Raw genomic sequence first — 144,179 nt, forward strand, 5'->3', positions numbered from 1 at the left:
CCATCCATCACATCATATTTAAGAGAAAATTCTAAGGTTTAGGCAGTGGAACATCACATCGAACATCAACAACAAGTCCTCCAACTCTTAAAGGATAACCTCGTGTTGGCACAGAATAGAATGAAACAACAGGCAGATCAACATTACAGTGAAAGAAGTTTTGATGTAGGTGATTGGGTATTCCTACGGCTACAACCATATAAGCAAATGTCCCTCAAGCAAGCTAAGAAGGATAATAAATTATCACCAAAGTATTATGGTCTGTACAAGGTGTTGCAAAAGATTGGTACTATGGCATACAAATTGGAGCTTCCTGCATCTTCTCGATTGCACCCAGTTTTCCATGTTTCATGTTTAAAGAAGGTTATAGGCGACAAGCTCCTAGTTCAAACAATATTGCTAGAACTTGACGAGGAAGGAAAGATTATATTGGAACCAGAAGCAGTCATAGAAACAAGAACTCGATAGCTACGTAATTGTTCAATTTCAGAGTATCTTATCAAGTGGAAGAACTTATCCGCTGAAGATTCCACATGGGAGGATGAGAATTTTATGCAGAAGTATCCAGAACTACTCAAGCGTTGAGGAAAACACTTTTTTGAAGGAGAGGGGCATTTTGGGTCCCTATAATACTAGTGATTACCCCATTACTATTGTAGTTATACCCCTTATTAATATTGTTGTGCCCCTATTGCCCCCATATTGTCACTACTGTGCCCCATAGAATCCCTCTATTGTTATTTTTGTGGCTTTATATTATTATTGTTAGGTCGGCTGGATTATATTGTGACTCCTTAGACTCCTATATATAGAAAGGAGGTTTTGTCATTTGAATCATCCAAGAATTGTTCATTTATGTAATGTAAAGGAGGTTCCCCCTCGAAGAGGCTGAATTCTAAGGCGTTGATCTATCTTTTCTATCTTTTCTTGAGCTGCTTTCATAACATTAGTATTAACATAACTATAATTAGATCCATGGTTAATCAAAATAGAAACAACTTGATCACAAATCTTACTATCCATCTAGATTCCTGGCCATCTACCTACCTATTAACCAATGCTACATATATATATAAAATTCTCTACCTAACATCGCAATACTCTGTGCTTCCTGTGCACTGTAGATGTGAGGCCTACCACCCTGATTCTGCTAACAATCCCTCTTGAGATTCTCTTTACCACATTTCGAACACTGTAACTATCTCCTACCATTGCCTTTGTTCTGCTATTCTCCAGGTCTAGGTCCATTAAACTTCTTGTAAGGTGAAACATTTCCTTTCTCACCTGCATTCTGGGGTCTTGCTCTTTTTGGCTTCCATATATCTTTAGTCTTGACTTTCCCTTTCCAACTGTGCTAGGATTATTTCTTACACTTTGATTTCTCATAATAGTTATGAACTTACCATTTAATTCTTCAAGTCACATGGGCTCATCATAATTAATATGATCTTTAAATCCTGATGGTAATCTACTAAAAATATCTGAACTTTGGCTTTCTCCTATTTAAGATACGATACATACCTCAATAACTCTAGGAACTTGGTCATCAATCCCACCTTTATCTCATAGTTATCTTTGGCCTTACTATTGTAGTACCTCTATGACAAGTACTTCTTCCAAAGAAGTCTCTTGAATTCATGCCAACTTAACTCTTCCATACTGATGTCTCTAACCATGTTTACATCTTCCCACTAGATTTCTTCTTTACCTTTCAGGCTAAAGATAGCTATTATGGTCTTCATATTCTTTGTGTAATCATGCAACTCAAATAACTTCTTCATCTCGAGTAAACATGCCTCTCCATATTTCGACTTCTTGAAATATACATCAATGGTAAGTGGCTTTGATTTATCGAACTCATATGGAAAATATCGCGTATCACTGCTCCTGTAAGGATTATAACAATGCTGACCATAATACTTGTCAAAACAAGAACTGGAATACAACCTGTGTCCATTACCTCTTATATCTAGTGTGTCCAAGAACCTACCATCCTTGATCGCACCATCTCTATCCGACTTGTGCCCACCATGAGACCTATTGCGATATGTCCCATTAGTCCTTTCCTCCTACCCATGACTAATCCTAAGTGGTCTCTATCTCCGGAAAAATGAAAAACTCTAAAGGAAAATTACATTAACCTCTACTCGTTTCTCTTGTGCCTGAATGACCTTGTCATTATCTACTTTGCAACTTCATATTTCGTCCTTCAAACTCCTCAAAGTTTCTACTATATTAGGAAAGTACCTATCAACATGCTACTCATTAGATCTATAGGGATAATCTCGTGAACTGTAGTCTACCATCTATCTAGTCATCTTTGATATTCTTCTTGCAAGTATACCATGTCAGCTAAACCAAAATATAAACATAATCAATATACCTCAGTATAGTTAAGGGGATGATATATATTTTGCGAGATCAACAAAATTAGTGAAATACATGTATAAATATAATTATATAAGTATATAGATATAATTTCAGCCATTCTCCAGTTACCGTGCATGACTATACCATAACCATTTCAATGTGTGAATAACAACATATAGAAACTGATATGCATAATAAATGCATAACCAACATTCACTCATGACGACCACATCCAACAACAATCACCATGATATTTGACATGGAGAAATAGCTAAAAAAATGACCACCACCATTCACACACAACAAGCACATAGACCACATGAATAAGGAACAAATATGAAACCAAAATGTATGCATGAAAAACACATTTCGCCTATCTAGTCAAAGGGATGAATCATGATCTAATACCACTTTGTAACATCCTCCTCCCACATTTACACAACCTTTCTAATCCACCGGGTTAAACATGTGACTAAGAGTTACTCTGATATTTTTCAACTCCTCAAGTAAAATTAAGGAAGTGGAATTGACAAACCAAAACCAAATTGACCTTCATCAGAAGCTACAGGACCACAAGGGGATAACCAACCACTTCAAGTGCGAAACCCCTAAGTTAACATGCTTTCAAATCAAACTAGACCCCTAGTCACACCCATGAAAAGAACTCCACGTAGTTCATACTGTTGAGTCAGTCCCATGGCAAGGAATCCATGTGATTGCAACATTTTTCCGCAGTTCTGTGACAACGACCTTGGATTCTAAGCCACTTTTTCAAGGATCGGACTTAGGCCTTTTCCCTAAACTTCATGAAACTTCTAGAAATGATAAATCACATTGATAAAAAGCTACTAATATAAAATATTGAACAAAGACTTTCCCTGACCCCTAAAATCCATGGCAAGCATTTCATTAAACACATCATGAAGGTGTAATCTACAAGTGATAATAACATATATGAACATATGGACTTCATGTTTATCTAAAAATTGTCAATAAGGTTTCATGCCCTCTCACAATAGCTGCAATATCATCTTTTAGGTCATACATTTGTTATCCATTCATTTTCTAATCAAAACGTGGTGAGAGCCATGACTAATATCTTTCATAAAACCATGCTTATAACCAACATATAACCAATAGACCAACAATACTAGAACAAACATTAAAACCACATATTAACAAACAATTTTACACATAATACATAATAGAAAATGAGCTCTTATTACCATATGCAAAATCAAACCAATTGGGGGACTTCTACACACCACCCGACCATAGATTGGGCTAAACCAAATCTTCCTTTCAACTAATCATGCTCATGCCATATTCGAAGCGCGAATGTGGGACTTACAATAAAATGAACAATGCTTCCATAGATGCTACTCCAATCCACCAAGGGACTCCTAGGCCCCATCCATCATCTATACAACTAGGCTTTACCATAATCCGACCAAGGGATTCTTAAGCCAAACAAGAAACATATACTACCAGGATTTACCACAATGACACAACATACCTTCCAAGGATCACTAGGCTTATACAAGCATGGATTACTCTAGATATCTCCCCATAAACCATGATCAATATCTATGTTTCCACCCTCTAGGTTTTACTGTATATCCTAACATTTACTAGTCGAGGATTCCTAGGCCCAATGAGGGCATACGCAATTAGCCTTTACCACAATCCCACCCTCACTGGACTAGGGATTTCTATGCCTTGTGTTTCCTCCTTAGACCACCCCACTTAGTTTTGAAAGCATACGGAAATCCAACTCAACCAAATGAAAGAACCCCATCACACCATGGTTATCTAGAAATTGCAAGGCAAGGATAAAATCCAATGTCACAGCTAGCAAAAACCATGACAATGACAATAAGAGGACCAAAAACACACATGCATGTACCATGCATGTCAAAACTATCAAGGAAATGGCAGATTTTTCTCAATACCTACAAGTCGGCCCACTATAGCCACTTGATTCTGCTTTTCCTTGCTTGATATTTTCTTCCTTCTGACTTGCTTCCTCTAATGCTAGGGTGTTTCAAGAATGTTCTAAGTATATGAGAGTATGAGAGACTAAAGATAATAGAGAGAGAATTCCAAAGTGGAACTTTCAAAAGGTTGTGAACTGATTCGCACAATACTTTTTATTAATGAGGCCTTTATTTTCTTCAATTTTCCATTATTTTCCTTCAATTTCCTCCTCACAAAAAACCTATGACCTTTCACCTTACTTTCATCATATTTCCCATTATTCTCATAAATAAAATGCCAATTAATGCATGTTTCCTTTTCAAATCCTTTGCCATTTCCATTACCAATTTCCCTTAGCCATAATAAGCTAAATAAACACCCATACGAGTATGTTTTTCCCAACATTCAACTTGGATTAAGTGTCCCGTGACCTTGGCTATTCTTTTTCCTTTATTATCTTTATTACATTAACTTTTAATGCAAAGTTGTTACAATAAAGGTACATTCACAAGAAACGTTCAAGGTTTGTATGATTGATGTTCTAATTGGAAAGGCAGATTGCAGATTTCCAATAGGAAAGACCTTCAATTTCTTGTGCAAAATATTCAAGATCATATATTTATTTTTGCACATTATTTGTACTCGTACTAATTGTTTGCATATTTGTACTTATAGGTTGGGAGAAAATTCTATGGTTGCATTGGAAATTTCATTTAACTTAGATCTAACCTTCTACCTAATTAGGTTAGGAGTACATACAATCACATATTATTTTTTCAATTGCATTACATCTAACATGAAGTTTTCTCTTACCTAGGATTTGTAGTTGTTTTGTTTTCTTAATTCTCATATTACATGTTTCTTTTCACTTCTGTCTTACACTTGTTTTGTTTTCATCATTTTTCTTTTCTTTTTGTGTCATGTCTTTTATTTTATGCATTGTTTAATAAGATTTTTCAGGGAAACTGCTCTTGTTTTGCTCAAAAGACAATGTGCCAAAGCTTGAAAGGGATTTTTGACACAAATAAACACTTAGTTAACCTTTTCTCCCTCTTCTTTACTTGGATTTACATATCTTTAAAGTCAATTTTGTCTAGATAGAAAATATAATTCTTGCAAATGGAAATCTCTAAGATAAACCACAATGCGCATATGATCTTCATCCGTTGATTTGATATGTTCATTGAATGATGATTTCCTTGCTGATCAAATCAAGTGGAGAATGGAAAGGAGAAAAATAAGAGTAAGGATATTACTTTTATAGGTGTATTATACTCTCTAAAGGAATAACCTCTCTTTCTCTCAACAAGTTAGCATCCCTCTTCCACCCTAGCAATATAAACATCTATAAAATGTCAATGAGAATATTAAAAATAAATAAAGAGTTAGAGAAGAGAAAGGTTTCCTACGTAGAGAGGTGAAGCAAGAAAATTTTCCTGGGGACTAAAGAGGCTCACTAACAACTAAGTAGTGCTTGTATTCCTGTATTAACTCCGCCACGGTACTGAATAGGCCTATTGGAAGTGGAGAAACACGAGAGATGGAACTAAAACTCTGGTCATCTTAAACTCGTGAATACATAATATCTTTCTTCTAGATCACGATAATTGAGATGTGGTAGGACTTGTAAATGTGTATAGATAATAAAGGGGATAGGAGAAACTATACTCATAACTAGAATAAATGGTGAAGTGGAGGTGGTCCACATGGTCAATCAATATTTCCTAAAAGACTAAGAACTCATACTTAAAGGTAAACCTGAACAAAGAAGCCGGAGTTCTTCCTGTGTGTCACCAACTATTGTCATTATGACAAACAACCTCCAAAATGTTGCTTACGCTTGAATTTGGAGCTTCCTTGTGACCTTACGATTTGTGGTCTCAAGTTGTTCATGGTCATTTCCTGATTGGTTGATACATTTCTAAGTCCTCAACTTTTCTTCTAAGATTTTAACTATTGAAGTCACTTTCTTACACATGCTTGGCTTTTGATGCATTCATAAGCACACCCTTTGATAGTAAGCTTAGCAGTCCGTATCTATCCTTTGAAAACATGCATTATAGAGTCTTGGAAGACAATGTCTATGTAGTCCTTGGTAATAATGATTTTATATTCTTTAGTGGCAGACAATGCACAACACTCAAAAATTGCACAGTCCCTAATGGAATGCATGAGGTGCTTTTTGAGGTCTAAAATGGGCCTCCTAAGGAAATTATAAAATAGTAGTGGAAATAATAAACTAAGATTAGATGACATCATCAAATTTTGGAGGGAAAAAATAAAAATCTATTTTTTCAACTCATATTTTCAACTTATCTCCCTATGGGTTTACTCAAATTTCGAGCAGAAACACTCATTGGATGCATAATATGATTTCTCAACCAAGGAGTACCCATGTTGTATACCTTTTATGGGCCCCGATACATGAAAAATGAGAAATATATGAAAAACATGATTGCAATCATGTTTTTCATGTATTTCTCATTTTTCGTGTAGTCGTGTCCATTGAAAGTATGCAACATGTCTACTATTTGGATGAGGAATTAAGTTTTGTATCCAACGAGTACTCTCACTCGAAATTTGAGTGAAATCTTAGGGAGATAAGTTTAAAATACAATTTGAAAAAGTAGTTTTATTATTTTATTTTTTTAATCTTTTTACTTTATACTCTAAAATGGTGAATCATCCCCCATGGTTGACATCATCATCATGAATCCTATTGGTTATTATAAAGTTTATTTTGGTTGTACATTTTTCTTAGGAGGCCCATTTTAGACCTCAAAATTCCCCTAATGCCTGCACAGTTTGCAAGGACAATGACTGCATAATCCATGTAGATAGTGAGTATGTGATTCCATTTGACAACCTGTCTAACTTTTAGATGTGCATGTACTGTCATTCTAGTGAGTTTTCTAAATTGTTCCTTTTGTATGATTTTTCTTTCATAAGTGTCGCTTTCTATTTCACGAATATAATTTTTTCTTGCTTTCAATTACGTACGCATCCCTTTTTCTTTGTTTGGTTTTTACATGTGTATCCTTCACTTTCTTTAGATTTTTCAACTGTTATTTTGACTTATTCTTACTGTCGCGAGTGTCACTTTTGATTGTTTTCACTCCTACATGCATTGCACTTTATCACCCCACTATCACTCTCTTCTATAGTAGTTGATCTTATATATTATAAGAATACGCACTAGAAATTCTACCTCAGCTTGGAGCACTTTCAAGTTGTAGTGGACACTTGTGTTGTAAATTTTACTCTAAGTGTCTCAAAGATACATTTCAACTATCACACATAGAAATAAGTGTCACTTTGCTATCGTTTCAAGATATGCACGTGGATCTTGATTAATGTGCATTCTATTGACTTGTGTTTGATGGTATACATGTGTTACCTCCTTTTCCATTGATCCAACACTTAGCCATTTTGACTTTTCCTTCGTCTTCACAATTTTCATACCTAAACTCCTATCTAGTCGATGAGTGCATTACACAATTTTAGCTAACAATGATGCATCACTCATCTCTTACAATGTGCACTACACCATCCTAATCGAAGCCTCTTCCACAAACACATTGTGCGTTCTTAAGCTACATATCCTAAGTCTCTTCCTACTTACCCTTGAAAACTAAGGTGAAGACTGACTCTTGCTTGCCTCCAATGTGCATTGCATAGTTCTAGTGGATAGTTTAGCCTCCTCCTGGTAACTGCTAAAGAGAAAAATGAATTCAATGATCTTGTACCTCAACCTCTACATATTTTGTTGTTCTAATAGTTAGCCTTGCCTCTCATGTTGAGTGAAAACCCTCACTATGAAATTCCTTGCATTGTCCTGCCTCCTACTGTACATTGCACAGTGGGGGCATTAGTCCATGTGAAGCTCATCTATAAAATATTGACCTCTTCTTCCGTGACACCTATGCATTTCATAGTCACACTCAACAACCACTCCACCCTTGTCTTGTGGAATTTTCCATTGCGCAAAAGCTCTATCAATCCTATCATACACTACATAGCTCCAGTTAGTAGTGATCCATCCCTGAAATTTTGTAATAGGGAATTGCATAATACTCTCTCTCTCTCTCTCTCTCTCTCTCTCTCTATTGGGAAGCTTCAACCCTAGAGCCTCTGGTCACCATCTCTAATACTTCACACACATTTTTGTCTCTTCCTCTTTCCCTAGAATAGTGTCAATTTCTAGTACAAAGTATCCTACTTCTTAACTTCTATAATTTCATAATGCACCCAAGGAAGCCTCTCCCTCTTAGTTCTTGCATAAACCCATCATAGTCAATAGTTTGTATGAAGAGTAATATGTAGGATATATTATTTTCATCCTAATGTTATCTTTTCATGAATAAACTTCATTTGTAGGTGTCATCATTTCAACATGGCATGGTTATGTTCATGGTAGTTATCTAGGAGAGGCTACAGAATAACACTTGTGAAGAAGAAGCAAAAGGGTGAACCATCATGGACGACTTGAAGGAATCTTGGACCAAAGACAAAGAGTTGGAAACTCATGCTAACTTGGAAGGTTTTGGCACCCACATAGACCCTTTGGAAGGTGAATATGAATAACAAGAAATGATCCATCAAATACAAATATGGAGAAGATCTTGGCAGTAATGAAATGAAGTCTTATGTCATTGTCATCTAGTCATGGCTTCTTAAAGTGTCATCATAAAAGCCATATGTCTCATTGTATTTTTCCACATCAATCATGGAATGTAATTATGTAATTTCCAAAAATGAGAAAATGTAAAATATGTGGAAGCCCAAGGGTCCCACATGGAATGTGAAAAGTCACTAGAAAGTTCAAAAGTCATATAGGAGCTCAAAGGTCACATAGGAATTTAAAAATTCATAATAGGAGCTCAAAACTCATGAGGGCGGGTAAGAGTCATATGGGAGGTTGAGAGTCACCTCACTTTTTATAAATACAACCTCATAGCTCAAGGGATTGGACTTTCAACTTTTCACCTTGGCTTTTCTACCTTGGCATAGGAGAGAAGATATTTGTTTGGAGGAGAAAGTGGTGAATTAGTGTTCCACTATTGGGGCTAGTGTTGCATCATTGTAAGCATGTATATTGGGAATTTTAGTTCATATATGAAACCCTATGAGTTGACACACATTCATGTATATGTCATGAGTGATTCTAATACTATTCTTTAATTATTATTTCAGTATGATTAGGTTAACAAATACTAATGAAAATGAACTATTTCGTTGTCTTTGGTATGCATCTTCTCGAATATGCATTGTTATTTTCATTTATGATTGTTATTACCTTTTGAAATAATTTTCCTCTTAATTAACAATTCTTTCCACACTCTTATGTGTCTCTTTTAGCATAGTAGTATTACTTTTCTTATAGAGCCCCACTGTCTCTTTTCCCTTCCTCAAGAGTACATTATACATATTTAATTGCGTGACTTGGTAACAACTTACTTGCATGTTTCAAAGATTGTTAACATAATCTATTATGTTAGTAATTGCAACCAAGGAAAATCCCTAAGTAATAGTTGTCATACCTATTATCTGGATGGGGATCCTACTCCAAATGGTGTGAGATCTAGTTGGGACTTCACAATGGGGAGACCCCCTTTAGTGGTGCATTTATAGCATCATCAACATATAGTTAATGGTTAAATATGGTTTCCAATGGTGTACCATGTTGCTTATAGTTGATTCTAGTTGACCATGTTTGACCATGTTGAACTTGGATGAAAATGTTTGACCATGATTAAAGACAGTTGGCCATGTTTGTGATCCAGGTGGATGTTGGTGGCCACCCACCTATCCCATTTGGACCCCCACAACTATCTCTTTCAGTCTTTTCAGTTTCCTAAATTGTAGCACAGTTTACTATTTTTAGCAGTTTTTCGGGTCCTGAACTTCCGGAGCCGTTTTGAGGCCCTAAATGACGTTTTTTTGGAATTCTGGGGCGATCGAGCCCTATGTTGCCTCCCAAAGTGGTAGTACTCGGATAGATCTTTCTAACGAGCTACCGTACGCGTCAAACGGAGATCGTATGCCAAAGTTACGACCCCGGGAAATTGATGTACCAATTTACCCAAACGGGGCCCACAATTTGGCGTTTCATCTTCTAGGGTTAGGTTTCGGTATGTGAAGGGTTTTCCATTGTTTCTCAACAATAAATAGGCCTTCGAGCCTCATTGTAATACAGTTCGGAACAGTTCAGAGGCATGTAGCCGCACATCTCTTCTCAGAGATAGCTACCATCGCCCTAGCTGGTTTATTTCCATTTCTGGTTGTAAGCATATTTCGATATTTTCCATTAATGAAATGAAGTATTATTTCCGCTGCATCTCTGTTTTTATGGTTATCGTATCTCTGTATTTATGGTTATCTCTGTAATCTATTGCGTTCCTATTTAAATCCGGATCAGTTTGACTATAACTAACTATGATTTTATATGTTTCCCATGGCTGACCATATTGACGATAGTTTACCAACACCATTTTTCCCACAGTTCACCTTCCATTAGTACAAAATGGCTAATTGGTTACTAAACCAAGGATTAACATTTGCATATAAATTACCATTTTTCAGTCGATGACCAATAATATATAATTTACAGTATGTTATAATGTGACCAAAGTTTAGTTGTTTTTAGTTTAGTCATTAATTGGTTTTCTGAATTTTATTGTCTAGTAGTATATTTAGTTATATATTGGGCATTAATTGCAACAATTAATGACCAAATATACAAAAAAATATATTACTATATTGTCACCCGATAAAACCAATTAGTGACCAAAGAAATATGACCAAAATGTTGGTTGTGTTATAAGATACTATAAATTAGCTACTAATAGTCATATATATTTAAATTTTATTCAACATTTGAAATCAATTAATGACCAAAGAAATATGAGTAAATTTCGGTCATGTTATAAGATACTGTAAATTAGCTACTAATAGTCGTATATGTGAAAATTTTAGTCATCATTTGTAATCACAAATTGATCATTTACAATAGTCATTTACATTTTTATCGTAGTTTCATATACATTATATAAATGAATAATTTAGTATTTTATATTCATTTCATTTACTTTCATTAATAATCATTATAAATGACTAATTTAGTCGTGTATTCATTTTATTTGTGTTCATCATTAATCAATATCAACTACTAATTTTGTAGTTTTAGATTGACTTTATGTGTTCATTATTAATCAGCATAAATTAATTAGCACGATTTTATGACAAAATTAAAAACAATGCTATACAATTTGCATGTTCATCTAATATGAAAACCCTAAGTTACATACATTAATAACAATACTAAATAATATCAAGTGCAACTATATACGATGTTAACCATATAAATTATATTATAGAAATTGTCAATTATTATAGCATGAGTTTCCAACCTAATAGTGGTGGAATATACAATTTACACATGAAATATTGTTTCATCACTTCAAAACATTATCAGTGTGTTGCCAAGGCACTACAAGTGATTTCACCAACTTTGAAGACTTGACCATGACTTTCTATCTGCATTTCTTATGTGGGATATTAAATTTAAATGTATCATTAGATCGGTTCTCTTCCATCTATCTTTTCTAATTTTTCGCTCTTGTATTATTGTTCTCCTCTTTCTTCAATTCATGTTTCTTACCATCAATACTATGCTCCTCTCCTGAAAATGAAAAAATATACAATGTCAAGTATAAGACACGAAAGACGATGAGTCTTGGAATATAAACTAAATTAGGCTATAAAATATTTATACGACAAATATGTCAACATCAGCAATGTCAATTCCATTTCCCCCCCTAAAAGTAAGAAACTCGAACAAGTTTTCTTCAGTTGGGAAATACTGGCCACTATGTGGTCCTATGACATCTATAAACGAAGTAAATAAAATGTCACCATAGAAAATAGCACCTTAGTAACTTAGTATGCAACCTTTAGAGAAAGGTTAGGCACAATCATGGCAACTAAGTTACATGCTAAAAATCTCATAGTGTAGATAACTTGTGAAAACAAATAATCTGAGGTGTGATCTCTAATACTTCTCATTTTATTAACAACACATTTGATTCTCTAATGCATGAAATTCGTCAAGTATATTGACAACTTGTGCTTAAATAACAACATGAAATTAAAATTTTCTAATAGCCAAGAAAATATTTTGACACAAAACATCCAAAAGGATTTCAGTTAATATCATGTAATACTTGTCTCATCTTCAAGATTTGGATTTTGTTTAAGTGGACATGATACCAAGTATTTTCAATTTGATAGTTTAAATACAAAACAAAATCAAAGGAAACATTCATAATACAATAAAAAAAATAAAGAGAGGATATCATGGAATGGACACTGCAATTATAAAAAAGTTGTTTATGTGTCCACTGGTCTATTTTCTTCCATTCTTAAAACATTTGGTTTCCCAAAATAACGATGAGGTGAAAGAACCACAACATTAAAAATCATAGGAATCCCTACTAGAAACATTTCCAAAGTCGATGGATCAGGTTCTTGAAGGATCTCCAACAACAAATGAATAATATCTAAGACGTCCTTTTCTTTGTCTCCCCATCTTGTTTCCAATCCCATTTCTTGTAGTCTGCCCACACCAGGGTCAAGTAACAATCAAATGAAAGCATTGACATTTTTTTTAATCTTTTTTATCTGTAAAATTTCAATTTAATTTGTTTCAGGAACATATTAATTCATATTTAAATTATTATTATCGTGATAAGGTACATCAGGTAGGACATCGAAAAAATCGACCTTATTGAGGTCCTCAAACAATTCATGCAATATGAATATTTTTCTTGATGCGATATCTTCGGTAGAAGAAAGAACATATCTGCAAAATAAAAATATGAATACTACTTGTGTTCAAACGTTGCATATAGTTTATTCTTATGAAACGTTTTAAGATGTTCCTCTTCCTTTACCAAAGCATACTGTAGCTTGGTTAAAATTTGCATCCTTTCATTCAACATTAATTTATGCAAGAGAAAACCCTTTGTTTGCTTAAGGGGGCTGACTCGGGTTTAGAGTTGTTTCTGCCAACCAACAAAACCCTAACAGCTGGCCTTTTCGAAAAAAACCTACATAGTGCAGGTTGCAATCTCACCCGAAGCAGTATTGGGGCATTCTAGAACCAAATTTCTACATCCAAAGACCATGTCATAAGGGATCTTAAGACCTTGTTGCTCATATTTTCCTTGACATAGATCTGTATCATTCCATGGCCTGCTACTGCAACTATAAGAAGACAACTTCTAGACCTTTGCGAATGTCTACGATCAGAATTTATGGAGATAAAAGAAGCAGGTTGTCCACTTTCACGCACTCAATAGTAACCCTAGATCTTCCTTTGAACAGATCTACTCGATTCAATAGAAACCATAATAGATTTAACCTTTATCTTCACGAAAACAAAAATTACTTAGTTCATGCATAAATATTAAAGATTCATTGGGTTCGTGCAACAATTACACATTATTCCATAGAAAAGTATCACTTCATGAAAAAACATCACATGAACAAAAATAAGAATAAGAAGTAGATTCAAATTATAAAGTCCAAAAACAATCTTTATTGGGTTCAACATTTAAAATACATACTTTTCCATGTTGAGCACTCATCTCTAGGGGCCCATGTACTCAGTTGCAGACTTGCCAAGGTCTCCGCACACTTAGCTTCATGAGCTTTCCCCTTTGGCCTAAGTACATGAAAACAATTCTTTCTTGCCTTATCACTTGCCCAAAGCAATAATCTTCTCTCTTAGTTACTCCTGTAGACTTGCTATGAATCAAATATATATAGCATTATTGCTTACAATATCATGGCCTACGGTCTATGGGTGAGTCTCAAAACTAACCTACTACTTACCCAAACAAGGGGCTAAAGCCACTTTCACTCCTACTTAACTACTTTTTCCACTTCCACATTTCATGGAGACTTTACATTCTTTACAAAATCTATTACAAGGATTGCTTAAACTAACCCAAAATTGACCGTCGGGACCTTATCCAAATAGGCCCCCAACACAAGTATGGTGACTCACCCTCGAGTCACTCCACTGGTGCCTTGATCTTAGTGTGGAGGCCACCGAACTCCAACTGTAATGCTACTACATCAATAGAACTTTGTATCGTGACCTTCTACACTTCCTCTACTAGATTTTATGTTGTTGGTCCATCTATTGCCAGGCACATCGTTCTGTGTGTGTGTTGAAGTGTCTTTAATTTCTCTTGAACTGACAGAGTAGGTTGACAAGCTTCCTCTCTCCATGGTTTTATTCTAACCTTGAGAAGGGCTTCTTTCCTCTGTAACTCTTCAATCTGTGATTGCAACCATTTTCCTTCCTGCAATGGATCGAGGCATTGGACTGGTGCCAAAGTGTGCACAACCACTCTAACTTCATCAAACTTGCACTGTGTCACCTGGATATATGTGTTAAGATTCTACAAGTTTGGGTCCTCCTGCAAATTCATCCATAACTCCATGGCCTGATCGAATATCATTGTGCAGTCTATGACTATTGTATCCAATGTGTCCATGTTTTCCCTGATAGCTCTCTGCGTTGCTCTCAGACCTCTATCAGAGTGATTTGCTGTAAATTCAACTGATGCTCTGAGATCTTCTTATGAAATTCAAAAGAGACTTTACCTATCTCATCCTTGGACACATGGACCACAGCAGCCAATTTTCTGATTTTTGTTGTAGTTGCAGCATCCTTAGGAATGTTTAATTCAGGAACTCTCTTGCATGCCTACATTATTGCTATTTCCAGACTCTCACTTTGTGCTTGCAACTCCTCCTTCTATTTTATATCTTGAGCCTTTTCCTCGAACATCTTCTTGATGTTCACTTTGAATTCACTGATGACTACAAGGGTACACTATTCTCTAATCCATAGCTTGTCTGAAACTCCCTATGTAGCGCATGGAAGTTCTGATGTGGTAGTGTGACCAAGTTCACCCAAATTTATTCGACTATAATCAGAACACTGTGGTCTTCCTCTGCTTGCACACGAACATATCCTTCTGGTATTGGTATGGCTCTAACGTCCAGAGTTTGTTCTAGATCTATTATCCTCCCTCTCCCTTACACGAGGCTCGCTTACACCCCACTCTCTTAAATTCAGCTTGTTTGGATTTGGGGCTTGCGCAGATCCTTCGGGACGCTCCCTATATTTTGCATGTATTGTTGTTCAAAATAGTGCCAAAACTCAGTTGTGGTGTCCCTTACCTTGTCGCCAATCTCATCTAGATCCCCTTCTATGAGGATCATTGAGTTAATGCATGACTATTTATTTGATTTATGCTTCTTCATTGGCTCGATAGTTTTCTCCTTACCGCGCTTCCTCAATGTGAAGGGAGTGCTTTGCTCCCCTCAACCATATTTTCCCTGTTCTGAGAGTTCTTGTTCTTTGGTATGCTGGGAAGCTGATGCTTTGACTTCCTTAGTGCCAGTACATTCTTCCTTAGCATACTCTTTCGTAGTGCACTCCTTTTCCACAACTGGCTTAGAAACAACTTATTTCTTCTTCTATTCAACCAATTTTCTTGATACCTTCTGTGATTCTTCTTTATTATTACGCACAACAGAGCTCTTAGCACCCTTATTAGTACCTACACCAATTTCTGTCAGTTTGCACCACTTTGGTGGCCAACTTCCCACAATCTCCTACACATCTGTTTCTTAGACTAAGTATCAAAACTTGTACCATATATGGTTAGGGTCCTTCCTCTCCTTTATTGATACATTATGGAAATCGACCCTAAACTCCGTGAAGGCCCTCAGTTGCTCGAACAAAGTTGGGGACAACATTGGTTGTTGATTGATTACTTTGTGAAGATACATTTCCATTAAAACCTAGAAAATTTTCATCTACTTGATCCTTTCTAGATCCTTTGTTGCCAACAATGAAGTGAACTTCATTGCCTCTGGTAAATCTTCTGCCTGCAGAGGAAAGTGACTGTCCTTCGGCAATATAGATGCCACTAAGACAATTGACAACACAAGCCATGCATAATGAAATGATTTACTGTCCTCGTGTGCTTCACAATAGTTCATGAGGAACTCCTTACAAAAATATTGTGCCCAATTATATTGTACTCCCTTAGCGCACTGGGAAATGAATGACACTACTTGCATCGGAACTTCATCCGCATGACATTTCCTCATAGTTTTCCTACAAGAATTTGGGCGGTGAACTACACCGCCTAGTCCTCAATGAAGTGGGAGGAATATCCATGCAACTTATTTACTAACCCAAAATATGCCTTCATCTTATCGGCGAGCTTCATTTCTCCACTCTTCCCTCAAAACTCCTTGTCATGGTCTATCCCTTTATAGGGCAACTTTGTAATCAGATGGATGAGCATATCCATCACCGAGATGAGTTCCCCAAGCCATAGGCACCCATCATGCACCATTGCAAGTAGTTGTCACACACACAGTGTTGATGATTGATCTGTGAAAATGTGGTACACAGAGCATGTGCAACAACCTAGCCTGCTCGACACCTCTGACCCATTTCATGGATTCTAACTTCACAACCCTAGTTTCTTCATAATAGATTTTCTTCATGTACTTGTGGGTAGCCAAATGTTGGAATTTCTTGTGGTCCCTCAGATCTCAATCTTCCATCTTTAGCACAAGAATGTGCGCTATGACCATACCTTCAAATTTAACCTATTCTTGTAATAGGGGCATTGAGACCATGACTTTTCTGGAATCAATATCTTTCATTAATTTGGTCTTTCCTTTCCATGGAGGAATATACTCTAGGATATGTGTGATAGGCTCGCCTTCCTCAGCATCTAACTCTTGCATTCCTTGGAATTCTTCTTCCTCCAGGTCCACGATTTTCTCCAGCTCTTTATCCTTCTTCTCTTTCTGCTGGACCTCTAGGTTCTTCCTTGGTGAATGTCTCACTTTCATAGGTTTCTTTTGCTCCTATTTTGTAGTCGATTGCTTTGGCCTATGTGACCTCAGCACCGTAGGCACAACTGGTGTATCTTCCATGATTTATATCTTAGGGGCCACCACATTGGAGAACACAGCTTCAAAACTAACAGCCTCTGTAGGATTTGTGGTAGGCATCTTTCAAAGAAAAGTCTATTGGCTTTTGTAGGCAAGTTTGCGAACAAGGGTCGTGACAAGAGTTCTTCCCGGTCTTCACACTTAATATAGTTAAAATGACAAGGCACATAGATAATTCTCAGAATACAAAGTTTTCTTTGATGAACCAAGATGCCCAATTTATAGGAGGTTTTGAATTGAATGTTGACCATTCCCTCCAATTTCGGATCATAAATGCATATTTGGCGACATATCTGCAAATATTTTTACCATAAATGACACCTACCCACTCCTCTTAATGGAGTTTTTCCATCAACTCATGAATAGTGACTCCAATAGCTACTTTTGGACCCTTCTACATGGTACCATCCTCCATGGTGCACCTCATCTAGTGCAGCTTGACCTGTCGTACTCATGTCTTGTGTCACGCTACCTCCTCACTATGATTTTCTCCTCTTCGAGGAGTGTAGTTTATAGTCCTACAATCCCTTGCAGCTCCCTAGATTACTAAGACTTTCTTGCTAGCATGTAGTCATTACGTAGGGGTAGGATCTCTTCTATACAACTTCAACCTACTTCCATTCACTTTTCTAGGGAATGGATCCCCATTCAGCTTCGCGAGCTCAACTATGCCACCATATGTGATCTCCTTAACAACATATGGCCCCAAAAAGTTCATTTTAAATTTCACTAGAAATTTTGTGAACTTGTTGTCATATAACAGTACCAAATCATCCATCTTAAAAGTGCACAACTTAATATGTCTATCGTGCCATGCTTTCTCGCGTTCCTTTTGAACTTACTAGTGAAATCTTGCAAGAAAGTTGTCCTCTTCTAACTTGTGTGATCCATTCCTCCAAGGTCTTGCGATTCGCCATCTCTGTCAATGATGCAATACGTAAACTTGGCACAATATACTCCATAGGCATCCCTACTTCAATCCCATAGATTGACCTAAAAGGTGTTTGGCCTGTCAACATCTTGTAGGTCGTCTAGTATGCCCATAGTATTGTTGGTACATGCACATCCTAGTCATTTCTATGGGGATTGCAAACCTTTGTCAATACATTCTCCAATTTTTTTTAAAATTCTTCCACCATTCCATTTGCTCGTGGCTGATAGGGTGTTCTCTTTTGATGGTACACTAAGAATTCTTCAGGAATCACATTGATCATTTCATTTAAGAAATGTGTAACCCTATTGTTATAGACATATTTGGGCATTGTAACCCCAATCGCATATGTCCATAAACCAAGGGCTTCTAAACCCCTAAAAATGTTGTTTCATACTCGTTGATTACATCATTTCCCAACAGTTATCCTTGAAAAACCACTCAGAACTGGTCAAAACTAGACCATACAGACTGCTCCATGCTGAGGGTGCAATGCATCTCACCTATTACACATGGGGGGTGCAATACATACTAAAATCCCTTCTGTAGGGTGCGATGAGCGAAAGCAGACAAATGGTAGAAGCAATTTACTAGGTGGAAACTCAAAGAATCTTCTAGAAACTACTCATATGACACTTGCCTCTATGGATTCGCCCAGGGATGAGTAAGAGATTATGAAATCTCTAAGTGGAACCAAGAACTATCATTGAAATGACGCTAATCAAAATCCTAGAAGCTGACTCACTCTCCTACAAAAATCTATATATGGATCCCTCATCCCAGAGATCCAAAGGGATGGAATTTCATAATTTGCAAGGAAGTGTTGTTGGTTTCTCTTTGAAGACATTGTTGGCTGATCTTGCTTTGTATGAGGTGAAGAGGGCTTTCATGCTGGGAGGATGACGCTGGATCAGACAGCTTGGTTGTTATCCTCTCTTATACTACTTCTATCAATAAAGCTATTTGAGTTTTCCTCCATATGCTTGTGTATCTCTGAATCTTGTATTTGTATATGCATTTATATGGTTAATGTACATCTGATCCTACATTCTTTATGGTTATAGATCTCTATGCTTTGATCATATTTTTTTGCTTTGACTCTACAAATGTTATTTGAAGTGAGACAAGTGAGAAAGGTGTGGTGAAATCTCTTTCAAGGGAGAGAGGAAACGAGCAAGGAGGCTAGCAAAAGATTGAGGTTGGTAATCTCTACTTCTCTCTCATCTATCTCTCATAAAGGAAAACACAAGTAACTTTAGTTTGTTTGCTTCTAAGATAGCTACCCGTCTTAGTGGGACTAGTAGCTCTGAATGGACACTAGTTTTCCTGATAACAAAATGGTGACTCCACTGGGAGCAAATAGTTTGTTTGTTTTGTTACTGTTGTTTATTTTATAAACCACAGATGGAGCGTGAAGTTAAGCCAGCTAGCCTTCGAACTGCTTTTTCTATGCAACTGCAAAGTAGATCAATGCTGCTTTAGTCAATCTCCGGGTTGGTTTATGAGATGAACATCTAGCTTGCAAACATCCTAAGTGCCCTGGTGGTAACTCGAATAACCTCATTAGATCAGCCCCTATACTTTGTATTTACTGACTATCATTAGCTCAACCTAAATCTATGAACTTAGCTGCAAATTGAGAGTAAAAAGAAAGCTCAGTCTCATCCCTGGACCATCACATTGTCTCTCATTGGAAATCTGGATGCATCGCACTTCCCATGTGTTGCAGGTGAGATGCATCCCTGTTTCCCTGTGTTACAGGTGCGATGATTGAGTAAGACTATTTCTGCCTCCAGATTTTGGTTTTTTCTTCATTTTCATTAGCTTTATTCAGTAGTTTTGTTGTCTATGATCAGTATATCACTGTTGAAACCTTCTTCCTTTGCATTATTTCAGCCTCCATCTAAAGGAATTGTGAATGTTTTTTATGTATTTTTTCATCATTTACAGTTCTCCTTTACCAATAGTAACTTAATCGAATTGTCGTCTTTTGATTTGAAAGTGTTGCAAGTGTCATTTTCAGTCATGAAAAAGAGTGTCGTAAAGCATTCCTCTTTTAGATAGTTGATTACACTTTTTTCATCATATTTGATTTGAAATTATTACTATTTCAAGTGTCAAAAGCAGTTTTAATTCAAAATCACAAAGTTCCGTCGTAGTCTTCCTTTCGTTTTTTGAAGAGAAAATTGTTAGTACTATCGATTTGAAAGAAAATAATTCAATCTGTACTTAGATTTCCTTTCGTCATTCTCACATTAAGGAAACTGAAAAAACAATACATGCATGTGCATTTGCATTTAGACTGCATGGTGAAATTGATTTAGGAAAAGTGCATCTAGAGTGTGCTCTCTGCTCTATGTTGAAAGAATTTCATTTCTGTTTCCTTAGTAGCTAGGATTTTCATTGCAAAAAGAAAGTAAATGACTATTTATCTTCTTAGATTGCATATTTAGGAATTGTATATATACATCACACGATGAACCTTAAAGGCAAACTTCTTAAGAAAGATCAACTGTAAAATAAACCTCAATGAACATAAAAACGCTTTGGAACCTAACACACAAGATTTAGAAGTCTAGGCTAGAGACGTATTCCGTCATCGTAAAGCCTGGTAATTAGTTCTTTCATCATATGTTGGGTGATTCCTCCTCTTTGAGACGACAAGTGCCAATACAGACTTGTTCTCCCGTGTATCGTTGAGTATATATTGGGAGACCACAACAGGCTACATCCTATCCTTAGGAAGCCGTTTCTACCACCCTATCGATCACAATGCACTAAAAACAACATTCGGAAATATTGACTGCCATACCGTAAAAAGTATTATGTAGTTTTGTGATTAGTTTGGTAATCCCTCTCTCTAGATTTCTAGAGTAGTCACTTTTGTTTCGTTTCAGAGTCCTTAAAATAAAAGGTCCATCTGAGCACTTGTCACTTCAAGCTCATTAAAAATCAAAGGCGAATAGAGTGATCTTTAGCTTTTTATCGACTCTTAGAAATTGAAAAAGAAAGTTGTGCCAAAGCGTCATAAAATTTATTTTAATCGAAATAATGTCACAGTTCCGTCATTGGTCTTAGGTTGAGAAAATGGAGTCTACTAATCAATGACTTCCCCTCGGGGGAAATCCTAGTCCCTTCTCCTCTTGGGGAGATGTTGGTGCTCCACACATGGCCACATTGTCCCTTCTAGGACTCACAATTGTCCTACTAGTATGGCTTTTCTCGACCTCTATCATTCAAAACACCATAATTCCTTAGCAATCAAATCAACAACTAGATGATACTAAAGTTTCTCCCCCACCTTCTACTTCGTTTGTTTCTCTCTCTCCTTCTTCCTTGTCGCTTGGTGAAGCTAGTAACACTTAAACCCAAGTAACTGAGAAGAAGAAGAAAGAGAAGGAGAAGAAGAAGAAGAAGCCAATGGCAAAAGGGGGCAACCATGCATCGTCTGGAAACAATGAACACACTGCACCATCCAAACCTAAATCTCCATGTGTCATTTGCAAGGGAGACCACTATCATTGAGATTATTGCTACATCCCACAGATCTTGATGGACTAGTCTCCCCGCTTGCACAATCCGGTGTCTTCAACCTTTGACGATCATGTTGAGAGCACACCATCAACTAGTGAAAACGAAGCTAATGGAAGGAAAGGAAGATCTAACTTTCCTTGTAGACTTTGTGAAGGTGATCATGTCCTCCACCATTTTCCTTTCCTAAAAAAAGCTAAAAGAGTCTTGGATAACCATCCTGCATCACCACAGTGACTTCCTCCTGGATACAAGAAACTCTTACCGAGTCCATCGCTAGTTGAAAATTTGACTGACACACCATTGTTGTCGGTCGAAGCACCTATCATTAAAGATAAAACCTTTGAGTCCACACTGGACCAAATTCAATAGGTCAAGATGGAAGTCGACCCAATATTGTCTTCAAAAGGTCCACCTTCAGATGACACTATCACCAAAGAGAATTAGAACGACACTATTCAAATTCTTTTCATAAAAACAGAATTCGATGAACATGGGGGCAATCTACCTGTTCCTTTACCACAGGAAGGAAGTTCATTAGAGATTTATCTGGCCATTTATTCGGTCCCTCCAAGCAATCTAGTCATTTCCTTCAATTGGAATCTACTAGGGAGACCCCACCTACTAGCTAATGTACCATTCCAAATCATAGTACAAGCTTACAGAATGATCATGGTGGTATTATCATAAATGAAGGGGCTTCTGTGAGTATCCTTTCCTCAACTGCTTGGAAAGCACTTGGTTCGCCATCGCTTCTGCCTGAGATTCAAAATCTGACAAGCTTCAATAAAGGAACTAGTCAACTGTTAGTGATCCTTCCAAATTTTCCTATAACTTTGGGAAGGAAAAATGTTCATCTAAACATGATTGTAGTCCAAGGACCTCTAGATTACAGTCTACTCCTTGAGTGTGACTACATTTATAGCATGGGAGCTACTGTTTCCTCACTCTTTTGAGTGATGTGTTTTCCACATGAAGGTAGAGTGGTCCATCTAGTTCAACAACTTTAAATTCCTGGTTCAAACACATCTATTAGTCAAATTCCATCCCTAACTGGTATTTTTACACAAGGAATGTCTCATCAATCTCCAGTCTGTCCACTTGATGAATGTGAGTGATTTAGTGATTATGACTGAAATCCAGGAGGCATGCGCCCTGCTCTGCTTCAGCAGGAAAACCCCAGATATAAGGTAGGTTTCCATGTAGGAATATGACTAGTCTGACAATCCTATCCCTTTAGGAAAATGGATCAGACTAGAAAAGGATTTCCCCGTCAAAGGTTAAGTGATCGGCACTGACAACAGTCACCTTTGTCCATTTTGATGGACATTGCCAAAGAAGTGTTTTGTCTGCCGCGCGGATGGAACAATCTTGCTAATGCAAGAACTTCCCTATGGTAGCCTGGAAGCTCTATTTCATTATACCTCATAGGTTGGTCGTTCCTAGCTTGCATAACAAAAGGCTTTGGAGAAAAGTTTTGAATGGGGCAAGCTCCCTAAAAAATGAACCTATCGATGAGACATCCTTATTATATGACTGGCATGAGCAGGTTTATGCGAAGTTCAAGCTCGTTAAAAAATAAACCTAGCAATGAGAAAATGTTCCCCCAAAGTTTAAGCTCATTAAAAAATGAACCCACCTTCGGTAAATAACCATTGCGATCACATAATTATTAGCTTTTGAGCCTTAGTCGTGTTCTTACCATCACCTCCACTCTTTTTTAGCCAATCATATGTTTGCATTTGATTGTTTACCCTTCTGAGGAACAACCACGATGAGTGATTCTATTAGCCACCTTCTTTACACTACCGTCACTAAAAAGTTCCAAACCTTACCTGGAACCAGCTGCTATCTAAAAACATCACTCGTTCCTCAAAAAACGAGTCTCCTTTAATCTCTTTTCATCTGACTCATAAAATATGAAAAGATTTCCAAGAAATTGGCCTCTCTAGCTCATTAAAGCAACTGGAAGTGCCATCCCTCCTCTAGATTTTAATCTTTTTTCGACCTAAGGGATTATTACAAAAAACGATTGAGCGCTTGTCTTGTTTGGCTCGTTAAAACTATCAAAAAGTCTTCCCTTTTGTATTATTTTATACTTTTTCGGACTTAAGGGATTACATTACGAAAAAGGACTACTAGAGTTGCCTTTACGTCTCTTTTTATACTCTCTAAAGTTGAAAAGGACCGAGTTATCTTTGTCATTAAACTCGTTAAAATAATAATGACACTTGTCCATGCAAACAAGAGAAAGTTTCACTGTCGCCCGGCTCATCAAAACATAGTGACAGGTTTGCCCAAAGGGAAAATTATAGAACAAGCATATGTTATCCTCCTCAAGCTTGACAAAAATGAAGAAGTACTGGTTAGCAATGACTGGGAAAAAAGGGAAGAAAGCTTGAATAGCTTCATCGGTAGCAGGTCACTATTGAACATGACACTTTCACTCCATCACCATGATTGATTCGTGTTGGGTTATTCTGTTCACCGGTCATATCACCATTGGTCCCTCGTACCATCCATTTTGGGGTTAACTCCACCAATCCATTTCAGTGTCACTGATATGTTCAAGAGAAGTCACTCAGAGAATTCACCAACCTACCTATTGCTTCATCCATTGCAATACCTTCATTGTCCATTTTTCATGACCACCACCCTAAACCTTGTATCATCAGATCATTTTCACCTCCACAAAATCATTTGCTCCATTCCCTGTCATACATGTGGGATTCATTAAGGACCTCCTACAATGGGTCGCTTCTTTTCAACATCAGCTCATTATCCAAGAAGTTGACTTAGGAACAACCTTTTTAGTACTTTGAAGCTTGCATGCCTCAATGGCAAGTTTCTCACTTCTGGCGATAGGTTTACATCAAGGGCCTTTGACCGAAAGATTTTGCGTGGTTTTTGACATCAACTCATGTATTCACGCCACGTGAATTTTACTACAGTACCTTGAGGGTCATTTTCATTATCGGTGATTCCTCTTGTGCCCGTTAACAGCTTACATAATTCACCGGTAATTAGGCGATGTCTTTCCATGTTCTACATCAGAACATCTTTTCACATTGTTCGACTTGTAGTTCGGGTGAAGATCGAATGAGTTTGAAGACCCTGGACCTATTTTCATCCATCCGGGCTGTGATATATATTCAAGAAAATAAAAACATCAAATGTACATCATAGCTGCGTAGATAATCATCCAAACTAAGGGATGACGGCTCTACCAAAATCATCAGTCTGCCACACAGATGATTGTCTGTCTTATGTACATGAAAATGAATTTATAAAGTTGAGCATGGGAATGCCCACCTCAACTAGATCATTGAAATATTATGAAGATAATGTATTGTATTGTATCTTATTACAGGTCACCTTCCAGTTCGAAAAACCTCAGATCCTCATTATAAATCATTTCATACGACATCAAAAGACTTAAAACCTCATGCTTTAGGGGGAAATTGTTATATACATATTTGGGCACTACAACCCCAATCACATATGTCCATAAACCAAGGGCTTCTAAACCCATAAAAATGTTGTTTCATACCCTAAAGGAACAAGGTCATCTGATTACATCATTTCCCAGAAGTTCTCCCTGAAAAACTACTCAGAACTGGTCAAAACTTGACCATACAGATTGCTCCATGCTGAGGGTGCAATGCATCTCACCTATTTCACATGGGGTGCGATGCCTACTGAAAGGCCCTTCTGTAGGGTGCAATGAGCGAGAGCAGACAAATGGAAAAAGTAGTTTGCTAGGTGGAAACTCAAAGAATCTTCTAGAAACTGCTCATATACACTCGCCTCTCTGAATTCACCCAGGGATGAGTAAGAGATCATGAAATCTCCAAGTGGAATGAAGAACTATTAGTGAAATGACACTAATCAAAATCCCAGAAGCTAACTCACTCTCCTACAACCAGAGATCCAGAGGGCTGGAATTTTGTAACCTTCAAGGAAGTGTTGTTGGTTTCTCTTTGAAGACATTATCGAGTGATCTTGATTTCTATGAGGTGAAAAGGGCTTTCATGCTGGGAGGATGAGGCTGGGTCAGAAAGCTTGGTTGTAATCCTCTCTTCTACTACTTCTATGTATAAAGCTATTTGAGTTTTCCCCCATATTCTTGTATATCTCTAAATATTGTATTTTTATATGCATTTATATGGCTAATGTACATCTGATCCTACATTGTGTATGGTTATAGATCTCTATGCTTTGATAGTATTTTGCTGCTTTGACTCTACAGGTGTTCTTTGGAGCAAGACAAGTGAGAAAGGACTAGCGAAAGCTATATCAAGGGAGAGAGGAAACGAGCAAGGAGACTAGCGAAAGATTAAGTTTGGTACTCTCTGCTTCTCTCTCATCTATCTCTCATAAAGGAAAACAAAAGTAACTTTAGTTTGTTTGTTTCTAAGATAGATACCCGTCTTAGTGGGACTAGCAGCTCTGAATGGACACTAGTTTTCCCAATAACACCTATCACTGATCAATATGTTAGGGCATCCAAACTGCATGAAGACATATTCAAAAAAAAAATTCAGAGCAGTGGCAGCTATAAAATCCTTTACTGGTTGTGCTTCCGCCATCTAGTTAAATACTCTATTGCAGTAATGATATATCACGTGCCCATATTCTTACCTAGTGGTTGTATTGGACCTATGAAGTCAATGGCCTAATTAATGAAAACTTGCAACAAGAGCTAAGGATTTAAAGGCAATTCATCTGTTCGTGAAGGCTTCCCCATCCTTTTGCAAGCATCGCATTCCTTGCAATATGCCTTAGAATCCTTGTCTAGTGTTGGCCACCATAACCCAGTGTGTAAAATATTTTGTGCAGTGGCATTTCTTGCGTGGTGACCTCCTACCACTCCTCCATGTGCTTTAGTGAGGATACTAGTGCGTTCAAACTCAAGAACATATCTTTGCAATAATCCATTTGTTCCCATCTTATATAATTGACCCGCAAATACTGAGAAATGTAAGGCACGGACTACTAATTCCTTCTTCCAGTCTAGAAATACCAAAATAGGCATAGTGACCATCTTTTCCTTCAAGACATCCAGACTGCACTGAAAATCTTCATCCCATCAAAACATCACATCTTTCTTCAACAATTTTTCCATTGGCGCAGTTATCTAAGCATATGCCTTGATAAACTTTCTATAATATCTAGTGTTCCCAAACATTGCACGCCACTATTTTGCATTCCTAGTAGCTTACAAATTGACAATTACAGTGATCTTCGTAGGGTCCACCATCAATCCTTGTTTGCATACAACATGGTTGAGCAAAATTCCAAAGGGCACAAATAATATACACTTCTTTAAATTTAGTGCGATCTGATACCTTCGACATGTATCCAGCATAAGGTGCAGACTCACAACATGGCGCTTCACCAACCCAAACATAGTCCAATCATCAAAATACACCTCTAGAAATTTTTGAATAAATTCTTTGAACGTCGCGATTACTACACAGGAGTTGTAGGCATGTTCTTCAATCTAAAGGGCATTACTGTATATTGAAAGCAACCCCACTTCGTCGCAAAGGTTGTCTTGCTTCGATCTTCTAGTGTGATCTTTATTTGATGATATCCCAAAAATTCATTAGTAAATGAATAAGCCTCATGTCTGCCAACATTCTCTAATACTTCATCTATAAATGGTGTTGGAAATGGATCATGCATGCATGCATCATTCACCTTTCATAGATCCACACATATTCAGATTTCTCCTTTCTGTTTCTTCTCTTGGAACACCATTGGGATTACCCAATTGGATTCCTCTACTAGTTCAATAATACCGGCATCCAACAACTTATCTAGTTCTTGGCACACCTTCCCTTTTTATTTTGGAATTAACCGATAAGGCCTCTCCTTAACTAGCTTAGCATTCGGCTTCAATGTAATCTGCATAACACCTAAATCTCAGACAATCCCCTTCAAATCCAAAAAAATTGTTGGGAATAGACCCTAGTACTCGCGCAATAGCTTGGCTACCTTATCAACGTGTATTCTTTCAAATAGTCTCCTATTTTTGTGAACTTAGGTTCTACTTCAGATCTAATGTTTACTTGCCTATGTTTCAGAGCTTCTGATATATCCAGGTTCATAGCTTTTGGCCCTTTCACTTTACATTGTCCTTCTATCTCTGGAGTGTTGATATTCCATGGATCTTCTTTGTCCTCTTTAGAAGTCACATTGTAACCATCTAGTGCATGGTGTAGTTGTGTTCTCCAATTCAGCTGAACCCACTCAACAGGTTCCTTAGGTGTTCTGAATATTGCTGCTTTTATCTCCTGGAGCACTTCATCAATGCACTCAAACCCATCCTCAAAGCTAAAAGTTAATAGAAAACTCTCCCATAAGATGTCCCATTCAGCTATCTCATGGCGAAGCTTCGCCTCCAAATACCACTTCATTGGAATTGTATCTAAGGTATGAAAAAAAATGTGCACCCATTATGGTTGTGGTTCTGTTCCCTGTGCCTTAGTCCATCATGCCAAATGATCACGTGGATCATCCCCTCCATTTTTTTTTTTTCATTCACATATTGGCATACCCAAACCTTAATTTCATCATTCTTCTATACTCCTTCCATCCAGCAAAGCTCTCCTTGTGCGTACATGTTGACGATTCTGGACCCACCAACATGTGAGGGGATATCCCCAGCAAGAACCCCCAACTAGGCCTTAGATCATTTGGTGTAGGAGTCCCAACAGTGGGTATTACAGTATCGCCTTGACCACGATTACATGTAGAGGCAAGTAAGATGTCACTGTTGGTAGCAAGGGTGTGACATATGCAACAAGTCAAGGAAGGTTCATGAGCGGTTCTAACACACGGAGGGTGAGGTGAGTGCACCCCTTGGAAACCTATGAAAGCGCAGAGTTAAGATGGGAAGACATGAGCAAAGATTCATCACAACATGGAAGGAATGTAAGCTAGCAATCCAAGGTGATGGTTAAACCAATAGCACATTTTAGTAAGATTCATACATACATATACAAAAAGTAAATAAACATGCATGTGTAAGAAAATAGATACATATATCATTTAGACTAAACAAGTTAGTTGAAATACAATACGACATATGCATGAAACATGCTACCTCTGTTATATTAAGAAGTGTAAGCTCCAGTCATACAATACAACCATGACTAACCACTAGTTCCGATAGCAAAATGTTATAATCACTGTCGCCTACTCCTCCAAAGAGCTATACTATCTCTACATAGTGGAGAAGACAAGGCTCATTACAATACTATCCAAGCTTTCTCTAAGGTACTCTTGTTGGAAGCTTGGCTAACCAAAAGCCTCTATAATGAGTTATGAGGTTCTATGTATAGAAAAGGGTGGGGTGACCCTTGAAATTCCCTTTTCTGACTCTTCATCTACCCTCATGACTCTTCACCTACTACATGACTATTACATCTAACTGTCGACAATTGGACTTTCAATTTACATGACTTTACATTACAATGCACATGCTCCCATGTGGGACGGCATAGGCTTGAGGAGGCCATGCAAGACATCACTAAGTCTCAGACAGATGTGGGATTACCAACTCTTTGACATCCTCATGATCATTGACCATGGTGGACTGATGCCAAGCTTGGTGGTCCATGGTGGTATCCATGCGCTCAATGGTGACATCTTGTTGAAAGCGAACTCTGGCCTCTGTTGCATCTAGGTGCACTGATAAGGCTCCTCTGTCCAATTCACTTGACAACATTCGCATGATTGTCTTGTGTACAACCGAACTAGCAACACACTGATGTATAATGTCCATGCTAATCTTCAAGTGTGTGTTGGTGGTCATGCACATCAACGACCATACCGCATGTTCAGCCCATGTTGGACTTACTTCTTGTCTTCGTCTTTGTGAGTGTGTGAAATGGGTGGGATCGCATGTGTTTTCATAATGACATGCATCTTGTTGAATTACCTTAGATGCGATCAATTGCATTGCTTACCTTGTCTGCTCCGTGCCAGCTACTGTGATAAATTTATAACTTTTATGGGCATCGTTTCATCAGTCTATGCATGTTTCGCCCCCTGTTGTACATGTTCCTGCTGCAATTGATTCTCTCATCTATGCAGCTCTTTTTCTTCCTTGAGTTGTTGATTTATCACATGCAACTCCTACTTTGTTCCTTTCACTGGCTTCACGCGATCACCCTATCGCATTGTCGCCTCACAGCTTCCATCTTAAGTGGATCTTCTTGATCTTGCAACTTTGCTTCACCTCTATGCTATCAACAACCTTCATCCTACATTTGCTACATGGAGGTGCTATTCCTTTTGTTGTTGCTGATGGTGTTGCTCACTGTGATGCTGCCGTGATATAATCTTGATGTTCTTATATATAAACAACTTGATGTCTTCATAGGTAAGAAAGCTCATAGACACTTGCCTAGCTATAGCCTCTGTTCTGCTCTCAATGATGTCCTTTGACTCTGTGCTCCTAAAGGCCATTGTACTTATGTTTCTAAGAGATAGATGAACACCTGTGATGCCTGGAGACATAGCAACACTAATCGAAAGAAATTTTTCAGTTCAAAACCAAAACAAATTGGAGGATTAACATTCAACATACATGTGTGATTGTCTATTACGATTGAGCAATTTTCACCGGGAGGCTGGGAGATTAATTGCCAAAACTGCGCAATGCATAGTCCAGCCTATCGAGAGGCTGACTGGATACTGGAAATCTGTAATGCATAGTCCATACTATTTTTCTGAGGACTGAAACTACTCAATGCGCAATTTTCAGTTAGTAGTCACATGCAACCAACAAAATGCATTACACAGTTTCTAGGGCCAGTAGGACACTGCCTTCAAGAATTATGCAATGTGATCTTGGAGGTCAGTGATGGGCTAGACTTGCATAATTTTTGGAGGGAACATAGAGCTTTCACTTCCATAAATGCATAGAGCTAACTAGGCAAGGCACGGTCCGAGCCAAGGCTGCCAAGACCGGCCGACGGGCAACTGAAAACGTGAGAATTCTAAATGCATGATGAGATGAGTGCCAACGAGATTGAATGATTATATTTGCAAATAGAAAGTGCAGGATTTAGAAAATGGCAAAGCATGCATGTGTGTGAAGCGAGTCGCCGCAACGGTGACCGTCCATGCAAAAATAGTGTCATGCATGCCATAGCAATGTGATGCGAAAGAAAACTAAAACAATGGTTCTACAAGCTAACATACATTAAAACAACAACAACTGCTCATTGAAATCAAGTAGACAACACTCACATGAAGCAAAACACAAGAAGAGACAAAAACGTAGCACAAGACAAGAAAAGTAGGCTTACCCCGAAACAAATGAGCTGAATGTGCCGATGACTCCTACACACAATGTAGGATGTCAAAGTTGCAAGATTGATGTGAGGGATGAGCTCTGCAGTGTTCGGTTGATGATTTTTGATAAAATCAAAGATGTGACACACATGGCACAAATCTAGGAAAAGATACACTTGGTGGGAGGTTTCTGAAATGATCCTTGCATGTAACCTCCAGCTGGTAAAAATAGATCCTTGAATGAAGGGATTCCTTTGCATGTAACCTTTAGAGAAGCAGTTGATGCATGAAAATCAGTTTTGCTCGGTCTGGGAGGGAAACAGTCATCCTGGAGGCACATGCATCGGTCTGCGAGCCTGAGATGAAAATTTGCATAGTTTCTGGGCTGAGCAGTGATGGTCATCCCAGAGGGATTGCAAAATTTCTTGGAGGAACAGGATACTGTCTCCTAGGATTGTGCAATTTATTGCTTGAGCAGCTATCCTAGGTCAGACCTTGAAATTTTCTGAAGGAAGCATGTCTGACTGTATTGCATAATTGCTTGGAGGAATACGTAACTCTCTCCTGGGAATGTGCAATTTATGGGTTGAGCAGTTGTTCTAGGTCAGACCTCATAATTTTGCTTAAGGAATCTTGTCTGACTGTATTGCACAATTTCTGAGCCCAATAGTTTGCTTGGCTGGATTTGTGCAATTTCTGCTAGCTATTAAGAAGGCTTTCCCAGAGGGATTGCGCAATTTCTGGGAGAAGCAAGTCACTGCTGCCCAGAAATGTGCAATTTCTGGGTTGAGTAGCTGTCCTGGGATGAATTGCGCAATTTTTGAGAGGAAGAATGATAAGAATAATTGCATAATTCTTGAGCCTAGCTGGGTGTCCAACTGGGTTTGTGAAATTTATGGACAAAATGAAATTCCTCTCAAGAATTACGCAATTCCTGGAGGGAGATTCTTAACCGACAACTAACACTAAGTTTGGAAATCAGCCTGTGAAGGAGGTGGAACAAAATTGCATGCACAGGATGACAAGACTCTATGAAATAAAGAATCTATTGTGCTTGTCAGTGCAAGACATGCTATTGAGGATGGTCGGTAGGGAGGCTCCAAAAAAAAAGCTAAGGAAAGATTTTGGAGGGTGGTTGTAGCCGCTACAACACTTGGCGACACACTGGTAGAGCTCTAGCTCTCTGAATGGACCTTGTTCATGAAAAGAAAGTCTAACAGCTCCGAAAGTATTGTTCAGTTCTCTCTTCATCTTGGTTTTCACACTTGCTTGATTGTAAGATGTAGCATATGCCAAGCACTTGGTTAGGGATGAAGGGTATATTGGTGCACAAGCAGTATAGTCATTAGAGTTTTAGTTTCATCTCCAGTGTTGCTCCGCTGCCAGCAGGTTTGGACAGTACCTCGACAGAGTCATGCAAAAACAAAAACATTGCTCCACTGCTAGTGAGCCTTGTCACTACCCCCGTAGAGTTACTTGCATCACTTCTTTGCACATGAATCCTTTCTCTTCTTTCGCCTTATTCATTTTTCAGTTTTTTCTGAAATTTTTCACTTTTTCTTTTTTTCATTTTTTATTTCCATAAACGTGCATAGCACTTATTCATTTCAGAGGCAGAAGAAGGATTTTGACTTATTGACAGAAGAAGAGGTTGTCCCTTCAGAGAAGTAGTTTATATATACCTCTGACGTGCTTGTTAAGGTTTTCCCCCTCACCTTACTCTACTTGATTGAGCTGACAAGGATTAACCCAAAAACAATCGACTAGAGTAGGTGATACTACTTAGAGTGCAAGCATTATGTTTTCGTCAAGGTTCACTTCAAACTATATGTATTTTCCATTGATGTACCATGCACTGAAGACAACAAGTTCTTATAGAAGAGAGAGGACAATAAATAACCAAATGTTAATAGATTTACAAGTCCACTTGTACTTTACCGAGCTCGTTTCAAGAGTCAGACAAGGTCCATGCGAAACTAACCTACAGACATAAACAAGCAAACTAACCCAAAAGAATGAAGCAGAAGCAAATATGTAAGAAAAGTGAGTAAGTAGACAAACAAACAAACAAGAAAACACACAAAGAAAGAAGCAAACATGCATGCAAGAAATCAACTAAAAAAGAAAATGACTAAAAACGAAAACACTACTTCTAGTTCTAAGCTAACAATGTATTGTAGCACCTACAACCACCCTCCAAAATTTTACTGTAGCTTTATTTTGGAGCCTCACTACTGACAATCCTCAGTAGCATGTCCTGCACTATCAAGTTCACAAGTTTTAGTCGTTTTCTAGCAGCATGACAGCCTGTGCATGATATCTTGTTGCCTTTCCTTCACAAGCTTCTTCCCCAGACTTGGTCCAGCTATAGGCTGAGCAACTCCCTCAAGAAATTGCACAATTTTGGAGGGGAACCATCTTTCCCTCCAGAAATTGTGCAATCTTGTCTAGTAGCCTGCTGGCCTCAGAAACTACGCAATCCTCCCAATCAACCTTCCAAGAGAAAACTACAAAATCTAACCTAGAAGGATTGTTCAGTGTAGAAATTGTGCAGTTCTGGGCAATAGTCAGTTGCTCAGCCTAGCAATTGTGTAATCCCTCTGGGAAGCAGCTCAGCTCCTTCCCAGAAATGGGAAAATTTCTTCCTCATGCAAGCAGGTTGTTACATGTGCCATTGGGTTAATCATTTCCACCTATGACTGAGAAAACTTGACTTTCATGAATGGGATTCATTTTTCCGAAACAACAAAAATAAACATGCAAAAAGAATCCCTATATTTTAGGGAGCTACTTTTAGCAGCTGGAGGTGACATGAAAAGATCATTTTAGAATATTTCCTACAAGTGTCGCTTTTTCCTAGATTTGTGGCATGCACATTATGAGCATCAAACTTATTTATTCAACACTTTAGAACACACTTAATCACTTCAATCTAGGAGCTCTAACAACCCACAATAAATCTAGGAGTCTTCGGCACATCGAGCTCAACTATTTACGGGTAAGTCCACTTAACTTGTCTTTTGCAACATTTCTGTCACTTTTTGTGTTTTGGCTTATCTGGGTGTTGTTTTCTTGATTTATATGAATGCTTGTTGTCCTTTACATGCATATTAGTTTGTACTAGCATTATTTCAATTTTCGTTAGCATCTCACTGCGGTCCCATGCATGACACTATTTTGCATGAACCGTCACTGATTCAGCCACTCGCTTCACATACATGCATGTTGTTCCATTCTTTAAATCTTGCATTTACTATTTTCATGCATGATGATTCACTCTTGCTGACACTTAGTATCACCATGCATTCACCTCCACATTTTCTTTCAGTTGCTCATCAATAGGTCTAGGAAACCCTGGTCCAGACTTTACCTCATCGAGAAAACATTGCGCAATCTTGCGAGGGAAGGCTCTACCTTCCTCCCAGAAAATGTGCATTTTTTCCCAGTGACTCTCCTCCAGTATTCCATTATGCAATTCTGAGACGTAGTGACTCCCGACCTAGAAAAATACGTAATGCATTCACTAGGCCTATAACCATTGCCAACTGGAATTGCGCATTGCACAATACCAACAGCCAAGGGGCTAGTATGGATTGAGAATTGCACAATTCCAGTAACCAACCTGCCTCCCAGCAGCCTAAACTTCCTTTTACGTAGTTTTCCATCCAGTCTCCCTACCTCCTAGGACAAATTGCACAATCCTTGCCAGTCAATCCCCAGCTATGTTGCATGTCATTCCTCAAGTCTGCTTTGGTTTTACCTGACATATTTCTTTCCATGCATGTCTCCATGTCTCCAAATCTAGTAGGTGTTCATCCAGCCCTCAACAATTGAAGATCAATGGAATCCAAGAGGGCAGGATCAAAGGACACCGATGGAAGCACAACTGGAGCAGCAATTGAGTGAGTTTCTAAAATTCTTTCGATCTATGAAGACACCAAGCTGATTGTAGACAAGGACATCAAGATGAAATGGCAAGAGTTCAATGATGTATTTGTAAGCACATTTGAGGAATACCTCGAAGACCATGATTTCTATGTGACCATTCACAAGTCTGGCTTGTACTAGATTGCATGCAGGTATCCTGTGTTCCCATTTGGGGACATGATATATTGGAGTGTCTCACACATTGATCCCGAGACAATGACATTGAGTAGTGTGAGAGAGATGAATATTTCTACCTTGAGGTCAAAGGATTATGAATAGATACACCATACATCAAAGCCAGCGATCACCATGGAGACACCCTTCAGCATACCCAACAAAAATTCCAACTCCAAGGATATCTTGAACAATTGGGTAAGGGAGCCAAGAAAATTCAAGGTGACACCCAACCAAGTTTACAAGATGAAGACACTACATAGAGAGCATAGAAACCTTCTCGCAGAGTTGGGTGATCGTGTTGGACCAACTATCTAGTGAAGGAAAAGCATGCAACGGTCCGACATGTTGCCTCACAGGATGAAGGAATAAGTAACAAGAGCTCGACAATCACCTAAAGGTCAACAAGTAGAAATATACATGCTCGCTTACCTCTTGGATGCAATCTCTGCCCATCAGGAGTTCTTGGGCTTGAATTCGGCATGGACATCAACAAAGACCTCTATGAACACTTATTGTAAAATGTTGTCCGAATGTAGCTTCAGAGGAGTTATCACACAATTGTTAGATCATTTTTTCACCCCAGTGTACAAGATGATATTTGAACAGGATCCACCTTGAATGTCAATGGAAACAATGGATGCATTGATCGACATAGAAGATTGCTATGCCTCACCGTTTGAAAAAATCATACGGATGTACAATGCGGAGAAACCTCCTCATGTTTTATTGAATATTGCCCTAGACAAGCTCATCATGCAGTAAGTATCATACCACATCTTGGTAGGACTATCAGCTAGGCTGGACTAGAAGAAGAAGGCACCTTGGCCCACTCTTCTGTTGTAGATCAGGATTTATGAGATACAGAATTTCAAGAATGCAGATTTTGAAGTAGAGGTTATCAAGGAATATCCATTCAACACCTGAAACTACAATCTGTATGACCCGCATTGTCTTGTCAAGGATCACTACGTGAGAGTACAATTTGAGTGGATCCATGACATATGTCTTTGGGTAGAGGAGGACCCATGGAGATATTGTTAGAGCTTCTCCAGGCCTAATGAATTAGTCATCATCGCTATGGAATGGTTAGTGAAGCATCATGAAGCAGTATCTAGGAGAGCATCACTAGTAGCAACAGTAAAGGTAAACATACCAATGCACAACAAAGGCAAGAGGAATATTTTCGATAGCGTGGACGAGGAACAAAGCTGCAAGTTCAGAGTAGACCCACTTGTTCAGAAAGCATCTTTGCCAATATTGATGAAGAAGGAAACAACGCTACAAGAGGAATGCGCAAAGGCAGAGAGAAAAATGGAGAATTGAAGAAATAGAGAAGCATTTGCATGAGTTGAAGGAGAAACTCTAGAAGGAACAAGAGCTATGCAGATAGGAGAAGGAAGTGCAACAAGAACAAGTAAAATAGGGGGTGCAACATGTACAGACAAATGAAAGTATGCCCGTATAGGTAGATGACTCATCCAAACATTTGACACCAATCAGATAGGGTGAGTAGTCACAGGAGGAGGACTTTGATCAAGACATTGAACAAGCACTTAAGCAGATGGATACAAACCTGGAGCAATAGGTGTTAGAGCAAGACATCGACCTCATGCCTTACCACCAAGAGGTTGACCCACCAGCTTCACCCGATCCTAAAGTGGGGCAAGTCACAAGTGACCAAGGAGACTCTGAGATCCTTGGAGACAATTCAGAAGGAGAGATGCACAACATCTCATTCAATGAGTCCCAACATAGAGTTGTGAAATCTTGCATAGTGTCAACTCTGGATGACAACACATCTCCTATGAAATTTGAGGAATGAGTGATCATGTCTGATGTGTGCAAGCATCCAACAGCATTGGCTGATGCTACTAGAGCATATGCCAAAGTCTCTAGCTCGAGTCTCCGCTTCTTGATAGTTGAGGATGAGTGAATGGCTAAGGAGTTACAAATGTCCAAGAAGGGAGGAGAATTGGTTACAACATCCGCCGGAGAAGAGTTAAAGAAGGCAATACTAGATGAAGTGTTTTCCCTTGACACAGTCATGCAAGCATTGTATTCCAAGTTTGGTACCGTGCATAAAGCAATTGTCCATCTCAACAGTTGCCAGTACCGATGTGCTAGGAGATCACGTATCTTGTCGAACGTGCATGCTACTGTTGATTACATGTAAACATGGACAATGAGATACAGGGGAGCCCCATTATACTTACCCAAGATGATGAATCGCTGAGCAATTGAGCTAAAGGAACGCATCCACAGTCAGATCCGAAACTATGAAGACCTCTAGCAGCTCATCACTAGTTTACAGGCTTCCCATGCAAGGGTATTTAGGAGTATGGATATTGTTTTGTGCACACATGAGATCCCATATATTGGTACACTAACCCAGGCAAAGATAAAGGCACAGGCCTGACTAGAGCTTAACTCATACTTTGATGAGTTGATGCACATAGCCACCAACCCAAACTTGGTGATTAGTGAAGACACCATGTATCATTATGTCACTGGTCCGACTACAGTCAAGAAAATGATGCGCATGTTATAAAACGAGTTGGACAGAGGAGCTCGAGAAGTGTACTTGAATGCTATGGAGGCAAGAGTTCGTTTCCAAAAATATGTCACTTTAGAGTACACGGACACCATCGGGGACTACCGAGCTGGCATCAATTCACTACTATCAACCACCATCAACATGTCGAAGAGTTGGTCTTCCCACAATTGTCTGAGTCATAGTGATGTCTTGCATGGCTTTCTCAAGACTATTTTGTCTCACATGGGTACATGTGCAGATAGTATGTAATGTCTTGTCAAGTGTAAGTTCAAGTGTCAATAGTTGGATGGAATAGTCATAAAGTAGATGAAGAGTCATGAGGGTATATGAACTATCACAAAGGGGAATGTCAAGGGTCACCCCACCTTTTGCTATAAATAGCCCCTCATAACTCATTGTAGAGGCTTTTGGTCAGCCAAGCTTCCAATAGGAGTATCTTATAGAAAGCTTGGACAGTATTGTAACCAGCCTTGGCTTCTCCACTGTGCAGGGCTAGTATATCTCTTTGGAGGAGAAAGCAACAATGAATGTAACATTTTGTTATCAGATGTAGTGGTTGGTCATGATTGTATTGTATTATTGGAACTCACACTTCTTAATATAACAGAGCCAACACGTTTCATGCATATTCCATATTGTATTTAAGCTATCTTGTTTACTCTAAATGATATATGTATTTGTTTGCTTATGCATGCAAGTGCAACTATTTTCTGTATATGTATGTATGAATCTTACCAAAATGTTTTGTTGGTTTAAACATCACATTGGATTACTAGCTTACTTGCCTTAGATGTTTTGATGCACCTTTGCTTTTTTATTCCCTTCTTAACTCCATGCTTTCATAGGTTTCCAAGGGGCACACTCACCTCACCCTCCATGTGTTAGAACCACTCATGCACCTTCCCTAACTTACTCCATATGTCACACCCTTGCTACCAATAGGGACATATTACTTTCCTCTATGCAAAACCACTGTCAAGACAATACCATATGAACCATTGCTAGGACTCCTACACCACATGGTCTGAGGTCTAATGGGGACTTCTTACTGAGGAGATCCCCTGACACGTTGGCAGGTCCAAAACCGTCAACACAGTGCATGGGTTGTCTCACGTGAGGTGATAATTCCAATGCAGCCATCAACGCATTGGTTGAGCCATGTTGGTGAAGGCATGGTTTGTGAACAACATAGTTATGCGAACTAGAATATGTGAAAGATACAACATTGAAGACATATACACTGCAAGCATAAGGGCGTCTACATAACAAAAATGATTGAAAGTGCATGACACACATTCTGTGGACTTGCCATGGTGTTGTGCTACACTGCATGCAGATGCTGATTTTATGCATTGCCTTAACCATGGCATGCAAGAAAACATGAGAAAGGCATACCACTTACGATGCACAAGTGTACTTTCTGTGTAAGATTCCTCTAATGAATAAGTGATGGGATCATGAAGTTCAAGTGGAGGATGTGAAATATGAGTGTTAGATTGATCTTCAATGCATCAAGATGAGTGATGAGGAGCCTTGCATATCTGAACAATTTCCTGATTAGAATTGAAACCAACTTCGGGAGAGTAAGGGCCTAACATAACCATCAGCTCAGGCTGAAGTGCCTTGACAGTCTGCAGGGTTTTGATTTCATTGATAGATGGATCACTATAGGCCACTGGCTTAGAGGGATTAACAAGAAGTGAATCAACATCATGATCAGATGATGAGGTGAGGAGATCATGACAGCCAAGATCCAAAAGCTTAAGATTTTGGACAACATCCTCATGATTTGATGAATAGCACAGAGGGGTAGATGAGAAGCAAGAATGTTCATCCTCTGTGTTTCTACAAAAGATACATGAAAAATCAAGTGTATTTTTAAATAATGATTGGTCCTCTCCGTTGTCAAATGATGGACTGACATCCAGTGTGTCCTGTGAATGATCAACAATGGGTGCATATGCAGATCTAGATACACATGAAAAATTATGGGTGGTAGGATCATGAAGGATGTCAGGAAAAAACGGAGGAGGTACAGACAGATAGGGATGGTCCTCTTCTTCCACTAGATGTTCAAGCTCCTAGTCATACTCTCCATGAATGATAACGCATGTTGGTTGTGCAACACCAACTTTGTTGATGACTTCATCCTTGTTCACAACAAGTGTAGAGTCCAGAATGGAAGAACACAAGACAGTGTCATTCGGAGGATCATCCGAGTACAAATATGGAGGTTGAGGTACAAAATGGATGGGACTCACAACAAAGTCTACGGAAAAATTGGAAGGAGTGATGTCGGGAGGATGTGATGGTTCAACAAATGTGTGTGCATGTTGTCCCACTTCACTCTACAGTGGTGGAGTTGTTTGATGAGGGGACGACAGACAATCACTTGTGACAGTGACCATGTTTGTCTATGATTAGGAGGCTCCATCACTGAAGTATGCTAAGTGGGGATTAATCTTGAACTTCTTTTTTGGATTGACAGATTTGATAAGAAAATATCTGTATTTGTCAATGAGATACTGAAATTTCATCTGACTCTTCGGGGTTTGAAACTGCAAAACATGGAAGTGCTACCAAAAATCATCAAGTGATTCTTGCAGAGCCTTCTGTTTCTCTAACAATTTTTGTCAAGAGGTTCTAGATCAAAATTATGGAAAGTAGATTCAATGAAATCATAGAACTGATAAAGTGAGTGCACGCTGTCAGTCGGTAGGCTGCGGCACCACCATAGTGGCAATTCGTGAAGTGTGTATGCAAGCAGCAGACTGACCTATTCTACATAGAACTCATCTGCATTCTCAAGAAATGCATAGAATTCTTCTAATTACTCAGGCTAGGCCACTTCGCCTTCACCATCATACGTGAAGTCAGACAAGAGATCAAAAAACACCCTCGTGATGTTGAGAGGTTCAGCATGCGAAAAACGTTGTGAAGGGGTGAGTGTAATAGAATCCATGATAGATGTGCAAAGGTTCAAAATAGGATGAGAGGGCACAACTTGTCATCTAGCCCTTCTTCCAGTGCCAAAAATGTTGATGGTGTTGGACCCACCAACATGTCAGGGGATCTCCCCCGTAAGAAGTCCCAACTGGACCTAAGACCATCTGGTGTAAGAGTCCCAGCATTGGGTCATACAGAATCGCCTTAACTGTGATTGCGTGCAGAGGTAGGTAAGATTTCCCTTTTTATAACAAGGGTGTGACTTATGTAGCAAGTCAAGGAAGGTGCATGAGGGGTTCTAACACATGGAGGGTGAGGTCATTGTGCCCCCTCGAAACCTGTGAAAGCATAGAGTTAATAAGGGAAGACACGAGAAAATATGCATCACGACATGGAAGGCAAGTAAGCTAGTAGTCCAATGTGATGGTTAAACCAACAACACATTTTAGTAATGTTCATACACACATATACATAAAATAGCTACACATGCATGTGTAAGAAAACAGATACATATATCATTTAGAGTAAACAAGATAGTCGAAATAAATTACGACATATGCATGAAATGTGTTGGCTATGTTATATTAAGAAATGCAAGTTCCAGTCATACAATACAACCATGACAATCCACTAGTTCCAACAGTGGAATGTTATAGTCAGTGCCACCTGCTCCTCCAAGGAGATATACTAGCTCTGCATAGTGGAGAAGCCAAGGCTCATTACAACAATGTCCAAGCTTTCTCTAAGATACTCATATTGGAAGCTTGGCTAACCAAAAGCCTCTACAATGAGTTACGAGGTCCTATTTATAGCAAATTGTTGTGTGACCCTTGAAATTCCCCTTTGTGACTCTTCATCTACCCTCATGACTCTTCACCTACTACATGACTTTTACGTCCAACTAGTGACACTTGGACCTTCAATTTACATGACGTTGCATCACAATGCACATGATTCGATGTGGGATGGCATAGGTTTGAGCAAGCTATGCAAGACATCAATAACACTCACACATATGTGGGATGACCAACTCTTCGACATCCTAATGGTGGTTGACCATGGCGGACTGATGCCAATCTTGGTGGTCATGGTTGTTTCCACACGATCAATGGTGACATCCTACTGAAAGTGAACTATTTCCTTTCTTGCATTCGGGTACACTAATATGGCTCCTCTTTCCAACTCATCTGATAACATGCCCATAGTCATCTTGGGTGTGGCTGAACTAGCAACAAACTGATGCATAGTGTCAATGACGATCTTCAAGTGTGTGCTGGTGGTCATGCGCATCAACTAGAAAACCGCATCTTCAGCCCCATTCAGACTTAGTTCTCGTCTTCGTCATGGTGAGTGTGCCAAATGGGTTGGATCACATGTGTGTGCACAATGACATGCATGTTGTTTAATTCTCTTGCATGTGATCAACAACACTAGTCACCTTGGGTGCTCCGTTCCAGTTGCTCCTTGCACCCCTTGCTATCCCTGTTCCTGTTGCAACTCATTCTCTCATATGTGTAGCTCATGTTCTTCATTGAGTTGCTATTTCATCACATGCAACTACTTCTTTGTTCCTTCTCCTGCCTTCATGGCATTGCTTTCTCATGTCTTTTCCTCATAGATTCCATCACAAGTGGATCTCTTTGAGCTTGCAACTTTGTTTTGCCTCTATGTTGTCAACAAGCTTCCTATTGCATTTGTCGCATGTAGGTGTGTTGGTTTTTGCTACTACTGATGGTGCTACTCACTGTGATTCTACTGCCATATTATCGTGATGTCCTTGTCTATGAACAACTTGATGTCGTCATCGGTAGGAAAGCTCATAGACACTTGATTGGTTGCAACCTTCGTTGTGCTCTCAATGGTGTCCTTTGACTATGTTGTCTTGAAGGCGATTGCACTTATGGTGATAAGAGATAGATGAAAATTTGTGATGCATGGAATCATAGTGACACTCATGGAAAGAAATATGTTAGTTGTGTTAGCGCTCGAATTTGGCCTCAGGCTGAAGAAGGCAAAATCCAAGGCAACATCAAACCACTTAGCCTCGTAGCTAGCCCTACGAGGACGGGAGAGGGCTCTCTCTGGGTGTATCTCGAAAAAAGGTCTTCAAAGGGATGAGATGACCAATAAAGAACACTAATTTTAGGCTAGTAAACTGATAGGGAAAGTTTGATTTCAAATTTTTAGGGTTTTGTTGGAAAACTGAGCAAGGCAATTTTGGGTGCGGGGATAAGACACAGTTTTTGCAGAGGTCTTTTTGGGGCAAGGTAGGAGATTGTCTTGATGCCTTTGAAGGAAGTGAATGGATAAGTATGAATGGTGAGGAGCCAAGGAGAGCAAGAAAACATCAGGAGTTCTCCTTAAACAGATGAAAACATAGATATTAAGCAAACTTAAAGGCAGAGCATAGAAACCATGAATTCTACCTTAACACTTCATTTACTTAATTTGCAGAAGAGAAGAGTAGGAAAATGATACACATAAAAAACTTACAAGTACATGAGAGAAACACACCATCAACACAAATCACCACATGAATCCCAAATAGTGCTGCAAAACCCTGGTCTTTACTTTGCCAAAATTGCAGAGATACAAAGAGTAATACAGTCTAAGCTTATCCCTCAAGAGTCCAACCATGAAAATGACTAAGAAAATACATAATATAGGCAAGCTAACACATTCCGTTGCCTCTAGGGGTCGAGCTCATCATCCTAGGAGCTGTTTCAAACAATTCTAAACTGAGCACTACAATCTAGGCAATCAAAACAACTTGCCTCTATAAGTTAGGAAACCAATTCATTCATTAATTTTTTGCTATTTTATGAATGAATCTTCTAGAATAGGTAAACAAGTGTCATGTCATCATGAAAATACATTAGCTACATCAAAGAGGGTGAAAAATCCAATGAAAAGTCAAAACTAGTCAAAAGTTGTGTTGTCCTGAGCTGTAAATGAGAAACTGGCAAATTTCCCTGATGCGTAGCGCGCCATTTCTCAACGCATAGCGTGCATTTGAGCCCACTTTTGGGGCACTTCCTGACATCCAAATGAGGCTAAAGTGGGCTTGTTGGAAAGGTCTGGATGTCTACTCTCTACTACAAGTGGAATTTCTCAATGTGGTGCCAATTTACCCCTCCAAAAATGCAATCTCCCAAGACTTCTTCCTGTGTGTCCAAAACATGGCAGAAGGTCATTTTTTGCTTGTTTTTTGACCTTTTGGGGGCCCAAAACTTGATGAAATGTCTTGGCAGTGGCTGAGAAGGTGTATTTTATCATGAAAAATCTAAAAATGCAAACCTTTCTTGAATTGGGCCTCCCCATCTTCAGGGTAGCGCGCGGCGCGCTACGCGTTGAGGGCAAAAACCTGTTTTTAGCAAAAAAAATTCAAAATTGACCAAAATTGCTCCAAATTTTCTGAATTTTTAGCTGGGGGTCCCCAATCAAGTACTATGCTCAATCAAAGAGGCTTCGGCCAAAATCCAAAGACGATCAAGCTCCTTTTGTCGTTTTTTCTTCTTGACCCTTTTCCTCAATTTTGCCTTAAGACTCCTAATTTGCGCCTTGCAAACCAAGTTCCGGACCTTGTAATACATAACCATGTGTTTCAATAATGCATGATCTCTATCAGCCCTTTTCAGCCGTTCCTCCCCTACATTTGGTATCCCAGTGGCCTGAGCAATAGTCTCGGGTGACAAGGTGAAATTCACTCCGGCAAGGTTTACATGACCATCCTGTAAATGTAGAACAAACAAGCGAGCTAATTCACGATGATGATGAATTTGTGAAATCCGCTCACAGTATTCAAAACATGATTGATACCGAAAACAGTCCATTGCAAGTGGACAAGCTTGCAATTGAGCCAAAGAAGTAGGCTCCTCCCTAACATGCCAACCACCTTTGCCACCCTTGTGATACCTCCTTGGCACCTCTATTTCTGGTGTTGAATCACTCTCATAACTCTGCTCATAAGCTGATTCGGTTTCTAACATAGTTTTGAAGACAATATGGCTGAAATCTATATGCTGACTGTGCACACAATTGATTGCTGTTTGACTTTTTCCTTTTTCAAAATGCTGTTACCAAGGGGACATAAATACAAGGGAATTGTTAGGGAAAGGGAAACATGAGGGAATTAGGGGCAATGAAAATAAACAAGGAATTTAGGGAAGGGAAAGGACATAGAAATTATGATATTGTAGGGTTTAGGGTGAAGTAGGGTTTGGGATTTTGTGGAGGGATAGTGTAGAATTTTATGGGAAATTTTAAGGGAAATGTTGGTGAATATGGGGGGGAAAAGAAGCACTAAAATGGGAAAACCTTGGGCAACATATAACTTTGAAACCCTAGCAAAATAGTCCTTTAAATTTCACACAGAAATTTAGGGTTTTTACTTCCAATTTTCATGGCATCTTTATCATATTTCTTTCACATTCATCTTGGAAAACTGAAACTAGCCATGGAAAAGAAGCTTACTTGTATTTTTCTTGAGTTAAGAGAGAATTTGAGAGCTTACTGGCAAGTCACTGGGCGAAAAACCCAACGTGTAGTGCACCTTGCCCAATGTGTAGCACCCCTCTGGTGCGTAGTGCCTGAACAAAATTACACTGAGAAAATCGCGTTGATGTGTAGCGCACCCCTGACGCGTAGCGCGCCCACCCTGATGCGTAGCACGCACCCAGCTACATAGTGCATTTATCAGGAGGCTTTTGGAGGCCTTCCCGGTGTTGAAATCGGGTGCAGGATAGCTCGTTGGAAAGGTATTTGAGTCTACTTTCCAAAAAAATTGGAAATTTTCAGTTTGGATCTCATTTTCCTTGTCAAAAATGAAATCTCCCAAGACTATTCAAAATGTGCCAAATGAGGCTGCCTCAAGGCAGAGTGTTGTTGCAGTCAACTTTTGAATGCCTTTCTCAACTCCAAATTGAGCTCATGATAGCTCATTGGAAATCTATTTATGTCTAGTTAACATTTGACTTATCAAGAAAGTCATTTGGCCAACCCAGATAGGAGAAAACTTGGTTTTCCCAAGGTCACTTCATAGGTGCATTCGATTCTCTTGAGGCAACGGTATTTTTGACATTTCACTAAAACCATGACACTTGTGTAAAAAGTGAAGGAGGTTTTTCTTATATGGCATTTTGTGGACAAAAATCTCTCTCCATTTTCCAAAATTCATCTTTGATTGCTTTGAAACATCTTTTCAATGAAACTTATCCCGATGTGTGAAACTAGGAATTCTGTGGAAATGAAGCGAAATGAAGGGGATAAGGGGCTTCTAAATTCTTGGGGAAATTTTTGGAAGTAGGGAGGGATGTTAGGAAGTAGGGGAAAGTGGAATTGTGGAGATAGAGTGAGGGGAAGGGGTCCAAACGGGCAAAACACAGGCCCAACCTAGAAAATTGCCAAGTTGTAGCAAGAAACTAGGGTTTGTGCGAAAATGAGGAATTTGCGGGATCTCAGAGATGGGAAGTGTTTGATAAGGTACATGAAAGATAGGGGAAGGTGTATGAACATCTGGATACAAGTTTTGCTAATGATTTGACTATCCAAGAGAAATTGCCTTCAAAACCCTAGGAGAGGGAAATGAACCTTGCCTAGGCGCAACTGAAGTATGAACAAGGTGTAAAATGACCCAATGGAAACTGACATGATGATGAAAACCCTCTGAATGAAGATACACTCAGCTGAATAGTGAAATAGACTGACATTTGGGCAATTTTGAAAGGAGTGAAAGAAAACCCTAGACCTAATGCCTAGTGACCAAATTTTGCTTGAAGACTCACTGAAATGACAAAATTGGACCTTGACACTCTGAGACCACTTTGTAAGAGCATATTTGATCACTAGAGGAAGGCTAGAAAGACTGAAACTAACAAGTTGAAAGCCAAAAACAAATTGGAGGACTGATATGCAACATACCTATTTGACTGTCTATGAAGATTGCACAATTTTCACCCAGAGGCTGGGAGACTAATTGCCAAAATTGTGCAATGCACAATCTGAGCTGTCAGGAGGCTGATTGACTGCTGGAACTATGCAATACACACTCCATCCTAGCCTTCTGAGGATTGAAACAGTGTAATATGAAATTTCAGTTAGTAGAGACATGCAACCAGCAAATTGCATTACATAGTTTCTAGGGCCAAGAGGACAATGCCTCCAAGAATTTTGTAATGAAATCCTCGAGGTCAGTGCTGGGCCAGACTTGCACAAATTCTGGAGGGAAGGTAGAACCTACACTTCCAGAAACACATAATGGTAGCTGGGAAAGGTAGCCGAGACCGGCTGACAGGCGACTAAAAAGATGAGAAGTTTGAATGCATGATGAGATGAGTGCAAACAAGAATGAATGATCATACATGCAAAGAGAAAGTGCGGGATTCAGAAAAAAGGAAAGCATTCATCTGTTTGAAGAGAGTCATCACAACGACAACCATTCATGAAAAAACAGTGTCATGCATGCGACATCAGTGAGATGCGAACGAAAACTGAAACAGTTCTTCTACAAGATAATATACATTAAAACAACAACAAGCACTCATTAAAATCAAGCAGACAACACTCAGACGAAGCGAAACACAAGAAGCAACATAAATGCAGTGTGAGACATGAAAAGTGAGGTTACATCGAAACAACTGAGTTGAATGTGCCGATGACTCCTAGATGCAATGTGGGATGTTAGAGTTGCAACGTCAATGTGAGGAATGAGCTCTGTAGCATTTGGTTGATGAGTTTTGATAAAATCGAGGTTGTGTTGCACATTCCACAAATATAGGGAAATCAACACTTGGTGGGAGGTTTTTGAAATGATCTCTGCATGTAACGTCCAAATGCAAAAAATAGATCCCTAAATCAAGGCATGCCTTTGCATGATGCCTTGGGAGAAGCTGTTTATGCATGCAAATCATTTTTTCTTGCTCTGGGAGGGAACCAGTCAACTTGAAGGCACATGCATCAGTCCGCAAGCTTAAGATGAAAATCTACGTAGTTTCCAGGCTGAGCAAAGATGGCCATCCCGAAGGGATTGTGTAATTTCTCAGTTAAGCAGCTGGCCTGGGTCAGACCGTAATTTTTTCAAGGAAGTGTATTGGACTGTATTGTGTAATTTATGGTAGGAGTAGGTGACTGTCTCTCAACCCGAAAGGCTACTTGGATGGATTTGTGCAATTTTTGCTAGCTTTTGGGCTGGCTGTCCTGGAGAGATTTCATAATTTCTAGGAGAAACATGTAACTGTTGCCCAGAATTGCACAATTTCTGGGCTGAACAATTGTCTTTGAAAGAATTACGTAATTTTTGAGAGGAAGACTAATAGGAAGAATTGCGAAATTCTAGATCCTAGCTAGGTGTCCAACTAGGTTTGCAAAATTGCTAGAGGGAAGGCCAGTCCTATCCATAATTGCACAATTCCTAGAGGGAGCTGCTCAACCAGGAACTAACACTAAGTCCAAAAATCAACCTGTGAAGTAGGTGGAACAAACTCGCATGCACAAGCTGACAAGACTCTATGAAATAGCTGAAGCTAATGTGCTTGTCAATTCAAGACATGTTTCTCAGGATGGTCGATAGAGAGGCTCCAAAAAGAACCTAAGGAAAAATTTTGGAGGGTGGTTGGAGCTGCTTCAACAATACCCCGCCAATGGTTTGGTGTAGCATGCAACACTAATTCCAGTGCTTGGAAGTGATGTTATATCGGGAATTCCCTTTCAAATTCATCTAAAAATAGATCCACATCAGTCAAACCATCATAATGTAGAAGCTTCCTTACCTCAATCGAGACACACCATAGTGATTTGGTCATCTTATTGCAATGGAGTGTAGATACTTCATGCAACCGATTCTACAAGTGTTCAAGCTCTTCATCTGAATATGAGGTGCACTAGCTATCCCTATCCCACACAATTCATCCACCAGTCAAAGGATTAATCCAATCTTCATCTCATGTTGTGATCTTGTATATCTGATCTAGATCATCCACACTTTTCACAAAGTCGTGAACATGTTTAGCATAACACGCTACTTCTGTGAGGTCTAGTCCTTTCAAATGTCATCTTACTATTTTTCAAGTTGATCACCGCATCCACATTGAAATCCTAATCAAATCCTAACAGCACGGGGTACGGGTTACTGTCATCCACTATTTCGATGACCTCAAAGTAAGGCAGGGCACTGGCACCCTCAATGTCCACTATTACACAATATAAGTGCCCCATTGAAACAATCTTCTATGGTTTTTCCATGCGTAGGTGGATAGGAGACCACTACATCATAGGTCTCCCCATCCTTTCCCATGTTTTCTTAGGTGGGACATGTTAGCCTTGTTGCAAAATGGGCCAAAAATGGATCCAAATATGCCCCAAAGTCTCCAAAATTTTCTTAAGATCGTTCAAATAGCAAAATCGTCGCATGCCAAGAGCCCTTAAAAGGGTAGAGAAACACTAGCGGGAGGCTAAAACACATTAAAATAGTCCAAAAATCAAGTATCATAGGCTTAAACTTTGCAATGCACAACAACCGTTAGATCTGGTTGATCAACAACCTAGATCTAAGCGGAAAATCACATATCAGCAAGCTGAGAGGACTTTAGGCTGGGTGGAAGGCACCGCTGATCAATGATCTCTGACAATCAGATTGGCGAGTTGCAATCGGCAGAGGAAATCAAAGGGAAATCGACACAGACAGTATGGAATTGGCAATTGCGATCAACAATGCAATGTGGATGATCGATCTAGAGCGCAGATCAACGACCCACATCACGTTGCCAAGTGACTATAAGAGAAACCTTAAGGGGTTGGGCCTTTACACATATATGTGTGTGACCCGATTAGCGGACCTGACGACATTATAAGTTATATTTCATAAGATTTCAAAGTCCGTGGGAACGCTGTTTTTAATGTATTTCGCATATTTTCGTATTTCAAAGAAATACAAAGGGAGCCAAGGAGAATCACCGATGTGATAAGGCCCAGACCCGAAAGGGTCTGTGAAGGGAAATGTATAATGTTTGAAGTCTGGAGGGGGCCATTTTCAATGTATTTCCTGTGTTTTTTAACACATTTCCAAATAAAAAGGGAAGCAAGGTACCAAGCCACTTGCGATTTGTGATAGTGACCCTAAGGGTGGACTTGATAGATGAATAAACCATGATTAAGGACTTTTGAAGTCCTAAAGAATAGAGGTTGGCAGGATTTTTACAGTGTTGCTGTGTTTTCTGTATTAAACAGAAAACAGGCATTATAAACGCTTAATGGATAACAAAGACCTGAAGACCCATTCTATCACATAACAGAGGCTGGAAAATAACTATCAGGGGACAGGGGCTAAGAAGTAGTCATGGAGAGCACAACGGAACACAGTATGATGCAGCCCGAAACAAACAATCATGGAGCAAACAGTGCAGCTCAGTCAAAAACAACAAAATAGATTGTGGGGCATCTCTGGCATGAGGGAGCTCCCTGCCAGCATAGCCAAAATGTCTGGATGTGGTTATTCTTCTATCAAAAGAAGAAACCCTCAATCCCATGGGTGCCTAGTCATGGAATCAAGTTGTGGAAAAGACAGGAAGTATAGATTAAGACACTTCAATCCTTTGAGAGCTCAGGAGCATTGTAAAGAGCCATAAATAGCTGAAAGTAAGATGTAATATAGGTTCAACTTCTAGAGACTATTGAGACTTTGCTACTTAAGCTTCTCATCTTCATTCTGGCAAATACAAGCTTCTTTTGCTGTTATATGTTCAATTTTCATTTCCTTTTTTGTTCTAAGCTTGCACTTGAACAAGTTGTTCATGTTTTCTTTTGTATCTAATGCCAGATAACTGTCATTGTATCTATGTGTTAATAAAATAGATTTGAAGGCTTCTTTTACTGCCTATAGCTAGCCATTCATATGTGTTTATATATGCATCTGCTGGTACAGTCTGTATTCTTCATTTACTGGTTGTATATAGCCATTCATATGTGTTTATATATATGCATATACTACTACAGTCAGTGTTCTCCATGCATCCATTGAATCAACAAACTATTGAGCATTAGTGGTCTAAATCCTTGTAAAGATGAGGGTGTTCATGCATGCCTTGAGTGAAAAACATAGTTGAAATGGCTATCTGGCTTGATCCAAACCATCATTCATTCCAATAGTTCAGAGAAAAATATTGAAGATTATATGTTACCAGGCGTCTCCAAGCTGCAGCCTACGAGAATTTCCTAGAGTGATAACATAATTGGCGTCATTTCCGTAGAGAGGAAACTAAAGCTCAGCTTCCCTGGGAAACGACACAGATCTAGCTTTGATGATAGACAAAGTCTGGGCACTTTTTTGGTTGTAATCATCTTTCTGGTGACTCTACTGGAGGCTTAACCTCTTGGCGACTCCACTTCATAATTTTGGCTTAATTTGTGCGGCATACTCGGAGAAATCCTCAGAATTCACAAGCTGACTCAGTACTTGACCCTGAAAAAATCATCAAAGAAAGAAAGGCATTTGCAGAAAGGAGCATCAGGTTCAAGTAAGCCTAAACAGTATTCTATCTCTTCAAGAAAGGCCTGTGATAGAAAAAGTACATGTTGAGAGTATAGCTTCTAATACTAGCAGCAAAGAAAAAATTTCAGAGATTCATAAAGCTCCTTATTCTTTAGGTTATCCTTTTGTTGTATGCCGAAAGGAAACGTCACCTCCTATCCATCAAACTCCTTTAGTCTTGTTAGTCACTCCTCAGCCCTCTATCATTTAGACTGCCAGTACTCCTAAAGCCACCACAGCTATGGCAGGACCACAAACACCCACCAAAATGGAAAGAATTATAGCTGCTAGGTATGGACCTCTAATACTGCCCACTCCTTTGAATTCCATGCCTACTAGAGAATATCAAAAGTATATGCCTAAGTCCACTGGCATTGAAGGTGTTACAACTGAAGAACATCTTGAGTCATTCTATAGATATGCTGATACCATGGAGATTACTGAAGATGATGTGTGGATGAGAGTCTTTGTCCAAAGCCTAGATGGCGAGGCTAGAAAATGGTTCAGAGAACTGACCCGTATAGCATATATTAAGCCTTTAGATGATGCATTTCTAAAGCATTGGGGGCCTAAGAAGGATCTCCTCTACTACCACACTAAGTTTAGTAACTTAAAGAGGGAAAATGGTGAGTTGTTGTCTGACTTTAATAAGAGGTTTAACCACATGTACAACAAGATACCAGCTGAAGTAAAACCCACCACTACCTTTGCTAGACTCATCTATGCCAGTGCTTTTGATTTTGACTTCTGCCTACTATTGAGAGAGAGGTGATGTGCTACTTTGGTTGATATGCAGTATATAGCCTTGGAAGTGGAATCAAACATCATGGCTACAGAAAAGCTCAAAGGTAATGTTGATAGAAGGAGACAGAGGGGTGAGTCTTCATCATCTTTAGATCCCAAGATTGATAAAATCACCAAGATGATAGAGTCATTGGCCTCTGAAATATCCAAATTAAAGGTTGAGTAGCACCATGGGGAAGGGAAGAGTTCCTAACACCTTTGCTCCTCCAAATTGAAATCCATATAGAAGAGCGAATGAGCAGTTGCATATTTTGCAATGAAGCAAAGAGGCCAATGAAGACCAAAGGGTGAAGACCCATTTTCAAAATGCAGTCATGGAAGAAAAGTAGTTTGAAGAAGATGATGAGATCCATTTTATGGAAGAGAAAGGCAGTTCCCCTTTTTCACCTTAGCTGCCTATGAAAAGTCATGATTCAAAGACCAGGTTAGCCAAGAGTGGGATTGTGAAGCTGTTCTACAAGATGAAGATCAACAAAGATATAATCTGAGGTCAAAGATGAATAATGTGAAGCAAAATACTATTCAAAGAGTTGTTGTCCCTGCAGAACAATAGGCTAATAAGGAGAAGCAACCAACAGTTGATCATATCATCCTCAAAGCTCCAACCCATGAGGGAAGAGGCCTTGATAAGTGTCCTCCTTTCAATTTTCAATCTGAAATTCAGAAGCTAAGAATACCTATGCCTCTGATTGAGCTAGTGAAGAATGAGTCATTGAAAAGATCCATCCTCGACACCCTTGAGCCTAAAGCCATCCAAGCCCCTACTAACTATGTAAATTTGCAAGATGACCAGCCAGTTGTTATTCTTAGCCCAATGATTGAAAATTGTCAAGACAGTTCTCCATAATTCTATGTTTCTCTGAATATTCATGACAAAATCCTTCACAATTTCCTTCTGGACACTAGAGCCAGCCATAATCTAATGCCCAAGGCTATCATGGATAAATTGGGTCTTGACATTACCAAGCCTTATCATGATCTGTTTTCGTTTGACTCTAGAAAAGTGAAATGTATGAGATTAATCAAGGACCTAGCCATTACCTTGTCTCAGTTGCCCATGAAAAGCATGATGATGGATATTGTGGTAGCAGATATAACCCCCAAATTTGGCATGTTGCTTTCCAAAGGTTGGATCAAGAGATTAGGTGGAACATTGCAAAATGATATGTCCTATGCTAGTGTCCCAGTTTTTAGAGGTGAAAATAGGAGATTGTATAGAGAGGCTCAGTTGGCTTATATTATCAGCGATGAAAGGAACCCCACTAATCACCCCATCTATGCTGTATACACTGATATTGCAGCTTGTTTCATTCATATTGAAGAATCTCAGTTGGCCTCCATGCAACTTAAGAAACTAGTTTGCAGGATCACAGAGGAAGAAGGCCCACATATTTGGGACATGTTTTTTGACAGATCTTGCTCTAAGGAAGTTGCAGGGGCAGGTGTAATCCTTGTGTCCCCCACATAGGAATGCATTGATTCATATTCATATTAGCTTTTCAGGTCAACAAAACCTTCCAAGAAAAACATCTAAGGCTGAAAGCATGCACAGATGAGGTGAAATATAGATCATCTATTCCTGACAAAGTCAAATGCTGCAAAATTTTTGATGAGGATGATCAAATTAATAGGCTTTTACAAGTCTTTGATAGCCCAGTCAATGGGTGGTTTTTGAAACTTTATTTCATTTAAGGCTTTACAGACATGGTATTGTAAATATATTTTTTCAAGTTTTTATTTCATGCTAAATACACTCCATGCCTAATGTAACACTAGGAGGAAGATTTGATTTTGGTTTTATAGGAAAGACATTGTTATGTGATTCTTGAAACCTCATAGGGAGGATTTCATCCCCAGAAGGAGCTAGTGTTAGCCTTGTTGGAAAATGTCCCAAAAATGGATCCAGATATGCCACAAAGTCTCCAAAATTTTCTTAAGATCATTCAAAGAGCAAAACCATCACATGTCGAAAGCCCTTAAAAGGGCAGAAAAATAGTATCAGGAGGATAAAACACATTAAAAAAATAAAAAAACCAAGTATCAGAGGCTTAAACTATGAAATGCACAACATCCATTAGATCTGGCCGATCAACAACCTAGATCTAAGTGGAAAATCACATATAGGAAAGCTGACAAGACTTCAGGTTGGTAGGAAGGCACCACCGATCAACGATCTCCAATGATTGCATCGTCGGTTCACAATTGGCAGAGGAAACTAGAGGAAAATCAGCGCAGACAGTATGGAATTGGGGACTGTGATCAGCGATACAATGTGGGCCATGTATCTGGCACGTAGATCGATGGCCCACATTATGTCACCAGATCACTATCGAAGAAATCGTAAGTGGTGGGGCCTTCACACATATATGTGTACAACTCAATTAGCAGACCCAATGGCATTACAAGTGATATTTCATAAGATTTCAAAGTCTGCAGGAAGGCCATTTTTATTTTATTTCATATATTTTCATATTTCAAAGAAATACAAAGGGAACCAAGGAACGGAGCGGATGGGATAAGGCCTAGACCTAAAAGGATCCCAGAAGGGAAGCAAAGGACCAAGCCACTTGCGATTTGTGATAGCGACCCTAAGGGAAGACCTGATAGATGAATTAACCATGATTAAGGACTTTTGAAGTCTAGAAGAATAGATCTTGGTGGGGTTTTTACAGTGTTGTTGCGTTTTCTGTATTAAACAGAAAATAGGCATTATAAATGTTTAAAAGATAACAGAGGCCCGAAGACCCATTCTATCACATAACAAAGGCCAAGAAATAACTGCCGAGGGATAGAGGTTGAGAAGCTATTACTGATTCTGTAAAGGAGGTACACCCATCCTTACAAGGGCTGGGAGAAAAGTGCCTGAGCTTGTTTTTCTTGAGGATGGATATCCATGAAAATGAGTGTGTTATTAGGAGTGTTTATTGTACCCACCCTACGATCTTTTTGACAAAAAATAGCCCCCGTAGAAAAATCAGAATCACTTGCGCTTCGGTTAATACCACCGACCTGATAAGAATAAATTTATCTTTAGGTAATACCACCGAATATATACTGCTATTTTTTGTCAAAAAGAGCATAGGGTGGGTACAATAAACACTCCTAATAACACACTCATTTTCATGGATATCCATCCTCAAGAAAAACAAGCTCAGGCACTGTTCTCCCAGCCCTTGCAAGGATGGGTGTACCTCCTTTACAGAATTAGTACCTAAACTTGACACTGACATTCCTCGCTCGGCTAAGGCACAAAGCCCTATGGCAGTCACAACACAACACGATGTAGCCTGAAAAAAACAATCATGGAGCAGACAACAAAGCTCAGCCAAAATCAATAGAGTCGATTATGGGGCATCTCTGGCACGAGAGAGCTCACTGCCAGCGTAGCCAAAATATCTGAATGCAGTTATTCTTCTGTCCGAAGAAGAAACCCCTGATCCCATGCATGCCTAGTCATGACATCAAGTTGTGGAAAAGACAGGAAGGATACATTAAGACACTTCGAGCCTCTGAGAGCTCAGGAGCATTGTAAAGAGCTATAAATAGCTAAAGGTAAGATGTAATACAAGTTCAACTTCTGAAGACTATTGAGACTTTGCTACTTAAGCTTCTCATCTTCATTCTAGCAAATATAAGCTTCTTTTGTTGTTATATGTTCAATGTTCATTTGATCTTCTATTCTAAGCTTGCACTTGAACAAGTTGTTCATGTTTTCTTTTGTATCTAATTCCAGATAATTGTCATCATATCTCTGTGTTGATAAATTAGATTTGAAAGCATCTTTTACTACTTGTAGCTAGCCATTCATATGTATTTATATATGCATCTTCCGATATAGTCTGTATTCTTCATTTACTGCCTGTAGCTAACCATTCATATGTGTTTATATATATGCATCTGTCGGTACAGTCAGTATTCTCCATCTATCCATTGAATCTACAAAATATTGAGCATTAGTGGTCTAAAGCCTTGTAAAGCTGAGGGTGTTGATGCATGTCTTGAGTGAAAAACATAGTTGAAATGGTTATCTGGATTGATCAAAACCATCATTCATTCCAATAGTTCATAGAACATTATTGAAGATTATATGTTACCAAGCATCTCCGAGCTGCAACCTAGGAAAGTTTCCTAGAGTGATAAGGAAATTTGCATCAAATGATAGATCTAATATTACCTGGTCTATTTCATATTCACCTATTTGTGTAGTCAGCCTCATCTCATGCCCCGTTCGCTTCTTATGCTTGCCAATTTTCATTACAGTGCATTGTTCAAAAGGATTCTTTTCTTTATTTGTGCTCTTGTCGATTAATTCTTGCAATCCTTCTACCACTTTCTTATGGTGCAATAAATTCATATAGGTCTTAAGAAAACTAGCTTGTACCAAAGGATCTACTTCTTGTTTTGAACTAGCTTCTGCAATTTTCTTATGGCTTCCTGAGGTGGAGGCCTCAATGAAGTTCTTATTTGCATCCACGAAGGTTCCTTTGGAGTGGTTAAGATCAAAATCTACTCCCTTCTTAGCAGCCTTACGCAAAAACCCATCATGCTTAGGCTACTTGCCTTTATCTGCATTAGTCATCATATGACTTATTTTCACGATATTTATGCTTTAATATTCTTTGCGAGACTCTATTCTCATCATTTGAATTTTCTGCTTAGGTTGTTGGGGTTGCACCTTCTTTTCTTACATTTTCTCCATAAGAGCTAGATATTCCTCTATCACATGTTCAAATTGTCGAAAATACTGACACGATAGATGCATGTGATTTGTACAATCTCGGTCAAAGTTCCCTGCTTCACCACAATTATAGAAGATTACTTGGCCATGCCCTCGATTAGTTTTGCCCCCTATTCCTCGTCCTTTGCCTTGGAATCCTCCACGCGCTACAGATGCACCATTATCTTGAGGTTGGCTCTATACGTGCATTTGGTAGGTTAGGGTTCTATCCATCATTAGCTCATAACTTCTACAATGGCTTTCATCATGACCTAGAGATTTGCAGAAATTGCAAAACAACTATTAAGGGGTCTGCACAAACTTCTGTAGTAAATGAAAATTATTAGCGGTGTTTTGTCCTACAACTTAATAGGTAACACACCATAATGCATCTCCTGCACTCATCCCGACGTTATTCTCTAGTTTTAGGGGTCAGGCCCTCCCCTAATAATATAATACTTACAGATCGAGCAATCGTCCGTATCATGTCCATGGCTCTTGCATTTGAAACAACAGACTCCAGCATGCACCTATCGTTGGGCTTCCTTTCCCTTATTCAGGATCTTCATCTCTAAGTGCAGGCTTTCGAGCTGTGAGTGAATCTATTGCACTCTAAGGTTTGTATCCTATACGGGCGAGGCATCCAGCCTCATCACAATTTCCAAATATTCTTCTTGCATTGCTATCTTTTGTTGTGATAGAGGCACTCTCAAGCATGGCAAGAGTGATGCCATATACCCGTGATGATGTTGGGAATCTGTAATGATCATATTAGCTTGCCTAATCATGAATTTCAGCCTCTAATCAAAAACCCAAGGTGCCTCATCTGCCTTCTATTGAATTTCCTTAAACTTAGTTACCAACTGCGCCTCTAACTTAGGCTTTCTTAACACCTTATTCAGGCCTTGTTGGGTCTCCACCAATGTCGTGGTGGGGTTATCAGTGAAATAATTGATGTACCATGTCAATGCTCGATCCTGTAAGGTTGTGAGTAGTTGCGCTTTCTTGATGTTATCATCTGTAATCTGTTGTGCCATCGATACAAATCTTGGGGCAAACCAAAACTATTCGGGGTCTTTGCTCCCTAATCGTCTAAAAATTGGCATCTTGATCGCGTTCGCCATGTTGAATGGTGGAAGTGGAGGTGGAGGATGTTAAGGTGTAGGTGTGTGTGGTGGTGGTGGAGGTGGAGGTGGAGTAGATGGATGCGGTATCTTTGGAATACCCTGTGTAATTAACTAAACTGCACTTTGCAGCATAGTGAGCACTATCCCTTCGTCATCACTTGAAGGGGGTTCAATGAGTGGACTATACTCTGAGCTTGATCCTTCGTTTATTCTAAAGAATATCATGCTTTCCATAGCCCCAAAAATCAAGGTAATTGCATAACCCTCTTTTCACATAACAACATTTTAATCCAAGTCTTTAATGATTTCAAGTACTTACCTCGCAGTCCTTTAAAGAGCCTTCGTTCTACTTCACTTTAGTTGATATTTCTATCGATCGTGAAACAAGTGACAAAAATTCCCAAGTATGATCAATCCAATGATCCACAACCTGCACAATATTTCTTTCTGATGCCTCCAGATGTCGCACCAGTTTGGGATTCCACACTATAGGGTCGTCAAACATCCACATCCCTTGACTATCAACCACTTTAGACAACAACTCATGTAGTTTGTCAGGGAAGAAACAGAAAAACACATCGGTCTCGTCTGTATATAACTATCTCTACAACCACTATTCCTTGGATAATTTAGGGCTCATGTTCTCTTGAGCCATGAACGCGTGCACGTTTCAATCAATCCACTTTTCAATTTCCTTCTTTGTGGGAAACCATATATCACACATCTATTAGATAAATATCGGTCATAGGAGCAGAACCATTTGTTGGATTAAGGTGGCCTGACTTAGGTTTCGAGTTGTCCGTTCCAACAAAAAAAACCCTAACTATTGGTGCTTTCAACAACAACCTACATAACATAGGCTCCAGTGTCACCTGAAGCAGTATTGAGGGATGATAGAACCACATTTCTACGTCCAGAGACTGTGTGATAAGTGATCTTAATCCCTTGTTGCTTAGATTTTCCTTCAGATAGATATGTATCCTTCTATGGCCTACTACTGCAACTCTAAGAAGACATCTTCTAGACCTTTGCAAAAGCCTACAATCAGACTTTATGGACCTAAAAGAAGTAGTATGTCCACATTTGTGCACTCAATAGTAACCATAGATTGGCCTTCACACAGATCTACCTAATTCAATAACAACTATAATAGATTTAACCTTTATCTTCATGAAAATATATAATTACTTAGTTCATGCATAGATATTAAAGATTCAATAGGTTCGCGTTGCAATTACACATTATTCCACAGAAACATATCATTGCATGATAAGACATAACATGAATAGAAATAAGCATAAGATGCAGATTCAAGTTATTCCGTCCAAAATCAGTCTTTCTTAGGTTCAACATTCGAAATATAGACTTGTCCACCATCTGCACTCAGTTGCAAGGGCCCGTGCACTCAGGTGTAGACTTGCCAATGCCTCCATGCACTCAGCTGCATGAGCCTCCCCCTTTCACCTAAGTATAGGAAAGTAAATCTTTCCTACCTTAGCACTTTCCCAAAACAATAATCTTCTCTCCTAGTCACTCCTCTAGACTTCGTATGACTCAAATATATGTAACATTCTTGCTTACAATACCATGGCCTGTGGCCTATGGGTGAGTCTCAAAACCTACTTATTACTTGCCCAAACAAGGCGCTAAATCCCCCTTGACTCCTACTTAACTGTGCACTCCACTTCCACATTTTGCAAAGACTTTCCATCCTTTACAAAATCTATTAAAAAAATTGGTTAAACTAACCAAAAATTGACCTTGGGTGTTGGCGCTATGACACAGGTGTTGTCCTTGATGGAAACTCACTGAGATGACAGATCACAGTTTAGACTCAAAGAATTAAGAAAAAGAGGTATACGCAAGTTCTCCATTGACCAAGCCCAATGTACACTCGGGTTCGCAGACCAAATGGCACATATAGCGTGCACACGCACTTTCACAGAAGGAAAGTTGCGTCCATGTTGGAAAACTTAGTTTTGGTCTGTGGTATTTGGTCCATGTTATTTTGATCCATGGTATTGGTCCAAGGTATCCTATCTGAAGTGTTGACCCCAGGTATTTGGTCCAAGGTATTGGTTCTAAGTGGTTTTGGTAGATGGTATTGAGTAAGGCCTAAGGCTATAAAAGGAGGAGAAGATCATTAGGAAAAATAACTCATGAATTGAATATCTAATGACGAGCAAGATCTAGAATACAGGTTTTTGGGTTATGGTGCACAGCTGGATCTGAATCAAGGATGAACCTTAGCGCATGATGGGCCAAGATCTTAAGGCTTGAAGTGAATTATCTTTGTGTGTTCTGATCTTTTATCTAAATAACTGGTGCATGTTCACCTTAGGAACGGCGCGTATACACACTAGTTCTGCATTACAAAACAACATATACATATTAAATTTGATTTGTAGTTCTGTACGTAGGTTCACCTTAAGAAAAGTGCATATTCATGCAGGTTCGACACATTAAATTAGCGTATACCTCATAAAATATGCTTTAGCTACTTCTAGTTGCTGTTATAATGTTCTAGGTTTTGGTTATTGTTTATGGTTACTGTATTCTAATTACAATATTTTCAAAAGTGATTGCTTGATTCAGTTTTCGTTGGTGCAAAGGAGATTGATTGATGCAGATGTATTTGATGTTTGAATGATGTTATTGATGGATCCAGTCTAAAAATTTATGGAACATGGTCCCTAGAAGAAAATAGAAGGTTGTAGCCTTCTGTAGGCCGGCACGTACGTACTAGTAATCATATCAGCTAGTACAACAGCTAGGGGGTTATATAGGAGAAGCTGGAGAATGAGAGAAGGTTGTAGCCTTCTACAGGTAGAAGGATGCGTACTGGTATAAGTCTGCACCAGTACAAAAATAGTAAAAAGAATTTTCTTATTAAAAGAAAGATAGAGACGACTGCAGCAGGTGGTTTTCACCCACATTCGGTTCTACCTTATATCTTTTGTTCATATTTGTGTGATTGTCTTTTTTTTTACTACACCTAGTTACTGTTTATATGGTTTTGATGCGCTGATTAAAGATCAACATATGAAAAATTAACTGAATCATAAGTTTGTAGAATATACACTAGTTTCCTAAAGAAAAGTTGCAAGTTCCATTAGCTAAAGTAGCGTATATGAATTTGAGTATGGAAATGAAATATTATTGACTTCCTAATACTGATTCATCCCCCCTCTCTCAGTATTATTTCCAACAATTAGTTCCAGAGTAGGTCCTTCAAAAGAAGCTTGATCGCTTGAAGGAGGATCTATCATCATCAGTAACTACGAAAGAGAGGGATCCATTAGACCACCAACGTTTGATGGGAGAAACTTAGTTTATTGGAAGGTAAGAACTACATCCTATCTTCAATCTCTTGGAACAACTGTCTAGGAAATCGTGCAAGGAGGATATACATTTCCATCAGCAATTCCTATAGATACGACAGGTAAAAAGCAATATAAAACCAATCCCAAGGTTGTCAATACATTATTGGGGAGTCTGTCACAATCAAAATTTGTCAGAGCTATGCAACTCAAAACTGCCAAAGAAATATGGGACATGATAGTTCTAAGTTATGATGGAGACCATTAGGTAAAACATGGAAAACTGCAATCTCTCAGAATTCAATATGAAACTCTCAAAATGCACAATGATGAAAGTATTGCTAGTTACTTCTTACGCATAGATGAGATTGTTAATTGGATGAAGAACTTGGGTGACGAGATAAAAGAAGTTACTTAGTTGAAAAGGTTTTAAGATCCTTGTCTACTAAGTTTGAGTCAAAAGTATATGCCATAGAAGAAAAGCAGGATCTTCAGACTATTACTATGACACAACTGCACGGAATCTTAACTACTTTCGAAATGAGAAAAGGAGGTCCATTAGATAGGAGAGAAGCTGCATCCAAAGCTTCAGGAAGAGAAGAGCTCAATGAATCAAGACATATTTCAGAAGGAGAGCAAGAAGAAAACTTTGTCAAGAACCTTCAACGGGGTTCCAGGAGATTCAGAGGTAAACTACCTTTCAAATGTTTTGCTTGTGGAAGAGTTGGTCATTATGCTACCAAATTTCCTCATAAAGATAAGCTTCATAAAGGTAAGGAGTCAACAAAATGTAATAGAAAACAAAGTCTAAGTAAGAAGAGCTACTATAATCATGAAGATAGCGATGGTTTATCAAATAGTGGTGAAGATGAAAGTGGTAATGACTATAGACTTCTAATGGCTTTTGAAGATGATGATTTCTTGGATGCTTTAGATGAAGATGACCTTTATGAAGAAATCTATAAACTCAAAATATGTTTATAAGAAAAGAATATGATTATAAATACTCTAACATTCCAACTTGCTGAAAGAGAGAAACACAATGAAAAACTAGAATGTGAAATTATGGGTCTAAGAAAGGATATCGAGAAAATCAAAGCTATCAATATTAGATTTACTAAAGGATCATAAACCTTATATGAAATTATCAAGGTGCGGTGTTCTCCTTAGATAAAGACATGTCTTGGATATACTGAAGAAGCATTCCAACCACAGAAGCCGTCAACCTCCACTAAAATCTATCTTGATGCAGCAAAGAGCAGTGAACAGTTTGACAATCGACAGTAAAGGCATAAAGCAGATCACCAGGTAAATCAGGCTCAATTTACTTCAAGGATGAAGAAAAGCTACAAACCTCAAGTAAATCATAATCAATCTACTTCAAGAATGAATATCAATAGCAACTACAATCATTAGGTCAGTAGATTCGATAATCACAGGAACTTCCTTAATGGCCAATGTTTTTGATGTCATAACTTTGGACACAAAGTTGCTCAATGTTTTGCTTACAAGACCATCATGACTAGAGAAGCACGAAATAAAAGGAATGTGATTGGGATCATGAAGCAGACCTACAATCACTTTTCTCTTCTTGAAAATGATATAGAATGCTCTATCCGCAACAACTTTGGTCATGGAGAATTTGAATGCAGGAGTAAATTTTGGCAAACATCTTAGAAGGAGCAAACTTCATTAAATCCCAAAATATGGAGAAAGAAAGAACCACAAATAGAAAGATGTAGTATAACCCTGTATGTAGAAGGACAAGAAAATTAGTGGTACATCAACAGTGGATGCTCGAAACACATGGTAGGTGATAAGGAAAAACTTCAATCATATAATGCCTTAGAAAAGGAAAAGAAGATCTCATTTGGAAATGTCACTCCTACTGTCATAAAAGGTAAAGGTTCTTTTCTTTTAAAATAAAAAGTTAAATTTGGGAATGTTTTGTATGTTGATGGTCTAAAGCATAACCTTTTGAGTGTCAGTCAAATGTGTGATCAATGAAATGAAGTAGTCTTTCAATCAAATGGATGTGTTGTTCGTGAGATTGATACAGGAGAAACCATGATCGAAGGTATAAGAATTCCAAACAACTTATATATACTCAAGGGAGGAAAATTACAATTTTATCTAAGAAAGAATGATGAAGATTGGCTATGTCACAGAAGATTGGGGCATATAATCTTCTCTCAAATAAGAAAAGCAAACAAATTCTAGGTTGTTCATGATCTTCCTGATATCAGCATTCTAGAAAATACAATATGAAAATCATGTCAATTTGGTAAGCAAACGAGGTCGCAATTTCGTGAAAAGTAAGGATCAGCTAGTAAGCCTCTTGAACCTGTTCTTACTAATTTATGTGGTCCATCAAGGAAAAAGTCACCTCGTGGAGAGGAATATTTTATATTGTTCATTGATGAGATTTCCATAATGTTTTGGATAGGGCTTCTAAAGCATAAAGATGAAGCATTTGAAAAGTTCAAGCACTTCAAAGCCCTGGTTGAAAATGAATCAGATCACAAAATCAAATGTCTCAGATCTAATCAAGGAGGGGAATTTACCTCAGATGAATTCTTCGACTTTTATGAAGAACATTGAATAAAAAGGAAATTCTCCATTGCAAGGACTCCTCAACAAAATGGAGTGGTAGAAAGGATGAACAAAACTATTCAGCAAATGGATCGTGCTATGCGAGATGAATCTGGAACTCTTGCAACCTTCTAGGGTGAATCTGCATTCGTTGTCGTCACTATTCTCAACAAAGAAAATGTTCGGGTAAACAACACTCAAATTCCACATGAACTTTGGTATGGTAAGACTCCTACTGTAAGATACTTCAATGTTTTTGCAAGCAAATGTTACATGAAAAGGACTAGGGAAAATTTTAGGGGCTAATATTCGCACATGGGCTAATTTTCTATACTTTTTACAAAAATAAGATTCGCTAATTTCCATTTTTTTGTAAAAATGATTCGCCCATATTTTATAGAATGAAATTATTTTACCCTAAAAATCACCAAAAAATTATATATAGACTATATAAAAATATTATAAATTTGAATATTTTTATAAAAATATCTCCAAACATTTTATAGATTTCATATTATGGGCTAGTGGGATTCGCCAAGGTTTCTAAACTTTAAGATAAATGTCCATCCTTAAAATTTTCCCTGAAAAGGACTGATGAAAAACTTGGAAAGTTTGAACCCAGAGCAGATGAAGGCATTCTCCTTGGTTACTCTTCACGAAGTAAAGGATATACGTGTTATAATAAAATACTTGGGGAAATTATTGAAAGTATTGATGTTGTGGTTGATGAAGCATCCAAAAATACAAAGCAGGTAAAAACCGAAGATTGTGGAGAACATGAGGATTATCCTTCCACATCAAATCAGACTAATTCTGAAGACGAAACCAATGAAGCACCAGAAGAACAGATAACGGCAGAAGAAAAGACTCCATCAAGGTATGTTTAGAAAAATCATCCAGAGACTCAAATTTTGGGATAGAAAGAGGCAGGTGTGTAGACAAGAAGAACTATTGCAGAAGGTTCAAGATATCTAGCATTGCTTTCCTCCATCGAACCTAAAAATGTAAATGAAGCATGAAAAGATGAATGTTGGGTCAAGGCCATAAATGAAGAACTTGGGCAAATTGAAAAGAATAATACTTGGGAATTAGTTCTTAGGCCTCATGATAAGAATATCATAGCAACCAAATGGATATTCAGAAACAAGTTGAATGAAAATGGTGAAGTTATTAGAAACAAGGCTAGACTTGTTTGTAAAGGATATGCTCAACAAGAATGTATATATTTTGAAGAAACTTTTGCACCTGTTGCTATACTTGAAGAATATCTTAATGGGGACTTAGTAGAAGAAGTATACATTGAGCAACCAGACGGATTCATCCTTGGAAATGATCCAAAGATTGTATTCAGACTCAAAAAGGCTCTCTGTGGTCTAAAACAAGCTCCAAGGGCCTGGTATTACTGTATCGACCAATACCTCCATCAACAAGGTTTTACAAAAGGATCAGATGATAGAAATCTATATATAAAGATGGACAATAATAAATTGCTAATACTTGTTTTGTATGTTGATGATATCATTTTTGGTAGCAATGAAGAAGCCATGAGTCAAAACTTTACTTTGGTAATGCAACAACAATTTGAAATGTCCCTGCTTGGTGAGCTCACATATTTTCTTTGTCTACAAGTTCAACAAAATAGAGATGGTATTTTTATGTTACAAATGAAGTATCTTAAGCAGATCTTAAAAAAATACATCATGGAAGATTCTAAACCAGTATGTACCCCTATGGTAACAGGATGCAGTCTCAGCTCAAATGATGAATCAACAACAGTATATCGACCAAGCTACAGATCCACAATTGATAGTATGCTTTATCTAACAGGTACTCGACCATACTTCCTGCATGCAGTAGGAATAGTTGGAAGATTCCAATCCAATATAAAGGAATCACAACTTCAGGTAGTCAAAAGGATTTTCAAATATCTTCAAGAAACACAGGATTTTTGTTTATGGTATCCTAGAAATATAGATCTTACAGTTCATGCATATACAGATGCAGATTGGGCAGGAAGCTCTGATGACAGAAAAAGCATTAGTGGTGGTGAATTCTATATGGGTTCCAGATTAGTGTCTTGGTTCAACAAGAAACAAAGTTCAATAGCATTATCTATAGCTGAAGCAAAATATGTGGTTGCTGCACAAAACTATTTTGGATGATGCAAACATTGCAAGACATTACATCACATGTACTCCACCCATCTCCATTTTATGTGATAATACAAGTGCAGTCATTATTTCAAAAAATCTAGTCATGCATTCAAAGACCAAGCACATACCCATCAAATATCATTTTCTACGTGAACAAATGCTTGAACAAAAGGTGAAATTGGAGTATGTTCCCTCCAAAGAATAGGTTGTTGATATATTCACCAAACCACTTCCTAGAGATACATTAGAATATTTCAGACATAAGCTGGGAGTAGTTGATGCATCATCTTGCTATTGAAAATTATCTATTTCAGAGAAAAGAGGTTATACGCGAGTTTCATGAAGTGTATCCCCGTACATACGTAGGTTTTTTTGGATATAGTAGCGTATATGTTGGTTTGAAGAAAAAAAGTGGGCCAGACTCAGGATGAAAGGAGTATGATATGGGTCTGACAGTGATCATCTAGCATAGGTTCAAGGGGAGCATATACTTCTAATAATACATTGTTGACATTATCTAAGAAGATCTTGGTACAAATTCATAGTTGTTATTTATTTAGGTGGAACAGGTTCAGGGGGAAATCATGGTTGCTAGTCTGGATGGTGATTGACAAATGCTACTGATGATAGTTGCTGATAACTATCATAGTCTTGTTTTAGAAATATGGTCTCTATGTCATGTATATCTCTTAATGTCAAGGTCATGAAATGACCTATTTTGTTTCGCCACTGTGCATGGGATGGATGATGTAATGCTCTTGTTTTGACATGTATAAACATTTGGTATATACCTGCTTGGTTGGGTGGATGAGTCAAACTTGGTATATCCCTACTTGGTTGGGAGATGGATGTATGTATGAGTCATTGGTCATAGGGGGTCATTTATGATGTATGTATAGAGTCATCTTTTTGCAGACCTTGCTTATATTCAGAGGGAGCATGGACTCGAGCATGGAGCTTAAGTAGCACAGTTCAACATAACAGAGAATTCAGCACGTACTCAGGGGAAGCATAACCCTTTGTCCTTGATGACAAAGGGGGAGAGTGACTTGGGGTTTCCATCAAGTCCAAAGGGGCAGATTGTTGGCACTATGACATAGGTGTTGTCCTTGATGGCAACTCACTCAGATGACAGATCACAGTTTATACTCACAGAATGAAGAAAAAGAGGTATACATAGGTTCTCGATTGACCAATCCGTGTGTACACGTGATTTCGCAGACCAAAAGGTGCATATAGTGTACACATGCACTTTCACGGAAGGAAATGCACGTACAGGTTGGAAAACTTAGTTTTGGTCTATGGTATTTGGTCCATGGTATTTTGATCCATGATATTGGTCTAAGGTATCCTCTTCGAAGTGTTGACCCCATGTATTTGGTCCAAGGTATTTGTTCTAAGTGGTTTTGGTATATGGTATTGAGTAAGGCTTAAGACTATAAAAGGAGGAGAGGATCATTAGGCAAAAGAACTCATGAATTGAATATCTAATGAAGAGCAAGATTTAGAATACAGGTTTTTGTGTTATGGTGCATAGCTGGATCTGAATCAAGGATGAACCTTAGCGAATGATGGGCCAAGATCTTAAGGCTTGAAGTGAAGTATCTTTGTGTGTTTTGATATTTTATCTGAATAATTGGCGCATGTTCACCTTAGAAATGGTGCGTATACACACTAGTTCTGCATTACAAAACAACATATACATATTAAATTTGATTTGCAGGTCTGTACGCAGGTTCTCCTTAAGAAAAGTCCGTATTCATGCAGGTTCAACACATTAAAGTAGCATATACCTCATAAAATATGCTTTAGCTACTTCTAGTTGCTATTATAGTGTTCTGGGTTCTGGTTATTATTTATGGTAACTGTATTCTAGTTACAACATTCTGAAAAGTGATTGATTGATTTAGTTGTCGTTGGTGCAAAGGAGATTGATTAATGCAGATGAATTTGATGTTTCAATGATGTTAATGATGGATCCAGTCTGAAAATTTATGGAACGTGGTCCCTGGAAGAAAATAGAAGGTTGTAGCCTTCTGTAGGCCGGAACCTATGTACTAGTAATCATATCAGCTAGTAAAAGAGCTAGGGGTTTGTACAGGAGAAGCTGGAGAATGAGAGAAGGTTGTAGCCTTCTGCAGGTAGAAGCATGCGTATTGGTATAAGACTGCACCAGTACAAAAATTGTAAAAATAATTTTCTTAATTAAAGGAAGATAGAGACGATTGCAGCAGGTGGTTTTCACCCACATTCGGTTTCCACATTATATCTTGTGTAGGGAAAATTTTAAGAACCCCCCCTAAATCTATAAATATAATAAATGGGCGAATCTCCATGGTATATAGGAAAAATGGAAGGCGATTTTATCAATAATATAATATGTATATATAATTTTTTGGCGAGTCTCTCACGAGGCATGGCGAATATTTTACTCAATTATAAAATCTTGTAAGATCTTGGCTAGTCTTTCACTAAATAATAATACTTTGTAAAGTCCTAGTGAATCTTAGCATAGGCTACATGTTGGTTTAATTCCCCCATTTAAATAGGCTACATTCCAGGTGAATACCATGGGTCAATACCATGTGCCGTTTTGGTGAATACCATGGGTCAATACCATGTGCCATTTTTATTTTTATTAATTCTAATATTAGGGTTAATAATAGTTTTTTGCATGGTATTAATAACAATCTAGTCCATGGTATTTGTCCCATAGTATTTTGGCCATAGGTTTCACCTAAATATAACCCATTTTTTGAGTGTTCATAAATATAAGTTGACTTATGGAGTAAATATAAAAAAATGTTTTATTTGTTTACCATACCACTCGTTTATTTATATTTTTATTAATTTACCATACCTCTTTTACAAATATGCTATTTGGCCCATAGGATTCACTTAAATAAAACCTCTTTCTTGAGCCTTCATAAATAAACGAGGGTTATGGACTAAATATAAAAAGAGGTTTTATTTATTTACAATACGTCTAGTTTATTTTTATTTTTATTTATTTACCATACCGTTTGAGTAAGTATAAAAAGACGTTTTATTTATTTACCATACCTCCACTTTACTTATATTTTTATTTGTTTACACTGTTACATGTCTATAAAGTGACTTATGGAGTAAATATAAAAAATGTTTTATTTATTTACCATACCTCTCATTTATTTATATTTTTATTAATTTACCATACTTCTTTTATAAATATGGTATTTGGCCCATAGGATTCACTTAAATAAAACCTATTCTTGAAAATGGGCGAATGGAAGGTTGTAAGTCCTAATTTCAAGGGCCCACTAAAAATTTAAAACCCCTTAATTCCCCCAAAGGGCGAACATTCGCCCCTAAAATTATCCTTGATCTTGTGTTCATGTGTGTGTGATTGTCTATTTTTTCTTACTACACCTAGTTACTGTTTATATGGTTTTGATGCACTGATTAAAGATCAACATATGAAAAATTAACTGAATCATAAGTTTGTAGGATATACACTAGTTTCCTTAAGAAAAGTTGTGTATACACGCAAGCTCCATTAACTAAAGTAGCGTATATGAATTTGAGTATGGAAATGAAATATTATTGACTTGCTAATATTGATTTGCGCCCCCCCCCCCTCTCTCAGTATTATTTCTAGCAATTAGTTCCAGAGCAGGTCCTTCAGAGGACGCTTGATCACTTGAAGGAAGATCTATCATCATTAGTAACTACGAAAGAGAGGGATCCATTAGACCACCAATATTTGATGGGAGAAACTTCGTTTATTGGAAGGTAAGAACTATAGCCTATCTTCAATCTCTTGGAACAACTGTCTAGGAAATTGTGGAAGGAGAATATACATTTCCATCAACAATTCCTATAGATACTGTAGGTAAAAAGAAATATGAAACCAATGCCAAGTTTGCCAATACATTATTGGGGATTCTGTCACAATCAGAATTTGTCAAAGCTATGTAACTCAAAACCGCCAAAGAAATATGGGACAAGATAGTTCTAAGCTATGATGGAGACCATCAGGTAAAACATGCAAAACTACAATCTCTCACAACTCGATATGAAACACTCAAAATGCACAATGATGAAAGTATTGATAGTTACTTCTTACACATAGATGAGATTGTTAATTGGATGAATAACTTGGGTGAAGAGATAAAAGAAGTTACTTTAGTTGAAATGGTTTTAAGATCCTTGTCTACTAAGTTTGAATCAAAAGTATCTGCCATAGAAGAAAAGCGGGATCTTCAGACTATTACTATGACACAACTACATAGAATCTTAACTACTTTTGAAATGAGAAGAGGAGGTCCATCAAATATGACAGAAGATACATTCAAAGCTTCACGAAGAGAAGAACTCAATGAATCAAGAGATATTTTATAAGGAGAGGAAGAAGCAAAATTTGTCAAGAACCTTCAGTGGGGTTCCAGGAGATTCAGAGGTAAACTACATTTCAAATGTTTTGCTTGTGGAAGATTTGGTCATTATGCTGCCAAATTTCCTCATAAATATAAGCTTGATAAAGGTAAGGAATCAGCAAAATGGAATAGAAAACAAAGTCTAAGTAAGAAGAGCTACTATACTCATGAAGATAGCAACAGTTTATCAAATAGTGATGAAGATGAAAATAGTAATGACTATGGGCTTCTAATGGCTTTTGAAGATGATGATTCCTTGGATGCTTTAGATGAAGATGACCTTTCTGAAGAAATCTATAAACTCAAAATATGTTTATAAGAGAAGAATATGATTATAAATACTTTGACATTCCAACTTGTTGAAAGAGAGAAACACAATGAAAAACTAGAATGTCAAATTATGGGTCTAAGCAAGGATATCGAGAGAAAAAAAGCTTTCAATGTTAGATTTACTAAAGGATCATAAACCTTAAATGAAATTATCAAAGTGCAATTTTCTCCTCTGATAAAGACATGTCTTGGATATACTGAAGAAGCACCCTAAGCACAAAAGCCATCAACCTTCACTAAAAGCTATATTGATGTAGGAAAGAGTAGCAAATAGTTTGACAATCGACAACAAAGGCATAAAGCAGATCACCAGGTAAATTAGGCTCAATTTACTTCAAGGATGAACAAAATCTTCAAATCTCAGGTAAATCATAATCAATCTACTTTAAGAATGAATATCAATAGCAACTACAATCACCATGTCAGTAGATTCGATAATCACATGAACTTCTTTAATGGCCAATGTTTTTCATGTCATAACTTTGCACAAAAAGTTGCTCAATGTGTTTCTTACAAGATCGTCATGACTAGAGAAGCACGAAATAAAAGGAATGTGATGGGGATCATGAAGCATACCTACAATCACTTTTCTCTTCTTGAAAATGATATAGAATTCCCTATCTGCAACAACTTTGGTCACGAAGAATCTGAATGTAGGAGTAAATTTCGGCAAACATCTTAGAAGGAGCAAACTTCATTAAATCCCAAAATATGGATAGAGAAAGAACCACAAATAGAAAGATGTGGTACAACCCTGTATGCATAAGGACAAGAAAATTAGTGGTACATCAACAGTGGATGCTGGAAACACATGGTAGGTGATAATGAAAAACTTCAATCATATAATGCCCTAGAAAAGGAAAAGAAGGTCTCATTTGGAAATGGCACTCCTGCTGTCATAAAAGGTGAAGGTTCTTTTCTTTTAAAAGAAAAAGTTAAAGTTGGGAATGTTATGTATGTTGATGGTCTAAAGCATAACCTGTTGAGTTTCAGTCAAATGTGTGATCAATGAAATGAAGTTGTCTTTCGATCAAATAGATGTGTTGTTCATGAGCTTGATATAGGAGAAACCATGATCACAGGTATAAGAATTACAAACAACTTATATATACTCAAGGGAGGACAATGGCGGTGTTATCTAAGCAACAATGATGAATACTGGCTATGGCACAGAAGATTGGGGCATCTAAGCTTCTCTCAAATAAGAAAAGCAAGCAAATTCTAGGTTGTTCATGATCTTCCTGATATTAGAATTCTAGAAAATACAATATGAAAATCATGTCAATTTGGTAAGCAAACTAGGTCGCAATTCCCTAAAAAGGAAGGATCAGCTAGTAAGCCTCTTGAACTTCTTCATACTAATTTATGTGGTCCATCAAGGAAAACGTCACCTTGTGGAGAGGAATATTTTATATTGTTCATTGATGATTTTTCTAGTATGTGTTGGATAGGGCTTCTAAATCATATAGATGAACCATTTGAAAAGTTCAAAGCCTTCAAAGTCCTGGTTGAAAATGAATCAGATCACAAAATCAAATGTCTTAGATCTAATCAAGGAGGGGAATTTACCTCGGATGAATTCTTTGACTTTTGTGAAGAACGTGGAACACAAAGGCAATTCTCCACTGTAAGGACTCCTTAGTAAAATGTAGTGGTAGAAAGGATGAAAAATAATATTCAACAAATGGATTGTGCTATGCTAGATGAATCTGGAACTCTTGCAACCTTCTGGGGTGAATCTGCATTTGCTGTCGTCACTATTCTCAACAAATCAAATGTTCGGGTAAACGACACTCAAACTCCACATGAACTTTAGTATTGTAAGACTCCTACTGTAAAATACTTCAAATTTTTTGGAAGCAAATGTTACATGAAAAGGACTAATGAAAAACTTGGAAAGTTTGAACCCAGAGCAGATGAAGGCATTCTCCTTGGTAACTCTTCACGATGTAAAGGAGGTAAGAGTTATAATAAAAGAATTGGGGAAATTATTGAAAGTATTGATGTTGTGGTTGATGAAGCATGAAAAAATACAAAGCAGATAAAAATCGAAGATTGTGGAGAAGATGAGGATTATCCTTCCACATCAAATAAGACTAATTCTGAAGAAGAAACCAATGAAGCACCAGAAGAACAGATAACGGCAGAAGAAAAGACACCATCAAGGTATGTTCAGAAAAATCATCTAGAGACTCAAATTTTGGGACATAAAGAGGAAGGTGTGTAGACAAGAAGAACTATTACAGAAGGTTCAAGCTATCTAGCATTGCTTTCCTCCATTGAACCTCAAAATGTAAATGAAGCATGCATAGATGAATGTTGGGTCAAGGCCATGAATGGATAACTTGAACAAATTGAAAAGAATAATATGTGGGAATTAGTTCCTAGGCCTCATGATAAGAATATCATAGGAACCCTATGGAAATTCAGAAACAAGATGAATGAAAATGGTGAAGTTATTAGAAACAAGGCTAGACCTGTTTGTAGAGGATATGCTCAACAAGAAGTTATAGATTTTGAAGAAACTTTTGCACCTGTTGCTAGAATTGAAGCCATAAGAATGTTCCTTGCTCTTTCTAGTTTTCAGAAATTCAAAATATACCAAATGGATGTCAAATATTCCTTTCTTAATGGGGACTTAGAAGAAGAAGTATATATTGAGCAACCAGATGGATTCGTCCTTGGAAATGATCCAAAACTTGTATGTAGACTCAGAAAGGCTCTCTATGGTCTAAAACAAGCTCCAAGGGCCTGGTATTACTGTCTTGACCAATATCTCCATCAACAAGGTTTTACAAAAGGATCAATTGATAGCAATATATATACAAAGATGGACAATAATAAATTGCTAATACTTGTTGTGTATGTTGATGATATCATTTTTGGTAGAAATGAAGAAGCCATGAGTCAAAACTTTACTTTGGTAATGCAGCAACAATTTGAAATGTCCCTACTTGGTGACCTCACATATTTTCTTGGTATACAAGTTCAACAAAAGAGATGGTATTTTTCTGTCATAAACCAAGTATCTTAAGAAGATCTTAAGAAAATCTTAAGAAAATACAGCATGCGAAATTCTAAACCAGTATGTACCCCTATGGTAATAGGATGCAGTCTTAGCTCAAATGACGAATCAACAATAGTACATCAACCAGGCTACAAATCCACAATTGACAGTCTGCTTTATCTAACATGTACTTGACCAGACTTCATGCATGCAGTAGGAATAGTTGGAAGATTTCAAGCCAATATAAAGGAATCACAGCTTCAAGAAGTCAAAAGGGTTTTCAAATATCTTCAAGGAACACAGAATTTTTGTTTATGGTATCCTATACATATAGATCTTACACTTCATCCATATACAGATGTAGATTGGGCAAGAAGCGTTGATGACAGAAAAAGCACTAGTGGTGGTGAATTCTATATGGGTTCCAAATTAGTGTCTTGGTTCAGCAAGAAACAATGTTCAATTGCATTATCTATAGCTGAAGCAAAATATGTCGCTTTTGCATCTTGCTGCACAGAATTCTTTTGGATGATGCAAACATTGCAAGACATTCAAATCGCATGTACTCCACCCATATCCATTTTATGTGACAATACAAGTGGAATCATTATTTCAAAAAATCCAGTCATGCATTCAATGACCAAGCACATACCCATCAAATATCATTTTCTAGGTGAACAAGTGCTTGAACAAAAGGTCAAATTGGAGCATGTTCCCTCCAAACAATAGGTTACTGATATATTCACCAAACCACTTACTAGAGAGACATTAGAATATCTCAGACAAAAGCTAGGACTAGTCGATGCATCATCCTGCTGTTGAAACTTATCTATTTCAGAGAAAAGTGGTTATACGCGAGTTTCATGAAGCATATCCTTGTACATACACAGGTTGTTCTGGATACAGTAGCGTATATGTTGGTTTGAAGAAAAAAAGTGGGCTAGACTCAGGATGAAAGGAGTCTGGTATGGGTTTGACAGTGATCATCTGGCACAGGTTCATGGAGAGCATATACTTCTAATAATACATTGTTAACATTATCTTAGAAGATCTTGGTACAGATTCACAATTGTGTTTTATTCGAGTGGAACAGGTTCAAAGGGAGATTATGGTTGCCAGTCTAGATGGTGATTGACAGATGCTGCTGATGATAGTTGCTGATAACTATCATAGTATTTTTTCAGATATATGGTCTCTATGTCATGTATATCTTTTAATGTCAAGGTCATGAAACAACCTATTTTGTTTCCCCACTGTGCATGGGATAGATGATGTAATGCTCTTGTTCTGACATGTATAAACATTTGGTATATACCCACTTTGTTGGGTGGATGAGTCAAACATGGTATATCCCCACTTGGTTGGGAGATGGATGTATGTATGAGTTGTTGGTCATAGGAAGGTCATTTATGATATATGTATAGAGTCATCCTTTTGCAGACCTTGCTTATATTTAGAGGGAGCATGGACTCGAGCATGGAGCTCAAGTAGCACACTTCAACATATTAGAGAATTCAGCATGTACTTAGGGGAAGCATAACCCTTTGTCCTTGATGACAAACGGGGAGAGTGACTTGGGGTTGCCATCAAGTCAAAAGGGGGAGATTGTTGTCACTATGACATAGGTGTTGTCCTTGATGGCAACTCACTCAAATGACAGATCATAATTCATACTCACAGAATGAAGAAAAAGAGGTATACATAAGTTCTTGATTTACCAATCCATGTGTACACACGAGTTCACACTCCAAAAGGTGTGTATAGTGTACACACGCACTTCCACGGAAGGAAAGGCCTGTACATGTTGGAAAACTTAGTTTTGGTCCGTGGTATTTGGTCCATGGTATTTTGATCCAAGATATTGGTCCAAGGTATCCTGTTCGAAGTGTTGACCCCAGGTATTTGGTCCAAGGTATTGGTTCTAAGTGGTTTTGGTAGATGGTATTGAGTAAGGCCTAAGACTATAAAAGGAGGAGAAGATCTGTCTAGTCAATTTAATGTCTTAAATTGTTCTACATAAATTATCAATCTGGGTATCGTAAACTGATGAAGTGTGGTGCACCATATGTGCTTAACCTTTTTCTTACTTCGCTGTTTTATAGTTTATGTTGTTTTTGGAGTTTTGTTCTTGTTGATCTCCTAAAGTGTCTAATTCAAACAGAAATCCTATTCTATGGTCTTAATAATACTTTTAAAGGTCAAGTATGGATGTAGATTTTAGGACAAGGTTTATGTCCCTTATAGTAACTTCCAAAACTTAGCACTTCAAAAGATCTCAAAACATGCTATTGATAAAATTAGTACTTGAACAAAAGTGTAAATATGCAGCTACTTAAATCAAACAAAAGATGAAATACTGAACATGAAATCACTATATCTGCTACTTATCTAAATACATGAAAAAAAGTTAAGCTATTGCATTCAAACAAATCAAAAACTGCAAACTAATAAAATTAAAACCAATTCACTTCATTTATAGTCTGATAGCTCGCCAAGTAGTCTAAGCTATGGCTCTCGAGAGAACGTCAATAATATGAGGAATTGATATCTAATTGTAGAAAAGTAAAGCTAAAATCAAATCACATCATTCATAATCCGATAGCTCGCCAAGTAGTCTAAGCTATGGCTTTGGAGATAACGTCAATGATATGAGGAATTTGATATCTAATTGCAGAAAAATAAAGCTAAAATCAAATCACATCATTCATAGTCCGATAGCTCACCAAGTAGTCTAAGCTATGGCTCTGGAGATAAAATCAATGATATGAGGAATTCGATATGTAATTGCAGAAAGATAAAGCTAAAATCAAATCACATCATTCATAGTACCATAGCTCGCCAAGTAGTCTAAGCTATGGTTCTGGAGATAATGTCAATGATATGAGGAATTTGATATCTAAACTAACTAACAAAGCAAATGAATAAGGCTGAAATCAAAGCATAACTAAAATTGAAAAGCTAAAAGAACAAATTCGGCAGAGAGGCAAATCTCATGTCACTATTTGATGCAAAAACATGTAAAGAAAAACTAATCTACAATCAATCGGTTGAACACAATTGCATGAATTAAAATTGCATGAATGGAAAATCTAATCTACCAAGCTTGAAAGCAATAAAATGACATAGTGAAATCAAAGTAAAATTACAAGATAAAATCTACTCTACCTTACATTCTAATGTGCTCCATGACATCTACCTCGCATCTCCTTCCATGTTGAGAACATCAAAGCTTTATTCAAATTCTTCAAAATTACAAAGTACAACAGAGCTCTCCAAAGCTTTTAAAATCCATCAAGGAAGAACTAAAAACTCAAATCTAAGCTAAGACTCACAAGATAACAAGATAAGCACTAAAATAACAAATGAAGGAGAGAGATCTCCTATTTATACAAAAAGATGAGAAGCCATCTCATTAATGAGAGTCCATGAATCTCTCCCTCTACCTCTAGAGTCCTAATCAAAATAGGAACTGATAAGACACATGGCTTCTTAGAGTTTCAATACAATTAGGAGATGTGACACATATCCTCATGATCCCATGATTCTTTCCACTCAAATTCGAATTTGCCTTAGAGTGCCACACAAGGGTCTTCTAGAAGCCTCCTTTTGACCTACACATGTCAATAATCTCAACCCACTTGTTAGGTATAAGAATATTCACATTATTTTCTAACTTTTAACCACAAATTTAGTTAAAAACGCTAAGAATTAATAAAGTTTGGAAAAACATAAATGTGGCCTAATGATAATGAAAGTGGGATGAATGTAGTGACATATTAGTGAAATGGAGGTGATATAATGGAAATAATAGTGAAATCGTAATGGAAATGAATGACATTTTCAAGACCCAACAAGATCATTAGGCAAAAGAACTCATGAATTGAATATCTAATGAAGAGCAAGATCTAGAATACAGGTTTTTGGGTTATGTTGCAGAACTGGATCTGAATCAAGGATGAACCTTAGCACATGATGGGTCAAGATCTTAAGGCTTGAAGTGAAGTATCTTTGTGTGTTTTGATCTTTTATCTGAATAACTGGCGCATGTTGTAGACTGTACTTATGATGATATGGGTATAACTGAAGTCTGGAACTATTGTATATATTAGATCATCATTTATAGATCTGTACACAGGTTCACCTTAGAAAAGGTGTGTATATACACTGGTTCTACATTACAAAATAGCATATACATCTTAAATTTGATTTGTAGATCTGTATGCAGGTTCACATTAAGAAAAGTGCATATGAACGCATGTTCGACACATTAAAGTAGCGTAAACCACATAAAATATGCTTTAGCTACTTCTGGTTGCTGTTATAGTGTTTTTGGTTCTGGTTACTATTTTTGGTTATTGTATTCTAGTTACAGCATTCTAAAAAGTGATTGATTGATTTAGGTGTGGTTGGTGCAAAGGAGATTGATTGATGCAGATGTATTTGATGTTTGAATGATGTTATTGATGGATCTAGTTTGAAAATTTATGAAATGTGGTCCCTGGAAGAAAAGAGAAGGTTGTAACATTCTATAGGTCGACACATATGTACTAGTAATCATATTAGCTAGTACAAGAGCTAGGGGGTTGTAGCTCCCTTCCAGGAGAAGCTGGAGAACGAGAGAAGGTTGTATCCTTCTACAAGTAGAAGCCCACGTTTGTAGCCTTCTATAGCTAGAAGCTTGCGTACTGGTATAAGACTGCACCAATACAAAAATTGTAAAAATATGTCTCTTATTAAAAGGAAGATAAAGATGATTGCAATAGGTGGTTTTCACCCACATTGGGTTTCCACCTTATATCTTGTGTTCATGTGTGTGTGATTTTCTATTCTGTTTTACTACACCTGGTTACTATTTATATGGTTCTGATGCACTAATTAAAGATCAACATATGGAAGATTAATTGAATCATAAGTTTGTAGGATATATGCTAGTTTCCTTAAGAAAAGTTGCGTATACATGCAAGTTCCATTAACTGAAGTAGCGTATATGAATTTGAGTATGGAAATGAAATATTATTGACTTTCTAATACTGATTCCCCCCCCCAGGTATTATTTCCAACATTGGAGACCCTATCCCAACACCCTTTTCTAACCAAAACAAACAAACAAATAGAGCCTTTAATAAAAGTTCATACCTCAAGAATTACTCTACCACATGCCTAGGCTAAAAGTGAGATTCTCTTAATCAAATTTACTTCATAGTTAATGGGATATTCATATTTTTACCTTGATATCAATTTGGTGTTAAAATTAATATATAATTCTAGGTTATTATCATTTCTACTATTAGTCCATTCTTAACTATTTGTACCCGACAGTATTGTTTTCACATGCTATCTCCACATACCCAGCAAAAATGTCAAATGTTCCAAACAAATGGCATTTTGGAATTGTTTCTAAAACTATCTCATTTACACACCCTTCTAATGTATCTGACCAAATGTACCCACTTGAATTTCTTCTTTCATATTTGTTTATATCCTAAAAAATATGCATTTCAAAAGCCAAGACAACCTCAATATCTCTGGATCTCCTATAATTAAAATTGTTAAAGTATAATTCTTTGATGAAAAATAAGGAATGCTAAGAGAAAAGTAATTCTCTCCGACGTAATTACCAAGATCAGCAATTCAACTTGCAATGAAATTTCAACACTCATTTGGAACCAATGATATGACTTGTACATTCAAAATTCTTATATATAAATATTACTTGTCCTATAATGGATATTACCATATTGTAGATAATTTGAGTGTTTGTGATTATACAAACCTTGTCTAGTACAGACTCATTCAAATCTACCAAATATTCAAGAGAATTAGTAGCTCTTTGATGATAGCATCCAACTTTTGCATCGTGGGGAGACCAAAGAAATGTTTTTCTTTTGGATTAACTGTACAAGGAGAGAGCATGACCTATCAAGTCTCTCAATTGTAACTTGAATTTATATATTTGTTCCAGGATGGATGCATACTCAGTCTAAACTGGGTTTAAGCTTCATATTTATCTCCTACAACTTTCATTGAGTAAGTAATTTATATTTTGTTGGACCACATGCTTCTAGATCCTTATCTATGGATTGTTACTTAAATGAATACTCTAAAATTTATTAGATTTATTCAAGAAATCTTACACCTATTATTTATATTTAAAATCTCTTCATAGATAAATGTTAGTGATGAGCACCAGTATTCCTTGATGCAACTCCTGGGCTACCAACTTTACTTATCAACCTTGGGTTCATACAACCTTGGAGGTGACAATGCTATATGCACAAGTAGAAATGAAGGTCCTACCTTTTGTTATTGTTCATGTGGTGAGAGTCCCCAAGGGTTCCAAGCCAGACTTCTTTACTGTCAGAAGAAGCTTGATTCTTTGATGGGAGAAGAGAAAAACTATTCTAAGAGAGCTAATCTACTGCAGTAATGAAGGAAACAACATGTAATGCTAAATCACACCATATCCCAATTAACCATTTAAACAGCTATGCTAAGGACAATTGCTAAATAAACACTATCCTAATGTTGTTATCTAAGTTATAGAACTAAAGAGCATCAAACCAAAGTAATGTGTAAGCAAGGAAACTAAACTAAATCTATTTTCACTCATTTTTTGATTTTTTGGTAAAATCAATCATGCAATTTAAGTGTTGTTGTAGGCGTGACAGGCAGATGGAAGGTGGTTGAGGATGGCTAGAAGGTCTATGTAGTGGCAGCGTTTAAATGATATGCAGAAGAAAGTTCAGGAAGGAGTCAAGCAGAAGAGAAATTGAAGATCAAAATCAGCGAAAGGAAGACGTAATGAAGCAGCAGTCCACGGGAACCATTGGATCAGTCGGTATTAGTATTAATGGGAGATGAGAGCTGAGGATCTTATCGTAGGAGATTACATGAATAGAAGTATGAACATGATTAATGGGAGATTAATGGTGGAGATGTTATCACAGGGGATTAAGTGAATAGATGGATGGATCTATCAATAAACAAGATTAAGAAAAGATGAGTGATGAAGATCTTATCGTGGAGATAAAGTGAATAGATGGATGGATCGATCAAAAAATAGGATTAATGAAAGATGAGCGGAAAATATCTTATCACTAAGATTAAGTGAATAGATGGATGGACCACATCAAGTCACGTGTCAGTAGAAGGGAAAAAACATGAGGAATGGTGGAGCGGTGGTAAGAAGTTTCTTATGCGCCCTCAAAGCTGTAAGCTCTATTTTTAAATTTCATTCGATTAGCCTAAGTGAGTAGCATGTAGAATGGGAAAACCAATTTTCTCCTATGCCCTCGATTGAATATTGGTTGTGCAATAATTCACACGAGACTATGCGATAGTCGTTGGATCATGTGGGATTGATCAACGATGGAGATCAGCCAAGCTAGTTGGCAAGCAGTTGACGCGATAGCCATTGGATCAAGTGAAACAAATCAATGGTGGAGATGTGGAGCACCTAAAGTCAAATGTTGAAATGAATATAGGTGGTAAGCAGTATCTGACGTGCCCTAAGAGATGTAAGAAAAAATCCTAAATACTATGCTATTAGTCAAAGTGAGTGACATGTAGCACAGGGAAACCACTTTTCTCACGTGCTCTCAGTCGAGTATCGGTCGTGAAATAATTCACGTGAGATTGCACAATAGCCATTGGATCAAGTGGGATTGATCAACGATGGAGATCAACTAGGCTAGTTGGCGAGCGGGTGACGTGATAGCTATTGGATCAAGCAAAACAAATCGATGGTGGAAATTTGGAGCGCCTAAAGTAAAAAATTGAAATGAATATGAAACATGCGGTTAACAATGATTGGTTAGGTTTGTTATGGATCGAAGGATAAGGAGATCTACTGGTATAATCTGATTAAGATTTGATTTATTGGCTTCCATAGATATTATCCATGAAGAAAGTGCTGAAGGAAATGAGAATATGAGTGAGATATTATTACAAAAAGATAACAATGAAATGAACCAAGTACTGAATCAAGACGACAAACTCCAAAGCTCACGCGAGAACTAGAAATCTATGTTTTTAGGGTTCCTAAATGGTCTCTTCCTCAAGTCATGGTCCTAGAGGGAGGAGGTGAGGCTGAGACACTTGTTGAAAACCATATGGGGATATTTTTCTCCTTGCTAACCTGCTAATTAAAATAAGGTGCAAATGGAAGAAAACTAAAACACAACCAATCTACTCTACGTTGTTGTAATGGAAATGTGGTTACCTAAGCAAATGAACGATTAAACCATGAATCTACGCTAGCATAAATGTACAATAAAGAGGAGCATTGGCTACTAGGTTTGGGCACTAACCTAAGAGCTTTAGCCATCTCAGTTAACTCAGTTCTGGCTCAAAACAAAACTCATTGTTATTATCAAAACAATGGATTACATCAAAAACTGTCACGAGTTTTGTAGCTAGAGAATAGAGTTAAGTTTTACAATCAAAAGATTGAATCCTACTTAGGTCCTAGGCCTCTTTACTTATACGTTTGAAGTCTCCAATGACTTCCTTAAAATTAGGGAGGCTCAACTCCCAAACTCAAGATAAACTAGTGCTTTGACTTTCACTTGCTTAGCTGCCTTCTAGTCCTCATGATTTGGCTGGTTGCACTCTGAGCTGATGGAGGAATATTAAAATGGGGGGGTAGTAAATGAGGAGTATTCACCTCTTATAATTCCTCTCCCTTATCCCGTTCGAGTTTTTACGAAGGTATTTACCAAAATTACTTACTCTTATCCTTTAATCCTACATTAAATGCACATTATACCACAACGCAAAATATCCAACTCTAACTCATCTCAGAAACAAAATATAATTGAAAGTATGTAATAAGTTGTGAGAATAGCTAGTTTGACTAAGCTGGGGGTGAATTAAGGCCCATATAATTACCCAAGGATGAAGCTCATCATCACCCCCCTACTGAAAGTGTTGCTTATCCTCTGAGAAACTTAGTAAATGTCCATGTCCTTCATGGCTCTAGTATCCTCTCTGACATCCCATGCCTCTGATGTGGTCTCTTCTTCTTGTTCATAGAAGCCTACTTTCCTTTCTACTTCTTCAAACTGCCTCATTTCCTATTCTTCTTTTCTCCCTTCTAGCATCCCTAAGAGTAGTGGTGGACTAAGTTTTAGGCATATCCAATTGACCTTCAACCTTTTCATTGATTGCTTATACATAGGTGTCTTGTTGAGTGCCTCTCTCAACCTTTGAGGGGGGTGATATTGTCTAGTATTCAAACTGTGTAGCAGTGTGTTCTATCTCCTTAAGAAGGCATGTATATTATCATCTCCTAGCAGCCTAAACATATGCTAAAAATGTGAAATTTCCTTCTCTTGGGCAACAAGATATCTAGGTGCCAGCTAAGGATCATTTGCAATTATTTTATGGGTGTTGATTAGGGCCATGAGATTTGATTTTTCAACTCTGATGAAAAGAGGTTCATTTTTCTCTCTAGTCAATATTCTTTTCATCTTTGTAGCCCTTGACTCCTCACGGTTCATCCATGATGCCAAAGCTAGTAATTGTAGATCTCCTAGCTTGACATTAGGATCCCAAACATTCATGTCTGTGAGGGCCATGTTGTGCAAGTAAAACTCAACTATTCTGGCCTTGTCCTCTAGTGTACATTCATCACAAAGATCAATAAACTACCTATAGTCCTAAAATGTCATGGTGCCCCTTTGTGCTAGTGTTTTAATATGAAATTGTAGCAATTATTCTTTGAGGTAAAGAGCATAGGATTTTGCAAGCATCCTACACTGGATGGCCTCCAAGGAGAGGCTGGCCATAGATGCTAGTTGGTTTTCCATTTCCTGTAGGTGTCCTCTCAGTCATGCATTTTCCCTCTCAAGTTGATCTCTCATTATTGCTTCTATGTCGCTTAAGCCACTTAGCTCTTTGACCATTTCCTTGAGCTTTGTTTCAATGCTTTCTTCCTCTTGTTGTTCTTTCTGATCTCCATCAGTTTGTTCCTTCATTTCTTCCTTTGTTTCAACATCATCCCCCTTCTCTTCTCCCCCTTCTTCTTCTTCTTCATCATGTTCCTCTGTATTAGTTTCTTCTTCATCCATCTCATCCCCATCTAGCTCAGTATATTCTTCTTCTTGTTTTTCCTCCCCCTCACTGACAGAAGGACAAACATCATAGGTGAGGGTTTTGATGTCATCCTCTACTAGTAAGTCTATGAGTACTGGCCATGTTATAGGGTTCCTGAGGTACTAAAGGGCATCTTCAATGAGGATCCTGATCAACCCATGGTGAGCCAATTGTTGGGAATTCCCTTCCTTTACTTTGTTGCTAGAGTTTATGAGTGATTGCATCAAGAGATAGGGTATGTTGAGTCTTTGGTGAATTGGTGTTTCTACCCAAAATATTAATTCTTGAAGCATCCTAAAATGGTAGCCATAAACGAAACTGTATCTACCCTCACATGAGATATATTTGATGAGTTGGTAACCTACCTCACTCCATGGGTATGGCAGACTATCCATCCTTACTCCATTTTTATCCTATGTGCATTCTTCACCTTCTAAAAGGAATTTTCTTTTTGCCACCTGACTGTTTGTGTTTTCTTCTTTTCTCCGTGAAATTCCTAGGGGAAGTGTGGTGACCCTACTTATGAGCTCTGGGGTGAGATCTATAGTGAGCCCTCTAACTATAATAATGGCATGGATTTTTTTGTGTGGAGTGAGGGAATGAGCAAATTCTTGGGCCACCTCATCATTGTACTATGTGAATTTTTCGGAAAACCTCATCCATTGGTCCCTTATAATGATTTCAAGTACTTGGGGGTGTTGTTGTATCCTCACAATGTTTGTGGGTTCTTTCCTATTAAACCCTCCTATCATATTGCTTGTGAGGCTTGAGGAGGAAATGAGAGGTTTGACACAAGAATTTTAAATTCAGGAGAAAACAGAGTTTCCTGTGTATGTAATTCACCTCCCACAGTTGTTATATCCACTAGCTTTCAGATCATTTCTAGTTCATCTTCTTGTAAATGGGGATGAATTTTTAGATGCTACCTTTTAGAATGGTAGTAGTGGACAATTCTTGTGATATTCACTCTTGAACCCCTCTGTGCCTATCTTGTAGACTGCCTCTGTGTATCCTATATACTGCTCCTGTACACTATTCCTGTAGGAATTCCTGTGCATGCTTTTGTAGAAATTATCTTGCAGAACAATGGATCCTTACTTCTAGTGGGTGGCTAGAGTTATGAGAGTGACTTGCATGAGGGAGTTTCGAGGAGGTGGAATGCACGAATGCATGAAAATGATGTTTGTTTCCCTTTATGGATTTTCGGGGTGAGGTTCCTTGTAATCAGCACTCACTGCTCGTAATCATCTCCCACCTCATAGATCCATAGTTAACCACTTATTGTCTTACTCATCCTCTATGTTTGAGTCGACTGCAACCACATGTGAGAGGACACCTGGTTTTGTATGTGATGATTGAACGAAGGTGGCAAAGTTAACTGGCCACATTTTCACTTATAAACCAACTACCATGTAACCCTTACAACTTTTGATCAAATGATGCATATGAGTGAGTGAGTGGGATATTTTCCTGTGGTCTCGATGCCATGCTATAGTTGTCGAATATCAGAGGTGTTGCATTGTTTATTCACTGCATGGTCATTCTTCTTCCTCCCCTGTTGTCTGATGTTTGTTGTCTGCTATCCGTGGTCTATTGTCTGATGTCTGGAGCTCCTGGATCATCATAGTAAAGACATGTAGCTGATGATTGATTATCTCTGGGATAGGCTGCTATAAGACCTAACCAACCTACCATTCAACCTTGGATTGCTTCCTTTAGGTTTTTGGGAGATGTTGTAGGAATATAGAAGATCCTGTAGAAAACATAGTCTTCGCCTAAATAGAAGCAATGAAGTGAAAAAAAAAATGGAATTGATGGAGAGATGCATGGTAAGGAATGGAGGAGATAAATATATGTGAGGTAGGGTTCCCTTTGGGTCCACTTTTTTCTCTTTGAGTGTCTTACTCATCCACCTGCAAATAACAATTACATCCTTTTATGTCTTTTTTTTTTTTTTGGAAAAACACCTAGGCTGCCTCAGAGAGGTTTTCACCCTAGATGTTTTCCCTGGTCACCTCAAGGAATGTTTTCACCCAGGGATCTTATTATTCTTCTTTTATTTTTTCTCATCCTTGGGTCGCCTCACAAGGTTTTCAACCCAAATATGGGACTCAAGCGCCTCATGGAGGTTTTCACCTGAGTCCTTATTCTTTTTTTTTTTAGTGACCCTATGAGGGAGGAGCTGGAACTTGTTCCACCATCATCCCTGTTTTATTGATATTGTCAATTAACTCTTGCTTTGATGAAGCCCTCTTGTACATTTTCAATCAATGTCCATTAACAAGCAATGGAATGGCTTCTTAATCTATAATTCTAATTTGCACTGAACCATTATCATGACTTGTCTCCAGCAAATAAAGTCTCAGCCATCTTGTCCTTAGATTTCCCTTGAAGTCTTTATACCTAGAATCATATAGCAATGCCCAATCACACTCTTGAAATTGCTTCTCTTTAATATGTCTATCATGCCAAATCTTCCTCTGAAGATGACCTATCCCTGTATGTAGTAGGGCTGCGTTCTAAATTCATCCAAGCCATTCAAATGGAACAATCTTTCTCTCTATGCATGACTGAGATCCAAATCTTGTTGGGTTGCCATCCTCAATGTGTTATATTCAAACTCAATGGACAACAAAGCCTTTTTCTGGTAGACTAGTTCATAGGGTGTAAATCTAGTGGTGGTCTTCCATGTTGTATTATAGGCCTAGATGGCATTAACTAGTCTCTCTCCCCAATTCTTCCTACTACTATTTACTACCTTGGTTCAGATTCTCTCCAGTGCCCTGTTGGTCACCTCCACTTGCCCATTATCTTGTGGATGATAAGGAGTGGAGGTCCTATGCTTGATTTTGTGATGGATGACCAGTTCTTCAATCTTGTTGGAGGTAAACTAGCTGCCTTGGTCTGTGACTAGCTCTCTGGGGTACCCAAATTTTTAGAATACATTCTCCCTTAGGAACTCAGCCACCTTCTCTTTTTTTGTTGCCTTAATCACCTTGGTTTCAACCCACTTAGTCAAATAATCAGTGCATACAATAATGTAGTGTTTTTTCTTTGAAGGAGGGTTGATAGGCCCAATGAAGTCCATGCCCCACTTTTCAAATGGCTCGAAAGTCACTTGAGGTTGTAGGGGAATGTCATCTCTTGGAGTATGCTTTCCCATCCCCTAGCACCGATCACAGTGAGTAATGTACTTTTTCACATCCTGATGAAGAGTGGGCCAATAATAGCCTACTTGTAACACTTTGAATGATGTCCTCTTTGTTTTAAAGTGACCTCCATAAGGCCCATCATGACAGGTCAGAAGCGTGTCAAAAGATTCCTCTTCCCTTACACACCTTCTCAAGATTTGATCTCGGCCAAGTTTGAAAAGATTGCCCCCAATCCAGGTGAAGGGGGCGCTTTTCCTAACCATTTTGCTCTTTTCATTGGAGGGCAAGTTTGGTGGGAACTGTGCTGATACGAAATAGTTTTCAATATTAGTAATCCATGGGAGAGAACTAAAATAGCAAATAGATGCTCGTCTGGTAACTGGTCATCCACCATTCTTTCTTCACCTGCAGGTAGATTCATCCTAGATAGAAAGTTTGAAACAACATTTTCCTTACCAGGCTTATTAACAATAGTTAGATCAAACTAGTGTGATAAAAGCAACCATCTTATAATTCTAGCATTTCTGGAGTACTAAAGAAGGTATGTTTTTGGTCATATTTTGGCATCTTTTCATTCAAACTTACAAACTCTTTGCATCATGAACTAGGTAGATAATAAGAAATTATGTCTAAATCTGTGAGATTAATGTGCAAAACGAAAACACTCACAACTGTCATTTCTTATGCAGGAAAAGGAAAAAACGAAAGACTGTCGTCCCAAAGAAAAAGATAGGGCCAAGTTAACCGATGTCTCTCTGGAAGGGAACCACATGCAAACAAGGCGAACCAAATTAAAGCATATCAGTCAAGGAAAGGAAATGGAGATAGTGGCTCAGCACAAGAATGTAAAGAGATAACTGAAATTCAACAGTTTGGTGAATCCCTCAGGATCCTTTGATCTTGAGGGATCGCCGCTTTAACTATTTTTGCACCTAGACATCTTTGACTTCGCCATTATAAAAAGGGGCAGCACCATTAGCCTGGGGGATAGTCTATGATGTTTTTATGTAACTTTCCTTGAATTTGAGACTTTGATCATCGACTCTTGTTGAGAAGTGATCCATTGTAATTCTGTTTAATGCATTAATACAAACTTGGTTACTATTTCATCTTTGATCCTGGAATAACCTCAAGCGGTGTCCCCCTCGAGGCTAAGGGTCCGACCCTGGTGGAACACTTGCTCTTGTACTATTACTTTTGGTTTATGCGTGGTTTTTCTTATCATCTGGTATGTTCTGTTATTTTACATCACAGCTCTATTACTATTGAGTAATCTCACTTTCTGAGACAGAAATATCATATCGACTCTGCAACGCATTGCTATTCCTTTAAGTGATGATATAACTAGTTTTTACAGAATACTGTTGCTGTTCAATTACAGAGTATCTGTGTTGTAACACTTATTAATTGATATTACTGAATTCATCTTAGAGATCATATTTCCTTGCGATTGTTGAATCTATTGATGTTGTTGTTCCATTACAAAATACAGTCGTATTCCTTATAACTAAGACTGATAATTGGATTACCAAGATCAGATTACTATTAAGGTGTGCTGTGTGTTAAGTTATTGTGCATTTGTATTTGGCTTTCAAGCCCTGTTTCATATTCCATCATTAATCAGTGCTGTTCTATTTCCGCGTGCTGTTCAATTCATTCATGAAGGTATGGGATTGCCATTTGATTTTTGTAGGACATGATTGCTGCATTTATTCTTGTAGACTCAGGTGTTGCTGCTTATTAAACTTAGTTGTTGTTACAGTTTCCTTATTTGTTATTCCATTCCTTATTTTCTGTTCTATTTCCAATTATTTGTGCTATTATTGCTTCGGTGTGTAGAACGATCTGAGACTGTAGTGGGCATTGACATTTACTATCTGGTTCCTAGATCGATGATCTGTTCCCTGATTTGCTTTGGTTCCATCAGTTTACAAAGGGATGAGTTACTTTTACTGGAACCTTGACTGATAAATTGCTTATTTTTTTGAATGCATAGTTTAGTCTTTAAAAGTAGTTTGTTGTAAACAAGCATCTGTTTACTCTTGCATTTTTTAGCACTATACTACTAGTATTACTCTGGAAAATGATAGCCTCAAACTGAGACACTCTTTGAAATAACAAAACATTCCTGGATTGACAAATTAATGTGAGGTAATTAGAGGTGAAAGAGACCCTTTTTACGACTCGACATTTTGGCGTTGTTGCTAGGGAAAGAGTGTAGCCATTTGTCTCTTTTTCAGAGTAGTGTAAGAGCCTGCTAGGGAAGAATTGGGTTTTAAAAATGGAAGGTAAGAACCTACGTGTGGAGCATGTAAAAGCCCTACTCCCCTGCCCGCTTTCCTACAGATTTGTTGTTGTTTTGTTTGGGTAGAATCTAGTAGTTGATTTGTGTGCATGACTAAGAAGAAAAAGCCAAAAAAGAATTCCAAACCTCTACCCAAGCCTGAAAAGGCTAAGGGGCCGATGACCCTTGGTTGATCAACCTTTATAAACGAAATCTTCAAGAAAGCATAATCTCAACCTTTAGTAGGACCCATAAAAGTTATTTCTAGATAGCCTACTAGTTCCCTTCAGGCCACAGGATCAGCATCTGTAGCCTTTGCTAAGGTGCATAGTCAAACCGAAGAGCAAGATTTTCAAGAAATTGAAAATTCTATCCCAGAACTATTGCAAGAAGGGAATTTTAGCAACCTTTGTGAAGGAAGAGGAGAGACAGGAGAAACTGTGGAACCAAGGTCTCCTCTTGGGGCAATTCAGCCATTAAGCAGCCCAGATAAGGGAAGTGCTGCAAAAATCATTTATAACGAAGTTGAAGAAACTCAATCTCCTCAGACATTAGGCACTCTCATTATCCCAGATAAAGGAAGCACTATTAAAACCATTCCCTCTCAACCTAGGAATACCCTCCTAGATATCCCAGAAGGTTATTGGCATATATTTGACCAAATGGCCCAAAACCAACCAAACACCCAAACCTCTACATTGCAATACCCCATCGTGGATACTGCAGCAAATGCACCTATGAAAGCAATTCCTCTTCAGCATATCCCCACATTACACGGTCTTACATCAGAGGATCCGGATGAATTCCTATTTGAGTTCGATGTGTTGTGTAGGGTATATGACTACATGACCGACCCCGAGAAACTGAAATTATTTCCCTCTATGTTAAAAGGGGCTGCTTTAGGATGGTTCATGGGACTAGGTGGCGGTGTTATAAATAACTCGGATCAAATGAAAGAGTCTTTTCTAAAAAAATACCAGGACTATTGCAGGTCTGGAGAACTAAAAGACGAAATATTCCAGATGTTAGCTAGACCAAATGAAACATTAGAGGAGTATGTGGAACGTTTTCAGTACAATCTTCAAAGATCTCCTTATGCATCACTACCTTTACCTGATAATGTGTTGAAAACAACATTAATTAGGGGAATGAAGGAACAATGGATTGTAACATTAAACAATATGGGAAAATGAGATATTTATCAGGAAAATTTTGCTGACATTATTGATTTATGTATCAGAAGCTCAAGAGGCAGCAAAAGACTTAGACTGGGAGAACATGATCGATTTGTAAGGGATAACAGAATTTCAGCAGAAGGAGTAACGTGTGCAGAAATTGAAAATTTGTTGGAACACTAACAACACAACTTGATATTATGCAGGCAAAACAAAAGCAAGTGGAGGTAGAACAGAATTTGGCAATCTTTTGTCCCCGATGCAGGAAGAAACACAGCCATAAGGAGTGTCCACTAGATGCAGTCCAAATTTGTGCCATTTGTACAAAAGACCACCTTACGAAAAGCTCTCCCTCACTTCCCAGATTAAAAGCAGTATACAGCGAAGCAGAAGAAGAGCGAGAGTCGATGTATCTGCTCAATCAGTGTCGTCAATGGCAGCCATGACAATATGGTATTTTTTTAGACCCAACTTCCTTTTTTCAGCCTCCACAGTATCATGCTCAACAATATTATATGTGGCAAAATAAACCCTCCTTCCTGAATTGGTCACAACAGTCATTTCCTTCATCAACCCTGTGGCCGAATCAAGCAAGCCAATCCAATTGGCCGAATTTTCCCTATGCCCCACCATATTGGCAAAGTAACGCATATGCAGCACAATGGACCCCTCCTACTTCACAAAATAAAGCCCCACAGACAAACTGGCAAAGACCGATGAATCAGCCAATTGGAACTATCCCGCTCCCTCAACCTACGTTGCCAGCCTTACAACAAAACTCCCAGTCTAACCTGAGACCACAACTCCCAATCGAGCCCAACCCTAATCCAAATAACAAACTGGTCCAATCTGTCCAAATAGTAGAAACACCAAAAATAGGAGCCGATCTGAGGGAGTGTAATGATCTTCAGCTAAGATCTGGGCGTATTATTGAAACCGAGGGAGATAAGATGGTTCATGTTGAAAATCACTTACCTAGAGAACAACCGTCACAAAAAGAGGATGTGAATAGACAACAAATTCATAATTGAGAAACCACATCCTCTCCCCCATTCCCAGAATCATTAATCATACCTCAACCTACACAATATCCTAATTTTGACATTCTCGGAGAATTAAAAAACCTGTACATAAAAATTCCATTCCTCCACGCCATTCAAGACATCCCGATATATGCAAAGACTATCAAAGAATTATGTGTAAATAAACCAAGGAGGAATATAACAAACAATCCAAGAGTCCAAGTAGTTGGCACTCTATTTGGCTTATTATCAAGAAAAGAAACACCCATTAAATACGAAGTCCCAGGAAATCCAATAGTAACAGTACAAATTTATGGTCAAACCTTCTCCAATGCCTTAGTTGATCTAGGAGCTGCAATCAATATCTTAACAACTGCTACTTGCCAAAAGCTAGGCATTACATCTATATAACCTACCTCTACTCTACTAGAACTCACTGACCGATCTGGGGTTAGGCCAGAAGGCACACTACATAATATTGTGGTATCTGTTGACTCCTAAGAGTATTCGACTGATTTTTTGATAATAAATCCCAAAAACCGACTTGATGGATATCCATTGATTTTAGGTAGACATTGGCTTGCAACTGTCGATGCTTATATTGGCTGCTGACAAGGCAATAGGACCATAACCAGAGGAGAAAATATCAAGAACTTAGCTTTATATCCTCCAGCACAGCTAAGTGTCACGATAATGAAAACTAATAAGCACCCTGTATCATACCTTACTGACAACATTAGATCTCCATTAACTATACAAGAGGCACTTGATTTTAAAGAACAAACAGAAGATGATGCCATTAATAATTTTATTAGTCAAACTAAACTCAGATCCCACACACAATGTCACATGATAGAGGCAACATTCGATAACGAATTCGAAGAAAATCCTCTTAAAGATATACATGATCAAACGATACCTATTACTTTTGTTGCAAATAGTAAAATTGTGGAAATTGAACTGGGAAAGACCTTAAACATTAATGCCAACCTCACCTCCAAAAAAGAAATGAAGCTCATCCAATTATTGAGGAGATATAAAGAAGCATTTGCATGGGACTACCATGATATGAAAGGAATTGATCCCCAATTATGTACACACCACATTTACATAGAAAAAGATGCGAGACCTGTTCACCAGCCTCAAAGGAGACTTAATCCTCATCTAAAGGATGTGGTAAAAGCTGAACTTCAAAAACTTTTAGATGTCAATTTCATCTACCCTATCTCCGATAGTAAATGGGTCTCTCAACTTGTGGTGGTACCAAAAAAGAATGGGAAGTGGAGAATTTGTGTGGACTACAGAGAGCTAAATAAAGCAACACAAAAAGACCACTTCCCTCTTCCATTCATTGATCAAGTATTAGACACTTTGGCATGAAAGAAATACTTTTCCTTCGTAGATGGCTTTAGTGGATACAATCAGATCCAGATTGCCCCTGAAGACCAAGACAAAACCACTTTTACTTGTCCTTTGGGAACATTTGCCTATAGAGTTCTACCTTTTGGCTTATACAATGCTCCTGCCACATTCCAAAGGGCTATCCTTAGCATTTTTGTAGACTTAATAAATGAAGGACTTGAAGTATATATGGATGACTTTACACCGTATGGATATGATTTTGATCCAGCACTACATACACTGGAGAAAGTCCTACAATGTTGCATTGCTACCAGGCTTTGTTTGAGCTATGAAAAATGTTATATGATGATGACTGAAGGACTTATTCTAGGACACTATATCTCAGCAGCTGCCATTCAGGTAGACCCAGCCAAAATCCAAATAATTTTGCTAATTCCCACTCCTACCACTCAAACAGAGGTACACAATTTTCTTGGATTTTCTGGTTATTATAGGACGTTTATAGAACATTTTTCGCATATTGTTGCACCTCTGTATGCGCTAACAGGGAATGTTGACTTTCTTTGGATAGAAAAATGTGAACGTGCTTTCTAGGATTTAAAGAAACTTGTGTCCACAGCCCCAGTCCTTCGAGGAACAAATTGGGAGTTTCCATTTCAAATATCATCAGATGCCTCAGATACAGCCATTGGAGCAGTCCTTGCGCAGGAAGAGGATAAAAAACCATATGCAATTTATTATATTAGAAAAAATTTATCCCCTGCTGAATTGAATTATACTGTTACTGAAAAAGAATTTCTAGCTGTAATACATGCTGTCAGTAAGTTCAGGCATTACATTACTGGATATCCTGTTATCTTGTATACAGATCATTCTGTCATAAAATGTTTAGCAAACAAGCCTATCACAAATGGTAGAATAACTCGATGGCTGATTTTATTGCAGGAATTTGATATTACAATCAAGGATCGACCTGGAAAAGAAAATATTGTAGCTGATTTTCTCTCACGAATTCCAAAGCCAATCGACGCAGCAACAGTTGAAGATCAATTTCCAGATGAGCATTTGTTTGTTGTTGCCGTTAAAATGCCCTGGTATGCTGATGTTGCCAATTACCTAGCAGTAGGTAAATTACCGAAACATCTAACCCCCAATGAGCGGAAACAGATTGTTCAGCGGAGTGCTCGATTTTCTTGGATTGGGGGCTACCTGTTCCACACAAGGGCAGATATGCACATTAGGAGATGCGTCTGTGAGGACGAAATATTTGACATTTTAAAAGCTTGCCATTACAGAGCATGCGGTGGACATTTCATTGATCGTAGAACTGGACATAAGGTGCTGCAAACAGGGTATTATTGGTCCACAATTTTGAAAGATACAAAGAAATTCATCCAAGCCTGCGACGATTGCTAGAGAGTAGGATGCGCTGGTTAGTCCGATGAAATTCCCTTGAACCCACAACTAGTCATTGAACCATTCGAGCAATGGGCCCTTGATTTTGTTGGGCCAATTAACCCATCCTCGAACCAGAAAACATATATTTTGGTGGCAACAAAATATTTCACTAAATGGGTTGAAGCAGAGACATTGCTGAAAGCTACAGAGGATGTTGTCATATAGTTCATGTTCCATATATTTCTGCGCTATGGCCTTCCAAGAGATATAATTACAGATGGTGGACCACAGTTTGTTGGTAACAAAATAGTTGCAACACTTGCAAACTATCATACCTAGCATAAAATCACTACTCGATACCACCCACAAGCAAATGGTTAGGTAGAAAGTAGCAATAAAATAATAGAAGCAATCCTAACAAAAACCATTGCGTCACATCGACGTGATTGGGCTGTAAGACTACCAGAAGCCTTGTGGGCTTACAAAACAACATGGAGAAGCACCATCAGCTACTCACCTTATCAATTAGTGTTTTGGAAGCAACCCATTTTTCCCATAGAATTCGAAATCCAAACATTGGCAATAGCACAAGAAGTTGGCTTAGATCTAACTGAGGCACAGATTAATCGATTACATTAGATCAATAAGCTGGATGAAATCAGGCTCTCTACAGTCCTAAACATTGCACTAATCCAACAGCAGCGAGCTAAATGGCCTGATGCTCTCATTAAAAACAAAGTCTTCCGCAAAGGAGACTGGGCACTTTTGTACGATTCGAGGTTTCAGGACTTTCCTGAGAAACTTCAAACTCGTTGGCTAGGGCCATACAAAATCCAGAAGGTGCATGACAATGGTACTGTTACTCTAATCACTATTGACGGTTCAGGATATGCCTTTAAGGCAAATGGCCACCGACTTTGACTTTATCGCAAACCACTTACTCGGAAGTCCTTCTGCCATTAACTACACGAATACACTGATATGGAAATTTTGGGGGAGGGAGAGAAGTCCTCCTCTCCTATGATTCATTAAGTAGTTCATCTCTTTTTACACTTTGTACATAATTTCTTTGTTTTGTTAAATCATTTTTGTACATATTTTTTTGTATTAGCACTTTGCTGTTACATTTCGAAGCAACAGTAATTTTATTATTCCTGCTGTTCCTTTTTTCGAAGGGACAACATTTTAATTTTTTTGTTCCTTTTCTAAAGGGACAACCCCTTTTGGATCAGCTGTTCATTTTTCTTTAATTTTGTTGTTCTTTTTATCCTGCGTTTTTGCTGTTCCTTTTCCAAAGGAACGAGACCTTTCCTTTTTGACATTCCTTTTCCAAAGGAATGACATTTTTGTTGTTTATTGTTCCTTTTCCAAAGGAACAACATTTTTTATTTTTGCTGTTCCTTTTCCAAAGGAACGACATTTGCGATTTCCACTATTCCTTTTCCAAAGGAACAACACTTTTGATTTTTTTGTTGTTCCTTTTCCAAAGGAACGACATTGGTGCTTTTTACTGTTCCTTTTCCAAAGGAACAACATTTTTTTGATTTTTGTTGTTCCTTTTCCAAAGGAACGTCATTAGTGTTTTCTATTGTTCCTTTTTCAAAGGAACAACATTTTTTATTTTTGTTGTTCCTTTTCCAAAGGAACATCACTTTTGGTTCTTGTTGTTCCTTTTCCAAAGGAACGACACTTGTATTTTTTTTTCTCTACTGTTCCTTTTTCACAAGGAACATCACTTGTGTTCTTTTTCTCTTCCTTTTTGTAATAACAACACCCTCGTATTCCCTTTACTTATGCTTTCTCCCCTTGCTGTTCTAATTTAAGGATGCCTACTGTTCCTGATATTTCAAGTCTTTTGGAACACAGCTCTGCACTTATGCAATGGATACAAAATGACAACATACTGAAATCAGTAAATTATAAAATCGCTATTTTTACAAGAAATTGCTCTTAATTGGTAAGAGGACAAAGGGAAGGACACACTTACCTATTACTTTTGCTGTCATTGTTTCACTAATCCTGATCTGATTGGTTATCTTTATCATGTTGGTTCCTTTTAAATTTTCACAATCTTCTTTGATTATTATTCAAGAATAAGAATAAAGGGTTTAGATGTTCCTATTGAGATGTTAAGACTTCTTCCACCATTCCTACTCTTAAGGAGTGTTGAACCACCCTTTGTGTATAAATGGGAAAGTACTTTATGAAAGAGAAAAAGAAAAAAGTGGAAAAGATGTTTTAATGACTAGTTTATATAAGTTGTCAAATGCAAGATAGGGGGTCTCATCAAGAGCCAGCCTACCATGATCATGGGGAAGAAAGTGAAGTGGCATTCCCACTATGGCCACCACACCAGGGATATGGTCCAAAAGGTACATCAAATAAAGAGCCCTTGGAATAGGAGGTCTCATCATGAGCCGACCTGCCCACCTTTCACTCCTTCTTTGTGAATGGCATTATGGCTAACTGGTTACCAAGCCAGCAGAATGGCCTACATTTTGGCATCGCACAACATTTCCTAAGCATACACAAAGGATCATGGTTCCACGGGTGAAACAAAAAACTCTGCCAAGGTTATGGACACCTGTCGGAAGCAGAGCTCTCTTAATGATATTGAAGTCACATTACTTATACACCAATAGGTAATTATTAACACCCTTCTGTCTCTTATACCTTTGTAATAAATCACATAAGAGTATATATATTATTTTACGAACCATTAAACACATGTAAATCTATTATTACCAATCATGATAGAAAATTTGAGAATGACAGCATGAGACTCTGTGTGCACGATAGTTGTCATATCCTCCCAGCCTCGCATCATATCACAACAGTCTCTTATTTCTCAAGTGATCTGACTATACACCTTAATTTCGGTAACCTCATACTTTTGTAAACATGGCATGTTGCCATATACTGTTCCTTTATGACTTTGTTCCAGGGAAGATCAACATGCCGCTCCTTTATTTGACGGCCAAGGATGGCCTATCACATTGCTGGGGGGGAGATTAACCTCATTATTCGCTGGTTTACGTGTCAGACCGCTATTCGAGAAATTGTGTAATTGGAAATAGCAGGGCTCAACAGTACACTATTTCTTTTATTTTTGCATGGCTTGTTGTTCCTAAGCCATTTTCATAGTATTCTCTGCGGCATTAGTAAAGTTGTTTAGGATTTGAGTGAGTCCTACATTTTTTAGTTTCTTTGTGTTTTAACAGTTTGAACAGCTTTTTGTTCTATTTTCATTTCTGAGATTTTACTGGGAAACCAAAAACATGGGAGGAAGATCAATTTGGAGAGAACCACAGGTATTGACAATCTCTGCTGCTGCACAGGAAATTTTGGCAAGAGCAGGTTGGTTAACTTGTCTCAATCGTTTACAGGAATCCAATGAGACCGTAGTAGTAGAATTCTTGCAGAACTTGCAAGAAGATCACTCCATAGTAAGGGGGAGACACATAGCAGTCACTGATGACTTAATTGCAGAGATCTCGGGACTGCCAGCCACTAGACCTGTGTGGACGTTAAAGAAGGAGAGACTACAAAAGATCATAAAAACCTTCCAAGATGAAGGCCAAAACCTAACAATCAGAGGAAAGGGGGTTCTACTAGTAGCATTAGGAGAGCCGTGGGTGGAATTGGTGAAGACTATTTAGAGTTACATCACCTGTGAAGGCAGGAAAGATGTGGTAAGACCACGACACCTTAAACTTTTAGTTGTATTAAAGCAGAAATGCTCTGTAAACTTACTTGCATTTTTAAATTCATTACTCCATGATGTTGCCCGAAGCATGAAAAAGGCACAACATGTGGAATCAGTCATAAGTCACCATGGAATGATACGGTTGATAGTTAGCCATAGCCTTGCCTAGCAGTAGAGCAGCTAGGAAGAGCTAATTGCCATGATAGACAGGGGATTGACAACGCCATCCCCAAAGTGTAGGCATGCCACCAGTACACTAGAGTGCCCATTAAAACGAAGGAAATCAGTCTGATTAGCACGGATTAAAGGGAGTCTGGTAAATTCCCAAGTGGATACCAGCCAACCAATAGAGATAGATGATTAGGGGATGGGCAACCCCCACAATTAGAAGGAGAAGAAAATGAGAAAGGAATGCAAGGAAATGAGGAAGGAGAAATGGAGGAAGAAGCTGAGCAGCCTGAGCAGGAGGAGGAAACAGAGCAGTGTGAGGGCGGCCCATTGAAAAATCCATTGAGAGAAGATGAATTTGCCAAAATTTTGGCCAATATGGGTGAATATGCCCAACCTCTCAGCCCACCAGACCTCCATGTTCAAGAAGAACCAAAGGAACACTCTGCTCAGGATAAAAATGCACCCACAGAATTACATGACAAGGAAGTAGAAAAGAAGAGTCAGCCTGTTCATGATGAAAGTGTGACAGGAGAGAAAAGTGGTACAGAGGAGGAGCAATCGATTCCTAGCCAAACTACAAAGGAAGAAATTCTGGAAGAAGAGGAGGCAGTAAAAGAAGTCACCCAGGAAATAACAGAACCAGCTAAGGTTCTTACCTCTGAGCAACCCGAGCAGAGTAATGAAGAAGCACCCCAAGAAGAAGACCAGGGAATTGACTGAGATAACAGTCTAGGCCCGAGTAAACAGGCAGCTATTCCTTCTAAGGAAATAGAAGAAATTGAGAGATTACGAGAAGAACAACAAAGACTATTGAATGTGATAGTTCGACTTCGACAACAGATCAATGTTTGAAAATGAGGGAAAGGGTAAAAAGGACTTCGGGAGGGAGACATGCAACCACTCCAGAAAAACCCCTCAAGGAAAAGATTTGGAGGACTCGAGTCCATCCTGCTGTTCAAAACCCTGTCAAGAAGTAGTCAACCTTGTTGAGAAACAGTCTTCTTTTCACAATCAAAAGGAACAACATTTAACTATTACCCATGTTGAAGTGCAAACAGATGATATATTTGTCTATGATAAAGAAGTAGAGATAGAGGCATAGCCCCCTAAAGCAATATGAGCCACAAACACGAGACGACATAATAAGAAGATTCAGGTGAACCTCCCACTCACCACTACCATGTGGGATAGTGATCTGAGGATGGTAACCCTAAGAGAGGGTTTGATGTAAGCTTAGCAAGAAGCAAAAAAACTCATAGAAAAAATGGTTCCTCAAGAAAGATATGAAGAATTACAACAATAGCTAAGGAATTTCAATTTATCTGAAAGCCAGACCTTTGAAGGGCGGCGAAAGGAAGAAGAAAAAGTCGCAAAGGTAACTCGTAGGTTAGATATAGTTATCAAGCGGATGGATACCTTATGCTCTTTGTACATTGACGTCCTAACATGTAGAGCCCATGCTAAGAATTATGCCTTGTTTTTAATGGAACAATGTTTGCAATTGAAAATAAAGGCTGTCAAAGCAAGCACCCCTATACAAATTAATACCATTGATGATTTTATAAATTGTTGTAAGCACTACAGGGTAAAGGTTCAAAGATTACTGTGTGAATTCTATCTGCATAACCTTGTGTTAGAGCAGGAGACCGAACAGAACCCCGACCCTTTTGTTGGGGATATCCAATTGCAAGCATTTATTTCATTTCAGGTTAATCAAATTAAATGGCTTAAAGCCTATAATTCTTTTCAAAGACAAGAAAACATATTAGACTTGTGGGTAAGAGCTGAGCCTAGGAATCTAGTGCAGTTGTGGAGGGAACATAGGAACCTCATGGGGACTCCAGGTGTGATTGAAGCATTAGGACCCATTTATACAACAATCAATCAGCAAGGAATAGAATACGTTTTCACTATTAAAGATCTTGCCATTGATGTGGCTAAATTTCGATATCAGATTTCTAATCCGAATATCCAACTTAGGGAACCATTTAATTATGAAAATTTTAAGTTAGCCATCGACCGCTTGCACCTCTATGGTGAAATCATTTTGAGGGTAGGGCCATCCTAGTTAGAATATAGGTTCTGGAGTCCAATTATTTGGCATCCTGCACCTGCATACCAAGCCCTGTATGAGATGCGTGAGGGTCAAACAAGCCATTTTTTTGAACACCTAGTTATGCATCATTGCTATAGACCACCACATGAGATCCCATCTCCAGCTTACTCTCTCACTGCCTTACATGTCAAATACAATGTTTTCATGAGGGCATGAAAAAGGGTAAGCAGGGGGTGTGTGGAGTACTAAAGAAGGTATGTTTTTGGTGATTATTTTGGCATCTTTTCATTCAAACTTACAAACCCTTTGCATCATGAACTAGGTAGATAATAAGAAATTATGACAAAATCTGTGAGATTAATGTGAAAAAAAAAAACACTGACAATTTCCATTTATTATGTAGGAAAAGGGAAAAACGAAAGACTGTCATCACAAAGAAAAACATAGGGCCATGTTAACCACTGTCCCTCTAGAAGGGAAGCACATGCAAACAAGGTGAACCAAATTAAAGCATATCAGTCAGGGAAAGGAAATGGAGATAGCAGCTCGGCAGAAGAAAGTAAAGAGATAACTGAAAGTCAACAGTTTGGCAAATCCCTCAAGATCCTTTGATCCTGAGGGATCGCCGCTTTAACTATTTTTGCACCTAGACATCTCCCCCTTCGCCGTTATAAAAAGGGGCAGCACCGTTAGCCTGGGGGATAGTCTGTGATGTTTTTATGTAACTTTCCTTGAATTTGAGACTTTGATCATCGACTCTCGTTGAGAAGTGATCCATTGTAATTCTGTTTAATGCATTAATACAAACTTGGTTACTATTTCATCTTTGATCCTAGAATAACCTCAAGCAGTGTCCCCCTAGAGGCTAAGGGCCCAGCCCTGGTGGAACACTTGCTCTTGTACTATTACTTTTGGTTTATGCGTGGTTTTTCTTATCAACTTTATTCGGTAATCTGGTAAGTTCTGTTATTTTACATCACAACTCTGTTACGTTTGATCTATTGAGTAATCTCAGTTTTTGAGACAGAAATATCAGATCAACTCTGCAACACATTACTATCCCTTTAAGTGCTCATATAACTGGTTTTTACAGAATACTGTTGCTAATCAATTACAGAGTATCCTTGTTGTAACACTTATTAATGGGTATTACTGAATTCATCTTAGAGATCATACTTCCTTGTGATTGTTGAATATATTGACGTTGTTGTTCCATTACAAAATAGAGTCGTATTCCTTATAACTAAGACTGATAATTGGATTACCAAGATCAGATTACTATTAAGGTGTGTTGTGTGTTAAGTTATTGTGCATTTGTATTTGGCTTTCAAGCGCTGTTTCATATTCCATCATTAACGAGTGGTGTTCTATTTCCATGTGTTGTTCGATTCATTCTGAAAGGTAGGGGATTGCCATTTGATTTCTGTAGGACACGATTGTTGCATTTATTCTTGTAGACTTTGGTGTTGCTGCTTATTAAACTCAGTTGCTGTTACAATTTCCTTATTTTTTGTTCCATTCCTTATTTGTTGTTCTATTTTCTATTGTTTGTGTTATTATTGCTTCGGTGTGTAGAACGATCTGAGACTGTAGTGGGCATTGACATTTACTGTCTGTTTCCTAGATCGATGATCTGTTCCCTGATTTCCTTTAGTTCCATCAGTTTACAAAGGGATGAGTTATTGTTACTAGATCCTTGACTGATAAATTACTTAGTTTTCTGAATGCGTAGCTTAGTCTTTAAAAGTAGTTTGTTGTAAACAAGCATCCATTTACTCTTGTATTTTTGAGCACTACACTACTAGCATTACTCTGGAAAATGATAGCCTCAAACTGAGACACTCTTTGAAATAACAAAATGTTCCTAGATTGACAAAGTAATGTGAGGTAATTAGAGATTAAAGAGACCCTTTTTATGACTCGACAACATTCACATTTGGTTTGTTGATTAAATATTTGATTACCGCATGGTCAGTATGCACAAATGTTTGGTAGCCTGTAATGCAATGCCTAAATTTGCTTAATGAATGCAGAACAGCCAGGAGTTCCTTTTCAGTCACTGTATAATTTAGTTAAACTTTTAAAAGGTTCTTACTGATAAAATAGATGGCATAGGTAAATTTCACCTCTACCCGACCTAAGTTTTCTCCTATGGCTTTGTGTGTGGCATCAAAATGAATATGAAAAGGGAGGGCCCAATTTGGGCCTTGAAGAATTGGTGTAGTTGTTAACTTACCCTTTAAAATGTCTAAGGCCTCTTGACAGCTTTTTGACCATATAAACTTTGAATCTTTGGCCAACAACTAAAATGAAGGAGAGGCCAGCTTTCTGAAGTCCTTTATGAACCTTCGATAGTATCCAGCTAACCCCAAGAAACTCTTGACATCCTTTTGATTTTGTGGAGGTCAAACCCTTTGGATGATTGCTATTTTGTTCAATTCCACATGTAGTCCTTGCTGAGATATTGAATGACCTAGCATGGTCCCTTAGTCATTAAGTATTCACATTTTTCCGACTTAGAGAGAGGTTCATTTCAATGAATTTGTGTAATACTTTTCCTAGGTTAGTTAGGGCTTCTTGAAAATCACAACCATAAGGTGTAAAATCATCCATATAAATTTCCACCGCATCATGTACTAATTCAACAGAAATACTCAAGAATGCTCTTTAGAAAGTGGTAGGAGCATTGCATACGCCAAAAGGAAGGACCCTATAGGAAAAAGTACCCCAAGGATAGGTGAATGTGGTCTTATCCTGGTCTTCTAGGCAGATTGGGATTTGGTTGTACCCACTAAGTCCATCTAGCAAAGAAAAAAACTTCTTCCCTTACAGGCCATCTAGCACTTGGTCAATGAAGGGTAGGGTAAAATGATCCTTCTTTGTGGCTTTATTCAAATCCCTATAATCGACACAAATCCTCCACTTAACATTTTTTTTGGGAACTAACACTAAAGGAGAGACCCACTCACTGTCAGAGATAGGGTAAATGAATCCTTCATCTAGTAGTTTTTGCAGTTCTTGTTTGAATATATCCTTAAGATCTAGATTCATCATCCTTTATGGTTTTCAGACTGGCTTGCAACCTTCTTTGATGTATATATGGTGACTACACACTCAGGTGTGTACTCCCTTCATTTCCTTGTAACTCCAAGTGAAGGCTTCTAGGTTTTCTCTCAACATGTTGCATAGCTTTTCCTCTTGGAGAGCAGAAAGAGATAGATTAATTTTCAAAGTTTCCTCTTGGCCAAATTCTATGGTCTTGACACAGAGTGGGTTGGAATTGGCCAAGCGTAAGTGTATTGGATTATTATTCTGGGTTTCTGTTACTTCTTCTTCTAATGGTAACGAACTAGGAGTTGGACTTTGGAGCAGGTGCTCAATTAAGTCATCCTCATCTTCCTATCCTCCAACTATGGTTGCTTCCAAAGCATAAAGTTGGGCTGAGTAAAACTCATATTCTTCCTCCTCCTCTAACCATAAAGGTAAATCATGCTCTAGAGAAGGTTGAGCAGGAGGGTATAGGACTAACTACTTGGACATATACCCATTCTTGATGGTTATATTCCTAGCTCTACAGCTAATGTAAGCATCGAATGTGGCCAGCCATGGCCTCCCAAGGATGAGAGTAGCTAGTAAGCTTAGCCTTAGGCTAGTTAGCTATAAAATCTGCAGGGTACTCCTAGGAGTCAGTGGAGACCATCACATCCTCTAGAATTCCCTCAGGGGTGACTGTGGAATGGTCTACAAGTTGCAGAACTATTGTGGTCTTCCTCAATGACCCTTAGAGGTTGAGCTTGAGCATGGTGTCCCTGGTCATCACATTAATGGTAGCCCTAAGATCTATCAGAGTGTGTGGGACGATGGTGCCATTGATGGGAACATCTACTACAGGGCTTCCAGGATCCAAATATTTTGGACATATTACCTGCCCCAACATTAAGTCAGAAAGCTACCCAATGAAATTAATGGTAGGGGAATTCCTTTTTCTTCTTCCTGGATTCTTGAAGCATATCTCCTTAATTAACTTATTGTAAATGGGAACATCTTTTATTGCTTAGAGAAGGGGGATCTTTACATATAGATTTTTCAATTCTCCTAGAGTTTCAAGTCGTTCTAGGTTAGGCTAGAATGGTTGGGCTAATCTGTCAGGAAAGGGTGGATTTACTTTAAGGTTGCTTTCCTCTATTTCTTCCTCAACCTCCTTATGTGGAGAGGGAGGTTGGTTATATGGGATAATTCTCCCAGATCTTCAGTTGATCTCATCGATTTCTACAGCATAAGCAGGGTATTGTGTCTCTCCACTGTATACTTGTTGAGCATGCCTATTGTTTGGTTTCGGATTTGGCTAGGTAGGAATCTGGGATTGCATGGGTGGAGCAGAGTGTAAGAGTTGTGGTTGGGTAGGTGGTGGAGGCAATAGAGTTGGAGCATTGTTGTACTGGGGCCTCCACCCCTGGTGTGGGGTATTCCACTAAGGTCGTGGTGGAACATAATGTTGAAATGATTGGTTGGTTAGTTGGGAATGATACTGAGATGCATAGGACAAAGGAGGGGGTGTAGACTAGGAAGGATGAGTAGGGGGGTCCTCAAGAAGGTATAGATGTGGCTTCGTTGGGGTTGTAATATGCATGGGATGACCCTTGCATACCCTACTGGTATGGTCTAGGGGAAGGAGGTCTCCTTTGGTTGATGTAGCAAAGCTTCTCAGTGGCACCTTCAGCTCCTTGATATACATTTTTAAGTTTGGGTAAATAAGGGCACTTGTCTCTGGAGTGTTTTTCTTCACAGACCGAACAAATCTCAATGTAGTTCAATGGACATTCATTCTTAGGATGCCTCCTAGTGCATCTAGGACAAAATATGGCCAAGGCTCTCTCTTCCTCCTCTTGCTTCCTTTTGATGTTCATGGTGTCCAATTGAAAGGAAAGGGTTTGCAACATCTCAATTTTGAAATCTTCTAGCATATTTCCAACTTCACCCTTGATGGATGAGTTGGAAGATGATGTACTGGCCATAGGTTGACTACCCCTACCCTTTTTCCTCACTTCCCTAAAATGGTTTCTAAACACAGTCTTGATATCCTCATAGGGTAATTGGTATATATCTCCTCTTGCTAACATATGTAAGGTATCCAGAAGATCTTCCCTTACTCCTTTGGGCAAGACCAACTTTAGTGACTTGGGGTCAAGTGTGCACCTGGCCCTTTTGTAGCTGCGCTAGAATCTTTCTTTGCAGTATTCTAAGGATTCATCCTAGTCCATGGTCATCCTGAAAATCTCTTCTTTATTATCCTTTGACTGATAGTAGTCCCTATATTTGTTGTTAAAAGCCTACTGCATCTGAGCCAAAGTTGTGATGTTATCTCTAGGTAAATCCAGGAACTAGTGCAATGCTGCATCGTTGAGGGTATATGGAAATAGTTTTAATTTTTTCTCATCATCTATATAGTCATAGGTTACACATATAACAACAAACTCAAATAGGAAAGTGTTAGGGTCCTTTGTGGTCAGGCGATGGAAATGAGGTAGAGCAGAGGGGCTTATATTCTTCATCTTAGTGTCCCCTTTGGTTTCCCTAATCGGGAAGGCACCCTCAACTCTCTCTCTATTCCCTCTGTAATTTTGGCTTTCATCAATAAGCATGGGATCCTCTTCTTCTTCTTCCCTTGCGGGTTATTCAAATATGTCAGGGTGCTCACCTAAAGGCTGCTCCAGTTCACAGCCACCATAGAAGAGAGAAGGTTGGCTGTTGGATGCAGTGGGGTTATTTGGAAAGAATTTCCCTACATTTTCCCTATTCCTACGAGGCATGAGAGGAAATGTTTTTGGGTTGGCTTTTATAAGATTTTTTTAAGCTAGAAAGTACTTTGGAGAAATGAAGTTGTTGATTGAATGAAAACTAGTGACATCAAAAAACTACTTGCTAAATTGAAATTCTACTTGCAGAATGGAAACGAAAGCAGATAATGACAATTAAAAGAAAGGAAGCTACTAGATTACTTTTGCAAAAATAAACTAATGGCAGAAAATGGGAGGCTAGAAATAGAAGAAAAGAAGGCAAACTAGAAATAGAAGAAAAGAAGCCAGTAATCACATTCTACTCAGACACCTCCCTGGCAACGGCGCCAAAAAGTGATGAGTGCTAGTATTGTAGCAAAGATGCTACAATTCTTGGGCTACCAGCATTACTTATCAACCCAGGGTTTGTACAAACTTGGAGGTGACAATTCTATATGCACAAGTAGAAGTGAAGGTCCTGCCTGTTTTCACTGTTCATCTGGCGAGAGACCCCAGGGGTTCCAAGCTAGACTTCTATAGGGTTAGAAGAGTCTTGATTCTTTTATGGAAGAAGAGAAAATATATTCTAAGAGAGCTACTCTATTGTAGTAATGAAGAAAACAACATGTAATGCTAAATCACACCATATCATAATTAACCATTTAAACAACTATGCTAAGAATAATTGCTAAATCAACACTATCCCAATACTGCTATCTACGTTACAGAGGTAAAGACCATCAAACCAAAGTAATGTGTAAGCAAGGAAACTAAATTAAATCTATTTTCACTCTTTTTTGGTTTTTTTGGTAAAATAAAGCATGCAATTTAAGTGTTCTTGTAGACATTACAAGAGGATGGAAGGTGGTTGAGGATGGCTAGAAGGTCTATGGAGTGGCAGCGTTTAAATGATACACAGAACATGGTTTAGGAAGGAGTCAAGCAAAAGAGGAATTGAATATTGAAATCGGCGAAAGGAAGACGTAATGAAGTAGTAGTGCACAGGAACCATTGGATCATTCAGGAAGAGTATTAACGGGACATAAGTGGTAGAGATCTTACCATAGGAGATTACATGAATAGATGGATGAATAAGATTAACGAGAGATGAATGGTAGAGACCTTATCGTAGGGGATTAAGTGAATAGATGGATGGATCGATCAATGAACATGATTAATGAAAGATGAGTGGCAAAGATCTTATCGTGAGGATTAAGTGAATATATGGATGGATTGATCAACGACCAAGATTAACAAAAGATGAGCGACAAAGATCTTATCGTAGAGATTAATTGAATAGATGGATGGACCACATCAAGTCATGTGTTGGAAGAAGAGGGAAACATGCAGAGTGATGGAGCAGTGGTAAGCAGTTTCTCGCACACCCTCAAAGTTGTAAGTTGTATTTCTAAATTTCACGTGATTAGCCTATGTGAGTGACATATAGCATGGGAAAACCACTTTTCTCATGTTCCCTCAATAGGATATTGGCCATGTAACAATTCACATGAGACTACGTGATAACCATTAAATCATGCGGGATTGGTCAACGGTGGAGATTGGCCAAGCTAGTTGGCGAGCGGGTGACGCCATAACCATTGGATCAAGTGAAACAGATCGATGGTGGAGATGTGGAGCACATAAATTCAAGCATTGAAATGAATATAGGTGGTAAGTAATATCTTGAATGCCCTAAGAGTTGCAAGAAGATTTCCTAAATTTTACGTGATTAGCCTAAGTGAGTAACACGTAGCACAGGAAAATTGCTTTTCTCATGTGCTATCTGTCAGGTATTGGTCGTGTAATAATTCACGTGAGATTATGTGGTAGACTTTGGATCATGTGGGATTCATTAACGATGGGTATTATCCGAGCTAGTTGGCGAGACAGTGACGCGATCGCCTTTGGACCAAGAAAAACAGATCGACAGTGGGGATTTGGAGTGCCTAAAGTCAAACGTTGAAATGAATATGCGACACTCGGTTAACAATGATTGGTTAGGTTTGTTATGGATCAGATGATAAGGAGATCTATAGGTATAATCTGATGACAAAAGTGTTGAAGGAAATGAGAATATGAGTGAGATATTATTATAGAAAGATAATGATGAAATGAACCAAGTACTGAATCAAGACGACAAACTCCAAAGCTCATGCGAGAACTAGAAATATGTGTTTTTCGGGTTGCTAAAGGGTCTCTTCCTCAATTCATGGTCCCAGAGGGAGGAGGTGAGCCCGAGACACATGCTAAAAACCTTATGGGGATATTTTTCTCCTTGCTAACCTGCTAATTGAAAGAAGGCGGAAATGGAAGCAAACTAAAACACAACCAATCTACTCTACACTGCTCTAAAGGAAATGCGGCTATTGAAGAAAATGAAGGATTAAACCATGAATCTACACTAGCATACATGTACAATAAAGTGGATCCTTGACTGCTAGGGTTTAGCCCTAACCTAAGAGCTTCAGCCCTTTGAGTTAATTCGGTGTTGGCTTGAAACAAAATTCATTCTTATTATCAAAATAATGGATTACATCAAAAACTATCACAAGTCTTGCAACTCGAAAATAGAGTAAACCTTTACAATCAAAAGTCTAAATCCTTTTGAGGTCCTAAGCCTCTCTACTTATATGTCTAAAGTCTCCAACGACTTCCTTAAAATTAGGGAGGCTCCTCTCCCAAACTCAAGATAAACTGGTGCTTTGACATTCACCTGCTCGGTTGCCTTCTAGTCCTCATGATTTTGCTGGTTGCACTCCGAGCTGATGGAGGAATATTTGAATGGGGGGGTAGAAAATGAGGAGGATTTACCTCCTATAATTCGACTGCCTTGTCCCATTCAATTTTTTACCAAGGTCTTTGCCAAAATTCCTTGATTTTATCCTTTAATCTTGCATTAAATGCACATTAGACCACAAAGAAAAATGTCCAACTGTAACTCATCTCATAAACAAAATATAATCAAAAGTATGAAATAAGTTGTGAAAATAGTTAGTTTGACTAAGCTAGGTGGTGAATTAAGGTGCATATAATTACGCAATGATGAGGCTCATCAGTTAGTAATGATGTCTTTACATACAACCTAACACTACTCTTAAACATAGCTACAATGTGCAATATCTTTAACTCACTTGGGTCAAATATTGTTTTATGTGCTTCACAATTTGTGTCTATAATATTGTTCGACTTGGTTGTCTTAGGTCATAGAATGATTATAATTGGTAGTAGAGGAATTAGCCTAAAGAGAATAAAGTCATATAAAGAAGAGACATTGAATTTGAGAATAAGTGACATCTGAAAGGAATATTTTCTTGTTTTATTGACGAGGAAATTTTTTGTTTAATTTCAATTTTCTAAGGAGAAACAAGAAGGTAAATTTATGCTTGGAAACTGATTCACCTGAATTACTTTAGTAAAATAAACTAATTCATCTATGTCAGGAAGGAAAATGAGATGATAAAATGAGGAATTTATTTATGTATTTATATGCAAAGATAATAAGATTGAGAAAATATGAATAAGGTTGTCATGAATTTCACTCACATGCTAAGGATGAAAAAAAATGAGAAAAGTGAGTTTAAGATGGAAAAAATGGCTAAATATGAACTATAAATTTCTACAAAATAAGTTTGAAGACATCCATATAAAATGTTTATTCTTCATGTGAGAACACTCGCTTACAGGACAATTTTATTAACAGTTAGGCAACTAATATTCTGTCAAAAAGTTAGGCAATGCTAAAGTTTAGGGAGCCCACAACAATTTGTTTCCTTCAACTCTATTAAAAGGAATATCATCCATCTACACAAAGTAGAGTAGGGACGATACACCATACTACTTAACATCAATGTAATTACATATCTTACAGTGTGGCATGGCTACTTGAATAACACATTTGACCTTCATCATTGTCATGCTCCTCTCACTGTTCATGTAATTGTGTAGTTGTAAGGATGAAAAGGGAGGGTGGGATGAATCAAATCATGGATAGAAAGGATGGGGATGATATGGAAATCAACTCATTAAGAACGGGAAAAAACGAAGGAAGAATACATCATCACTTTGAGATCAATGGTGGAAAAAATCAGAAATGTGAAACTAACAGGTAGGGACCAAGGAAAGAGGGCAAGAAAGGGGACATGATCTAATAAAGATAAGGAAATTTTTTTTTTATCTACAAAGAAATAATATTGAGTTGATAGAAATGAGTGAATCTCAGTTATCCCATGCCAAAGGTCAAAATAAATGAGTTTAAGATAGACAAAAAACACCTTAGAAAGTTAAACTGTAAATTGTTAGATTCCAAAAAAAATCACAAGGAAAATATTTCATTCGCCAAAAAGAAATAAGAATGAAAAGGGCTAGATTAAGTCCAGTGAAAGTCTTGGATTTTGAAAGGGCTCAAAACCCTAGAATATTGTGAAAGAATTGTGGAAGCAGACATGAAGGGATTCCCCATATGGTGAGCATTTAGAGTTTTGGAAAACTACATACTTTTTCCAACATTTATATTCAATAATGATATCATTACTTAAAAAGGTTGGATTCATCCATTGGATGTAACCTTGAGACAAAAATGTGTAGCTCTACTCCTATTTTTGTGATACCAATGCTTGGTCTCTTTCTTCACTCATAACACATGTCATAGTGTTTGGAGATTCTATAAACATTAAAATTGGTCTTCCTTACACACATATACTTAATGGGGTTTGTACTTCCTATCTTTCTTATTATTACAATATTCCATTTTTCGTTTTCTTGTTCATATTTATGACCATTTCTTGCCATTGAATATTGAACCAAATTTTGGTTAGAGAGCTATATTGTATGCCATTCTGGCAGAAGAGGGTAGATTCTTCCCTGCTCAATCAAAAATCTATCTTGAAACACATATTCCAGTAACTTTGGCATACTTAATTTGCGGCTACAACCACCAAAGTGATAGTAACTTGAACATGTTTTATTTTGGGAGAAATATTTTTTTGAAGTTACATTTTTATAAAGGAATATACAAGGGGGAATTTCTAGTTGATTTCTATCCATTGAATAGCTTGATTTACTGAGAAAATTGTAGCTATTCAAGAGGAAGGTTGAAGATCTAGTAGATATTTTGGCCCAGTCACAAGAGATGAAGGCACACTTCAAAGAGTAGATGCTCCATCATATGATGGGAGTAGGTGACTGAGAAAGGAGTTAGGAAGAGTCAGTAAGAGCATTTCAAGCAGGTCACCTGGTTAGTTCCTGAAATGTATGTGTTACTGGAATACAGTAAATTGCATAATTAATTACTTAATCACTTGTTGAGGATCTTTATTGAGTTATTTCATGTATTAATGCAAATTGTAAATTGAACAATTTCCACTTTAAGTTATTTGCTAAAATCAATCCCCACACAAGTTTGTGAATGCCAAGGAATAAGATTGGTTGGTTATATTTTTGAAAAGGAACGTTCAATATATATATTTCAAGGGAAATAGTAATTTGTTGATAATTGGTTTTGACAAGGATTTTCCATCCTCAAAGTTTAGTATCATATCGATTGTATCAATTGAAATAGGAAAAACTACACAAGACATCAAGATCTTTGCAAAAATGTCAAAAAACATGCTTGGGGTTTTAATATTCCAAATTGTAAACGCGTGATTTAAAATTTACTAAATAGAACATGCAAAGTTTTCAAATTGAATGACTAAAATCTGCTATTTACCCTAGTATTTAAACATAATTTATTCCTAATATTTTAATTCCTAGAAATAGGGATATGGTGATTTATTTATGTGAAATAATTTTTCATTCAAAATTAATTCCAAATATAATGGAGCACTTTGCAATAAAGTTGTCAACTCTATTTGTAGTGGATATCATAATCCGTTTATTACTCTCTATGGAATTGATTGAATACTTCACAACTACATGGACTGGGAATGGAAGTGTTTGATGTGTCTTTTGAATTACCTTAAAGAATAAAATCCAGTGAATTTCATGCAGTGTAGAAACCTTAATATTTAGAAAAACTATATCATTTCTTGTGCCATAACAAAAATAAAAGGGTTCAATTTGTTATCTATTAGAGATCTTGGCCCAACCCCACAAGGCAAAGTCAAACCTCAGCAGATCCTCCTTCATAAGAGCAGACTATAACAGTGGGAAAGGAGTTAATAATGGTACATAAGAAAGGTTGGAGGGGATGCTTCATTGATCTTCCCTCCGATGCATTTATGTAGATATTGTTGAATAAAAGAGATTTGATAAATATTTAACTATGTATCTATAATATTTCTCTATCTTTTGTCTAAACACCGACGATTTCAAATATAAAGTTCATATTCTTCGTAATGTGTGAAACAATATCGTCACTTCACACAATAGTCTTGTATTCGCGTTATATCAGACTTAGTTGAGGCATTCTTGTGAAGAAAATGAAAAATCTATGATTCTCGGTGCACATGAAATCATGGCTCAACACATTCGTATTTTTTCAAAATGAAAAAAAGGAGTTGAATTGTGCTAGCCACAATGTGACCTTAATAATCTGTAGTTGTCAAGGTTGACCCAATTTTTTTGAATATTATATGGCAGTTGAAGGGACCTAGTGTTGGTGTTTTGTGATTGAGGGAAGGCCATAGATCAATAGGTTTACTAAGGAATGTGGAGAAAATCCCTTCACAGATTCAGAAAAAAATTCTCCTATATTTTGTTGGGATTCATGGGAATCTGAAGTATACACTCTCTAACTTCATCCACATGAACATTCCGGGTATGGAATCTTTCACTTATGCTTTAGATTGTTCTATCATTGCATAAATTATGATATAGGTAATGAACCTAAGGATAAAGAAACTTCATAAATTTAAACAGGTTATGATTCTGCCTCAAAAGTCAATTTTTTACTTTTTAGTTGCCTCATTATGTGATAATATTTTCTTATAGGGGGATTCTTGGTGGTCAAGCAATAAGCGTATTTTCCAAGATATAAGTTCCAAAGGTGAATATTGTGGAGTTTACAGTGATTTCTAAGAAGTGAAAGATCTATCAATCTATATTGTCCTCAGAACTAGATGGATTAATAATTGATTCTTCAGAGTCCATAAAGAAAATGGGAAATAATGATAAGATCAATGGAAAATATAATGAAAGCCAATTTATCAACTACCATTTTAATTGCAGTCTCACAAAAAAATTTAAATGTATCTACAAGTTTTGTTAGAAGATATGAACATTATTTGGATGGAACCAATTTGGCATATATATTGCATGACTGTTATGCCACAAAACTAAATATTTGAAAATATAAATTTCTCCATGAAAATGTAATAATTTTCGAGTATAAATTCCTAACATATCTTTATAGAATAGTGGTCACTTATCCCTCAAAGGTGCAGATAGGGGAATAGTGGTTATTCAACAATATCTATATGCCTATAGGAGGTACATGAAACAATGACAAATAATATCCTAACGTAACTTTTCGATTAACTCTTTTAAAAAATTGTAGCACAACCTTCAACAAAAATTTGTTAATGGAGATATATACAAAATAAATAAATTCAATATTAAGATCAATGTCTTGAGTTGCAACAAAATGAGTCCTCTTGAAATTTACATGGATTACATGTGAAGCATGAGAGGATTTAACATCATAACAAAGAGACATTAGTCTCAAAGCTATTAGGATTAGTCACATAGGGAGCATGAAAAATAAATAAGACTAAAGCATTAAATACAATTGTATCTTCTAAATAACGAAGGTTATTCATTTTTAAAACCCTTGCTAAGACTTGGAATTATAGACTATATGTCCATGGTTATCTTCTTGAAAAGGTCTCTGCTGATGAATTGATGAGACCTTCAGACTGACACTTTTGATGCATACCTATCAATGTTGACTAAAACTAATTCAAATCTCCATATCAAGGTTGTCATGGGTGAAACCTAGGAATCAACTTCCTTATGTGTTTGACTCCCCAATGAAAGAGGGAGTTGGCTACTAAAGTGTATAGGAATAATCTTTGATTGATGCCATATTTTGAAAAGGAAGTATAAAGTTTCCCTTTGGCATGGGAAGAACAATATCGAGATTCTATTATAGGACTATGATCATCATGTAAAGGAATCCAATTCGGTTGCAAGGATTTTGTGTTTAACTTTGATATACTAATGATAGAAAAAGCACAACCCATGGCTAGCTTTAGCTCTCCTATGATGACAAGAAATCAGTCTTCTATGGCACCTAATTCGACTAAGGCAGATTGTATCCCAGGGCCCTATAGTTCATCGATCTGCAGCTCGAACCACTTTAGGATGTTTATTTGGATGATCTCGATTTCTAGTTAAATGATTTTATCTAGTGCTGAAATAGTGCCAGGTTTTGTGAACACCTCCCATCACTAATATACTTTAGAAGTATCATGAATATGAGATTCTGGTAGAAGCATTTTGATTTCATTTTCTTGAGAGAACTTCTAACTACAACAAAATTGTTAGCTTTACATATTCAACATATGATATTAATGTGGGATATTGTGTTTTGTTTCAATACTGGATTACTTTTCATTTTTGGAAAATTTTCATCAAGGAAGCTAACAATGAGAAGTGATTGTTGTTCACCTAATTGCCCTCATAGGATTTATATATGGCTTCCCGTTGCATATTATAAACTCCATCCTTCTACAGAGAACAACTTGTTTCATCTTCGGTAGCAGGAACGACCTTCGCCTTGACATCGTGAGTACCCAAATCTTACAGAACAACTGAAGGTGTAGATAGTCCACACTTAGACATCTTCTTCCATTTACCAACCAAAATATATATCCCATCTATTTAACATCTTACATATTTACTAGCAAGATCTTTAAATTTTTAGGAAGTTAATCAAGTAGCGTTCTTGGTCTGAAGCCCCTATAGATCTATAGTTGTAGGTGGATCTTAAAAGAAACTAAATTTATATATGTAGCCCACCACTACCCTTACCAATGATGGACACTACACAACTCTATTTAAAGAGATTTTGTTGAATGTGTTTGAAGTGGATCGGTTGACTATGGTTAAATATGGACATGTTATGACTGACAATGGCTGTAATTTTTTAACTATGGAAGACAGAGGAGGAAGAATTACTTTTGCAAATAATGAACCAGCCAAAATAATGGGTAAAGGGATACTATCCTTAATAATGGATTAAAGCTCAACATATTTTGTATGTTTATGGTATAAAACACAATCTCTTGATTGTTATTCAAATGTGTGATCAAGGAAATCATCTCACATTTCACTCTAAAGGATGTCAAATAAGAAAATAAGCATATGGAACAGTGGTGGAAAACGTAGCTAGGACCTCAAGTAATATATATGTCCTTGATGGACGCAAAGAAAAATATTGCATGGTGTTGTTGCGAAAAGTATCCAATACGGAATGACCCTATCCCACTCTAAGGGTGATAGTACCTCAGCAATAACTGAATGCAAAGCTATTCGAGGTTACTTCTTTATGAGATGAGAGAGAGAAAAGAAGGATGATCTACTAACCGTTATCTTGCGCTAATAGTCGATCCAATCCTCACTCCGTACTGCTTGCTCCTAGCTCCTTGCTCTTTCACTGGCCCAGCTACACCAAGATCCTGTAAAAGCACAAAGAAAGGAAACTACAAGAAGCATACATCCATAACTGATTCAAGGATTAGAATAAATCAAATATACAAGCATCAATTCGCCATAGAGACACATGCATATAGAAGAACCTCAAATACTTTATTAATAGAAGAAGTAAAGTTCTGGGAGTGTTACAACCATAATAGGCCCAATCCAACAACACCTCCCAGTAGAAAGAAATCTCCTCTTCACCTCCTTCAAAGCAATCACCCAATAGTTCTAAACTCAAACCAACAGCGCTTCCTTACTTGCACAAAATTCCACCCTCCCTAGACCTCATGAGAGAGCTCTATGTATAGGAGATTTGGAGAAAGGATGAGTCAGCTTGAGGCTGGCATGAAGCTGACTAGTGTCCTCTCCCACTTCAGTTATACTTCAGTTCTTGAGTCCACTTGGAGTTTCTTGCTTCCACTTGGAGATCTAGATCCTCTTACTCATCACAAGGTGAATTCCCTGATCCAAGTGTCATTTTGGAAGCTTCCTGGGCATTTGACACCTTGCAGAATGACTGTGCCACTTGGCCAATCTCACACAGCGTAGGTAGCCTTCATTGCTTTTGACATTCAGCACAGGTACAGAGTGGAGCAGTTGACATTCAGTGCAGATGCTCAGTGGAGCAGCTGACATGATCCAGAAATAGCTTGTTTTTGAGTGTTTTCAGGTGGAGAACTGATTTTCAGTGCTGTGGTTTGCTGACCTTGTTCCTCTAGGGGTAGGAACAACATGTTTAGGGACTTTGGATCCCTCAGATTATTGACATTTCATGCTTCATGTTGTTAGGCACAAAAATGTCTATAACAGTTGCCCCCTAAAGTATGAGGTCGTTTATCGGGTGAAATGCTTTATCAGGAGGATCTGAAGTTCATTCAATCGCTGAGAGGTGTCCTGTAATAAAATACAATACAATACATTATTTTTCATTCTGCTTTCATGATCTAGCTGAGGCGGGCATTCCCATGCTCAGCTTTATAAATTCATTTTGGTACATAGAACAGACGATCGTCTGATGGTAGACTGATAATTCTCTGCTGAAATTATCATCCTTTGAGTAGGATGATCATCTGTTGCAATGATGTACATAACAAGTGTCTTTATATCCTGAATATATATATCACAGCCCGGATGGATGAAACTAGATCCGGGGTCATCAAACTCGTTCGATCTTCACTCTAAGTACAAGTCGATCCATGTGAGAATTGCGCTGAAGTCGAACATGGAAAGACATCGCTTGATTACCGGTCAATAATGTAAACCGTTAACAAGCGCGAGAGGAATCACCAATAATGACAATGACCCTCAAGGTACTGCAGTACAATTCACGTGGTGTGAATAAAGGACTTGGCGTCGAACACCACGCAAAATCTTCTGGTCGAAGGTCATTGACGTATACCTGTCGCCGGAAGTGAGAAACTTGCCATTGAGGCATGCAAGCTTCAAAGTACTGGGGGCTTTGTTCCTAGATCAACTTCTTGGATAATGAGCTGAAGTCGACAAGAAGCGATCCGTCAAAGGAGGGCCTTAATGAATCCCACATCAGTGACATGGAACGGAGCTAATGATTTTAGTGGAGGTGAAAACAATCTGTGAAATATGATTCAGGGTGGCGATCATGGGTGGATGAAGGATAATGTATGGCAGTGGATGGGACACGGTTGACTCTTTCTGAACACATCTCTTGAACATCTAACGAAACTGATGTGATGGATTGGTAGCATTACCCCAAATGTGGATGGTTTGGCGAGGACCATGGTGATGAGACTGGTGAATGAAACAACCCAACCCAATGTGATACGGAGGACAAAGTGTCATGTTCAAGAGCGACTTGCTACCATTAAAGCTTTGAGGTTCTCCCAATTTTTCCCCAGTCATTTCTGACCAGTACCTCTTTATTTTTGTCAAGCTTGAGGAGGATAACATATGCTTGTTCTATAACCTGCCCTTCGGGCAAGCCCATCGCTATGTTTTAACGAGCTTAGCGATAGGGAAACTCGTTCTCGTCTAAAGACAAGTTTGTCGCTATTTAATCATTTTAACGAGTCTAACGACAAGGAAAACTCGGTCCTTTTCATTTTTAGAGAGTCTGAAAAGGTACAGAAAGTTAACTGCAAAATTCCTTTTTCGTCATCTAATCCCTTAAGTCTGAAAAAGTATAAAACAATACAGAAGGGATGAGTTTTCAATAACTTTAACGAGCCGAATAAAACAAGCGCTCGACCTTTTTGTGCAATAATCCCTCAGGTCCAAAAAGATTAAAATCTAGAGGAGGGATAGCTCTTCCGGTCACTTTAACGAGCTGGAAGGCCAAAACTTGGCAAACTTTTCATATTTTACGAGTCAGGAGAAAAGAGCTCAAAGAAGACTCGTCTTTTGAGGAACGAGTGATAAACAGGGATAGCAGCGGATTCCAGGTACAGGTTGGAATTTTCCAATCACGGCAGTGTCACAAGGATGGCTAAGTGAAATCACTCTTCGCAGCTGTTCCTCAAAATGGGTAAACAATCATATGGAGGTGAACGATTGGCCAAAGGAAATGGAGGTGGCGGGTGCAAACACGACCAAGGCTTTTTATGGCTAATAAATTTACGATCACAATGGTTATTTACCGGTACTGGGTTCATTTTTAAAGAGCTTGAACGTGCCAAAACACTGCTCAAAAGCTTATGTTTATTTTTTAACGAGCATGAACTATGACGCTAAAACTGCTCGGATCTCGCTTTTCTATTTTTTAACGAGCATAAATTCCGCGGTAAAACTGCTCGAATTATATGGTCAAAATTTTGATTTTTTACCATTACTAGCTTTTCTCTCTTCAAATATAGTACTTCTTTTCAATTGCTGCAACAAACTTTGTTAGAAATGAATAATATTTGCATGAAAATGAGATTATAACCCTAATATTTCACTTTAAACTGTGTAAAAAGCCATTAAAAGGTGTTTTTACCTCTCATTTACCATTTCATTTGCATTTGGTTTGTTGGAGCTCTGGAGGTGCCTCTTCCCCCTTGATTTTTACCAGCTGATTCCGGGAGATTCTGCGGACGATTTTCGGCACCGTCTGGACCAGGTAGGAGCTAAACCCTAGCTCTTTCTTTTCATGGTTTTCTTTTCCTGTTTTTTGCCTGTTTTCCGGTCTTTCTGAGCCCCCGGGGTTTTGCCAGGGCGCCCTAGGATCAGCGCAGGTTTCCCTTTCGAAACCTGCGCTGAAGGTCAAGCTGCCTTAAGACAGCCTGACCCTCAGCGCAAGTGGGAGACTTCCTGCCTGCGTTGGGCTCAAAAAGACTGAGCTTTAAGGTTATTTTTGATGAATTTTTCGCCAGTTTTTCATCAAATCAGGAATTCACTCTTTCCCTTGTTTGCTTTGCAGGGAACCTTGAACAAAATGTCCCTTACATGGCGAGAACGAGAACATGAAGAGGAGGACATGATTGCCCTCCATGACCCGGTCACGATGAATGCGCTGCGGAACTGTGGCCTGCTAAAGTTCTTTCGTATCTCTAGCATGAGAGCACAGATTTCTTTGCTGCAGTACATGCTTGATGCTTGGGATCCTGTTAACCAAGTGTTTCAGATTAGGGGGAAGACCATCCCCCTGACTATAGAGGACATGTATTTCTTGACTGGGTTGTCAAGACGAGGTGCCCCCATTTCCTTATCAGGTACGGCCCGGGGGACTGATTCCACCAGAGATTATGTCCGCCAGTATTGCAGGGACAGTTCTCAGCCGAGCAGGGACGGCAAGATTGTTATCCATGAGATTACTGATCGGGCTCTCAGGTCCATTCTGTTTACTACTGGTAGGATGGTCGGTAGCGCAGCTCTACATGTTGCCAACAGGTCTTATATGCAGCACGCCTTGGAGTGTCTCCAACCGAAAGTATTCAACTGGTGTGATGCAGTACTTGTTCAGATGAAAAGTCAATTGACCAAGGTAAAGGACGGGAAGCTGAAGAACTTTGGATTTGGTTCTATTCGGACTGCCTTTGCCTTGGAGAAAATCCCACTGATGCAGCCTCAGTACATCATACTTGACTTGCCTTCCCCGACCAAGCCACGCATGCAGAGGTGGGTTGACCACATGTCTAGGCATGCAGGTCAACCTCAGATTACCTTTACTGAGGCCTTCTTTAGGTGGTTCGAGCGCCAGGAGATGGCATTTTTTGAGTATCCATATGTGGGTATGGATTTCCGAGGTGATCCAGATTTGGTGCTACCGGATGGCGAGCAGTGGGGTGCCATTGGTAAAACTCTTTGACCATATTACTGTTTATTATTCTTATTCATAATGTCGCTGTGCTTTATTCTATCAAGACTTTTAATTGTACTCTTGGGTGCCTGCAGACATTGGTCCTATTCGTCCAGCAGTTCGTCCGAGATCGCCAGCTGCTGCCCCGACAGGGGAGCCTGCTAGGAGAGTTGTTATTCGCGATCTTGATGACACTGAGACCCTTGCGGCTGTGCAGGAGCAGGTTGAGAGCCTTACTCGTGGCCTTCCGGATGTACAGATTGACGAGTTACCTTTACAGATGCAGCGGCATACTATTGGTGTGCCTAGACGATGGACTCGTCTCTTGCGCATGATTGCACAGGCCGTGACGTACTATCATGAGCACCACTAGGCTAGGGTGCCCCCTAACATATTTTGAGTTTTTGGGTCATATGACCAATTTTGTCTTGGTTACAGAACATTATGTATGAACATATATAAACAGCTTATATATTTTGATTTTCGGGTTTTATTCTGGTTGATTTACGTGATCCATATATACAATTTTTCGATGATGTGTCCTTTTTATAAATGTTGCAAATGTCTATCTAACACATAGTTCGCTAATGAGTCAGTTAATGTGTTTAAGTTTCTTGAAATATGTTGATATTGAATTGAATCAAATCGTCTTTCCAAGATCTTAACCCTTAGGAACATGCGATAAATAGCTGGATTGCGAACAGAATATATACCATTGAGTTGTAGTATTACGAGCTGTGAGTCTAGCCTGACAATTAGTCGGCGTATGCCACGTGTGATGGCATCAGAGAGTAGCTCTATCAACGCGCTATACTCAGCGATGTTATTCGTTGATTGCCCAATACAAACACCTCTGAAACTTACTAACTCGCCGCTTGGATCAAAAATGGCCCAGGCTGCGGAGGACAGGTTCCAAGAACTACGACTCGCTCCGTCGGCATACCCAACACATGTCTCCAGAAGGTTCGACATCTGCAACGGAAAAAGGTGGATCATTCGACCAGAACAAACACTTTAGCGAAAACAAAATACAACAAAAGCATGCCGGTTACTATTAAGCATAGTAACGCTTGAGGTACAACTCGTTGCGGGGCTGCGCCAGTGGAATTCCATCGTAATCCATTAACTCATAGGCTCCTTTTGCTAACACCCTTTTAACAATATAGGGGCCCATCCATAAGGACTTGAATTTACCTGCTCCCAATTTATCGGATTCTTGGTCATAAAGCAAGACCAAATCACCTTCTGAGAAGACACGGGGTTTGACATTTTTGTCAAACTGAGCCTTGACTCGTTTCCTATGAGCTTCGTTAGCCAAAGCGGCGTCACGACGGGTTTCATCCAACTGGATTAATTCCAAGAAACGATCCTCTTCTTCCGAAGTTCCGGGGAGGAGGTCGATTGCGAGTTTAAGCGATGAAATTTCGCACTGGATTGGTAAGACTGCTTCCAGGCCATACACCAGTCGAAAAGGTGTGAACCCGGTTGCGTTCTTTACCGAGGTTCGGTAAGCCCACAAAGCTGAGTACAGGATTAGGTGCCATCTTCTTTTATGAACCCCGATCATCCTTTGCAACATACGCTTCAGGACCTTGTTGATTGCCTCAACTTGTCCATTGGCTTGCAGATAATATGGGGTAGAGCTGTCGTGAGATAGCCCTAGCTTGGCAGCTAATTCGACCATCATGTGATTGTGAAAATGCGACCCATGATCTGTAACTATAGCCTGTGGTACGCCGAACCTGGCGACTACATGATTGAAAAAGAAAAGGGCAGCTGTTTCACCAGTGTTATCCAATGTAGGCATCGCCTCGGCCCATTTGGTAAAATAGTCAACAGCGACTATAATATACCCATGCCCCCCGGTCGAGGTGGGGTTACATTGCATGAAATCGATGCCCCACCTGGCGAAGGGCCCAACATCAACTACCAGCTGTAAAGGTGCGGGTGGTCGTCTGGTTTTGTTATCAAAGATTTGACAAGCATGGCAACTTCTGACTGCAGTTATGCAATCTTTGAACATGGTTGGCCAGAAGTATCCTGCTCGTAAGATTCTTTATGCTGTTGCATATCCAGACTGATGCCCCCCACACGCGCCTGAATGACAATCATTCAGGGCTTTTTCGTCCTCCTCATGGGTAAGGCACCTCCTCAGAACTGCATCGATACCACGACGGTAAAGTGTATCACCGACGATCATGTAGTCTTTTGCTTGGTATCGTATACGTTTTTGTTCGGAACGAGAGGTGTTAGGCCTGAAATTTTGGGTTTGGAGATAAACTTTGATTTGGATTTTACAAATTCCAGATCAAACTCTTGAAGGATCGCTATCCATTTTGAATATTTTCCCCCCAGCAACTGTCGCGACAGTATATAAGTCATGGGGTTGCAATCTGACAGGATGGTAGTTTTCCGAAAGAGGACATAATGTCAAAACCTTTGAATCGCTTGAACAGCTGCAAGTGCTAGTTTTTCAACATAAGAATATTTACTTTCTGTATCGTTTAAGTTTTTACTTAAATAATAGATAGGATGTTCAATTCCTTCGACTTCTTGTACTAAAACCATCGCAATGGTTGTATCTGCTGTAGCTAGATACAAGTTAAAATCTCTTTGATAGTCTGGGGCGTACATTAATGATGCTTTTACTAGACAATCTTTCAGAGCATCAAAAGAAGCTTGCGCTACTTGGTCCCAGTCAAAAGGTACATCCTTTTTCAATAAACGAGTATAACCTTTAGCAAGTTCTGTGTAATTTGGAATGAACCTCCTCAGAAAGTTTTCTTTCCCTTGGAGTTTCTGAATCTGAAGCAAATTTGAAGGTGGAGGCAAATTAATGATTGCCTGAACCTTGCAGGGGTCGAGACGAATCCCATCTTTAGAGACTACAAAGCCAAGTAAACGACCAGAACCGACGCAAAACACACATTTGTGCGGATTGAGTCTTATCTTGTAGTGTCGGCAACGTAGAAATATCGCTCTTAAATGCTGCGGATGATTAGTCCGCTTTCGCGAATGAGCCGGAAGATCATCGAGATAAGGTTGAACAATGTTCTTGATGTCATGGAAGGCATAATTCATCGCCCTCTGAAACGTCGCCCCTGCGTTCTTTAAACCAAAGGGTAATTTTCGATAAGCGAATGTGCCCCACGGACAAATAAATGCAGTCTTTGACTAGTCCTTTGGGCGGATATTTATTTGATTATACCCAGAAAATCCATCCATAAATGAAAAGATTTCACATCCGGCGCATTCATCAATTATCTGGTCGATGAAGGGTGTAGGGTAGTTGTCCTTCGGACAAGCTTGGTTTACATCCCTATAATCGACACACACTCTAATCGTCCCTTGTTTTTTCATAACAGGGACAATATTCGATACCCAATCGGTTAGCGGAACCGGGTAGATGAATCCAGCATGGAGGAGTTTTTCAACTTCCGCCTTGATGGCAGCGGCTTTCTTCGGGTGCACCTGCCGAAGCTGTTGCCTTACTGGTTTGACATCAGGATACATTTTAATTTCATGTTCAACGATACTCGAGTCGATGCCTGGCATTTCATCATATGACCATGCAAAGACATCTCTAAATTCGCGAAAAAGAGCGTTATATATTTCCAGTTCTGAAGGGGAACAACCTTTGCCGACATAAATATTCTCTACAACATCTGTTTTAGTCGAGATATTTATGGCTATAGTCTCTTCAATATTGGATAGGTTTCGCTCGGAATCCACCGTGTTTACAGTATTCGTTAGGAACTCAAATACTGAAGGGTGATAGAGGTCACTTTGAGTATCTTCTTCATATTCCGGAAGAAGGGAACGATGGTGGTGATCATTCCATGGTGCCCCCTCAATCATCATTGATTGTAAGATTCCTTCGTCAGTCCCATGTACTTTCGACCAAGGATCTAATGGGGTTCCATATTCTCTAGATCTATCTACCCAAACGCTTGACGAGCGTTGATTTGGGCTCGCCTCCCATGCTTGAAACATTGATTGCTACAATATTTCTAAAGGGCTTGGGGGCAAAACCATTGAATGATCCATGTTGACCTTCGTGGAAGATATCATGTTGCAGGTTGCTACAAACGGTACATTTCCTATATAAATAGGAGGTGGTAGCGTGAAAGTTCCCATCAATGTGGGGTCTTTCAATAATCCTACTCCGATATCTTGAATTGAATGGTTGCTCTCATGGATCATGGGAATGCTTCCTGTAACTTGTGAACCATTAGGGAGGAAATTCTGTTGGTCGACGATCGTGATCCCTCCTTCAAACGGGAATGCGATCTTCCTAAAATAAGTCGACACGACAGCTGCCATGGCATAAATCCATGGTCTACCCAGTAGGATGTTATAGTCAAGATTTCCATCAATGACTTCTACATCAATTTCCACTGTTTTTCCTCCTAGTTCCACTTTCAAGTTATTAAGGATACTGTAAGGGGTATAAGTCCTTCCGTCGAAAGCTTTTAATGTCGTCGAAGATCGCGACAAGGTTGGAGATCCTAAAGTTTTCCAGCAACTCATTGACATAATACATGTCGAGGCTCCCTCATCAATTATCGTTCTGTGAACAGTTTTGTTGAGTGCTTTCACTTGAATAAGGAAAGCTAGCTAAGCTGGTAACTGAGGGTCATATCCCTTGTGATCAAAGGATACAAGATTTGAGTCCTTAGGATCAACCCCACCAATTGCCGATAACAATGCCTGCCTTTGGGTTGGACAATTTTGTAGCACCTCCAGGGTCGACATAGCGGATGGCGATTGGGCCAAATCTTCCACTATATTATAATGTTGCGCCGCTCTGGCGCGAGGATTAAATGTCGACTTGTGTACTACACCCTTTGGCGGTTTTATTGTTAATTCAGGGATGGTGGGCGTTACAACTTCTGTCGAAGTTGTTGTCGAACTACTTGGTTGATCTTTACCTTTTTCATTCGTCACCTGAGGATTCCCATAATCTTTGTTCCTTGTCGAAATCAAAGCATCATTCTGCTGTTTCGAAACCGACAACATAAGGACTTGCGACGGGGAAGCATTTCCACTATCAACCAGATTTTGACCTGGGTTGGGAAATGGATCAGTTAACACAGCTGATGTTTGGGAACTTTTAAAGAACCTCTTTAACTCAGCTTTGAATGGGCAATTCTTTGTGTTATGATCCTTATCATTACATATTAGACATGGATAATTTTGTTTCCCTTTGCCAGGAGGGTTTGAAGAATTTTTTCCAGGGGATGACTCACCCTGTTTCTTCTTCTTCCCTTTGTTTTGTTTCTTCTTGCTTCCTGGTTGATTGGTTTCTTTGCCCTTATCTTCTGATACGGAATTTACTTCCGAAGCAAGAATTTCTTCTTTTGCATTTTGATCTGAATTCTTACGGGCTTTCTTTGACGAAGCCTTTATCGATTTCGCGTTTGCTGTGCCAATCACGCCATCACCGGCATGAGAGTCACTATTTGATTTAGGAGGGGGAGGAATTGAAAACTCTGGTCTAGGAGCATCAGGTATTTTGTCATAGAGTGTGCCGGACTGAGTATAAACTAAGTCCAAATATTGTGCACGAGCAATCACTTGCTCCTCTGTTACGACTCCCCCCTTGGACACATCTTCCGTAATAGCCGGAAGTAACGACTTTATAAACCATTCAGCTAATAGATGATCGGGAACATATGTTTTCACCATCCTACGATGACGACGCCACTCATGTATATGATCAGATATATGGGTAGCAGTTGTCTGTTTGAAGTTGGTTAATATTTCTGTTCCCGTTTCATACCTTATTGGTAATTGAAAGTGGGTTAAGAAAGTCGTGGCTAGGGAACTAAAATTGTCGAAAGAGGCTCTTGGCAATTCAATATACCATTTAGCCGCTGGACCTGTCAATGTCCTCTGGAAAAGGCGAAGTCTTATCGAATCGTCGTTAAGGGTGTTCGACGAACACCACAGATGAAAAGTCATCACATGATTCGACGGGTCTTCACCTGGATTTCCATTGAATTTAGGAATGTCAGATGGAAGTTTATGAGGAATCGCTGGCCACCAAGGGGCATAAGCAATCGGATCGTTGGTTAAACGGTGTAAATCTGGTAACTCTAAAGTTGCCACGAATGGTAACTGTTGATTCAGGTTAGGCGAAGCGTAACCAAGGTACGATGGAATCGCTTGAGAAGTGGGTCTTTGCATACCAGCATAATGTAATTGATGTTGGTATGATTGATACGGTTGGTGGACTTGACCACTGTAAAGTGGTTGGTTTTGACCGTTTTGGATATACGGCTGTCCACTATTCGCAAAGATCTGCTACTCAGAACCTTGGTAGACTTGCTGGAACTGCGGTTGTTGGTATTGTACAAACCATGGTTGTGACGCCACGTTTTGTTGCGCCATGCTAACCATTGGACCAAGGTGTGGGGTAATTGTACCCGTTTGTACTTGTGTCGTCCCGCCAGTTGGCGATTGTGGTTGTGACCCATGGTCAAGCGACTGTTGCATTACAACCTGAGAAATCTGAGGTTGACATGTAACAGGTATCGCTTGAACTTGCGACACGGTTACAATAGCCGGTGTGGTTGGGATGTTCGTCACAGGTACACACTGTTGCATAGAATATACAATCCTTGGTTGTTGAGGTAGCATAGGTACCCAACTACTTGATGCAATTCCAGTATAACCAGAATACTGTTGAGAACTGCCATATGGATATCCTCCCGGAGGAGGTAATGAAAGGGAATACTGCCCCCCATATGGTAGCAATCCGGAACTCAGAGGGATTGTTAGTCCTTGAGGACTAGATGGCCCAAATTGACCTCCATGAGGATTAATCTGTCGAGTTTCAACATAAGAATTACCGGGTATTACTCCGGATGAACAAACTGGAACAGACCACACTGTCGAAATAGTCCCTTGGTGGACTCCTTCTAGCTATTGAGAGCTAGTTGGGATAGCTGGTATGCCGGCAAACATCGTTGGACTGACGACAGGGGCTTCTGCTGTCGCTGTGTCATTTGACACAGTCCTAGATGATGACGGTTGTTCATACATTTTAAGTCTATCCAATAAATTGCCTAGCGATTCTACAGGGACTTCCACTTGTGGTGGATTAACCTCTGATGAAGAAAAGAGAGTGACCCCTACTCCAAAATGAGTTGGAGTACTTGCTTGCGGATCCTCTGCAATTTCCTCTATCGCAATCAAACCCGGTGGAAGAGGAAGACCGTCAGGTCCGTAAAATATTTCTGGTGCCGAAGAAGTGGTTGTTTCGACAGCGACAGTTGTTTGGGGAACAAAACTTTCTGGACCGGTTACAGATGGAACTGGTTCAGTTACAAAAGTATTTGCCCCCAGACTAGGATCAGTATTACTGTCCCTCTGTGGCTGTTGAACTTCTTCTATAGAGGCAGGGTTTCTAGAAACGTTAGGAGTAACCGGAACCTCAGTTGCAGTTGGAACACTTGTTCTAACTTTCAAAGGAGATTTTGAACTGGTTAAACGAGTTCGCTTTGCCCGTACTGTTTTTGATTCCGGGGACAAAGACGGTTGACTCGTAAGCCTCCGCGAACGACGGGGTTTCAATTGAATTTCTTCCACGATTGCGGATTACTCGATCAACTAAAATATTAAAAGGGGAAATTTTTGTTTCCAAATTGAATGATTTTTATTAGACGCTTTTAGACACAACTTGCTTTTTCACTTTTTAAGAGTCGAGAAAAAGCTAAAGATGACTCTAGTCTCCTTCGATGTATTAACGAGCCCGAAGTGACAAATGCTCGGTTGGACTTTTTCAGTTATAGAGTTTGAAAAAGGCAAAAAGAAACTGCTCTGGAGATCTAGGCAGAGGGTGTGCCAAACCTTTCGCAAAACCACAGAATACGTTTTACGGTACGGGTGGTCGATCTTCGTGAATGCTGTGTTCACTGCATTGCGATCAGTAAGGCAGCCGACACAGTTTCCTATTGGATAAAGGCTTTGTTCCTATAGGGGTCTCCCAATATATGCGCGATGGTACGTGGGAGCACAAGTCCGTATTAGTGCCACCGACTCTCAGGAGGAATCACCCACCTTCGTCGAGATCGACAGTCACTACGTTTAACGACGCCGGAACACGTCTCTAGCTTAGACCTCTAGATGTTTGCGTTATGTTTCAAAGCGTTGTTAGGTTCATTCAATATATTTTAAGTTGATCTTTTTAAAGTTTTCCTTTCAAGGTTCACCACGAGATGTATTGATGCAAATTCCTAAATGCAGTCTAAGATGAGAAGCAAGCTTTTTCAATCTTTTTGACTTATGAAAATCTTAACTACTGAGGGAAAAGAGAGACAAAATCTTTTCACACAGATCAAAGAGCACTTGCTAATGCACTTTTTCCCTAAATCAACATACAAACTTATATGCAAAATGCAGAGATGCAGGTATTTCTTTTCTCTTTCTTAATGTTTGTGCGACAATACAAAAAGAAAGCTGTTGTATAATTTTGAATTCAATTTCAAGTGAAAGCAAACAAGCTTGTCCAAAATCAAAAGACACCTTAAGATTTACTTGTTTCGACACTAGAAATATATAAACTCAAACCAAATGACGAAAGCAAAAGCTCAATCAGCCATGAACAACAAATAAACTAACTCTTAAGATCAAAGCGACACTTTATCACCGGTTTAGATCTAAGATGCCACAACAAGACTAGTTCACTTTCGTTATGGGAAACTGTAAATGTACAAGAAATACACAAAGAACAAACACAATTTCTTTATACAACCGAGGCGGAATAGTGACAAGGAAAGTTGGTTTCAGATAGGCACACTGACTGGTAACAAACAGCAAAAACAAGAGTGAAAACAAGGCAAGAACCAGCAGGAAACCCCAGCAGCACAAGGCAGGACTGGTCCAGCGCAGGTGGAACACTGCCTGTTTGACCTTCAGCGCAGGTAGCCCCTTCGGGAACTGCGCTGAAATGCAAACAGCCTTTGTACAGCCTGCACTGAAGAACGAAACTTTCGTTTCTGGTGGTTTCTGGGTCACAGATTGCTCAAAAATTCACAGTTTTTGCTCAAATCAGAAGCTATCAGTCAAGGACACACTAAGGGATGACAAGGAAGATGAAAAGCTATCACTAAGAGATTATTAGAGTCCTTGTGGATCAGCTCTTCAAATCATAAACTTGCCCAGAAACTGAGCTAGAGTAGCTGCCCTCTACTTTGTATTTGAAGGATTCAAACACAGTTCGATTCGGTACTCCCTTTGTTTATGAAATGAATAGAAAAAACACAAACAACCAACAAGATACGATCCCCAGTGGAGTCGCCAATTTGTTGTTGGGAAAAGTATCCAATACGGAATGACCCTATCCCACTCTAAGGGTGATAGTACCTCAGCAACAACTGAATGCAAAGCTATTCAAGATTACTTCTTTATGAGATGAGAGAGAGAAAAGAATGATGATCTACTAACCATTATCTTGCGCTAATAGTCGATCCAATCCTCACTCCGTACTGCTTGCTCCTAGCTCCTTGCTCTTTCACCGACCCAGCTACACAAGGATCCTGTAAAAGCACAAAGAAAGGAAACTACAAGAAGCATACATCCATAACTGATTCAAGGATTAGAATAAATCAAATATACAAGCATCAATTCGCCATAGAGACACATGCATATAGAAGAACCTCAAATACTTTATTAATAGAAGAAGTAAAGTTCTGAGAGTGTTACAACCATAATAGGCCCAATCCAGCAACACCTCCCAACAGAAAGAAATCTCCTCTTCACCTCCTTCAAAGCAATCACCCAATAGTTCTAAACTCAAACCAACAGCACTTCCTTACTTGCACAAAATTCCACCCTCCCTAGACCTCATGAGAGAGCTCTATATATAGGAGATTTGGAGAAAGGATGAGTCAGCTTGAGGCTGGCATGAAGCTGACTAGTGTCCTCTCCCACTTCAGTTATACTTCAGTTCTTGAGTCCACTTGGAGTTTCTTTCTTCCACTTGGAGATCTAGATCCTCTTACTCATCAGAAGGCGAATTCCTGATCCAAGTGTCATTTTGGAATCTTCCTGTGCATTTGACACCTTGCAGAATGACTGTGCCACTTGGCCAATCTCGCCCAGCGCAGGTAGCCTTCATTGCTTTTGACATTCAGCGCAGGTACAGAGTGGAGCAGTTGACATTCAGCGCAGATGCTCAGTGGAGCAGCTGACATGATCCAGAAATAGCTTGTTTTTGAGTGTTTTCAGGTGGAGAACTGATTTTCAGTGCTGTGGTTTGCTGACCTTGTTCCTCTAGGGGTAGGAACAACATGTTTAGGGACTTTGGATCCCTCAGATTATTAACATTTCATGCTTCATGCTGTTAGACACAAAAATGTCTATAACACATGGGAAAACTAGATGAAAGTTATGTGTGGTGTATAAGGATCGGTCATATTGATTTTGACAACTTAGTAAAATCAAGAAAACTGAAGCAGTAATAGATTTTTCCAATATTTCAAAACCAAGTGATTATATTTGTAAGCCATGTCAACATGGGAAGCAGACCAATGGCCACTTCAACACAAAATCTTACTAATAAAAAAAGTCATTGGAGTTTGTTCCTAAAGATACTTGTCGGCCTACAAGAACAAAATAATTAAGAAGTGAGAGATATTTTATTCTACTAATTAATGATATAAAATATAGACATGGGTTACTTTACTTAAAGAGAAATTTTAAGAATTTGGCAAGCTCAAAATCTTTAAAGATCACTTTGAAAATGAGATTGTTCTAAAGATGAAATGCTTGAGATATGTGAAAAGAGGAGAATTAACTTGTAATGAATTCAATATTTTTTGTCAAAAACATGGGATTAGAAATTAATTCTAAACATCGTAAACTCCCTATAAAAATGGGAATGTTAAAATAAAAAGAATAACTATCTAAGAAATGGAAATAGCTATGCTAAATAAAAACAAAAATCTAGATACCTTTTGGGGGAATCACTATATATAATAGTTTATATCCTCAATAGAGCTCAAGTGAAAGTGAAGAAAAATAAGGCTCTTTATGAATTATGGAAAGGTAGACATACTTTAATGTAACATTTCTAACTATTTGTAGGCAAGTGCTACATAAAGAGAATGAAGACAATTTAGAGAGGTTTGATTCTAGAGACAATCAAGAAATCCTTCTTGGCAACTCATCTAGGAGAAAAGGTTAAAAATTCTAGAACAAAAGAGTGTGAAATATAGTATAAAGCATTGATGTAAAAATATACGAGTCATTTTCCCAATAAAGAAATGAATCAATAAAATGAAGATTGAAAATACATAATTAGCATAGAGTATGAAGAGGATGAATGGGAATAATAATAGGTATAGGAGGAGGAGATAGAACCTCAACAACCCAAGACTCTACCAGATATGTCTAGAATGTTCATCGAGACAATTAAATGCTTGGAAAATACGATTCATGGGTTTAGACCAAAAGGAAATTGATAAGGATACCAACGCATGCAAACTTTTCCTTTTTGTCCAAAATAAAACCCTAGAACTTTTCCCAAGATAGTGGAGAAGAACATTGAATTAATGCCATGGAGGTAGAACCAAATTAGATTATGAAAAATTATACATGGAAACGTTTCCTTAGACCAAACACTATGATTATAATTAGCACCAAGCTAGTACTTAGGAATAATTTGAATGAGGATGAACATGTAGTAAGGAGTAAGGGTATATTATTTTGTAAAGGATGTCCTCAAGTAGAAGGTGTTGATTTAGAAGAAACTTTTTCTCTAGCTTCCAAAATTGAAGTAATCAAAATGTTCTATGTGTTAACATGTTTTAGAAACTTCAAATTCTATCAAATGGATTTCAAGTCATATTTCTTCATGGAGACTTAGAAGAAGCGTTGTATGTTGAACAACTCAAGGGATATTTGTTGTCAGAAAATGAAGGTTGTATTTGTAGATTGAAAATATCTCTTCCCGGGCTAAAGCAATATCCTAAGGCCCAATACTCAAGACTTGTTCAATCAAATGCATCATGAAAGCCTATTACTATTAGATAAGTAAATAAAAAACTAACTCTATAGATTCATAGAGAATATACTCAAGGGGAACAATTTTAAAAAGAAGGAAATTTGTAGATTGAAAACCCACATTAGTTCAATGGAAGGATTCCTTTTCCATTGATGCCAATGGGGTAGGGACTAAAAATGATTGGAGATTTGTAAGTATAGTGAATAATTGTATAAATAATGAACCATTGTGAACAAAAAGAAAAATTATAGGGATAACATATAAGGGGATATTAAGAGTAGGAGTTGTATACAAAAGGAGTTTATAGTCACGAGAGTTCCTCCACAATTTTCCATAAATTTGTCTAAGGTTTCCATCAAAAACAAAGGGGGAGATTGTTGGAAAATGTTTTCATTGATGTCAAAAAGAGGGGGAAACCTTTTCCTTAATCTAAGGCATGAGGCAATTTGGGTACATAAATAAGAAAAGGGGCAATGTTTTGGCTAAGACACAAAAGTAAGTAATAGGTGGAAAGCCTCATACTTTTGGCATAGAATGAAAAGAAAAGGATAAATATAAAATTCTTGGCCAAAACCTTAAGTTTGAAGGAAATCTAAAAATATAGTAAAAATGGCAAAAATGGGAAAAAATTTAATAGCACAAATGGCCTACAAGATCTAAATCTTTATACCTATACCACTAGTTGACTTGATGTGAAATTCTCTGATAATTTCAATTTTATCTCTTAGATACTCAACATATACACAATTTTATAAAGGAACAAAGTTGTTGATTCACTGATATATTAATATGGACAATCCCCTGATCATGTACAACTAAGTTATAGTGCCTAAATGCTAGAAACCCCTCAGCACATCAGTGCATCAATGTTTTACAAAGGTATACTAGATAATATTTTATTGATAACTTATATACTCTAGCTCCTTATCACACACTCAGTCATATGGCACTAAGGTTTAACACCCAAGTGGCAAAGTCCCACTCAACATATTGGCTGATTGATGAATTTGTATTTATTTGGTGTCCACCCTCCCTAATATCTGGAGCTCTGGTAACCACCGAGTTGTCACATTAGGTCATAAGGTGGTTAAGGTAAATTTATTAAGGGTTAAGAGCCCTTGGCATATTCGCATATCAGTATTATAACACAAAAATCATAAGGTTTGGTAACTTTCCTGATATTTGATATAACTACTACTAGTCCTGACACTATTCCTGAAGAGCCTAAGCTCCAACTATTGGGGCTTATATCCCTTAACATATCAACTATTGGAAGTTTTGATGATGTAAGCGGATTGAAATGTGTCGACATCATGAATTTTGGTGTGTTGGATCTATTGAATGACAAATATCTTGGGAACAATTTCTAGGAATATTTCTCATTGTCCATACTTCGATGGACCGTTTGTTGTAGTTGCTTCCAACATTAAATATTTTTCATATTTTCTTGATTTTTCAATGAAAGGAAAAAATATTGTTTTGAGACCTCTAGCACTCCTATTCATTATGTGAGACATGTTAATTTGGCAACTCAGTGACAAAATCCAATCATATGACTAAATTCTTCTCTCTAAAAGGACCTATTTTCACATTTCAAGAACTTGATTTGGACAAGGGAAAGTGTATTTTTGAAGTGAAGCCCACATGTGCACAAATGGTTAGGTCGGTCCTAAAGTGAAATTGGGAACCCTTGGAAGCCTATAAATACAATTCAAGTCACCCTCATATGGACATCATCATCAAGAATCCTCTTCTGCTCTCTTCTTTGGACTATTTTGTGTGGGTTTGAAGTGAGTTTGTAGAATTTGACTAGTAGATGTCTGAAATCATAGGGTTTGAAGCTCGCACATGCGATTAGGGTTTTTGGTTTATATCCATAGGGTTGACATTAGAATTTTTTAGTTGTAGTCACACGCACATGTGCCTATTTATGCAACTGGAATGTTTCAACCGGACACATATCTCTTTCTCTATGTGGATAGAACCTAGGTTTTCATTTTGAGAGAAGACCACAGTTGGCTGTACTTGAACACAAGCTCAAAAAGTTAACTGTGATCAATATTGTTACTGGGATCATATTTCTAGATATTTTTCGGTTGATTTTGCTGGATAATTTTGTATTGGCCCAGTGTACTCTTTATTGATCATTTTATGAAAATCTAAGAGATGAATAATTTCAAATGGTTTTCACCCTGGTGGGGTATTTCACTAGAATTTGACGAAATTTGTGTCTCTTGTTGATGTTATTGATTGTCTCTTATTTTCATTGCATTATTGTTCTATCTTCAGTTACTACTAACTGATGAAAGACTTAATTTCTATTGAAAAGTTGCTAATTAAAGAACTAGATTTTGCTAAAGTAATTGAAACAACATAGAGGAGTGTAAAAATTAATAGGGTAGGAGAGCCAACGTGAAGAACAAGCCACCAGGAGACAAGAGTTGAAAAGTTGAAGGAACTTATCTGATCAATTCAGGATGTCTTATTCTTACTTCAAGGTAAATGAGAAGCTAGGTGACTCATCTATCTTTGCTGGTTGGAATATTGGGTTGGAAATCATAGATGATGTCAACGATGCCTAGGAATACACATAAGGAGAGGTACCCAAGCCTATAAAGAACTATTTTACTATTTCCAAGAGAATGTACAAGAAATGTGAGTTAGAAGAAAATAAAATTATAGTTGATGGTTTACAATATTATTTATTTTCTTATGTTCAAAATTTAAAGAAGTCTAAGGATATGTATGATAATTTAGGTGGCATGTATGAAGTCAACAATTTGAATTAGATCATATCCTTCAAGGATCAACTCAAATATATGAAAATGAACAAAGGAGACTCTATGCAATCCTACATTATGAGGATATCTCGTGTTAGGTATTAGTTGCAGAGATTTGGGGAAACTGCGCCTGATAAGGAATTGCTGATTGTAACCCTTAGAGGTCTCCCTCCTATTTGGGAAACCTTCATCACTACTATAAGAAACAATAATAGTATACCATGATTTGATGACATTTTTGGAAAGCTCACTCAACAATAATCAAGGATGGTTTCTAGAGGTAGGATACAAAAGCATGAAGAAGGAGACCCTACTGCTTTTGTCACTCAAAATAAGAAAAATAATGGAAAATGAGGTCCATCAAATTCAAGGAAGGCCCCTCCTCGAAATTCAAAGAGAAGGACTGAAATAGAAACATCACATATTAAATGTTAGAAATGGAAAAAGGAAGGACACTACACTTGAGATTGCTCTAAGAAGAACAATGGTCCACGCTACAACACTAGAAACAACAATAGCAAGTTTAATATTCAAAGAAGAGGAGACGATCGAAGAAATGATCATCATGGAAGAGATGAAAGAAGAAGAAGAGATGATATAAGTGATCGTGAATAATACCACCATCCTCATAATAAGTAAAGAAATAACAGGTGTAATTGATCTGACCTGCAAATGTAGAAGAATAGAATTATGCCCAGAAATAATAAGAGATAAATAGATGAACTTCAAATATTTATTAATATAAAACCCTTGAGGTAGGGAAACACCATATATTCACTCCCTAAGGAAGTAGAACACTCCACAAGCCATATGCTTGCCAATAGAATAATCCTTCATATCTCTCAATAAGGAGTCTCTACCCTTTATATATGATTCATACATACAATATCATGAGTCATTACCATGGTTCTCTTAATACCATATATCCAATACCACGGGCTTACCTTATAACTATGGCCCATCGCATTATTACATTATTCCCTTGGATACCTCCCTCTATACCCCATACTATCCCCCCTATGTATACCTCATTCCACCACCCTTAAACATGTTTCATCCCCGAAACATAATAACAACACAAATAATAAGATCTACTCAAAAGAGTAGTGAACCAGTACTATTCACGTGCATCTAGCCATCCAAGAGAAAGGTGAACCCTCGATCTAGCTAGTTCCGTGCTCGCTTGAGATGGAAGTTAACCATAGCATCTCTTCTATGTTCGTGTGTTGTGGTTGGATCATTGCCCCTTTCTATCTATCATGCGAGGTTTGTTGTCATTGTTGCTGCTCCATTTCCATCTGTAGGTTGTTTTCTTGCTGGGTGATGTGGGTGGTGATATGCTGGACTTTTAACCAATGGTGTATCTTGCTTTAATTCACCACCTAATTGAGCATGATTGGTATCTGGTACATGTTGTGGCACCTGCGGTAGTTGTTTATCTTCTAGTATTACTTCAACCACAGATTCCTCATCTGATGTGTTATTACCTACAACATATTATGCTTTAGCCTCCCTGGACTCTACATATTTATTAAAGGAAATAACCTTTAATGTAATTTTCTTCTTTTTATACTAGAGCTTCGGGAATTTCTTCTGCACATTAATATTGATAGTATCAATAGATTGCATCCAAGGGTATCCTAAAACAGCATCCACATTTTCCATATCCGAGTCATAAAAATCAGAATGCAATACATACTTATCCATATAAATCTTCAAATCTTTATAAACTTGCACCTACTCATTATTAACCTGTGTGTGCTCCATTTGTTTGGTTGGGACTTACAGTCTTTTAGTCAAATGAACATTAATAAAATTATGCTTACTATTAGGATTGATAGACACAATTATCTTCTCTTTTTGAATACATCCATGAACCTGTAATAAGCAGATATCATAAGAAAATAACCATTTCCATGTTTCATTCTCCTGATGTGTAGCATCAAACCATTTTTCCAAAAGGAGTTTTTCAAATTCTTCATGTGAAAGTTTGGAAAACATCTTTCTGTCAAGTGACTTCCACCAAATGGCAGCGTCATCTTTCAGCCAAAGTCATACGGAATATTTCCAATATTTCAGAGAGGTTTTCTTAAGGTATTTTATGAATTCTTCAATAGTAGGACCATTATCTTTCCCCGTAAAAAATTCATTGCTAGAAGCCATGAAATTGTTTTGAAAAAAAATGACTTGGCGAAAATTTGAAATTGCCACAATTTAGTCAATATTACTCAGAATCTTTACTATGACCTGTTTTCAGAAATGCAATAGTCATTCTGCATATACCCATGTGATAAAAATCCCGATCTAGGAACTGAAATTTCAACTTTGCGCTAAAACTGTCCCGCCATCACAAAAATTCTGAAAAAAAAGGAAAGAGCCGATTTTAAATCAATGATACCCCCCTCATCCAGAATCTGATTCGATTGATTTTTTTTTTGAAATTAGGTAATTTTTCAAGAAGGTCTCATATATGCAATTTTTTCCTCAAACATTCCCACAAAATGACAAAAATTTACTAGAGATCTGCCGTGCACGAATTTTCGTCAAAAAATTTCTGCAACATAGCTGATTTTTAAATAAGTGATATCTCCCTCATCCAGACTCTAATTTGACTGATTTGTTTTTTGAAATTGGTATTTTTTCACAAAGAATCTAGATCTGCAATTATATTCTACAAATTTTGTACTCGAATTTACATATTTGGTCTAAAATCTCACCACCCCAAAAAATTCATGCAAAAATAATAAAAAAATAAAAAATCTTCGCTTTGCCCAAGAAAGTGCTATGTTTCCACTTGTAAAATATCTGACCTTAAAATGTATAAAAATAAAAATATGCCTAGAAATAAAAAGAGAGAAATAGATGAACTTCAGATCTTTATTAATATCAAACCCTTAAGGTAGGGAAACACCATTCATTCACTCTTTAAAGAAGGAGAACACTCCACAAGCCATATGCTTGCCAATAAAATAATCTTTCACATCTCTCAATGGGGAGTCTGTAGCCTCTAAATATGATTCATACATACAATACCATGGGTCATTACCATGATTCTCTCAATACCATATATCCAATACCACAGGCTTACCTTATAACTATGGCCCATCCCATTATTACATTATTCCCTTGGGTACCTCCCTCTGTACCCCATATTATCCCCCATAGGAATACTACAATATGTATGAAAGTAATATTTCAAATCAATTTGAATATGTTTCTATTTCTGTACTTTCTATTTCATCTTCTCTAGGTACATGGGATAGTTGGTTAGTTAATAGTGGGGCCTCTCATTATCTCTCTAGGTATAAGGAAGTTCTCTTTAATTTAGTAGAGAGCGAGTTAAGCTTGAAGATTATTCTTAGGGACAACTCCATTAATCTTGTTAAGGGATTTAGGTCTATTAAATTTCATTTAGACTTCAGGGAATCTATTTTTCTCCATGTTGTACTGTATCTGCCAGGGGTGAAGAAGAATTTGGTATCTATATCTTCTTTTCAAAATAAAGGTATTAGGGTTTCCTTCATCAAGGGAAAAGTACTTACTTGGCTGGTGGAATCACCTATGGGAGATGCATTGACATTGGGATCTAGATTAGAAGGACTCTATAGAGTCACTGGAAGACCTCTTCTAGCATTAGCCCATATACATTATGAATCCCTTCTTAAATTGAAGAAAATGGTATTTCGAATTCTTGATGTTCAATCCCAGCATGATGGAGTATGTCATGGATGTGCATGGAATAGAAAGACATAGAAACACATAGAATTCAAGCATGGAAACAAGCAAGAGGTACCTAGAAATTAATAAGACAGAGGTCTCTAGGTTAATAAATCTATCTAGAATATTGCAATGAGTATTCATGCCTAGGGCTAAAGGGTAGGCCATTCAAAGGTGATACACCCTCACTTATGCATCCATAAACAACAATTTCATATCCTCTTGCATGTGCATGATGTTGTCCCTGGGGTCTTTTTTTATTTTTTTCAAAAAACGCTTTGGAGGGTAGTAACTTAACATGTCAATATAGGTGTATGGTGAATGTGACGGGTTACACTTTTGGGCCAAATGTGGCTATGAAATTTCAAAATTTTATTCTTTTACGGAATTGAAGCCCTCAAAATTCATCTAAGCATTGTGGATTTTGATTTGGAGTAAAAAGACATTTTTTGGAGACTTATGTTGTTTTCCTAATGATAGTTTTTTGAAAAAAAAATAGTGTCATATAATATTTCAACCATCCATTAAATGAAATGCTTGTCCTTTCAAGTTTTCGCACATCTTAGGAGGTACACATGTGTTCATGTCACATAACTTAGTATATATATATATATATATATAGGGAACAAATTATTTTCATATTATTTTCTTTAATGAAAAGTTATATCTTTTTTTATTTTTTGAAGTTGGAAAAGTAGTACTTCAATTGAATTTTGCATACACGTGCTCGCACAAGTTGTTTATCAACAATTTAAATAAATTGAAAAACCAAGAGTACCCTTTTAAATAAGACTCGTAAGAAAATATAGCGGTATTTTTTGAAATTTTTTCATTTTCTATATTTTATGTTATTTATTTTTTATTCAACCTCTTCAAAATTGCCCAAAAAAAATTCAAGAATTATCTTGGAAGGAAATTAGATGAAAAATAAGATATGAATTCAAAATTTTCAGACTCATATGCCATTGGATAGAGAATTCCTTCATGAATTCAACATGATCAACTATGCCACCTAAGGACAATTTTTTCTCTAAGTCAGCTAGGGTACAAAATGGTGTTGCACAAAAATTTGCAAAAGGGGTGCTAAAAGTGTCATTCTTAGGACCTCAGAAGATTGATTGATTCCTTAACTTTAAAAGTTAATAGCTCAATCATGGGTTCCCTATACCCTCGATCAAGGAATTTATGTTGTTAACCAGGGGCTCAATTGACCTATATGGCTCGATAAAGATATGGAGTTTGATCAAGCTATTAAGCTCTATTGAGCCTCTGTAAAAGCATTTCAAATCCTTAAGTGAATCCCATAATCCAATTTAGATTTTAGAATCAATAAACATATAAAACTTAATCCGTTTATAATTTAACCAAGTTGATATGATATTATTTTACTAAAAACGAAAATTCAACTAGATCTAGGTTATGAGCAACATTAAGTTTTTTTTTTTATATATATATATATATATATTATTATGTTGAGAGGTGAATTCTACAACCCATTATGGGTCCAATGTGTAAGTATGTATGTTTGTTATTAAGTTATAGCTTATCATATACCTTGAATTTGAATGCATCATAAATTTACCTTCCACAAATGTTTTTACCACATTAAAATTCCAAACTTTATTATAATTTTTGTTATGATGTCATGTAGATACCTAATTAAATATAATATTAATATTAGAAAAAAATTACTATTAATATTGAATTATGAAATCTGATATTAATATTAAAACTTCAAAATTAATTATTCTAAAATTAATATTATCTAATTTAGTAATTTTGGATTAATATATTATTAACATTAATATAATATAAAATTTGTTATATTATAATATATATATTAATATATTAGGATGTATATTAGCTCGAAATACTGATGGGAGGGAAGAATAAAGAAATATAAAGAGAGAAAGGTGGAGAGAGAGAGGGAGTGACATGGCATAGATAGAGAGAGAGTGTGTATGTTTGGGGGTGAGATAGAAATACAAAGAAGGAGATATGGGGATAAGGGAGAAAGATAATTAGAGATGGAGGTAGATAGTGTCAAAGTTAGAGAGAGAGAGAGAGAGAGAGAGAGAGAGAGAGAGAGAGAGAGAGAGAAATATATGGAGGAAGAGAGATAGGACTTGAGAGGGAGGGAGAGAGAGATGGAGTTGGACAGGGAGAGAGTAGGAGGTAAGAATAAATACATAGAGAGCAAAGGATGGAGAGATATAGATAAAGGGAGTGACGAGGGAGATGAAGAGAGAGCGAGAGAAGAGAGTAGGAGGGAAGAGAGATGGAAGGTGAGACAGAGGGAGAGAAGGGAAAGAGAGAGAGTGAGAGGGAGAGGGAGAGGGAGAGGGAGAGGGAGGAAGATATAGATATATATGGAGGAACAATTTGTATGTTTGTCGGGTGATATAGAGAGAAAAAGAATGAGAGATATATGGAGACATAGATATAGATGGAAGGGAGAGAGAGGGAATACGAGAGAGATAGAGAGATAAATAAGGAGAGATGGAGGGAGATATAGATATAGATGGATGGGGAGAGAAAGGAAAGAAAATTTCTTGCATTAGATGAATTGATTTCAATGTAGATGCTTATTTATAAGCCTATTCAGTTTCTCACAATAGATGTGTTGATTTATGTGTAGATGTCGATTTATAATTCTATTTGATCACTTATTTATAATGATATTTGATTTCTTGCACTAGATGCATTGATTTATATGTAGATGATTTATAATTCTATTTGATTGCTTCCATTAAATGCATTGATTTCATTAAAGATGTTAATTACTAAAGCTTTTTATTTATTGCATTAGATGCATTGATTTAGTTGAATTGAATTCATTGTAGGTGAATCATATTTGATTGCTAACATTAGACGCATTGATTTCAATGTAGACCTTTATTTCTATTCTTATTCGATTGCTTTTGTTAGATGTATTTATTTTAGTGTATATGTTTTGTAATCCTATTTGATTGTTTGCATTAGATGCATTGATTTCAGTGAAGATGTTTATTTCTTATTTGATGTAACTAGAAGTACGGTGTAAATTAATTTCAAGGTAATTAGATTAACATTGTACATTGATTTCATAGTAACCATAAAACAATTATTGATGACGTGCATTGATTTACATGTTATAGTAGTTCAACCATAAATAAAATAATTTAATTTTCATCTCAAATAAAATGTTCCCTTAATGCAAATGTTTGCTTTTTGAAAGTGTAATATATTTTTAATTAACTACATCTTATTATTCTCATTTTTCATGCTTCATAAATGATTGAAAAAAGTGCAACATATATATATATATATATATATATATATATATATATATATATATATATATATATATATATATATACATACATATATATATATATATATATATATATATATACATATATATATATATATATATATATATATACATATATATATATATATATATATATATATATATATATATATATATATATATATATATATATATATATATATAGAGAGAGAGAGAGAGAGAGAGAGAGAGAGAGATGTCATGTTATGACTAAGCTCTCGCAGATAACCTCAAACGAAATAAAAAACGAATAAAACTTACTTGTAACTTTTACATATCCACATATTTTAAAATTGAATCAAACTTATTTCAATCATAAGGAATTGATTTAAATACTTGGATAGCTAATTAAATTTTAGAAAGTTGATAATATTATATAAAATTATAAAAATGTTACCATATATTGTTTTTTGACCTATATTAAATTCCAATACGGTTGACTTATATCATTTTATGATTAAGCTCTTGTAGATAATATCAAAAGAAATAATATTGAATAAAATGTATGTGTTATTTATATGATATCATTTAAAATTGAATAAAACTTGTTTCAATTATATTTGTCTTTTTTAATTGAACATTGAGATAAGAAATACTTAAAAAGGATCACTATGCAATAGTATATTCGGGGGTCATAAAAATTTTCATATATAGTTTTTTTTATTATAATATGGATGACTTTAGAATCCAAATAATTTATTTTGAAATTGAATTGTAATAACATACATGTTGATTGCACTAAAAGACACTTTCTACAAGTCAATATGAAGCATAGTTTTAATTCTTTGCATGCTCAATATTAAATTGATACATAATATATTTTAGTTCATTTTAAGTATCAAAGTGGTTTTCATCATAGTAATATTGTGATTATATCATATTATAATTAAGATCTTGTAGATGTCCTAAAAATAATTAAAATTGAATAAACCTGATTTGTTGTTTACCAGGGGTGTTTTAAAATTAATTTAAACTTATTTCAATCTTATTTCTATTTTTTAATTCAACCATCATATATTTTAGTTCATTTTAAGTATCAAAGTGACTTGGATCATAACTTAGGATTATACTTATTTTCTTAGTATATGAAACTATAAATCAAAATTGTTATATATTTTTAATAAAAGTTATAGTATATATAAAAAAATTTAGGCTAGCGAAATATTTTTAATAGATCAATAAAATTAAAAATTAATCAACACCCATAGAAAAAATTAATACAAATCCATAAACTTAAATAACGAATGGATCGATAAACTGTCCATATGGAAATATATACAAATTACAAATATCACATGAACATCCATAAATTGAAATAATGTTAATGTAGATCCATAAATTGTCCATGTACGAAAATATATATTTTGTATCACATGTGAATGTGCCCTATGGAATGGACCTTAAAATATACAAACTATCCATTCTAAGTACCACCATAACTCCTATGTGAGTTCCGCTACATAAAGTAAGTCTCCATAATCTAGTACTATAATATAACACATTCAAATTAAAACTATTGAGATCATTATTTGTACAAATTTAAAAATACAGAAATAAATGATTATGAACCACATTTCAATTACATATATGAATCTACTAACGTCGCTCGAATCCAAATGTATGTCATCTAGGATAGGGGTCTAATGAATCAAGGTTTGGTGCTCCCCTTCCCATGGCCAAAAGATTGGGGCATGCATCAATGCCTTTACACCCATCATCCCACTCATGCATCCACATAATTGTGACATCGACAACACTTTGGATATGGGTTTGCGTATACAATCAAAAGGACAAATTATAATTAGTTAACTTATTAATTAGCATATGTGTAACTTTAAAGAATGTTGAAATGTTAGGAATAAAATTTTGTACCTCAAATATTGGTCCATGTGGTTGTACATAGTGACTCTCATCCACATCACGGTTATGAGGTGGAGGTGGAGGAGAATCAATGGAAACATGCAGTGGTGGAGGATGGATTAGCTAATCATTTCCCCCCTCATATGACCTCATAAGCTCATCCATGTAGCTAGAGCATCATATATACATGTTACCGTGAACTTATTAATATAAATGAAATTTAATACAAACTAATTTAATATAAACAATTATGCATAATTTGATGATAAGAGTCGAGAATTATGTCTATATATCTGCATGGTCCATGTCATGCAAGTCGTGCACCTTACAAGTGTCATGGTGTTGACAGTGCTGGACCCTCCAACATGTCAAGGGGATCTCCCTGGTAAGAAGTCCCAGTTAGACCTCAAACTATTTGGTGTAGGAGCCCCAACAGTGGGTTGTAAGGTAATGTGTTGACCACGATGTCGTACAGAGGAATGTAAGATAACTCTGTCAATAGCAAGGGTGTGACTGATGTAGTGAGTCAAGGAATGAGTATGAGAGGTTCCAACACTTTAGAGGGAGAGGAAAGTGAAGGTGAGTTTCAGGGTGAAAGGGATTAGTCTAAACTCGGCTAGGAACACA

The sequence above is a fragment of the Pinus tabuliformis genome, chromosome 7 (assembly GCF_031772625.1).
Source record: "Pinus tabuliformis cultivar Carrire ecotype Pingquan chromosome 7, CPIR1, whole genome shotgun sequence".
Taxonomy (NCBI): domain Eukaryota; kingdom Viridiplantae; phylum Streptophyta; class Pinopsida; order Pinales; family Pinaceae; genus Pinus; species Pinus tabuliformis.